Raw genomic sequence first — 130927 nt, 5'->3', positions numbered from 1 at the left:
CACATATACCTTATAAAGGATAACTTATGAAGTCACTTTGTGGCCACTTTGGACTGTTAAATTGAACCGGGTTGCTCTATTGATGTTTCATCATGTAATGAGAATCATAGAGATGTTAACATGCTTCTATCATGTTTCTTCACTAATTGTCACGCCCTGACCTTAGAGATCCTTTTTATGTCTCTATTTTGGTTTGGTCAGGGCGTGAGTTGGGGTGGGCATTCTATGTTTTGTGTTTCTATGATTTTCTATTTCTATGTTTTCTTTGTGTTTGGCCGGGTGTGGTTCTCAATCAGAGGCAGCTGTCTATCGTTGTCTCTGATTGAGAACCATACTTAGGTAGCCTTTTCCCACCTGTGTTTTGTGGGTAGTTGTTTTCTGTCTTTGTGTCTGTACCAGACAGGACTGTTTCGTTTCGTTCATTCTCTTTGTTATTTTGTTTAGTGTTCTGTTTTAATAAATTAACATGAACACTTACCACGCTGCGCTTTGGTCCGATGATTCCTCATCTTCAGACGACGAACGTGACATTAATATGGGTTGAAGTCCAAAAAATGTAATGGCCATCCTTCCTCACCTGCAGGCTATAACCAATTAACAAAAGTACAATTACATATTTACAATTACAATCACATCTAAGAGCAAATAAATGGTATTGTCATGTTATTATCATTCCAAATCGAAGTACTGTGGTGGAGGCACTGCTCTTCAGCAACAGTTATAACCTTAGAGAAATCAGTATGTTTAACCCCATGTTTAACCATTCTCTGCATTCCAATGGTGAAACTCTTATATTTTGTTGATTAAATTATATTTATTTGGCCCATTGGTTAAGCAAAAAAATATCAGAAAAAATACTTGAAAATGTACTACCTACTATATGTGCAGAGATTGTCATACTTATGGTGACGATAATATTATCAAAGCTTCTGAGATAGATGTAAGTCAATAGAAAAAAACTTTTGCCACCCAGAGATACAAATGTTCTCAATATCTCTTCTTTTCTCCTTAACACTTCCTCTGAGGGCATATCTAAATATTTTATTGGCACCTCCAAATGCTTTAAAGCGGCAATCAGCAGTTGACAAATCGTTCTCCCCGCCACTGTTTCTCAAGAAAGCTGAGGTATGGGGCTGGAGAAATGTAACCACTCTCAAATTCATAGACATAGCTATGGGTGCAAGGGCTGACCATCCATAATATCAAAATTATCGTTTTAATCATGTTTTGAGGCTATACAGTGTTTGTTTACATGTATTGTTTACAAACATTGTAGTAAAACAAGCTTATATTTTTAGTTCTGATGGGGTATAACAGTTGAACTAAACTCATAAGGCGTTCATAAGTTATATTCTTCAAGAATCAATGGTTATATGTCATTAATTTATAAGTGCAACAATTTATATAGCTACTGTAGATTGCCCCTTTAAGCACAGTTCCACATAAACATGAACACACTGAACTTATTTTTGTACATTTAATAAAGCTATTTTTCAAAGAATTTGTTGCTGTGTGGTGTGCTCATTATATGATAGCAAGTGTTGCTTCCTTATTACAACAATGTGTCATAAAACATTACTTTGTCCATTAGGCTTATCTATTGCATTTCACCATGTGCATGCAAATTACCTTCCTCCATTCCATTATGATTAAAGATCGTTGCTAGCTACCCTCATTTTCATCATAATTCTAAGTATATTCAATGCATAATGAATGAGTATAACGTTGAGATGGTAGATACAGTATCTACTTGTTAAGGATTTTTTTGTTTATGGAAGAGGGGAAGAAATGTGCCATACACATAGTCAGGAAGGTACAGGAAGCAATTGATGAGTTAGAGCAGTGGGCATTAATGTGGGGATTCAGGTTCTCTGTAGAGAAAACTCAAACAGTGTTCTTTACCAGGAAAGTGCAAGATGAGGTACACTTGAGGTTATATGGGAGAAACTTGGAGAGGGTGAGGCTTTCAGGTTCCTTGGGGTATATTTTGACACTAGACTGACCTGAGAGAGAGAGTCTTGGGAAAGTGTAAGAAGGTGCTAAATGTGATGCGCTGTCTGACTGGGAAGGAGTGGGGCTGGGCGTTCCTCATTGAGGACCATGTATGTTGCATTGATCCGATGTGTAATAGACTATGGCAGTATAGCGTATGGTTTGGCAGCCCGAACCTCATTGGACAGGCTAGATGTCACACAGGGGAAAGGACTCAGAATATGTAGTGGGGCGTTTCAGACCTCACTAGTGGCTGCACTACAGGTGGAGATGGGGGATATGCCATTGCAGAATAGGAGACAGCAGCTGCCAATTAATTATTGGGTCAACCTACAGGGACATGGGGTGTCTCATCTTGTGAAAGGGATTTTAAAGGCATGCTGGGAACATGAGTGAGGACAGAACACAAGCTTTAGGTGGGTGGGTAATACCTAGGCGAAAGAGATGGGACTGTTTGGAAGGGAGTTTAGTCCAACGGGAGCTATTCCTGTGAATCCACCATGGCTACTCCCGCCTCCAGAAGTTGATCTAGAAGTGTTGGTGAGACTACAGAAAGACGTCTGGATACTGTGTATCAGGATTTTGTGGCCATTTACACAGATGGTTCAAAAGATCCAAGGACAGGACGTACTGGGTCAGCATTTGTAGTGAAGGAATGTGGGGTGGCAGTCAGGAAATGTATTACAGATCATCTGGCTGTATATACGGCGGAGCTGATTGCAATGGGTGGAGGAAGACAAACCAGACAGAGTGGTTATTTGCTCTTATTCACGTGCAGTGTTGATGAGTCTGCAGTCCTTTAGCTCACGTAGCAGACGACCTGCTTTATGATGTGCTACAAACCCATGGCAGGATTAGACAGATGGGTATGCAGATAAGATTTACTTGGGTCCCAACACATGTGGGGGTGGAGGGGAATGAGGCAGTTCATGTACTGGCTAAACAACACATAGTAGTGGGGATGTTGATGTTGTGGTTTCAATGAGCAAGTCAGAGGCAAAAGCCTGATATGGACACTAATGGTGCAGAGATGGCAGGAGCAGTGGAATAGAGATACTAAGAGTAGGCATTTATTTCAAGTACAGAGGAAAGTCAGGGACGGGAGGGTAGCAGGAAGGGACAGAAGAGAGGAGGCTATTTTCACAAGATTAAGGGTGGGACACAGCCGGTTGAAAAGCATCCAACAAGAAAGTGTGATTTTCGCCAGGAAACAGAGACCATGGACCATGCATTGATACAGTGTGGGCAGTAGAGAAAAAGAGAGAGGCTGAGAGTATGAGGGAGAAGGAGGTACAGGAAATTTGTTTAAAGATTATATTGAGTAGAACGTAGCCTTCTTTGGTGAGGTTTATCGGCGGTTGGCATCCAATGTTATGGTGCATTACTGCCACCTACTGTATTGGAGTATGGGCCAGAGACATTGAGAAACTAAATCCTACCAGTCCTACCATTGCTCCTAAAAAAGAAAACAACATATTTGAGAGGCTGAGAGTATGAGGGAGAAGGGGGTACAGGAAATTTGTTTAAAGAGTATATTGAGTAGAACGTCATTAGATATAGTCTCAAATATTTTATGTTTTTTAGGAGCAACGGGGCTGACAGCTAGGATTTAGTTTCTCAATGTCTCTGGCCCATTCTCCAATACAGTAGGTGGAGGTAATGCACCATAACTTTGGATGCCACCAAAGAAGAATAAGGCTGCTTTCGATGGAGCTGAAAAGGGAGGGAGGGGATACGAGGCCCAGCTATGAGCGGCGACTAGCAGAGGTTTGAAAAGGTGTCTGCTTCATCAGCAGAAAAAAAGATGGTGGAAGCAGATGATGAAGTGGATTCTGAATACAATTGCGGGAGAATCAAGGAGAATTTGAGTATTGTCCAAAAGAATGGAAAACGGAGCAAAGTAGCGTACAGTGATAAGAATGACCCTTCGTACCAAGTAGGAGTATGGTTTGTTAATGAGGAACAGCTGAGCAGAGTAGCAATCTTGAAGAAACCATTTGAGTTATCCAAACTGGTGGCGAGAGTGCTGGGCAAAGTGAAGGCTGTGAGGATTGTTAAGATTTTTTGTGCTTCTGCGGATCAGAAGGAACGTGCGTTGTGTCTTAACCGATTTGATAAGTTTGAAGTGTCATGTGTGTCTCTTTGGAACAGGGCACACCTCAAGGGGGTTATATCTGGCATCTCATGGGAAGTAGATTTTGAAGAGTTGAAAAATATTCCTGGAGTGATTGAAGCACGTCGGATGAATCGTGTGGTGAATGGTGAAAAAGTGAAGTCTATCTGTTCTTTTGTTTTTTGAAATGGAGTCTCTCCCTACTCAAGTGCAGTTGGGGTATATAAACTACAGAGTTAGAGCATTTGTCCCAAGACCAACGCAGTGTGACCATTGTAAAGCTTTTTTTTTGGAGAAGCCAAGATGTCCAAGTTGTGGAAAAGATCATATCATGTGTTATAAAAGTGATGAAAATGTGAAATGTTGCAATTGTGGTGGGAACCATGAAGCCACAGCTTTCGAATGCCCCACAAGAGTGAAAGAGAATGAGGTGGCCAAAGTCAGGGTTGTCCAGAGCATTTCATATGCAGCAGCTGTTAAAAGGGTTTCAAATCAATTCAAATCACATACACATGGTTAGCAGATGTTATTGCGAGTGTAGCAACATGCTTGTGCTTCTAGTTCTGACAGTGCAGCAATATCTAGAAAGTAATATCTAACAATTCCACAACAAATACCTAATACACACAAATCTAAGTAAAGGAATGGAATAAAAATATATAAATGTAAATATATGGATGAGCAATGACAGAGCAGCATAGGCGAAGATGCAATAGATGGTATAGAATGCAGTATATACATATGAGATGAGTAATGCAAGATAACTGGCATTATTAAAGTGACTAATGTTCCATTTACTAAAGTGGCCAATGATTTCAAGTCTGTATGTAGGCAGCAGCCTCTCTGTGTTAGAGATGACTGTTTAACAGTCTGATGGCCTTGAGATCGAAGCAGTTTTTCAGTCTCTTGGTCCCAGCTTTGATGCACCTGTACTGACCTCGCCTTCTGGATGTTAGTGGGGTGAACAGGCAATGGCTCGGGTGTTTACATTTTTTACATTTATTATTATTTCACCTTTATTTAACCAGGTAGGCTAGTTGAGAACAAGTCCTCATTTACAACTGCGATCTGGCCAAGATAAAGCAAAGCAGTGAGACAAAAACAACAACACAGAGTTACACATTGGATAAACAAACTTACAGTCAATAACACAATAGAAAAAGCTGTATACAGTGTGTCCAAATGAAGTAAGGAGGTAAGGCAATAAATAGGCCAATAGTAGCGAAGTAATGACAATTTAGCAATTTACACTGGAGTGATATATGTGCAGATGAGGATGTGCAAGTAGGGATACTGGTGTGCAAAAGAGCAGAAAATCAAAAACAAATGTGGGGATGAGGTAGGTAGTTGGTTGGATGGGCTATTTACAGATGGGCTGTGTACAGCTGCAGCGATCGGTAAGCTGCTCTGACAGCTGACGCTTAAAGTTAGTGAGGGAGATATAAGTCTCCAACTTCAGTGATTTTTGCAATTCGTTCCATTCATTGACAGCAGAGAACTGGAAAAAAGGTGGCCAAATGAGGGGTTGGCTATGGGGATGACCAGTGAAATATACCTGCTGGAGCGCGTGCTACGGGTGGGTGTTGCTATGGTGACCAGTGAGCCGAGATAAGTTGGAGCTTTACCTAGCAAAGATAACCTGGAGCCAGTGGGTTTGGCGATGAATATGTAGCGAGGACCAGCCAACGAGAGCATACAGGTTGCAGTGGTGGGTAGTATATGGGGCTTTGGTGACAAAAGGGATGGCACTGTGATAGACCACATCCAATTTGCTGAGTAGAGTGTTGGAGGCTATTTTGTAAATGACAGGCCTTGATGCGAAATAGGAAGCCGATTCTAGATGTAACTTTGGATTGGAGACACTTAATGTGAGTCTGGAAGGAGAGTTTACAGTCTAGACAGACACCTAGGTATTTGTAGTTGTTCACATATTCTAAATCAGAACCGTCCAGAGTAGTGATGCTAGTCGGGCGGGCGGGTGCGGGCAGTGAACGGTTGAAGAGCATGCATTTCGTTTTACTAGCATTTAAGAGCAGTAGGAGGCCACGGAAGGAGTGTTGTATGGTGTTGAAGCTCTTTTGGAGGTTTGTTAGCACAGTGTCCAAAGAAGGGCCAGATGTATACAGAATGGTGTCGTCCTCGTAGAGGTGGATCAAAGAATCACCCGCAGCAAGAGCGACATCATTGATATATACAGAGAAAAGAGTCAGCCCGAGAACTGAACCCTGTGGCACCCCCATAGAGACTGCCAGAGGTCCAGACAACAGGCCCTCTGATTTGACACACTGAACTCTATCTGAAAAGTAGTTAGTGAACCAGGCGAGGCAGTCCTTAGAGAAACCAAGGCTGTTGAGTCTGCCGATAAGAATACGGTGATTGACAGAGTTGAAAGCCTTGGCCAGGCCGATGAAGACGGCTGCACAGTACTGTCTTTTATCAATGGCGGTTATGATATCGTTTAGGACCTTGAGCGTGGCTGAGGTGCATCTGTGACCAGCTCGGAAACCAGATTGCACAGCGGAGAAGGTACGGTGGGATTCGAAATGGTCGGTGCTCACTTGGCTTTCGAAGACTTTAGAAAGGCAGGGCAGGATGGATATAGGTCTGTAACAGTTTGGGTCTAGAGTGTTTCCCCCTTTGAAGAGGGGGATGAACGAGGCTGCTTTCCAATCTTTAGGAATCTCAGATGATACGAAAAAGAGGTTGAACAAACTAGTAATAGGGGTTGCAACAATTGCGGCAGATCATTTTAGGAAGAGAGGGTCCAGATTGTCTAGCCCAGCTGATTTGTAGGGGTCCAGATTTTGCAGCTGTCTGGATTTGGGTGAAGGAGAAGTTGGGGGGGGGGGCTTGGACCAGTTGCTGCGGGGGGTGCAGAGCTGTTGGCCGGGGTTGGGGTACCCAGGTGGAAAGCATGGCCAGCAGTTGAGAAATGCTTATTGAAATTCTTCATTATCGTGGATTTATCAGTGGTGACAGTGTTTCCTTGTCTCAGTGCAGTGGGCAGCTGGGAGGATGTACTTTTATTCTCCATGGACTTTACAGTGTCCTTTTTGGAATTAATGCTGCAGGATGCAAATTTCTGTTTGAAAAAGCTAGCCTTTGCTTTCCTAACTGACTGTGTGTATTGGTTCCTGAAAAGTTGCATACCGTGGGGACTATTCGAAGCTAGTGCAGTACGCCACAGGGTGTTTTTGTGCTGGTCAAGGGCAATCAAGTCTGGAGTGAACCACGGGCTATATCTGTTCTTAGTTCTACATTTTTTGAAAGGGGCAGTGAGTTGGCAGTGTGAGAGTTGGCAGTGTGCTACAGCAGTGAATAAAGCGAACTTAGGGAGGAGGCTTCTGATGTTAACATGCATGAACCCAAGGCTTTTACGGTTGCATAAGTCAACAAATGAGAGTGCCTGGGGACACACAGGGCCTGGGTTAGCCTCTACTTCACCAGAGGAACAGAGGAGGAGTAGGATGAGGGTACGGCTAAAGGCTGTAAGAACTGGTCGTCTAGTGCTTTGGGAACAGAGAATAAAAGGAGCAGATTTCTGGGCATGGTAGAATAGTTTAAGGGCATAGTGTACAGACAAGGGTATGGTAGGGTGCGAGTACAGTGGGTGTAAACCTAGCCATTGAGTGACGATGAGAGAGGTTGCACCTCTGGAGGCGCCAGTTAAGCTAGATGCGGACTCCGCATGTGTGCGGGGTGGGACAAGGGGGCTATCTGAGGCATGTTGAGCAGGACTAGGGGCTCCGCAGTAAAATAAAACTATGAGAGCTGACCTAAAGAACAGTATACAAGGCATATTGACATTAGAGAAAGGCATAAAGCAATCACAGGTGTTGATTGGGAGAGCTAAGACAACAACGGGTGAGACAACAACGGGTAAACAGCTAAGACAACAATGGGTAAATGGCGATGAATGGGCAAAGAGGGTCAGTTAGCAACACACAGGGCCTGAGTTCGAGGCTGGGGCCGACAGATAAACAAAATGAAGTACCGTGTTAATGAACAGTCCAGCAGGCATCAGCTGTGTAACTGAGTGATCATAGGGTCCAATGAGCAGCAATAGATGAAACAGGGAGCCGTTCGGTAGTCGATTACTACGCTAGGCGAGCGGGAGACACAGTGTTCAGGAAGTTAGCGGGCCGGGGCTAGCAGATGGATCATCACCAACATCCATGACGCAAAGGCCGGTTGAGAGCACATTGGCCGAATTATGTCAGCAGACCAGCAGTGATGGATCGGTGGGGCTCCGTGTCGACAAAGGGTCCAGGCCAATTGGCAAGAGAGGTATTGTAGTTGGTGTACTTAATTTGCTAGCTGGGAGATGGGCCTTGCCCGAGGCTAACTGGTGCACGTTTCTGGACAAGGGCGTTAGCCACAACAGCCACTCGGTAGCAACTAGTTTGCTTCGAAGATTCGGTGTAATGGTCCAGAGCTTGCGGCATGAATCCGGTGATGTAGTGGGGAAAAAAGCAGTCCGATATGCTCAGGGCTGATATCGCGCTGTGCAGACTGGCAGGTATTATCCGGGCTATCCGGGCTAAAGCGGCTGGAGTCCGAGCTAAAGGTAAAGACCGCTAGCAGTGGCTAACAATGACTAAATAGCTAGTAGCTAATTAGTTGGCTAGCTTCTGATGGATGTTCCAGTTATAAGGTCTCAAAAATAGCAGATCCGTACCACATTGGGTGAGGCGGGTTGCAGGAAGGTATATTTAATTTTAAAAAAGAGATTGAAATATCATGAAATGTATACAACCCCCCCCCCCCCCCCCCCCCCAGAAAAATACAATATTTACATGGGACCAGAACAAACACGTCTTACTGCTGCGCTATCTTGCAATTAAGAAGGTGGACTTCGTGGCCTTTATAGCTATGGGGATAAAGTGCACTGCCAAGGTGGAGAGAAGTACCAGGAAGATAGAAATCATTGTGGATGCGGCGGAGAGGTTCCTGGGGCTGAAAGATTTCTCGGGGAAGGAGTTGTCACAAGCCGTACCACCCTCTCAGGCCCTACAGCCTGAGAAGGGAGACATGGAGATTTGAAAGAAGGAAGAACTGGGATTTTTGTTTTGTCAATGTACTATTTTTATTTGGGTAGATTAAGTTAGTTTCCCTATTACGTATGGATTTTCTTTTTTACCTTGTTTTGGTTTCAACCGGTCCATTTGGTGGCAGCAATACACCCTTCTCGGTTGTAAAAACCCAGAGAAGAAGAAGAAAAAGAGGGCGGGAGGGAGGTATACGCAGTTACATCACGGGCAGGCCCTTGTCCCTGACGCTTTGGCGGGAGAAGCAAAAAACTAGGAAGTGAAGCTACCGCAGCAAAACTCAGCTGTAGCGTTATTTAAAGATATCAACGTGTACGAATTTAGCTTCGAAATAGTGGAAAACCTAACTACATTTCGTTAAATGGATCCTGATCTTTGCACCGACGAAGGCTGGACGAAAACGAAGGAGGCTGTCGCGCATTTTCGAAAACTTCTGCTGTGCTCAAAATGGTAAACACGCTACATTTAGCTGGACTTATTTGTTATGAAACTGGGCATGCTTGGCTGCTTGTTAGGTAACTAGTTGATGTCATTGATAATAATAGCGAGATCTAACTTACATGGTTATGTCTTTGATACACTTTGTCATTACAGTTCAAAACTGATGAACGAACCTGTGTGCCTTGGAGTTTGTGAACATATGCTTTGCAGGTGAGTGGATGCTGTCCCTCTTGGAGTGGTTAACTTGGTAACGTAAACTCGTACATCGCCTTGGTCTGTAATATTGCCCTTATTTTAGCGCCCCAAAAACGTAATACTTCCAGATCAACTGTAATGTCAATACCATTGTAAAGCACAATTTCTCACCTTTCCAACAAAATCAATTACATGACCTAAACACTGCCCGTTTCTGCATAATTCAAGCAGGCAATGAGCCCCTTCTGGTCTTTTTAAAAATGGCGGGTGGGGAAGCGAAACTAATGCGTGATAGTGAGAAGGACAGATGTCATGTGGGAACATTGCTTTTTTCACTCGATCTGTCCAACTTATCACCTTATTGCCTCTAAAATGTAAATAAAACACTATAAAGAGTTTATATAATGTGTCATTACATACCTATTTGAAGGTTTGTGTCGAATTTGAATCAGGTTTTTAGGGTGGTGTTAAAGTGATCTCAGAAGTAAACAGCCGCTTTGAGAATGATGATCGCATGCAATGATGACGAAAAAAATGACTAGGTATCCCCCCTTAACCCCGTCACTGTCCATTTCTTGTTTTTAAACTATGAGAGAAGTGCTACACCTGGTGGAGGGAGATTGTAAGACCCCAATAGTTGCTTTATACGTGCTGTACGTTATATCATGACACGTCAAGATGTAACGGGGGGTCAGTTTTTTTCAACTTTTCTCCAATACTATGGAGCCAGTACCATGTCGATCAACGCTTGAATAGAAACCTAGTTCACACCCCCGATTTTGAAGTCAACACAGTCGCTACAGTCCCATTAGTTTTCTTTGTAGCCTCGTTTGAATTTCGCGGTTACGCACATTTGTACGGAATGGGGTGAGTTTACGTTAGAAGCAGATTGTTGTACTTTACTTGGCTTGTTCTTTTACCATCCTGAGGTTATCAATGACTTGTGATTCTTTGTACTAACTACTAGGTCGTGTGCTGGTCCTCAAGCTGGAGTGGGATGTGTGGTGTGTCACAGTCCTGCCTGGGTGAAAGACATTCGGATCAACAGACAACTCAGCAATATCACAGAACTCTATGGCAACCTAGACTCACTGCTCAATCCCACTGGCTCAGATTACTCCGGTATGTTATTATTAGACAATAAAAACAACTTTATTGTCCATTGGTTAGAACGGAAATGTTTCTACTGCTTTTCCCAACACCTCCAGATTATTATAATATTATAACGACTGTGCCTGTCACTGACCATGGTAATTAGGATACGTACACACCGATAGTGTTTGCTGGCCGAGAGTACTTATAACCTCTGAACAGAGTGCAGGCTGTAATTTGTGAAAGAGTGCTGACCAATTTCATCGAATCGGGTGAAAATGTTGGCAGTCATACGTCTACAGCGGGTGGTTCTTAAAACACAGCAGACAAACGCTAGATCCACATTCGGTGCGATGTGCACAAGCCTTAAGATAAAGGATTTACAGACAGCACTGAACTCTTCCACAACCTAGATTCACTGTTTATTCCCCCGAGGACAGGAAACGTCTGTGACTGTTTACTCAACATGATAGTTATGACTGCTTTAACTTTGTTTCCCCTGTAGGTAGGTACAACGTTTAGGATATTAATGATAGTATTCCTTGAAGAAGACGAGTAGGCGGCATGTAGCCTAGTGGTTAGAGCGTTGGACTTGTAACCGAAAGGTTGCAAGATCGAATTCCCGAGCTGACAAGGTAAAAATCTGTTGTTCTGCCCCTGAACCAGGCAGTTAACTCACTGTTCCTAGGCCGCCATTGAAAATAAGAATTTGTTCTTAACTGACTTAGCTAGTTAAATAAAAGTAAAATAAATAAATAGGTGGCCAGTATAATACACTTTAGTGAACTATTAACAAAATATACAGTATTTACAAAATAATACATACAGGAGCAGTCAGAATTGTACGTCAGGATGCACAACTGCAACGAGTTGTTCAACCTGATGTACAATTCTGACTGCTCCCATATGTATTCCTTTGTAAATATATTCCTTTTTATTACCTGCCATTTAGGGGCCTACCTTTCCACTGCCCTCATCTCACCTGTGATATTATTCCTTAACAAAGGTAGGCCTATATCCCTTAGCATTAAGCACAAATGGAAGTATTACCATGTATTCCCTCTGATTTCTTTTTCTCACTCCGATCATAATCCCTGTTAATGACAGTAATAATGCAATGCCGTTATGTATGGTGGTGTTTAGCTTGTATACTTGAGCTCTGACAAACGGGTGATGTTCATGTTGCCGCAGTGGTAGAGGAACACTGACTGGCAGCTACATGCCCCTCTGGGTCACCAAATTAGATACTAGCTAGCTTGCTAGGCAGAACAGGCTGGGTGTGTGACAAGCAAGGTCGCGTGAATGAATGCAGCGCAGACAACCAAACACAACCACAGGTGAATCTAGTGGAATACAAATTGTGCCGTGACAAGGAAAGAAAAAATTATAGTGCTACCTTACCGCTTGCTTTCACATATGCCATTATAGTCTTTGTTCTTAGCTTAGGTGAGACGTTTTGATGTGTGGTTTCAGTTTGTGTGTCCTACCAGTATTTTTCTCTTTCCTGTACTATTTTCAGATGCCCTTCCCATTACACCACCAGCACAGTCAGATAAATCTGTCTTAAAGCACAAGAAGAACTTCAAGATCTGGTTTAGTCCCCGCAGCCGCAAGGTGCGCTGCCGGGTAGAGAAGCCTGCGGCGGTGCCTCTACCGGAGGTTGGGAGTGGGACTGTGAAAGCTGCTCCAAGACCTCCTGAGACACTACCTGAGTCTAAAGGCAAAGACCTGTCTGTCTTCAACTTCAACTCCTCCTCCCAAGACTCTGGCTCCTCCTCTCCTCAAAGGGCGACTAACTATGAAAAGAAAAAAGCGACTAAGAAGACGAGAAATGGTGGTGGTGGTGTCAGGAAGCCTGCAGCTGGGGGTGGGCAGAAACCAACCACGCATAAAGAAACCAAGCAGAATATCAAGACACAGAGGCTGGAGGCAATCAACCAGCAGTGGGGCTTTGGCGGAGCGAGAGAAGGAGATGTCAGAGAGGAAGAAGAGCAGGTCACTGCAGAGGAAGGAGAGCACAGGTCTAGTAAAAGAGTTTCCTTCCAAAGCCCAGACACCCTGCCTGCCACTGTGGAGCCTCAGAAGGAGGATCTCCCTCAGGGGAACACCATAATCCTCAGCCCCAGCAGAAGCATCCTGAAGATGGTTCAGCCAGGAGAGAACGTCCCGCTCTCTGAGGACCAGGACGGTCCAAGCACACACACCACCCCTTCTCAGCTGGATAAGATATCTGCAAAGCAGCACTCCAAACCAAATGAAGAAATTACTACAAAGCCTGACCTGCCCTCCCCTCCTAAGCGCACTCCCAAAATATTCTTTGTGGAAGAGAAAAACATCTCACAGTGTACCCCACAGAAACCCAAGGCATCTCCTGGCCAGGGTAGACGTCCGGCAGTAGACAGGGTCGCACTCCCAGCCATGCATACCTCGCCCTCCCCCGCTGCCAGCCCCAGACAGGGTCGATCCTCTACCATCACCAAGATATCCAGAGAAGGAGCGCAGCAGTGTGGCAGTAGCCCGTGTTCCCCAGCCCCCCTGGGGAAGAGATCCCCGGGCAGGCTGTCACAGAACAGTCCAGCTGTGGTGAAGAGAAACCACAAGGGAGAGACACCCCTACACCTGGCAGCAATAAAGGTGAGATTAACATGACTTGGGTCACAGGCTCAGGGTCAGTTGTTGGAGACATGTCAACATGTAGCAGCTGATCCCAGACTTGCTGCTATTATCAATCATTCACAGCGTTGGGACATTGATTACCTCGGGAGGATCCAGGCAGGGATTACAGCGGTGTTTACAGGGCTTATGTTAAGCTCCCTGCTATTCTCCCAGGGCTGGGAAGGGAATGGAATGCTTGTCTGATCAGTAAAGAGTAGTGCTATGGGCCATGAGAGAACCACACCGCACAACCAGGTAGATTTAGAAATTCCGATTTAAGCTAGATTCACAACAAGGCACCCAGAAAACCTTAAACTACAAGAGTACATAACCTGAGGGGACTATCTCTTTGATCGTATTACTGTCTGCTTCCCAAATGGCACCCTATACCTATGTGAAAATACAGCACTATATAGGGCTTAGGTTGCCATTTGGGACACAGACACTGGTTGTGTGAAGTGCATGTTCTCATGTCTCTAGTAACTGACTCTGTACCTGTGAACCTGATTGATGATCGCTACAGGCCCCATGATGCCTGTGTAGGATTAGATGCTGTGTTTGGAGTACATGTTGACATGTCTCTAACACCTGACCCTAGACATGTGGCCTGATGCATCTTTGTCAACCTCACAGAGTAATTGATTGATAATAGCAGCTGGTCTAAGATGATTTTGGATCAGCCAATGTGTTTGAATGGCATGTTCATATCTTTAACAACTGAACTGAACACTAAACCTGTGGCCTGTCTCCTCTCTCTGTCACCTCTGCAGGGTGATGTGGAGACAGTGAAGGAGCTCCTAGACCAAGGGGCTGACCCCAACCTGAAAGACAATGCTGGATGGACACCGCTGGTGAGTGAAGCCTTGTCTCCTCAGTCTCTCCTTGTCTCGACAGCAAATACATCCAATCATATACATCAGGGGACAGATAGGGATGCAGGGCAGGGGTGTCAATCTCATTTTGTCCTGGGGGGCTGCATTCGGTCCGGAAGGCCTCGTTGAAAATTGGTTGTATTTCCTTGCCATCAAAATTTGATTTTGAAATTTCTGATGCTCCCTGACTGTCTAGCTTTCATTTCGGTGATTATTAGCGGGCTGGACACAAACTTTATGAATGTTGGTCCATTGTCATTTCTACACAGTTTTAATTTGGTTTTAGTCATTTTAAAGTATATTGTGTTCATTCCTCCCCAACACTTTGTGTACAAATTTTTACTCAAACCACCCTCGGCTGGATTGGACCCCCTCACACGGGCTTCATGTTTGACACCCCTGATCTACATGTTGGTATAGCATGCAAGTCTTTAACTTTGCCCTGCCGGATAGAAGAGCTGTTATACGTATGCATACAGTATTACAAATCTGTGACTTTTGGCCTTTTTAAAGGGATACTTAGAAATGTAGGCAAATTGCCCAATTATCTACTTTTCCTGAGTCCGATCAACTTGTGGAAACCATTTTTATGTTTCTGTGTTCAATTTGAAGGAAGTTAGAGGTAGTTTTGTGAACCAATGCTAACTAGCGTTAGCGTAATGATGAAGTCTATGGGTATCTTATTGCGCTAGTTAGCAACTTCCTTCAAACTGCACGCAGAGACACAAAAATGGTATCCACGAGTTCCACTGACTCAAGTATCCCTTTAACAGCCTCATTGAATATTCAAATGAAATGCACCTTTTTGTAATGTCATCAGTGCTACTATGTATTACATAGTAATAGAAGACCGTATGCAGAGGAAGTTACTGTATAATGTATGTAATAACGGTGCTCCTGTGTTGCAGCACGAGGCATGTAACCTGGGCCACCAGGGTGTAGTGGAGGTGTTGGTGGAGAGGGGAGGCGTGCTGTTGAACACACCAGGCTACAAGAACGATTCTCCTCTACACGACGCTGTCAGGAACGGACATACTGGCATCGCCATGCTACTGCTGCAGCACGGGGCTTCACAGAGCGTCTTGTGAGTATGAATGAATTTATGTATTATTTTTTTAGCCACTCTTGTGGCTCATCCCACATAGCATTATACACATTAATATGGTAGAGCATATTGTGAGTATGGCCGAATGCACACAGTTATCCGCAGTGAAACCCTTAGTCACATATGTGACTGGTTACAGGATCTGAGGCATTTTTCGCCTCAGATGCCATTGCCCCAACTGTAGACCAGGTGTTTTTAGAGCTGCAATCTGTTTTTGTTGCCTTACAAAAATGGTTAGTTTCAAACTTGTACTTAATGTCAGGAAGACTAAATGTATGTTCTCTAAAATAGAGATGGTCTACATATTAATTGATTGATATTCCCAACAATGAGGTTCCCGCCTATAAATATCTGGGCTTTTGGATTGTCGATTAAAAAAAACATACTGGTGAGCTATAGTATGTAGTACTTTAGTTAAAAAACTAAGATTTAAAGTGGGCTTCTCTTTTAGAAATAGATCTTGCCTCTCCCTGAACAGCAGGAAGCAGATTGTACAGTCAACTTTCCTGCTAGTTCTAGACTATGGTGACACCATTTATCAGAATGCAGCAGCTAATACTTTTAAACCTTTTGATGCCGTCTGTCATAGCACCCTTCGCTTTACCACAGGTGACCGTTTTAATACTCATCACTGCATCCTGCATCAAAAGGTTGGCTGGTCCTCATTAAAGTCCAGTAGATCACTTCACTATTCTCTTTTTGTTTACTAAGCTCTACTATAAGAGCTTCCGCCTTCGTTGTTGAATTATAAAAACATGATTTACCAAACCCATTCACAGGGTTGGTTAACTCTTGATGTTCCTCAGGTCTCCACTGAATTAGGTAATTCCGCTTTTAGTTTTAATGCACCTCACTGCTGGAACAATTTGCAGAACTCCTTACAATTGGATGTTCAGTTGCTGCTTGGGAAGTTTATGGTGTTGATTGAGGACCTAGTTGCTGAGGAATGTAACTGTTTTTCTTAAATTTGATGTTTTGTATTGATTCCTGTTTTGTGTTACATTCTATTGGTTGTTGTATTGCTGAGATCAGGGCACCCTTGGGAATGAGACCCTGGTCTCAATGGGGTTTCCCTGAATAAATACATTTTTGGATGTTATTAATTTAAGATAATAATAATTTCTTTTTGTAGAAGTGCCTTCTTGAACATGGGAACTTTTATGTGCCTTAATTACAAACTTGTGTGTGATCTGTAAATATGAATAAACATTTTAAATTAGTTGAGTTGAGCCAAGGAGAAAGTTGAGCCAAGGAGAAAGCACTGAGCTATACATGGAGAAGACAGGATCCTTCACTAGTCATGATTGGTTGAGATAATGGAGTGGTTGGACATGCCTAGAGATTAGTCCTGATTGGGCTGCATGTCACAGGCTTCTGTCTATACCAGAATGGGCTCTTCCCTGGTCAGTATATAGATCATCTTTGCTACTGCAGATTTATGAAAAGATATAGCTAAGGACAACTGCAAAAGGGTTGCTACAGCTCTCAAACTTTCCTGCCCTGAATTTTGCTGGGTTTAAGTAGAGAGATTACTTTCTGGAGGACATTGCCATACTGACTCACATGCATTTACATGTGTGGGTGAGGCTTAAGAGGGAATGATGTGTAAACAAAGAAGTGTTCTCTAGGAAGTGTGAATCTTTCAAAGGGCATTTTCTTATACTTGTTATCCCACTTAAATCAACTTTTAAAGCAGCATAACTGTCTCGTGTTTCCTCCAACTACAGTGTACGAGATACCATTTTGAAGCTCTTGAGTCTTTACTTTTTTTAAATGTAAAAATAAGCAAATCTCATACATTTGACAAGCCTCAACAGAGATCTGAACACATGATTATTTATGATAGTCTTTATTTGGATCCCCATTATCTGACACCATAGCGAGTGAAAACCAAACCTTAGTCACTTATCCATCTTACATAATCTGGTCTTCCATAGTTGTCTCTAGTTTTCACCATACTCTACTCACTCTGCTTGGCAAAAATTACACTTAATCCTGTGGATAGCAGAAGTGGCCCATATTGTAACCACAGATATAAGATCAATGTATTCAACGTGATAGCACCAGACTGTTGGCATACCAGACTTTTGGCCTCCCTCACCAGTAGGGTTGCACATTTTGGGGAATATTCAGAGGTGGGAATTAACGGGAATATATGGGAATATATGCAAATTAATATTAATACCGTTTAAATGTAGATGTTTTTTCCATTAGATATATTTACCATATATGGAGACAGAAACATAAACCTTTTACCTTATCATAAGTAGACATAATTGCGAATGATTAAATCCTTCCAATAGAAAAAAATTAAAATTTAGTTACGAATTGAACTTTAATTAAATGAGTTGACTCTTCACATGGGATGATTTCACTGAACAACAAAAGAAAGGGAATGTTGAATGATCCCCAATGATCCATCGCATCTCCTAAAAACGTTTTCAACATGCATCTGTAAAATGATAGTCTAGAAACTAAAGCTTTGGTTGTCTTCCTCTCAGGCTTCCATGTCTTCTCCCTGGACCTCCTCAATGTCTACCTCTTGAACATCAGATTCTGAGACCTCCTCTTCACTGTCACTTTCCAACCTTGTTGAGGATGGCTTGATGTTAGGCTCAAATTTGCCCGGAGGGCCACCAATTTTTCAACCCTTGTATTGGTCAGCCTGTTGTGTGTGCTTTGGTGTGTGTGTTCCCAAACAAGGACCAGTTGCGCTCTGAGGCGGCTGATGTTGGTGGGATTTGGAGGATGATGGAAGCAACAGGGGAAAGAGCCTCAGATCCACAAAGTCGCTTCCACCAGGTGGCTGATGAGATGTGTTGGCACGACTGCCATATTGTATCTCCATCCCAAAACCCTTGCTTCCTTGCTTGGAAGTGTACTTTGCCTGACTGCTAAGAACCTTGCCCTCATCCAGGCCAAGGTGGCGAGATACCGTAGTGATGACACCATAGGCCTTGTTGTTCTCTGCACCAGACAGGATGCTCTTGCCAGCATACTTGGAGTCCAACATGTACGCTGTGGCATGTATGGGCTTCAGGCAGAAGTCTTCACGCTTTTTGATGTATTTCAGAACTGCAGTTTCCTCTGCTTGGAGCAACAGTGAAGTGGGCAGGGCAGTACGGAGTCTGAACATCAGACAGGGTGGCATTGTCTCCCTCAATCCGTGCAATGGCTACTGCTATAGGTTTGAGGAGTTTCAGGCTGCTTACCACTCTCTCCCAAAATACATCATCCCGGAGGATCCGCTTGATGGGGCAGTCCATTTTGGCAGACTGTGATATGGCCATTTCTTGGAGAGACTCCTTCCCCTCCAGGAGACTGTCAAACATGATGACAACACCACCCCAATGGGTGTTGCTGGGCAGCTCCAATGTGGTGCTCTTATTCTTCTCACTTTGCTTGGTGAGGTGGATTGCTGCTATAACTTGATGACCCTTCACATACCTAACCATTTCCTTAGCTCTCTTGTGGAGTGTATCCATTGTTTTCAGTGCCATGATGTCCTTGAGGAGCAGATTCAATGCATGAGCAGCACTGCCAATGGGTGTGATGTGAGGGTGGGACTCCTCGACTTTAGACCAAGCAGCCTTCTTGTCCGCAGCATTGTCTGTCACGAGTGCAAATGCCTTCTGTGGTCCAAGGTCATTGACTGTTTTCAGCTCATCTGCAATGTAGAGACTGGTGTGTCTGTTGTCCCTTGTGTCTGTGCTCTTGTAGAATACTGGTTGAGGGGTGGAGATGATGTAGTTAATTATTCCTTGCCCACGAACATTCGACCATCCATCAGAGATGATTGCAATACAGTCTGCGTTCTCTATGATTTGCTTCACCTTCACTTGAACTCTGTTGAACTCTGCATCCAGCAAATTAGTAGATAAAGCATGTCTTGTTGGAGGGGTGTATGCTGGGTGAAGAACATTCAGAAATCTCTTCTAATACACATTGCCTGTGAGCATCAGAGGTGAACCAGTTGCATACATTCATCAGCATTTCTCTGTCAGAGGTTGCTTGTTGTGAGCGCTGAGGGAACTTTATGCTCTTGGCCAGATGATTCTGCATCTTTGTTTTTTGCACCTTATTTGCAAATGTACACAGCTTTTCCTTCTACATTAGCTGCAGTGAAATCTTTCCAAACATCAGATAGTGCCCTTGGCATGTTCCTGCTAAGATTAGGGGGAAAAAAGTAAAATAAAACAAATACAATTCCATGAATAGATAAATGGTTAAGCAGTTAGATTAAACAACTCCTTTGTAAGATAAATGTTTTAAAATGAAACATGTATGGAAACAGGTGAATTAACACTCCTCAGGTTGCAGGCTCAAGCAAGCTAAAACCCACATGGTAGCAAAAACTAACTAGCAGAAATTGTTAAAAGTTTGAAATGATTTAAACATACTTTGTTGTAGGCTACTATTTACTAGTTAACAAAAAAATAATGTATGTCATATAAAATATATTCACCCCACCCGGTATTGTAATAAAAACTTACCAGAAAGCATGTACTCCTTTTGCTCAGTCCATGTAGTAGTGTGGGCTCCATAGCATTTCATTAGTGTGCAAGTTCTTGAGAATCAGCTGTACATGTGATGGAAGAATGCACTGTGCATGCAGAGGGTTGCAATTCCATTGAATTGGGGATAGTTTAGCCTAAATATGCCGCAATACCCAGAATTGCCTTATGTGTATCCCACAAAAGGTTCACTGTTATAAGCTAACCTTTTTGATGAATTTAAGCAAAATTCTCCAAATTCCAGGGCTTAACTTCCCATGGAAAATGTTCCAGAAAGTTTCTGACCCTTTGCAACTCTACTCACCAGTCACAAATACCATGAGTTCATTTTGCATGATGTGCGGTAGCGGACAGCCGGAGTCACAATTCTAGTTGGACAGCTGGACACTGATTGGTTGCTTGATGGTCAAGTGGTTTGACCTCATGTGGCAGGTTGGCTCAGAATACATCAGCCAAAGGGGTGGGAAGGAGCTGGTGCTTGTGTGTGTGTGAGGACGCTCGCATATTATTTGATGCTGATAAGGTGGCGGTCGTTAACTGAGCGCTGAAGGAACAATTACCTATATATTCTCCCCTTCTATCTTCTCTCTTTCTCCTTCCATTTCTTTTTTCCCCCTCTCTTTTCTCTCTCACCTTCCCTTCTCTCTTCCCCACTGCTCATCATGTTGATGTGCTGTAGTGGGTGGCGCCCGGGGCCTTGGCGACGGAGGTTAGCAACAGCAGATTTACTCAAGTTTACCCTGCCTGCCTGCTAGTCGTCTGCAAGGCAAAAGAGACAATCTGTCATGATGCCACAAGACAAGTGCAACCCTTCCCCATCACACACTATCAATACATTTAGTCTACACACACACACACAGGGATGATCACACGCTGCCTCAGTCTTGTATAACTAATCTTTTGGGGACAGACACACAATTCAGTCCCACTCAAAATCCTATTTTCCCTAACCATTGCCCTAACTCTAACATTAACCCCAAAACCCTAAAAGCTAGCTACACAACAAACCCTAGCTACACAACAAACCCTAACTACACAACAAACCCTAACTACACGACAAACCCTAACTACACGACGCACCCTAACGACACGACGCACCCTAACGACACGACGCACCCTAACGACACGACGCACCCTAACGACACGACGCACCCTGACGACACGACGCACCCTGACGACACGACGCACCCTGACGACACGACGCACCCTGACGACACGACGCACCCTGACGACACGACGCACCCTGACGACACGACGCACCCTGACGACACGACGCACCCTGACGAACCCTAAAACTAACCCTAAACCTAATTCTACCCTAAATCTGTAGAAATAGAATTTGACCTTGTGGGGACTAACAAAATGTCCCCAGTTGGTCCATTGTTTGTTAATTTACTATTCTTGTGGGGACTTCTGGTCTCCACAAGTATAGTTAAACATGTCCACAACAAGCACAAACACAAAGACACACCCTGGTCCTCTAAGTCTGAAATAATTTGGATTGATTGGTACACAGAGCTGCACGGTGAGAGAAAGAAAGAGGATTTCTCTGTGGCTATGTCCACTGAAATAATCCATCTCGATAGTGCCTGCCTCAACCCAGCTCTGCATCTGCAACATTGGACAGGCTGTCTTTTTTGTTTGTGGATTTAGACTACTTGAGAAGTGTGTGTGTGTGTGTGTTTCAAGTTAGTTTTATTTGTCACAGTGAAATGCTTAAAGGTCTGATGCAGCCTTTTTATCTCAATATCAAATATTTTCTGTGTGACAATTAAGTATCTTACTGTCATAGTTTTCAACTAAAATTGTCAAAAATGAACAAAAATAGCTTCTTAGCAAAGAGCAATTTCTCAAGCAATAATTTTGTTAGGACTGTCTGTGAGTGGTCTGAGTGGGGAGGGGAAAACTAGCTGTTATTGGCAGAGGTTTGGGAACTCTTTCTTATTGGTCTAAATAATTTACCACCTGGTGATGTCACCACTCAACTCAAACCAACTCACAGGCAGAAATGTCAGGCAGTTATTTCAAACTGCTATTACACTAAAATGGTATTATCCTAATACTTCACAATTTCACAGTATTATTCCAACCTCATAGTGTAGACAGGCAGACATGCATACAGTTGAAGTCGGAAGTTTACATACACTTAGGTTGGAGTCATTAAAACTCGTTTTTCAACCACTCCACAAATTTCTTGTTAACAAATTATAGTTTTGGTAAGTCGGTTTGGACATCTACTTTAAAGTAATTTTTCCAAAAATTGTTTACAGACAGATCATTTCACAAATAATTCACTATCACAATTCTAGTGGGTCAGAAGTTTACATACACTAAGTTGACTGTGCCTTTAAACAGCTTGGAAAATTGCAGAAAATGATGTCATGGCTTTAGAAGCTTCTGATAGGCTAATTGACATAATTTGAGTCAATTGAAGGTGTACCTGTGGATGTATTTCAAGGCCTACCTTCAAACTCAGTGCCTCTTTGCTTGACATCATGGGGAAATCAGCCAAGACCTCAGAAAAAAATTGTAGACCTCCACAATTCTGGTTCATCCTTGGGAGCTATATTCAAACGCCTGAAGGTACCATGTTCATCTGTACAAACAATAGTATGCAAGTATAAAAACCATTGGACCACGCAGATGTCATACCACTCAGGAAGTAGATGCGTTCTGTCTCCTCGAGATGAATGTACTTTGGTGTGAAAAGTGCAAATCAATCCCAGAACAACAGCAAAGGACCTTGTGAAGATGCTGGAGGAAACAGGTACAAAAGTATCTATATCCACAGTAAAACGAGTCCTATATCGACATAACCTGAAAGGCTGCTCAGCAAGGAAGAAGCCACTGCTCCAAAACTGCCATTAAAAAAGCCAGACTACGGTTTGCATCTGCACATGGGGACAAAGATTGTGCTTTTTGGAGAAATGTCTTCTCGTCTGATGACACAAAAATAGAACTGTTTGGCCATAATGATCATCGTTATGTTTGGAGGAAGAGTGGGGAGGCTTGGAAGCCGAAGAACACCATCCCAACCGTGATGCACGGGGGTGGCAGCATCATGTTGTGGGGGTGCTTTGCTGCAGAAGGGACTGGTGCACTTCACAAAAAAGATGGCTTCATGATGATGGAAAATGATGTGGATATATTGAAGCAACATCTCAAGACATCAGTCAGGAAGTTAATGCTTGGTTGCAAATGGGTCTTCCAAATGGACAATGACCCCAAGCATACTTCCAAAGTTGTGAGTGGAGTGGCCATCACAAAGCCCTGACCTCAATCACATAGAAAACTTGTGGGCAGAACTGAAAAAGCTTTTGCGAGCAAGGAGGCCTATAAACCTGACTCAGTTACACCAGCTCTGTCAGGAGGAATGGGACAAAATTCACCCAACTTATTGTGGGACGCTTGTGGAAGTCTACCCGAAATGTTTGCCCCAAGTTAAACAATTTAAAGGCAATGCTACCAAATACTAATTGAATGTATGTAAACTTCTGACCCACTGGGAATTGGATGAAATAAAAGCTGAAATTAATCATTCTCTACTATTATTCTGACATTTCTTAAAATAAAGTGGTGATCCTAACTGACGTAAAACAGGAAATTTTTACTAGGATTAAATGTCAGGATTTGTGAAACTGAGTTTAAATGTATTTGGCTAAGGTGTATGTAAACTTCTGACTTCATGCATACATACATACATGCAGTGGCAAGAAAAAGTATTTGAACCCTTTGGAAATATTTCTGCATAAATTGGTCATCAAATTTGATCTGATCTTCATCTAGGTCACTACAATAGACAAACACATTCTGCTTAAACTAATAAAACACAAACAATTATATTTTTTCATGTCTTTATTGAACACACCTTGTAAACATTCACAGTGCAGGGTGGGAAAAGTATGTAAGTCCTTGGATTTAATAACTGGTTGACCCTCCTTTTGGCAACAATAACCTCAACCAAATGTTTTCTGTAGTTGCGAATCAGACCTGCACAACGGTCAGGAGGAGTTTTGTACCATTCCTCTTTACAAAACTGTTTCAGTTCAGCAATATTCTCTTGATGTCTGGTGTGAACTGCTCTCTTGAGGTCATGCCGCAGCATCTCAATCGGGTTGAGGTCAGGACTCTGACTGGGCCACTCCAGAAGGCGTATTTTCTTCTGTTGAAGCCATTCTGTTGATTTTCTTCTGTGTTTTAGGTCATTGACCTTCAATTGGTGGACAGATAGCCTAACATTCTCCTGCAAAATGTCTTGATAAACTTGGGAAATCATTCTTCTGTTTACGATAGCAAGCTGTCCAGGCCCTGAGGCAGCAAAGCAGCCCCAAAACATGATGCTCCCTCCACCATACTTTACAGTTGGGATGAGGTTTTGATGTTTGTGTGCTTTGCCTTTTTTTTTTTCACACATAGTGTTGTGTGTTCCTTCCAAACAACTCAACTGTAGTTTCATCTGTCCACAGAATATTTTGCTAGTAGCGCTCAGTCCGATGATGATGTATGTACGTACGTACGTACGTACGTACGTACGTACATAAACTCAGCAAAAAAAAGAAACGTCCTCTCACTGTCAACTGCTTTTATTTTTAGCAAACTTAACATTTGTATGAACATAACAAGATTCAACAACTGAGACATAAACTGAACAAGTTCCACAGACATCTGACTAACAGAAATTGAATAATTTGTTTCTGAACAAAGGGGGGGGGGGTCAAAATCAAAAGTAACAGTTGGTATCTGGTGTGGCCACCAGCTGCATTAAGTACTGCGGTGCATCTCCTCCTCATGGACTGCACCAGATTTGCCAGTTCTTGCTGTGAGATGTTACCCCACTCTTCCACCAAGGCACCTGCAAGTTCCCGGACATTTCTGGGGGGAATGGCCCTAGCCCTCAACCTCCGATCCAACAGGTCCCAGACGTGCTCAGTGTGATTGAGATCCGGGCTCTTTGCTGGCCATGGCAGAACACTGACATTCCTGTCTTGCAGGAAATCACGCACAGATCGAGCAGTATGGCTGTTGGCATTGTCATGCTGGAGGGTCTTGTCAGGATGAGCCTGCAGGAAGGGTACCACATGAGTGAGGAGGATGTCTTCCCTGTAACGCACAGTGTTGAGATTGCCTGCAATGACAACAAGCTCAGTCCGATGATGCTGTGACACCACCCCAGACCATGACGGACCCTCCACCTCCAAATCGATCCCTCTCCAGAATACAGGCCTCGGTGTAACGCTCATTCCTTCAACGAAAACCGCGACTCGTCAGTGAAGAGAACTTTTTGCCAGTACTGTCTGGTCCAGTGACGGTGAGTTTGTGCCCATAGACGTTGTTGCCTGTGTAATAGCCTTTCTCAGCCTATTGCGGACAGTCTGAGCACTGGTGGAGGGATTTTGCGTTCCTGGTGTAACTCTGGCAATTGTTGTTGCCATCTTGTACCTGTCCCGCAGGTGTGATGTTCGGATGTACCGATCCTGTGCAGGTGTTGTTACACGTGGTCTGCCACTGCGAGGACAATCAGCTGTCCATCCTTTCTCCCTGCGTCTCACAGTACGGACATTGCAATTTATTGCCCTGGCCACATCTGCAGTCCTCATGCCTCCTTGCAGCATCCCTAAGGCACGTTCACGCAGATGAGCAGGGACGCTGGGCATCTTTCTTTTGGTGTTTTTCAGAATCAGTAGAAAGGCCTCTTTAGTGTCCTAAGTTTTCATCACTGTGACCTTAATTGGGAAACAGTGTTTAAAATCTTTGCAATGAAGATCTGTGAAGTTATTCCGATTTTTACGAATTATCATTGAAAGACCGGCTCCTGAAAAAGGGACGTTTTATTTTTTTGATGAGTTTACATGCATACATTACCAGTGAAACGTTTGGGGACACCTACTCATTCAAGGGTTTTTCTTTATTTTTTACTATTGTGGAATAATAGTGAAGACATCAAAATCATGAAATAACACATACGGAATCATATAGTAACCAAATAAGTGTTAAACAGATAAATATATTTCATATTTGAGATTCTTTAATGTAGCCGCTCTTTGACTTGATGACAGCTTTGCACACTCTTGGCATTCTCTCAACCAGCTTCATGAGGAATGCTTTAACAACAGTCTTGAAGGAGTTCTCCCATATGCTGAGCACTTGTTGGCTGCTTTTCCTTCACTCTGCGGTCCAACTCATCTCAAACCATCTCAATTGGGTTGAGGCCAGGTCATTTGATGCAGCACTCCCTCACTCTCCTTGGTCAAATAGCCCTTACACTGTCTGGAGGTTTGTGCTGGGTCATTGTCCCGTTGAATGTGGTGGGAACCACACATGCAGATATCATCCGTTCACCAACTCTGCTTCTCACAAAGACGTGGCGGTTGGATCCAAAAATCTCAAATTTGGACTCATCAGACCAAAGGACAGATTAAACAGATCGCTCGATACATTCAGCTTGTCAATTCTTCTTACAAAAACAAGTAGTGATGAAGTCAATCTCTCCTACTTTGAGCCATGAGAGATTGACATGCATATCATTGTTAGCTTCCTGTAAAATTTTAATGGCCAGCCGTGCTGCCCTGTTCTGAGCCAATTATAATTTTCCTAAATCCCTCTTTTTGGCACCTTACAACATGACTGAACAGTAGTCCAGGTGCGTCAACTAGGGCCTGTATGACCTGCCTTGTTGATAGCGTTAAGAAGGCAGAGAAGCGGTTTATTATGGAAAAACTTCTCCCAATCTTAGCTAATGTTGTATCAATATGTTTTGACCATGACAGTTTACAATCCAGGGATACTCCAAGAAGTTTAGTCACCTCAACTTGCTCTTTCCACATTATTCATTACAAGATTTAGTTGAGGTTTAGGGTTTAGTGAATGGTTTGTCCCAAATACAATGCTTTTAGTTTTTGATTGCACTCTGGCTTTAACTTGCAAGCCCTACCCAACAGGGCAGTATTCAATATAAAAAGGTATAGCATAAACTAAAACAAATCTAAAACATGAGAGAGGGATATTTTTTTGTGCAAAAAAAATTAAGATTAACAACAAAAGAGTGTGTGTGTGTGTGTGTGTGTCCACGGTCACTTACCGGAGATGGAGGCACGTCTTGTCTGTCAATGCAGATGACGTGTCTTTCCCGGCACTCCCAGACACAAGGTATTTTTGGGCATTCACAGCTGATCACAGCTGATCGCCCAGCTGCACTGAGAACTGCACAGAGCCATGCATCGGGTGTTTCTGGTTCCTCTTCTGTCTGTCATCGTCTTGGCTTGGATCCTCACACATCATATATGTATCAGGATCAATAAAAGATGATCTCAATGGGGTATTTACTTACAGATATAACAACTGACAAAACATCTGGCCTATTCATTTATAGCAAGGTTTGTCTTATGTAGATGGAGGAAGTTTGAGAATAAATGTATTTTTTTTATTTAAAAAAATTGGACAAAACACTGTGCAACTACTGTACTCTGCATCCAGATCGGAATTGATAAATTAATGCATTTTTCCTTATTAGTATGAAAGGCTTGGTTTCAGTGGTTACCCGCACCCCCCTTAGATACACACACTACACCACCTACCCAAAGCAATTTTCTATGCTTTTCTCATCCTTTCACTGGGAATGTGTGTGTGTTTTTGTACATGTGCGCGTCTGCAGTATTTGTGTGTCTATGCTCATAACCCCCCCCCCCCATGAATCCAATTGAAATATTTTATGGACCAGTGGACCAATTAATTGTCCCCCAGGTGTTATCTTTGCTGACGCCTAATCTTTATGCACCAACCTGTTCTGCTTCTCCTCCCTCTTCTCCTCCTTTTTCTCATCCCTTTTTCCCCTCCTCCAGGAACGTGCTGTTTCACTTTGTCTTCTGTGTCTCAGTGTCTCGTGCTGCATTGCTGTTCACTGGATCCTCATAGCCCTATGTCAATCCATGCACTAATATATTGTATCATATTGTCACCAATGAGTGAGTTTGTTACCATCCATGTCTGTATAACCCTAATCTTGGCACCCAGAATGATGCATTGCTGGCCGGCTGCTAGATGGTATTAGTCTGTGTATCCGGATTCCCAGACAGTTTTGACATGGTTCAGGTTTGTGACAGAGACAGTCTGTATCTCTGTCTAACAGGAATATGTTTGGCCTTCGCCCTGTGGACTATGCCGTGACCCCAGAGATGCAGTCAATCCTTCTGGCAGCCTCTGAAGGACCCCACCCAGTCAACTCACCTCTCAGTCCTCCACCCAGCCTCAATAAGGTATGCCCATCAGCACATCATTATTCTCACACAAAAGCAATGTTACATCAACCATTACCTTCTAGCTCTGCGTTAACTTTTCACAAATTATACGACTATGAAAAGAGCAGGAAGTTGTTTTATTTTATACCTTTTTTATTTATTATATACAGTAAGTTGCAAGAGTGAAGCAACATAAAATCTGTAATTTAAAACCCATGGTGTGTGTCTATGTTGTGTTACAGGCCAGTGAAGTTGTGAGATGGGGGGAACAGGTAGTTGTACTGGGCAGTAAACTGTCCCAGTCCCAACAGACCCAGCTGGCCAAACTGAGACATCTCCTGGGAGGAAAGAGAGCAGATGCCTTCTCTTGCTCTGGTAACTTACCTGTCCACTATACCTGTACCCATCTACCTGTACACTGCCACCTACTACAACACATTTGATACTAGCCTGCTCCCAGATCTGTTAGTTCTGTCGTGCCAAATACTATGGCAAACATTTGTTTGGCATGTCCACGACCAAATAGGAGTTGGCAATGCAGCACAAAGAGATTTGGGTCCAGGCACATTTTGGGACTTAATTCCTGGTTACTCCCAACCACTCTAGGTTTGATTAAGAAACAGAAGGCTCACATTTATAGTATTGTGAAAGGGTTGCAACATCACTTATTACATACAAGTAGCTACCTTTTTGGAGCTTTGCAAATCTTAGTGATACAGAGTAACAGGGAAGGCAGTTTCTTAGCTCTTTGGTAATGACAGTGGGGACAGAGGACATGGCTGGAAAGTAATTTCTCATAAGCTGTTTGTGATTTCTGTTGTGATGAACGTTAGACTACAGTATTCAAACGAACAGAAAATGGAAGTGTTTGTCTGTCTACAGGGCTTTGGGTAGTAAAGACTTCAGTGTCTCCTATTATTTAAAGTGAAAGCAGAGCAAAGCTCCACAGCATGTAAACCACAGAGTTTAGCCCCGAGATACAATTAAGGTCATTTTGCAGCCTTTCAGCCACAGAGCCTTGTTGACTGCAGAGGCAAAAAGAATGTCTAAAAAAAAAAAAGGATTATACATAAGTCTCATTGTCTAAGCCTGGTGTGAATGAGGCTGATTCTACCCATGCCTGTGTTGCAATCACTCACAACAAAGACATTGCCATTATTTTATTCAAATAATGTTTTGGAGAAGGCTATTCTATTGAAATTGTATTCAACTGTCTATTTATTTAGTAGGCTTAAATTTATATTACATTTTCATAACTAGGCCTAATTATCAGATTGTAACTGTTATAAACAGATACGAAACCAATTGATTGCACTGGCATGCACTTGATGTGTACTAACCCAACCCATGCAATGGCAGACATTAGTTGATATGTGCTGTATCCATCACTACCCATGCACTAAAACACATCTTTGGATGACATCCAGTTTTTCTTCTCCCATTCCTCTAGTCACCCATGTGGTGGTACCAGACGGGCCGATGCCCACCACACTGTCCACTCTCCTGGGCCTCCTGAACGGCTGCTGGGTCCTCAACTTTAGCTGTAAGAAACTTTCACCTCTGCCTCCTAGGCCTACAGTAGCCTGTCCTACAACTCTGCCTCTTACCATATCTTCAGCCTCTATGAACTTATGTCTAAGTATCTTATTATTCTTATACAGGATGCGTCCTAAATGGCACCCTTTTCCCTCATACATTAACTGTGGCCTTTGACCTTGGTTCTGTACTGCTTCTTTCAAATGTGTGTCTATGTATGGTTAATGTATTCTAATGAGAAATATAATTATACTGTAAAACTGTCCATATATTGTGTTATATACTGTACATGGATACATTGGGCATTAATAGTATATAATTTCAAACCCTTACGTTTTTACATGATCGATGATGTCAGGCATTCAGAGTTATCCGCTACCCTCTGTTTCAAGTATGCTTTAAAGCAGTATGGATTCATACTCCATAACAATCTAGATGGAGAAATATGCCTACTTTTTATTCATCTTCCCTTGCATTATCTCCTGTTTCCTTGCTTTTGGAAGAAATGTGTTTGCTTTTGTGCTTTGTCTTTTATCATCTTCTTTATTCTATGCAATGCAGTGTCCTGAGAGGCATGAAGGGTTTGTTCAACAGGATATTGTAGATATTAAATATACGTGTCGGGCATACAGGCAAATACAGTGGATTGAAATAGGGGGGTTTGAGAATTGTCAGCGGACCTAGATGTCAAAATTGGTAGAAATCAAAGAAAGAAACTCTCTTCTCTTGTGTTTGTTTCCTACAGAGGTGAATTTATAAGTGGAAACTTTACAATTTCCATGCAGTTATTTTTTTGCCGTTTATTCCTAGCGGCAACAATAAAATATACTAGATATTCACAGGCAGTCTACCTCAAAAAGGAAAAAGGTGACTGTCATCAAGGTGTCTGATGCCTTGGTGTGTGTGTGTGTCTGTCTGTTTAGGATTGAGAACATTTTTATTATTCCCAACACCTCTCTCTCCTCCACGGAGGATGAACACTTGACACAGCCTGTCTACCCTCAACAACAAGTGTGCCACACTCCATCCCTCTGTCCATGAACCCCAGTCTCTGGTGGTGGGGCTAACTAGCTGGCCCTATCGTCCGAAGCAGAGCGGAGTGGGAGCCTGGATTAACCCCGGTATCTCTTTCCCCCCCGCCAAGGCCTCGCAGGGTCTCTCGAAATGAAAGCTGCAATTAAGGGGGATTAGTAAATGTAATTATGCTTGATGACTGCTATGGACAATGTTTGTGTGTGTCAGACAGTGTTGTGTGACTGTGTAGTGTGTGTATGTGGTCACATGGGAACTGCCCTCATGAGAAAATACATTGTAGGTTAGGCAGTGATCAAGATGGCACTGTTGTATTGATAGCATATATCATCATGCCAAGCACAATGGCACCATGAGACATTCAAATGGCAACACTTGGTTACCTTGCAGATTGTCATTAAGCTTTAGGCCATGTTATTTGCATGTAGTAACTAATGTCCATAAATTACCCCAACTAACAGAAGTGTAATGCAACCCTCCATCCCCTTGAAAGCCTTCTTATTTTACTGTTGTCTGAAATTGTATTTTATTTCCTATTTAGTGTGATATGTAGGGGATAGTGCCATTTCAGATGCAGCCAATTTTCATAAATGACCGCAAACAATGGAAAAGTTTAAAGCAACCCTCACTCTCCTCCCCTTGAAATGCTTCTTATTTTAGCCATGACTGCTGTTCATCTGTCATCCAAACCTCTCTCGGCATGAAGAGGTCTCCCAGTGCTGAGCAACACAACCCAAATATTGTTTTTGTTTTTACAATCGATAATGTAATAATGGAGCATTTACCTAGTCCCAGACAGTACTATTAAAGTTGTCTGGTACCGTTGGAGAAAACCTTCCTCTTTTCTGTGGCACCACAGGGAGGGGGAAAACATGTCTGCTTCCCAAATGGCACCCTCTAACCTACTGTACGGTATATAGTGCAGTATTTTTGCCCAGGATCCTACAGTCAAAATAAGTGCACTATGTAGGGAATAGGGTGCCATTTGGGATCAATCCTAGGGCCTTTTCATCTCCCTCTATGCAACTTCTCCTCTCCCATTTTTGAAAAAGAATTGTGACATTATATTAAGAAATGAAAGGGGGCGCTAGATTAGAGTGAAGAGAAGAGAGGATTAAGGTGGATGTGTGTATTGAACTCCTGCCACTGGGGGCCATATGTAGTCAGTGGTTAGAAGCACTACTACTAGACCAGATCCTGGTACTCAATTTATTCAAGTGCTATGTGGGGAAATTCACTGCTTTTTGTAAACGGTTCATTTCTTATACGTGGAGAGAAGGAGATACTACGCTAAAGCTTGCCGTATTTCAATCTGTGTTGCATCATTCGCCTATAGGGCAAAGTGTGTTGAGGGCATTCTACTCTTCATCACACTTTCATTTCTCAAATGGTTTCTTCAAATCAAATTTTGTTGGTCACATACATGTGTTTAGCAGATGTTATTGTGGGTGTAGCGAAATTCTTGTGCTTCTAGTTCTGACAGTGCAGCAATGTCTAACAAGTAATATCTAATAATTTCACAACATACCCAATACACACAAATCTATGTAAAGGAATGGAATGAAGAATATATAAATGGATGAGCAATGTCAGAGCGGCATAGACTAAGATACAGTAGAATACAGTATAGACATATGAGATAAGTAATGCAAGATATGTAAACATTATTAAAGTGACACTTTATTATAGTGGCCAATTATTTCAAGTCTATATAGGCAGCAGCCTCTCTGTGCTAGTAATGGCTATTTAACAGTCCGATGGCCTTGAGATTGAAGCTGTTTTTCAGTCTCTCGTTCCCAGCTTTGATGCACCTGTACTGACCACGCCTTCTGGATGGTAGTGGGGTGAACAGGCAGTAGCCCAGGTGGTTGTTGTCCTTGATGATCTTTTTGGCATTCCTATTACATCGGGTGCTGTAGGTATCCTGGAGGGTAGGTATTTTGCCCCCGTTGATGTATTGTGCAGACCACCCCACCCTTTGGAGAGCCCTGCGGTTGTGTGCGATGCCGTTGCCGTACCAGGCAGTGATACAGCCCGACAGGATGCTCTCAATTGTGCATCTGTAAAAGTTTGTGAGGGTTTTAGGTAACAAGCCAGATTTCTTCAGCCTCCTGGGGTTGAAGAGGTGCTGTTGCGCCGCCTTCTCCACACTGTCTGTGTGGCTGGACCATTTCAGTTTATCTGTGATGTGTATGCCGAGGAACTTTAACTTTCCACTTTCTCGTCGATGTGGATAGGAGGGTGCTCCCTCTGCTGTTTCCACGATCATCTCCTTTGTTTTGTTGACGTTAAGTGAGGGGTTGTTTTCCTAACACCACACTCCCAGAGCTCTCACCTCCTCCCTGTAGACTGTCTCGTCATTGTTGGTAATCAAGCCTACTACTGTTGTGTCGTCTGCAAACTTGATGATTGAGTTGGAGGCGTGCTTGGCCACGCAGTCAGGGGTGAACAGGGAGTACAGGAGGGGGCTGAGCACACACCCTTGTGGGGCCCCAGTGTCAAGGATCACCTAACTAGTGTTGTTTCCCACCTTCACCTGGGGGCGGCCCGCACAGGGTGGGCTTCAGACCCAGGGCGGGCTTCAGACCCAGGACGGGCTTCAGACCCAGGGCCTCAAGCTTAATGATAGCTTGGAGGGTACTATAGTGTTGAATGCTGAGCTATAGACAATGAACAGCATTCTTACATATGTGTCCAGATGGGATAGGGCCGTGTGCAGTGTGATGGCGATTGCATCGTCTGTGGATCTATTGGGGCGGTAAGCTAACTGAAGTGGGTCTAGGGTGGCAGGTAAGGTGGAGGTGATATGAACCTTGACTAGTCTCTCAAAGCACTTCATGATGACAGAAGTGAGTGCAATGGGGTGATAATCATTTAGTTCAGTTACCTTTGCTTTCTTGGTACAGGAACAATGGTGGCCATCTTGAAATATGTGGGGACAGCAGACTGGGATAGGGATTGATTGAATATGTCCGTAAACACACCAGCCAGCTGGTCTGCACATGCTCTGAGGACGTGGCTAGGGATGCCGTCTGGGCTGGCAGCCTTGCGAGGGTTAACACGTTTGAAATGTCTTACATTAGCCACGGAGAAGGAAGCCCCCTGTCCTTGATAGCGGGCTGCGTCAGGGGCACTGTGTTATCCTCAAAGCGGGCAAAGAACATGTTCCCTTCCGGAAGCAAGACGTTGGTGTCCGCGACGTGGATGGTTTTCCTTTTGTAATCCGTGATTGTCTGTAGACCCTGCCACATATGTCTCATGTCTGAACCGTTGAATTGCAACTCCACTTTGTCTCTATACTGACGTTTTGCCTGTTTGATTGCCTTGCGGAGGGAATGACTACTCTGTGTTCTGCCATGTTCCCAGTCACCTTGCCATGGTTAAATGCGGGTACATAAAACATTTTCATGGTTATATACTGTAGCTATGGTGTGTAAGTGTGTGGTAGGGATTTAGCAAATGGAAATCAGTTTTCCATTAAAACGATAAGGATTTCATAAAATTCCATATGAATTCACAATGCAGCTGTGCTACTGCCAGCAACAGTTTGGGTCTCAGTGCGTCCCTTTCAGATGGTTAAGCATTGCACCTATACTACCATTACTTTACCTCAATTCCACCTCGCTAAGTTTGCATTTCCTTCTGAAAGTATTGCCATACAGGACTTTGCTGCTTTCACTTGCCTTTCTCTGCCATTTTTCCAACTCTTAACGACGATGATGTAGTGATGTAGCGTCTACTCCAAAATAATTGATTCCTTGACTCCTTGCACGTCGACTCCCATTTCTGAGTGCTAGGAATCGACTCCTAAGATTCAGTATTGTTGGACCGGAGGAGACTGATTAGTTGTCGTTCCTTCGAGAACACAAAAACTCACATTTTTCATAGCAAGCTAGCAAGGGACAGAGCGAGAGGGGAGGGGCACAGTATAGGCAGGTCGGCCACCTGGCAGATAGTCCGAATGGTGCACTAGGATTATCTATCTGCAATCATTGGCTTGCAATGTCTCGCAACTTCAGTAAAGCAGGGGCCATCATCAATGAATAGTCTAGATTATTGAGATGAGCGAGATTCAACACTTGGCTCACATTATTGGCACATGTGCACAGGTTCGCTTCACGCTGTCTACAGCGTGGTAGCCAGGGCACCAGAGCCGGGCGCTTCAGAGCTCTTTAGTTTTTGTGGAAATTGACCCACTGCTGTTTACTTTCTGTGTATCTACTTCATATAACAAAGTCTACATTCAAATGACACATTTATTTTTCTAATTAGGCTATAACACAAATATTTTGTGATAACTGCACTGATGAAAAAAAATTGATTTAAAACATTTTTGAGTTAGGGATTTCTCTTAACTTGAAGGATCACATTTTTGTTTTTATAAGTTCACAACCCTAGTGTGTGGTACTAACAGCCAATTTCGTGGGTTAATTTGACCGCAGGGATCTCATCTAGCTATAAAATAGGTTTTCAAGTTCTCTCCACTCATCTAAGCTACTGCTGTCCCCTTGTCCCTGTCTCTTTCTCTCTCCTCACACAGGGGTAGAGGCGTGCCTGCAGGCAGATACCTGGATTGCCGAGAGTGACCATAAAGCAGGAGCAGGACCGCAACGCAGCCGCATTAACAGACACAGCCTGGTAGGTAACAAACACACACACCCCTGCAAACAAGAAACAAAACAAAGTGGAGGCAATGTACCGGCTTACTCTAAAACTCTGGAGAGTACCAGTTTACAGCAGGAAACAATTGAGTGCATTGATGCATTCAGTGGAAGGGCCTTCTGGCACCTAAATACACAGCCACTAAACTGAAGAGTTTTGGATTTAAAAAAAAAAGCTACAATGATGGAGTATGGCTCTTGGGTTGGAAAGCAACGTCATTACAATGCAACCCCAATGGAATAGAATGCAATGGAATGGAATAGAGGAATACAATGCAATAGGGCTGGGTGATCTATCAAATTAATTTGATTAATTCAAATGCATGTTTTTGCGTGATATTCCAAATGCCAGAATCGCAGAATCGTTTTTATGAGCGTTTATGTCCGCTTGTTCTCATGTCTTTTTCGTCTTGTCTCATTCGCTCCTTCTGAGATGCTCCTGTCTCCGCCCTAACAATGGGAGTCGTTGTCCCAAAGGCAGGTAGGCAGGCGACAAGCTAAGGTTCAAAATAAGCGCATAGAAAGGCATTGGGCTGATTTTGGACAGATTTTGGCGGGAGTTAAACCTCTCGCTTCGCCACTTTCTCCCACACCCCTCCCCCTACCACTCACAACAACAAAGATGAGAGATCACTTCTTCCTCTCTGATAAATGGTTTCAACGGCGATTTGCATTTTGATGTTTGGTCCAACAGAATTGGTCATATGGACACCGAAACACATGGAGACATTATTTTACTGTGACACTGAAGTTAACCTTTCGAACCATACCCTGTTTATGTTTGATCTTTTTGAGCAGAGCAGACACTACTAAAACGGATGTACCAATGAACATTCATTCCGGAAAATGTAGGCTCAGTTTGTTACGCGCATTACGGTACCACGTATCGCTAACAGCATTTTAGTCAAATATAGATTGTTATACTAGCTGTTTAGTCTCTGTTTTTATAAATGTGCATTAAGCGTAAAACAACTCCTCATTCTGAGAAATAAGGTAGGCTACTTGATTTCAACATCTGGCTAGCATGTTGTTCAAACAGGTGGAGACGGACAGAAAGCTGTGTTCATAACAATTCAACTGTTCTGCCTTGTTAGCTGAATTCAGAGTTTATGAAATTATGCCAAGTTGGCTAAACTTGAAATATAAATATTAGCTGGCTACTCACTAGCACGTGGGCTTGTGCTTGAGAAATTGTTTGAGACCAGTTTTAATTTTCTATAATGCCTGCTACATTATTAGTGAATGTGCATTAAGAATGGTTCTGGTGATAAATTTGTAACAAAATTTACATTTCTAAAGACAGACCTGAAATCCAGATCAGTGATTATTGCAACAACAAAAAAAGCAGGTACAACTATTTTGATGAAATCATTAGTGGGTCTTATGGTTGTGGAAGGTATGTATTCAGCCTCGGTATCATTACACAAGCTTTGAAATCAAGAGATTATTGCTGACTGTTTTTTTAAATGTAGTGTGTTTGACCTTTTCATTGTGCAACAAAGCTTATTTAGAGAATATAAAATAAATCGAGATCTATATCATAAATCGCCCATAAGTTTGAAATAATCAAGGTATGAGTTTTAGTCCATATCACCCAACCCTGGAGTGGAGTATTTGGTATTTTATTAAGAGTGGAGTAGAGGCTGCGGTTATGTAAGAACTGAAAGGTTGTGGCTGTGATTTAGCAGCATTTCAACTCATTAACTACAGAACAAGGATAAATGATCTGTGTTGTCTGGACACTTAGTCCAGACACTAGGCTATTCTTAGTGGGACTTGATTTTATCCCGAGGCACTAGAATGGTTAGCATCGTTTAGGATCAAGGAAGAAGATATGTTCTTTGTTCTCTTTTTTTCTCCCTCTGTATGCGCAGGGCTTTGATGAATTTGTAAGGGCTTGTCTACCGTAATTTACAAAATTCATGAAACATCCTCACTTTTCCTTGTTAGAGGACTACAAATTATTTGTTTAGTTCTCCTTGCAGTCCACAGACGACGTGTTTTTGTCTTAACAACCCTCGTTTGTCTTTTGACTTTAAAGCCTTATCTCATTTCTCTCCCCTCTTCCTATTTGACTCTACTGTATTTGACTCTACTCTTTTTGACTACTGTATTTAACTTTATTTTATTCTACTCTTCAATACTCCACTCATCTCTACTCTACCCCAGCTGCCTCCGCTGTTGGACGGTTGTTTCTTCTACCTCATGGGCTCCTTCAGGAAGCCCCCCAGGGACGAGCTCCTCCAGCTGGTGAGAGAGGCAGGGGGCCAGATTCTGACCCGACAGCCCAAACCAGACAGTGATGTGACACAGACCCTGTCTGCTGCAGCCTACCACGCCTCTCCGGGCTCAGACCAGGCCCTGTGTACCCAGTACATCATCTATGATCCCCAGGGCTCTTACAGGCCACCCAGGCTGAGGTTAGGAAAGGTGTGGTCAGCTCCATCTACATGGGTTGTAAACTGTATATCGGCCTTCCAGCTACTGCCAGTTCCTGAGCTTGAATCATAGACACACCTGGTGTGTATTCAGTGAGGTGAAACGTTCGCAACATTTCTGATATAAATGTAATAAAGAATGTTGTCATGATTGCCTATTCTACATGACAGACATACATATCTGTTCTACACAATATGTTTCTATGTAAATGTTCCGTAACATTGCATCCTCTTTAACAGGCCCATGGTCTTTCCGTCTCCCACCTGAATATCAAGGTCTAATCAAAACACAGACAGCTGTGGTTGTAAAACTATAACCTTGACGTAATAGAGATTGTACAGCCACAGTCAGTCCCCAATCTCTGATGTCTCTGGATTTGGCCTTAAATATACCCACCTATCACAAGCCATGACTTGTTTTTCTTAAAGTTTTATACCTGTAGCTCAAAGATAAGCTAGTGAAGTGTTTATTTTTATCCCTGCTCAAGGACGATAGAAGATTATAAAAATGTTGGCACTTTTCAGTATTTTGAATGAAGGGAGTGAAAAATCAATGTACATTTTTCCTCCTACTGAGACTCTTTATAACGTCCTTGCTTTTGAGAATGCCCTGAATTGTGACTGCCTCTTCTCCATTTTTATGACTTAAAAAAATAAAAATTATGAAACACTGCCTTTATTAATACTAACGTCACCTCCTGCTGCTGCACACAGAGTTTTCTGTTTGGGCTTTTGAGAATGAATGGTATTCTACAAAATAAACATTGTTGTTGCAGCAACACAATTGCTGACTCGTATATATCTTAATTATATACACTGAGTGTACAAAACATTAAGAACATCTGCTCTTTCCATGAGACTGACCAGGTGAAAGCTATGATCCCTTATTGATGTCATTTGTTAAATCCACTTCAATCAGTGTAGATGAAGGGGAGACAGCCTAAATAAGTTTTTTTTTTAATGCTTTGAGATGATTGAGGATGAATGAGCAAGACAAAATATTTGAATGGGGTATGGTAGTAGGTGCCATTCTTGACAAACACTGGAAACTGTTGAACGTGAAACCCAGTAGCGTTGCAGTTCTTGACACACTCCAATCAGTGTGTTTGTGTCAAGAACTGCAACGCTGCTGGGTTTTTCACATTCAACAGTTTCCCGAGTGTATCACGAATGGTCCAGCACCCAAAGGACATCCAGCTAACTTGACACAACTGTGGAAACAGCATTGGAGTCAACATGGGCCAGCATCCCTGTGAAACGCTTTCGACCCCTTGTAGTCTATGCCCTGACAAATTGAGGCTGTTCTGAGGGCAAAGCGGGATACAACTCAATATTAGGAATTTTATGGCAAGAAGGTGGAAATAGTGGCTAATGCATAGGAATGCTAGTCCTGGATGTTGTGTATCGTGTTCAGCCAATCAGGTTGCAGCAGTCCCTGGCTGAACGTGGGGTGTAACATCAGAAAGTAGCATTAGCCATAATGGTGGAAAATTGTGCTTCATAAAGTATATATTTATATTCCCATTTTTTTTGTCCGGGTTCTGTCCATTAAACCGAGTTAAGGAGGAAAGAAACGCCTTTGCAGCCTGAATGGAGAATGTTTTTATACGAGCCGGTCCACGGGGATACAAGTGTATAGCTGGCTGCATACAATGCCTTTGGACAGTAAGATGAAATGCCTCAATATCGCCATCTGCCAGCCTTTGAAGTAGGACACCAGCCATTCTCTCTTCCATATCCCAGGATGCCCCTCTCCTCAATAGCATTAGTCAGGGATAGGTCTAATTGCTATTGATTGCAGCGTGCCACATTAAATTACCCCTTCCTGTTCATGCGGGAGGTATAGGGGGGCAATTAGTGGTGCAGACAGACAGAACCTCAGCTCAGCCTCATAATTAATAGGAATGTGGAATAGAACCAGAGTGTTTAAGCAGATGGTGTGTTTAAGCAAATGGTGTGTATCCCAAATTGCATCCTATTTCCTGCATAGTGCACTACTGTTGACTAGAGCCATATAGGACCCGGTCAAAAGTAGTGCACTATATAGGGAATAGGGTGCCATTTGTGAGAAAGACAGAGGAAAGCCCTGGGTCACTTCCTCTAGTAGACCTCAGGGATATGATTTTATCTGATCAATCAGGAATTCCCACTTCTTTGACATTTATATCCTCTATACGTACATCATTAAAGTTGCCCTACCCCTGAAACCAGTATCCTCCCTTTACTGGTTTTCTATAGTGGTAGGCTATGACCCAGGCACTATTCCCAAAATAGTTATTTTTCTGATCTCTGGATGGTTTGTTTGACTAGTGTTCTCGCTCCCCGCTACACCGGGATGGGAAGAAGCATGATGCTTCAGGTGTAAGGCATATGAAATACTGTCGGTGTCAATGGTGAAGAATTGGAAGTAAAATGTTAACACCACCATATTTATCTCATTTGTGGTGCAGTGAATTACAGCCCCTAAGTTTCATGCAGAGGTCATATTGTGAATAAGGAGTGTCCTTTCCTACAATAAAGTGGTGAAGAGTTGCACGTATGTAGGATTGTGTTTCTGCCATGACAATAGAAGTGGAAATAAAATAAATAAATTGACACACACCCTTGCTGTATAATAACACTTATTTTTCAGTATATTTAACAAAATAGTTTTTGTCTCCATAAATAATACACGTTTTTTTCTTCAACTCTGATTTTCAGAATACACATATGTTTTGAAGGTATTTACAACTTACTATACACCATAATTGGCACCAAGGGTTTTATTTCAATTGGAACAAAAATCGGGAGTGTTTGGTTAGATGTATGCATGTACCCACTATGTGTTATAAGCTATGGTCTCTAGACTCTAGAGGTCAGTGTGTCTTGGTATTTCCAACCAAACCATCTCTGTTATTATTATGAACATTTCTGGCTCTAATTCAATATAACATTAAATGATAACAGAAGGAGTTAATATTAATAGAATCTTTAGGAGTGACCCTCCAGCGCCTGTATAATAAAACAATTTGATTGTTTAAGTGTTTTCTCTCAATACTAGATAGTACTCTTGTTTTTTCAGGCACACTTTATGTAACAGTTTTTTTGGTTAAAAAGAAAAGCAATAGAACAATCTTTCATAGCTCCCAGCTACAGTAAGTCGGTGCAAAGAGAAATTGTATGGTATACCTTTACAACGTGGTGATGGACAGCAAATGAGCAGTGTCAAGTTGAATGGGTTGGAGAGTGCTTTGTGAGTAGTAGGCTAGACTTTCATGGCCAGACACACAAAAGACCAGACTATTTCATGAGCAGAAAATTAACAGGGATATCGACTGCTCCCTCAGACTATCTTTTGATACATTTTGAAACTCTATTACTCAGTCAATAATTCTTCACTGCAGCTGGGGTCTCACAGTTGGATTCAAAATCTACTGCAAGTTCACTGAACAGTTTTAGAGCACATTGAAAGCTCCCTGCAGTAACCCATGTTCAGGATGCTAGGCGGTAGCTGGTGGTGAAAACAATTATGACTGCCTTCTTAACCTTTGTACTTGAATAATTTCCCTCTGTATTATTCCAATAAGACAACTGTTCATGAAACAAACCGGGAATATGATTGTCAATAAAGAGAAAGGGGTTAGCAATATTAATGGGAGAGGGGTTATTTCAATATTATGATCCCTACATAGAATTAGGAATTAGAATACTAGAATGGAGTAGAACCTTATTATGGGATAAAGGTCCGCCATTTTGGTCAGGGAGTTGGTCAACCATTGTTTGCCATTGCTGTGATAAGATATTGTGTAAAATAATGAATTTGAATAATTGATCTGCGCTGTATGCGTGTTAGCTAGCTGTCCAGACAGTTTTAGAGGAATGATTCCATAAATATTTCTAACTAACTGCCAATAGGCCAACATTCCATTCAAACAATGCAGTCAATACACAGCCAAACACTGGCTGAGATCAGTTGATGATAGGACTTACACAAGTTGTAAATGTAACAAGTACTGATATTGTCTCATATAAAAGCACTCACAGCTTTCCAAGAAAACAAAAGTGTTGACATTTATGGTCTGTGCATATATTGTAGAGGCTATTTGACAGAAAATTGGTATAAAACCTTTTCAAATTGTGTTTAAAATTATATGACAATATTTTAGGTTGAAAATAATTATATTACCACATTTTTTATATATCACGTCTTACTTTTATTTTCCTGCATAATTAAATGCCTCTACTGCCATTAATTCCAATTAGACTGGTTTGGGTTTCTCCCTGACCAATATGACTGCTATTTTCACCCCATTCTGGAACATTGAGGGTTTATGACATAGCCCCTCTAGTAATTCAATATAATCTCTATGGCTCTCTACTTGTCAGTGTTCTAAATGGGACATTATTTTGCCTTTTTACCTGAACATGCAAGCACCACCAGATATAATTCATAGCAAGCAGTGCACTGGAATGAAATTCACTTTCATGGGATGGGTGGCCAAAAATAACTAACTGAAAGCCACATCCCAACAAAGCCATGAATATGACCACATTGATGGATATGTCACTGTGCTTCTATGGCTATATGCACCATGCCACTGCTTACTTCATTTGTTCGTTCAACAAGCAAGACAGCTCATAATCCAGTTCCTTTATCACAGTCAACACACCTATATTTGAGCTTTAATTACCTTTAAAACAGCAACATTTTCTCTCTGCCCCATGGCAAAATGTGTAGAATTGCAGGAAATGAGCAATTCCTGAGGGAGAGATTAACCACCTATCCAGAACAGGTTAGTCTGAGTTCAACTGTACTGCTTACCCACACAATCCCTGGAGGACTCCTTCCCTATCCCCAGCGCTATATACTGTATATGCACTGTTATACATTATATATGGCTCTGCCTTATCCCACTGTACACTGAACCCAGCTGGCCACTGGTCACAGAGGAGCTATGCAGGTTCGAGGTGACTCCACTAGCTCTTGGCTATGCTATATGTATGGGGAACTACATATCCACTACCTCTTGGCTATGCATGTAGAGTATGTTTAACTGAATTGAGGCAGATAATGGATATACATAGCACTTGAGGTCTCAGCTGGTTGGTTTGCAGCTGCAGGCCATGGATGGTTCCTGTAAGGGTTCCAGAACAACTTCAATATGACATACTTCTGTCCTGTTCATCTGGAATACTGTCTTTCTCTCTTTTTCTGTCTCCCTCTCTCTCCACCTCTCTTTCTTTCTTTCTTTCTTTCTGTCTCTCAATTATTTCCATGGTTATTAAGCACACCATGGTAGCAAGAGATAATCTATATCCAGTCCTAAAAATCTATAACACACTAAAGAGAAAATCTCAGATATCAGGACTATGATAGACCTAATTAAAAGAGATGAGTGATAAAGGTGTCATGGAGTCTCATACAATGTATGGACCTGTAGAGTGATGTATATCTTAAGGTGCAGGTGCTTTCATGCATCTTAATATGTGTCGTTTTTTATTATATGTCTGTCGTCGTTATGTGTCCTTGTGAGTTATTGATGATGTATGCTGTGATAAAACAACTTCCCAAGTTGGGATTAATAAAGTAACACTCCACTCTCTTCTCTAGGTACTGTACGTGTAAGTATTCTGGCTTGACAAATTGCATCTCTGTTCTCATTACAAATGACTAATTCATCACGAGACAAGGTAATGATAAAAATGACCTGAGCAACTTTGACCATAATGATGCACCCAGGTTTGAAGTCCCCTTCCCTCATTTGTTCATCTTCTGAATTCCCCAATCAATAGTGATACAACTACAGGCAGCTGAGTATAACAGAATGAGGTAGTCTACAGTACAGTGGCTGCAGACAGACATAGATGGGTTTGGGAGGAGACGCTTATTAGGTAATGTATATTTTTGGTAATGTCCCAAATGGGACCCTGCTCCATATATAGTGCACTACTTTTATCCAGAGCCCTATGGGCCCTTGTCAAATGTAGTGCACTCACTACATTGTGAATAGGGTGCCATTTGGGACATAGTCTATGTCATATTATATTCTTCCACCTCTTTAGTCAGGGGTCTCACTCCTGGGTTAATTTCCGTCTCATTACCAGAAACTGGAAGCCGTTATTAAGTAGTTAATATATCACACAGGACGAATAGCTTCTAAAAGGTGAACAGGAATGGATTCTCACTGAAACACAAAAATAAAGTATCAGTGATGAATTGCATGGGCTTAGCAGGAAATCTGCCTTTGAATTAATGAATAGTTTTTATCATTTCAAAAAGAAAAGGAAGAGAGGTTGGGTAGGGTTGGTTGCCTGGAGTGTGACCCTGAAACCTATAGGAAGGGATCTATAGGCAAAGCAATGCATTAAATCAAGCTAAGTTATAACCCTGGCCATACTGTGGGGTGCTGTAGCGGAGCTATGCAGATATATGGAGGAGGCTAGAAAACAGAAAATCTATTGTGTAATCTATAGACGAGAGGATGGGAGGGGAGGAACTTTGTATCTCAGTGAGAGCCTTATTGGCTTAAGTGCTTCTTCTTGGGGTGCAGTGGATCAACATTTTTTAAGCTGAAAATGAATTACTGTGCAAGCTGTAGGTATGGGCCTATAGAGGATGAAAGGGTGTGCGTACAAGTGTGTGTGTGTGCCCGCACATGCTTGTGTGTATGCACATGCATACGTGTTCACCTGTGTGTTTGTTTGCTTATGCAGATATCCCCTTTGTCTCTCTCTGAGTTTTTGCCGAGGGTGCTTGGCTGCTGCTTGCAGACGGCAGGCAGGTGGCGTAGTGTTGAGCGCAGAGAGGCCCGGCCAGATGGTTTATCACAGAATAATACCCTTTGATTAATGGAAATTATAGCAGGCCACTGCTTGGCTCGCTAATTTCTTAGATAACAAATTCAAGCTGTTCACACTGAGAACAATTTTTGTTGGTTTGGGCTATGGGGGAAAACAACAAAGGCAATTAAGCCAAGAGGAATGGCACCGGTAGTGTATGAATGCTGGAGCATATTCATTTTTTACCCCCTCTGTTATGGGTTACATGGCTTCTAACTTAAGTAGTTGTTTCAACTACTAAAATAAGTCAAGTTGGTTCCTTTTTCTACTTTTTCCAGTAACTTATCACTTACTAATGTATCGGTTGGCTATACAGTACCAGTCAAAGGTTTTCTACATTGTAGAATAATAGTGAAGACATCAAAACTATGAAATAACACGTGGAAACATGCTGTAACAAAAAAAGTGTTAAACAAATCAAAATATATTTTATATTTGAGATTATTCTAAGTAGCCACCCTTTGCCTCGATGACAACCTTGCACACTCTTGGCATTCTCTCAACCAGCTTCATGAGGTAGTCACCTGGAATGCATTTCAGTTAACAGGTGTGCCTTGTTAGAAGTTAATTTGTGGAATTAATTTCCAAGACCAAGTCCATATTATGGCAAGAATACTGTAGCTCAAATAAGCAAAGAGAAACGACAGTCCGTCATTACTTTAAGACATGAAGGCCAGTCAATCTGGAAAATTTCAAGAAAGTTTTGAAAGTTTCTTCAAGTGCCGTCGCAAAAACCATCAAGCGCTATGATGAAATTGGCTGTCATGAGGACTGCCAAAGGAAAGGAAGACCCAGGGTTACCTCTGCAGGCTTTGTAAGGGCTATTTAAACAAGAAGGAGAGTGAGGGAGTGCTGCATCAGATGACCTGGCCTCCACAATCACCTGGCCTCAACCCAATTGAGATTGTTGGGGATGAGTTGGACTGCAGAGTGAAGGAAAAGCAATAAACAAGTGCTCAGCATATATGGGAACTTCTTCAAGAAAATCATTCCAGGTGAAGCTGGTTGAGAGAATGCCAAGAGTGTGCAAAGATGTCATAAAGGCAAAGGGTGTCAGCTTTGAAGAATCTAAAATACATTTTGATTAGTTGAACACTTTTTTAATTACTACATGAGTTCATGTGTTATTTCATAGTTTTGATGTCTTTACTATTATTTTACAATGTAGAAAATAATCAAAATAAAGAAAAACCCTTGATTGAGTAGATGTGTCCAAACTTTTGACTGGTACTGTATATTAGATAAAACTGGCCTCCAATCTCTCCATGCAGAGAAGAGCACCTCGAAGACATTCTCATCAAGAATATTGTGTGTAGTAAAAACAGTAACTGAGGGGATCTGTTTGTGGCCATGCATCTTTTGTCAGCCCAGATGAGTGTAACTAACAGCACATCAGAATGCTGACATTTTATGTAAATAATTAATTGCATTGACCCCAACACCAGGAGTGAACTCTTGCTATTGACTCATAGAAGGATTGCACATTTAGTGGGAAGCCAACAGCTATGAGTGATATGTTTTGTGACCATTGTAATTCCCGAAGCGAAGCGGTGTGGTGAAGACATCTCAGAGTGAGAGAGCTACAGCAAGCAGATGACAGAACACATCTGACCGTGTTTAACAGTGCTAATGGTTAGGTGGAAATGACTTCATGAAATATATAAACATTATGTTTATAAGCAGCATAAGCAATAAGTAGTTATCAGAAAATATAAATAGTCAGACAGTCAAAACAGAAGACAAAAAAAACAGTCTCAAGAAAAGTTCCTCCTGCTCTCTCCGCTCCTCTGTGGTTAAAGTTGTGGTAGTGGTGGTGTGTAGGTACTGTGTACAAGAGCTTTTCATTTCAGCTTGTTATGCAGTCTCCTAGTCAATGTTGCCAAGGAATTGTGCTCCTCTCCTGTCCATCATATCAATCATACAAGATGAGCGTTTGTTTGTTTGTTTGCCTTTGCAGCAGGCAGGACCGCTCCCTGGCTGCACATCACCGACACCGTCCCCGCCGGGGTTTCTATGACAACGTCTGGCCGTTGAGGCACTCCCGGCGCAGGCACTGTGCTGGCTTCCACCAGTCCCCATTGTGACAGCGGCAAATGGTGCAGTCATCCACCTTCACTTCAATACCGGCTGGGATGATCGTCGTTCCGGCAAAGCAATTTGGACCTGCCTCATGGGAGCAGAGGAAGAGAGTGAATAGAGATAGAGAGAAAGAAAGAGAGCGACAGAAGGAAGAGAGACAGAGAGGGAAGGAGGGAGGGGAGAGAAGGAGAAATGAGTGTGGTGGTTGTTTTCTCGGGAGGTTCTGTAAGAAGAGGATGGCAGAGTGATGCCTGCTTGGGGAGTTTCGAAGTCAGAACAGACACACAGATCCTTTCACGGGCATGCACAGATGGGCTTGTTTTTGCAACATTAAAGCGCTTTTCTTAGCCTGGCTCTCCCTCGACATAGAACGCTTTGCATTTCAATGCGCCGCAAGCAGAGAGGAGAGAAGAGGAAGGAGAGGGCTTGACAGCACAGAGAGGGCTGGAGTACAAACACACATGCAAATGCACACATGTACACATGTACTCCCGCACACACAAAAACAAATGCACACCAACACAGGGCTGAGAGAGAGAGAGAAAGTCACTCCTAGATTCCTAGTCTGCATGGAAAGGCCTCCTCAGCCTCTGTGGAAAGTTTATTTGGTCGATCATTGCGCTAGCAACGGGCAAGTTAGTGGGTTCGATTCCCATGACCACCCATACGTAAAATGCACACAGGACAGTAAGTCGCTTTGAATAATGTTATAATGTATTACATTATCTTCCTACAAGACTTAACAATTAATGTTTCCCAGCATGCACGTGAGATTTAGATCTGGGTGCTGAGATTAGGAAAGCCTAGCAGCCTATTTAATTTCTTTGGAAAAGATAATCATGTCCAGATTGTGTCCCTGCTCCCTGGCTGCATATGATCTTGATTCAAAAGTAATGTAAAGTATGTAGCTAGCCTTGTCTGAACTGGAATGGCCCATAGGGCAGGAGCCTATCTCCTGTTTCTGAAGCGCGAGGTAGCTTGCTGTACAAGTACACCGCCTGGACAGGACACAAGTCTATTGCAGGGCCTAAATTATACCTCAGTAAAAAGTCAAAGTAAATGCTCTACATCAAACAGGCAAAGCATCAATACAGGATCAATATTGAATCCTACTACACCGGCTCTGACGCTTGTAGGATGTGGCAGGGTTTGCAAACTATCACAAGTTACAAAGGGAAAACCAGCCACGAGCTTTCCAGTGACGCAAGCCTACCAAACAAGATAAATACCTTCTATGCGCTCTTCGAGTCTAGCAACATTGAACTATGCATGAGAGCATCAGCTGTTCTGGACGACTGTGTGATCACGCTCTCCATAGCTGATGTGAGTAAGACCTTTTAAATAGGTTAACATTCACAAGGCGGATTACCATAAAGCGTACTGAGAGCATACATTGACCAGCTGGTAAGTGTCTTCACTGACATTTTAACCTCTCCCTGACCCAGTCTGTAATACCTAAATGTTTCAAGCAGACCACCATAGTCCCTGTGCCTACGAATGCCAAGGTAACCTGTCAAACTGACTACCGCCTCGTAGCACTAATATCTGTAGCCATGAAATGCTTTGAAAGGTTGATCATGGCTCACCATCATCAGACACCCTGGACCCACTCTAATTTGCATACCACGCCAAAATATTCACAGATGACGCAATCTCTATTGCATTCTACTCTGCCCTTTCCCACCTGGACAAAATGAACACCTATGTGAGAATGCTGTTCATTGACTACAGCTCAGCGTTCAACACCATTGTGCCCTCCAAGCTCATCACTAAACTAAGGACCCTGGGATTAAACACCTCCCTCTGTAACTGGATCCTGTACTTGGTGACGGTCCGTCCCCAGGTGATGAGAGTAGGCAACAACACATCTTCCATGCTGACCCTCAACATACAGTAGGGGCCCCTTAGTGGTGCGTGCTTAGTCCCCTCTTGTACTCCCTGTTCACCCACGACTGCGCGGCCATGCACGACTCCAACAAGATCATTGAGTTTGCTAATGACACAACGGTGGTAGGACTGATCACTGACGATGATTAGACAGCCTACAGCAGGGGTGTCAAACTCATTCCACGGAGGGCCTAGTGTCTGCATGTTTTCTCTTTCAATTAACCCCTAGACAACCAGCTGAGGCGAGTTCCTTACTAATTAGTGACCTTAATTAATCAATTATGTACCAAAACCCGCAGACACTTGGCCCTCCGTGGAACGAGTTTGACACCTGTGGCCCTCCGTGGAATGAGTTTGACACCTGCCAGGTCAGAGACCAGTGTGGTACCAAGACAACAACCCCTCCCTCAACGTCAGTAAGACAAAGGAGCTGATTGTGGATTACAGGAAACGCGGGCCGAGCACGTTCCCATTCACATCGACGGGGCTGTTGTGGAATAGGTCGAGAGCTTCAAGTTCCTCTGTGTCCACATCACTAAGGAACTCATGGTTCACACATCAGCACGTCGTGAAAAGGGCACGACAACGCCTCTTCCCCCTCAGGAGGCTGAAAAGATTTGGCATGGGCCCTCAGATCCTCAAAAGATTCTTCAGCTGCACCATTGAGAGCATCTTGACTGGCTGCATCACTGCTTGGTTATTTTTACATTTTCTAAAAATGTTCCTCTCTGGATTGTTGGGAAGGGCCTGTAAGTAATCATTTCACTGTTAGTCTACACCTGTTGTTTATGAAGCATGTGACAAATAACATATGATTTATATTAAGAAAACAAGACGGCATGATTTTCTTGTGTTTATTTTATTTACGGACTGACAGGGGCCCATTCCAACACTAAGACATCATTTACAAACACAGTACTTGCGTTTAGTAAGTGCTTCAGATCAGAGGCATTAGGGATGACAACACGGTTGTAAGGTTCTGTATTTATTTTCTTAGTCAACCTTGTGTTCTGTTTCTTTGTGTTCTTGAAAGTAGCTCTGTCTTTCATTTTTGTTCATTGATTTCTCCTGTGTTAGTTACTCACCTGGTCTCATCAGCTCCTTATTTAGTTCAGTTCATTCTGTTTGTGTCTTTGTGAGGTATTGTTCATTTTGACTCTACTAAGCCTTTACCTAGCTCGTTTGTGAGAACCAATTATAGCCTTCAGTCCTAGTTTTGATTCACCTGCCTGTTTGCCTACCTGTGTATGACCATTGCCTGCCTGTGACCAGAATTCCTGCCTTCTAAGAAGGCAAAATATACACCTGCCGTGCTCTGCACATGAATCTACACCTTTTTCTCCCTGAGTATTCATTACAGCGGTATATTAATAGATGCTTGAATTGGACCATAATTCTGTCCTACCTGAGCATTCGAAGTGTAACGAGTATTTTTGGTGTCAGGGAAAATGTATGGGAGTAAAAGTACATATTTTCTTTTGGATTGTAGTCAAAACTACACTGCTCAAAAAAATAAAGGGAACACTTAAACAACACAATGTAACTCCAAGTCAATCACACTTCTGTGAAATCAAACTGTCCATTTAGGAAGCAACACTGATTGACAATAAATTTTACATGCTGTTGTGCAAATGGAATAGACAAAAGGTGGAAATTATAGGCAATTAGCAAGACACCCCCAATAAAGGAGTGGTTCTGCAGGTGGTGACCACAGACCACTTCTCAGTTCCTATGCTTCCTGGCTGATGTTTTGGTCACTTTTGAATGCTGGCGGTGCTCTCACTCTAGTGGTAGCATGAGACGGAGTCTACAACCCACACAAGTGGCTCAGGTAGTGCAGCTCATCCAGGATGGCACATCAATGCGAGCTGTGGCAAGAAGGTTTGCTGTGTCTGTCAGCGTAGTGTCCAGAGCATGGAGGCGCTACCAGGAGACAGGCCAGTACATCAGGAGACGTGGAGGTGGCCGTAGGAGGGCAACAACCCAGCAGCAGGACCGCTACCTCCGCCTTTGTGCAAGGAGGAGCACTGCCAGAGCCCTGCAAAATGACCTCCAGCAGGTCACAAATGTGCATGTGTCAGCTCAAACGGTCAGAAACAGACTCCATGAGGGTGGTATGAGGGCCCGACGTCCACAGGTGGGGGTTGTGCTTACAGCCCAACACCGTGCGGGACGTTTGGCATTTGCCAGAGAACACCAAGATTGGCAAATTCGCCACTGGCGACCTGTGCTCTTCACAGATGAAAGCAGGTTCACACGCACGTGACAGAGTCTGGAGACGCCGTGGAGAACGTTCTGCTGCCTGCAGCATCCTCCAGCATGACCGGTTTGGCGGTGGGTCAGTCATGGTGTGGGGTGGCATTTCTTTTGGGGGCCGCACAGCCCTCCATGTGCTCGCCAGAGGTAGCCTGACTGCCATTAGGTACCGAGATGAGATCCTCAGACCCCTTGTGAGACCATATGCTGGTGCGGTTGGCCCTGGGTTCCTCCTAATGCAAGACAATGCTAGACCTCATGTGGCTGGAGTGTGTCAGCAGTTCCTGCAAGAGGAAGGCATTGATACTATGGACTGGCCCGCCCGTTCCCCAGACCTGAATCCAATTGAGCACATCTGGGACATCATGTCTCGCTCCATCCACCAACGCCACGTTGCACCACAGACTGTCCAGGAGTTGGTGGATGCTTTAGTCCAGGTCTGGGAGGAGATCCCTCAGGAGACCATCCGCCACCTCATCAGGAGCATGCCCAGGCGTTGTAGGGAGGTCATACAGGCACGTGGAGGCCACACACACTACTGAGCCTCATTTTGACTTGTTTTAAGGACATTACATCAAAGTTGGATCAGCCTGTAGTGTGGTTTTCCACTTTAATTTTGAGTGTGACTCCAAATCCAGACCTCCATGGGTTGATAAATTTGATTTCCATTGATAATTGTTGTGTGATTTTGTTGTCAGCACATTCAACTATGTAAAGAAAAAAGTATTTAATAAGAATATTTCATTCATTCAGATCTAGGATGTGTTATTTTAGTGTTCCCTTTATTTTTTTGAGCAGTGTATATAGGGAATAGGGTGCCATTTCAGACGCACATTTAACTCACCCTTGTCTGTTTAACCTACATAGGGGAATATCATGTCAGCAATAATCATATGTAAAAACATCTCTAACTATAGTAATAATAGACCACTAGCTACACCTCATAATAATAAGACACTGCCCACATCCCCACATGGGGAATATAACCCAGCAGAATCTAAAATATGCAATCACTATCAGTTTCTCTTTCTGATTTTGATTGCATTAAAATAGCTTGTCTCAAGGCCTACTGTAAGCAGTCCTCAATGATCTGCAGTACTGTCTCTTACTCCTCTTCCTCAAGGTATACTACTCACTCCATCCAGGAGTTTAGTGTTTTAACAGACACCCAGGCATTTGGAAACACCCTTCAGCTGCTCTGGAACAAACTTCGGTTTCCGGATTTCTTGCGTAATAGCTGAGTGAACACACTAGACTTGGAAGTGTAGCAGTGCAAGACTGCTCTGAACCAAACCAGAACCCGTGTCTGCTGGACCAAACAGATCTAATGGCATCAAATATACTGTATAATACATCAAACACTATCTAGCCTAGCACTACCTCCTTCCGGCACCTTAGGCTACCCATACCCCTCTCTTCCGTGCCCGGGTTGATTCTCCTCTCGTAGTCTACTAAGATATGATAAAAGCCCATCAATCAACCTATACCTCAATGGAGACATCGTGAGCGGCCTGATGCCAAGTCCTAATTCTCATTGATCCAGTACACTTCAGTACAGCTGGCACAAGTCATAGACAAACTGGGCAGAGGTTGATAAGAGAAGTGGGCATCAAGCAGCCCTGCCAAGTGTGGGTGTTTACGATGGGAAATGACACTTCTGAGTCACATCAGGAGAAAAGCACAAAATGAGTCCCAAATCGCACCCTATTCCCTTTGCAGTGCAGTACCTTTTCTCCCCAATTTCGATCTTGTCTCATCGCTGCAACTCCCCAACGGGCTCGGGAGGCGAAGGTCGAGTCATGCCTCCGAAACATGACCCGCCAAACCGCACTTCTTAACACCCGCCCACTTAACCCAGACGCCAGCCACTCCAATGTGTCGGAGGAAACACCATTCAACTGCCACAAGGATTCGCTAGTGCGCAATGAGCCGAGTAAAGAACTCCCTGGCCAAACCGCCCCGTAACCCGGACTACGCTGGGCCAATTGTGCGCCGCCCTATGGGGCTCCCGATAATGGCACTGTAAAGAGAATACGGTGCCATTTGGGATGCAGTCACATGCAAGGACACAGTATCCACTGCCTGTCACCACTGCCTGTCACTACTGCCTGTCACCACTGCCTGTCACTACTGCCTGTCACCACTGCCTGTTACCACTGCCTGTCACCACTGCCTGTCACCACTGCCTGTCACTACTGCCTGTCACTGCAGAAGATGGAACAGACAAGGCTCTGAGACCTTGGGACATTGCTCCATTCAAAGCCAGTGCTTGTCTGTTAGTACTGTCAACAGGGATACATGTTACCTGTGTCTCTGTGTTGTCACATGACTGTCTATCAGGAATACAGTGACTGACAGGTCAGATGAAAAGGAATAGATAGACGCTGAAAAGACTAGTTCCCATGTGTATTTTCCCTGCAAAACTGTAAAAGAACTTTATGTAAGCTACATTTACTTGTGAATAATTTAAATGTATCTTACATAAAGTAAATTCATATTTAAATCAAATTCATGAGTTAATTTATATCCCTTTAGGATAGAGCTAGGTTGTTCAAGGCAAAACATAGCTACATTTGCATAGTCCTTAGGGATCCTCAGCTTAATTTGCCTCAGGAAACCTTGAAGAAAGCCTGATGAAGCCTTCTACAAGTCAGAGTACTTTAGTCAAAGTATGTGTGTCTGCTGATGCTATGTGAGTGTTCCATATGTCACCCGATGGGCCCTGCAATGTTAGCCATTTTTGTCATTTTATTAGTAATTTACTGTATTAATCAACAGTAGGATACTGTGTAAACTGAATATAGTAAATTACCGTAGGATGCACAGTAAAATACTGTACATTTATTTTACAGTACACCGTAATTTCAACAGTAAAACACTGTGAAATGCAGAGTAAAATTACATAAATGTGTTTACTGTATTAATTATGGTGCATTTTGGGAAAATGGTGTGGGCGGGGAAAGAGTCTCTGACTCATTAACATATTTTAAGGTATGGCGTGTAAGAGACTATATTTGTTGCACCCGTAAGTAGGAATGCTGTACCTCCACAGAATACGGTAATATAAGCTACTCCAATGGTGCAACAGTCTATGGCTAAATCACCCCGGGTACATTCCTGGGCTGTGACATGGTCGGCCTTGGCCATGAGAGATATTGAATGGTTCACAATTGGCCCAGCACCGTCTGGGTTAAGGGAGGGTTTAGCTGGTGGGGCTTTACTTGGCTCATTGTGCTTGAATGACCCCTTGTGGGCCGGGTGCCTGATGGACTGATGATTGTTACATGTTATTAGAACAGATGCAATTTGGGGGGGGGGGGGGGTAATTGTTTGATTTTGATTAATGTAAGATGGATTGATTATTTATTGTTTGAATTGTTTATTATTTTGGGAATTTAACAAACTTTATTTGGAAATTCTAGCATGTATTGAATTTTGGAATAACCATTTAAATGAAACCTTTAATGGTTGAGTGACTAGCCATGTGCTTTTGATATGTTTCACCTTGTAATCACTGTCAGTTTAGAAGCCTTTGTTAAGGCCTAAAGTGCAACTGATATAAAACACCTAGTATTTACATTTATGCTGTAATATGTAAATACATACAGCCAACCTGCTTGGTCTAATCCCTTGTAATTACAGTAAAATACTGTATAAATAATTTTCTTACAGTTTAATAGTCACTTTTACTGTATTTTACTGTGTTTAATTTCTCTGGCATCAAGTTACCTTGAATATCTCAGTATTGTATTGGCACTATCCAGATATGGTCAGAGCAACACTACCATTCAAAAAAAAAATGAAAAAATGAATTTTTTTTGCTCATTAAAATAACGTAAAATTTATCAGAAATACAGTGTAGATATTGTTAATGTTGTAAATGACTATTGTAGCTGGAAAAGACAGATTTTTTTTATGGAATATCTACATAGGCATACAGAGGCCCATTTATCAGCAACCATCACTCCTGTGGTCCAATGGCACGTTTTAAGTTTATCATTTTAAAAGGCTCATTGATCATTAGAAAAACCTTTTGAAATTATGTTAGCACAGCTGAAAACTGTGGTGCTGATTAAAGAAGCAATAAAACTGGCCTTCTTTAGACTAGTTGAGTATCTGGAGCATTGGCATTTGTGGGTTTGATTACAGGCTCAAAATGGCCAGAAACAAAGAATTTCCTTCTGAAACTTGTCCATCTTTTCTTGTTCTGAAAATGAAAGCTATTCCATGCGAGAAATTGCCAAGAAACTGAAGATCTCATACAACGCTGTGTACTACTCCCTTCACAGAACAGCGCAAACTGGCTCTAACCAGAATAGAAAGAGGAGTGGGAGGCCCCGGTGCACAACTGAGCAAGAGGACAAGTACATTAGAGTGTCTAGTTTGAGAAACAGACGCCTCACAAGTCCTCAACTGGCAGCTTCATTAAATAGTACCCACAAAAACCAGTCTCATCGTCAACAGTGAAGAGGCAACTCCGGGATGCTGGCCTTCTAGTCAGAGTTGCAAAGAAAAAGCAATATCTCTCTCCAGTGTCTGTGTTCTTTTGCCCATCTTAATCTTTTCTTTTTATTGGCCAGTCTGAGATATGGCTTTTTCTTTGCAACTCTGCCTAGAAGGCCAGCATCCCGGAGTTGCCTCTTCACTGTTGATGTTGAGACTGGGTTTTGCGGGTTTAATGCACTGACTGTAAGTCCCTAAAGACAAGAGCGCCAGCTAAATGACCAAAATCTAAGTGTAAATGTGTAAATGAAAACTTGCAAAGGACGCAGGGATAAAATGACGCCGCATGGGTAATTCTAATAATATACTGTAAATTTGGTACTATAAAATTGATTAACATAACATGGATTACATTACCTGTACTGTAAAATAAATTACAGTAACTTACTGGCCAATTGCTTTCAGTAAATTACTGTAAATTTCACAGGAAACGTTTACAGTGTCGTCAAAAGTAATCCACCAGGGAATAGGGTGTCATTTGGGATGCATCCTATCTGCTCAATGCTTCCAGGCATGAAGCTCTGCCCATCATTTCAAAAGCAGGTGAAGTGAAAAAGCATATCTCCTGCAGGTTGGAACAGACTACAGGAGTGAATCTATCCTCTATCCTCCCACAGACATACACTAGGAATGAGCATTACAGTAAACACTCCTCCTGCACACACACAATGCATGCACGCATGTGGGTGCGCACACATGCACACACAAAATCAAAACGCACACACGCGTGCACACACACACACACACACACACACACACACACACACACACACACACACACACACACACACACACACACACACACACACACACACACACACACACACACACACACACACACACACACACTCTCTCTCTCTCTCTCTCTCTCTCTCTCTCTCTCTCTCTCTCTCTCTCTCTCTCTCTCTCTCTACAACAGAGATGAATCTTGCCAGAGCTGGCTTTGGTTCCCTATGGGGCTGGAGATGGCAGGCAGGCTCCCTGAAATGCCACCACCACGAGGGTGTCACTGTATCCTGTCTGTGTGGATTAGTGCTTCCTCCAGCTGCAGGCCCAATGTGTGTGTGCGCGCGCGCCTGCGGGAGTGTCGGTCTGTGTGTACAAGCATCTTCCTTGTACACCTTACAGCTCCAGTACCCTCTTTCAGAGAGCTTAGCCTATATAGAACAAACTGCGCTACAAACGAAGATACAGTCATTTTAGTCAACATAGGAATTTGATTGAAGTCTAAATTGGGACATTTATTTATTCTTTATTCCTTATATATACTGCTATGAGCCATATCCCAAGTGGATGCTCTTGTGTGGAATTCCTTTTCCTTAAGGATGCACTGAAATGTCCTTTCCTGTCTCTTGCATGTGAGAAGCCCTTCATTAGTTTGTTCTTCATTGTTTACGTGGAGCTAGTTTAATCAACTGTCAGTTTAGTCCCTTTTGCATTTTCCATTGAGAGAGTTAGCCTATACAACGGCAAAATCATGACGTCTGACCAGCAAGACTATACCCTCATAGTGGCTATTTGGCTCGGGTAACAAAATGTCCTATCTGGATGCCCTGTAATCAATGGGACAATCTAAGCTACAAGGCAAATTCTTCAGTGTAAAATGTTTTATCTATTAAACACTGAAAATGTTGAGTCTGTGGACCAATATATACACATGAACCATATTAAATGAACACAGGACTTAGTAGAGTTACCACCCATGACTGTATTTGTTAGTGACAGAGACAATGTTGTTGCATTCATCCATTTTCCATCATATGGTCTTCACCATGTGAGATCTTGAATGAATATGTTATAATTAAAACGTTTTATAATTTAACACAATACCATTAGTGATGGGGAAACGGAGCTTCCTGAAGCATTGATGTTTCCTAGCCAATTGCATCGGAAATAGGTTCATTACTTGAAGCTTTGATCAACACAGTGTACATTGGTGGCCCCTGCTGGTCAAAATAATCTAGAGTTGCCAAATTATTATAGACGACGTCCCACACCCCATATCGCGTTTGCAGTGAAGCCTTTTTGTTTCCTACCAACCCAATACCAAACCAATCAGGTGGTTGTTTGAGAAAACAAAGCTTCAGACGTCATTGATCATGTGCTTCCGATAAAGTGATACAGACATAGACACACTGCTTCGAAGTACACTGCTTAGCGATTTCGACACATGCCTTGGAGCTCCTGTATCAAACGTAACATCACTAAATATCATACATATTTCATTAAGCCTTGTTTTGAGGGCCTAGTTTTACACAAATACATGGGCCTGAGACTCATACACATTTGCAGTGTTAATTCTGCTCAGTGTGTTGTATTTAATTAAAGCAGTTGGTAGTGTCCTCATTAGCGCTCGGGCAACCCCCCAAAGTAACAATTTAATATACAGTAAAACATAAAAGATGCACGTCCTCAATTAAAGAGACTGAAGACTCGAATCATGAAAATATAGACGTAGAGAAAGAGATAATCTTTTGGTTGGTTTCGATGTGATAAAAGTGTAATTCTTTTGTAGTCGGTTTGTGTGTGTGTGGGTTGAGGTTCAAACAGTTACGTTTCAAGTTTATTTGTGTAAGAATGTGTAATGACTACTTTAGAAATGTAACTCTCCAGTGTGCTCACAATAAAAACACAAGATCAGCAAGAAATATACAAACACACTAACCTGGTTAACCAGACAAATAGCTATGTTCATCATTCTGTTTTGTGAAACAATGGTGAGCACAGCGTCAGTCTGGTTTACCAGGGTACATGTACACAACAACAGGCAATGCAATCGTAAGGTTGATATACATAAAGTATTTCAGTAACACGTATGTGCGTGTGTGTCAGAAACACACGACAGTAAGTGCCCTTACCGTTTTTACAGATGGGACAGCACTGTTCTGGCTCGTAGACTGGGTTGACACACTCTGGGACAGCACAGTCAGAGACCACACAGTGCACCTCGTTATTTGGTTCACAGCGACACCACTCACAAGGCGAAGGCTGAAGGGAGAGAGGAGGGAGGGAGAAAATGGAGAGAGAGAGGGGGGGAGAAAGAGAGACAGAGAAGAGGGAAGGAGGGAGGGAGAAAGAGAGGCAGAGGGGGGGGGGGAGATTTTAATTGCATTTGAATACCAATCATATAACTATTGTAACAACATGGTGGCAAGATTACTGTTGATATCAAGTTATAAGCCTTGAAAAAAATACAAGGTTTATTTGACTGAACATTTAAAAGATCAACCCATGGTTGTGTGCAGACAGTAGGATGTCAGACAGTAGGATGTGTGCAGACAGTAGGATGTCAGACAGTAGGATGTCTGCACACTCTTAGAAAAAAAGGTTCCAAAAGAGTTCTTTGGCTGTCCCCATAGGATAACCTGTTTTGGTTCCACGTAGAAACCTTTTGGGTTTGAGGTAGAACCCCATGTAGAAAGGGTTCTACATTGAATCCAAAAAGGTTATATCTGAAACCAAAGGGTTCTGCTATGGAGACAGCCGAAGAACCCTTTTAGGTTCTAGATAACACATTTTTTCTAAGTGTGTAGGGTTACTCTTTACAACACATTAGGAAATCCACTGAAACTCCACTTGTAAACTGACAACTATGATATGATCTAGCAGTGTTCCTAAGCAACAGTGCTTAGCCTACTCAACCTTGGGGGCAATGCTGGAAACAGAGTGATTGAATTGGAACACCTCAATCACGCCACATCAACCTGGGTATGTTTCCATTTGTCCCTCTACCTACTGACCTAATGTCATGGGCAGGTCTCCTATTGGAAAAAAGTTACTGTATCTCCATGGGACTTAGAGTAAGTCCAAGGTAAAATAAAAGAGAAAAACGTCTGTCTGTAGCAAAAGGTAAATATTAAGCTCACGTAAAGAATATACTCGTGGGAGAACTCAACCCAATTGAAACAGAATGAACTCCAACAGTTGTTGTCATGCAATGTCTGCATAAGCAGAAACCTTTAGTTTACCCACTGACCACATTTCGATTATAGTTTGTACACTCTTAAAAAAAAGGGTACAAAAAGGGTTATTTGGCTGTCCCCATAGGAAAACACTTTTTGGAGAACCCTTTTTGGTTCCAGGTAGAACCCCCTGTGGAAAGGATTCTAAATGGAATCCAAAAGGATTCTACCTGGAACCAAAAGGGTTCAACCTGCAACCAAAAAGGATTATTCAAAGTGTTATCCTATGGGGACCGCCAAAGAACCCTTTAAGGCTCTAGATAGCACTTATTTTTCCAAAGAGTGTACTACATGCCTTTTGTAGTATAGAATGTATGCCATCATGTTGTAAGCGACAGTGAAAGCAATTCACTGGCTCTAGAGAACGACAAAACCACTATCTTTCATTTTCACATTCACCCACTGCAAAGGGTATCCTTTTAGCAATGTTAAAAGTCCCTGCAGCCCCAATGGCCTTTTCTCTGCCCCAACTTAACAGAGCGTGTGTACTAAATGTCACCCTATTTCCTATATAGTTTTCTACTTTTGACCAGAGGCATATGGGCCCCGGTCAAAAATAGTGCACTATAAAGGGAGTGGGGAGCCATTTGAGACAAAGCCAGAGAGATGTTGACTCATACATTTGGAGCGGTGCCTCCGCCTGGCTGGCGGAGTGTGTGCGCGTGTGCGCGCGAGTGAGTGTGGGACTCAATAGGGTGATGAGAGACAGAGGAGAAGCCTGAGCCCTCTCAGTAGCCAGGGTGTTTAAACTTTGTACGTAGGTAATTGCCAAACTGAGACTGTCCCACACACTAATGATCCCCTGTCTATGCCTTCAATAACACTGTTTGGCCTCAGAGCCAAGGGCTCTTATCCATGGAAACGCTCCCTAATTGTACTGAGCTCAATGGTAAACAAGAACAAACAAGTTTGTGCCTGAGGGTGAAATGGCAGTCTTTTCGACTGAAACTGCATGACTTTTACTATGAAACAGCACTGTTAGTGATACAGTTGAAGTCGGAAGTTTACATGCACTTAGGTTGGAGTCATTAAAACTAGTTTTTCAACTACTCCACAAATGTCTTGTTAACAAACTATAGTTTTGGCAAGTTGGTTAGGACATCTTTGTGCATGACACAAGTAATTTTCCCAACAATTGTTTACAGACAGATTATTTCACTAATAATTCACTGTATCACAATTCCAGTGGGTCAGAAGTTAACATACACTAAGTTGATTGTGCCTTTAAACAGCTTGGAAAATTCCGTAAAATAATGTCATGGCGTTAGAAGCTTCTGATAGGCTAATTGACATAATTTGAGTCAATTGGAGGTGCACCTGTGGATGTATTTCAAGGCCTTCCTTCAAACTCAGTGCCTCTTTGCTTGACATCATGGGAAAATCAAAAGAAATTAGCCAAAACCTCAGAAAAACAATTGTAGACCTCCACAAGTCTGGTTCATCCTTGGGAGCAATTTCCAAAAGCCTGAAGGTACCACGTTCATCTGTACAAGCAACAGTACACAAGTATAAGCACCATGGGACCACGCAGCCGTCATACCGCTCAGGAAGGAAACGCATTCTGTCTCCTAGAGATGGACATACTTTGGTGCGAAAAGTGCAAATCAATCCCAGAACAACAGCAAAGGACCTTGTGAAGATGGTGGAGGAAACGGTTACAAAAGTATCTATATCCACAGTAAAATGCGTCCTATATCGACATAACCTGAAAGGCTGCTCAGCAAGGAAGAAGCCACTGCTCCAAAACTGCCATAAAAAAGCCAGACTACGGTTTGCAACTGCACATGGGGACAAAGATCGTACTTTTTGGAGAAATGTGAAACAAAATAGAACTGTTTGGCCATAATGACCATCGTTATGTTTGGAGGAAAAAGGGGGTGGCTTGCAAGCCGAAGAACACCATCCCAACCGTGAAGCACAGGGGTAGCAGCATCATGTTGTGGGAGTGCTTTGCTGCAGGAGGGACTGGTGCACTTCACAAAATAGATGGCATTATGAGGAAGGAAAGTTATGTGGATAGAAAGTTATGTGGATATATTGAGGCAACATCTCAAGACATCAGTCAGGAAGTTAAAGCTTGGTCGCAAATGGGTCTTCCAAATGGACAATGACCCCAAGCATACTTCCAAAGTTGTGGCAAAATGGCTTAAGGACAACAAGGTTAAGGTATTAGAGTGGCCATCACAAAGCCCTGACCTCAACCCTATAATTACACCAGCTCTGTCAGGAGGAATGGGCCAGAATTCACCCAACTTCTTGTGGGAAGCTTGTGGAAGGCTAACCGAAACGTTTGACCCAAGTTAACAATTTAAAGGCAATGCTACCAAATACTAATTGAGTATATGTAAACTTCTGACCCACTGGGAATGTGATGAAAGAAATAAAAGCTGAAATAAATAATTCTCTCTACTATTATTCTGACATTTCATATTCTTAAAATAAAGTGGTGATCCTAACTGACCTAAGACAGGGAATTTTTACTAGGATTAAATGTCAGGAATTGTGAAAAACTGAGTTTAAATGTATTTGGCTAAAGTGTACGTAAACTTCCGACTTCAACTGTACATACTCAGAAAAAAAGGGTTAAAAACGGGTTCTTTGTAAGGCAAATGGTTCTACCTAGAACGTTAACGTCTTAAGAACTATTTTTGGAAGAAAGGGTTATTTGATTATTCTTTGGAAGGCAAGAATGATTCTTTGGAAGACAAGAAGGATTCTTTGGAAGGCAAGAAGGGTTCTACATAGAACCATATATACTATTTCCTAGCATGTCTGTTATTTTGCTTGTGCATTATTTGGTTGATTAATTTTATGCTACAGAAAAATAAAAAACATACCGTTTTCTAAACTAATCCAATCTATTGGATGTATTGCACCCATTACTGAGATGGTTGTTCCAGTTAAAATGACTGACAAAGTCTCAGTATTCAAGTTGCCTTACTCTGGCAGTCAGTCTGAATGCAGGTGATTAACAATGCCACTTGTTGGATATCCTAACTCTGTCTGGATTCCAATAGGAGTTACACGTCACTTTGTAAGCCAGCATGTGACTTGCAGGCTTGATGTGACCTGTAACCCAGGAGATTCTTAACACTGTGTTAGGGTATAATTAGTGATGGTGGAACGAAGCTTGATGAAGAATTGTGGTTTTCCAATGGTCTTGAAAACAGGTTCATTACTCGAGGCATTGATTAACACAGTGTACATTAGTGGCACCTGCTGGTCAAAAGAATTTAGAGCTGCCAAATTATTATAGATGACGTCCCATACCCCGTATCGTGTGCGCAACATAGCCTTTTTGTCTTCTACCAAACCTATTCCAAACCAATCAGGTTGTTGTTCGATGAAACTAAGCTTCAGACGTCATTGATCACATGCTTCTGATAAAGTGGTACATGCATCAGCACACTGCTTTGAAGTATACTGCTTAGAGATTTTGATGCATGCCTCAGAGCTCCAGTATCAAACATCACTAGACATAACTAGGCCCCCAAAGAAATGCCTTATCATATATGTAATTTATTGTCATAAATAATTTAAAAAAAAACTTTATTATACACAAACTGGCAGCAACATTTTCATGAAGGCATTTAAAGGTCTATGGAATCGTTATAAAACTGCAGCTCTAGGATAATGGTCTTATAGAACCTTTAGTAAACGTGAGCTGTCAGACAACTCAAGCATCCTCAGTTGTAACTAGTAACATGCAATTTCATGATACAGACTTTCATGAAACCTGTCATATTCAGAGCTTCCTCTGTTTTTCAGACAACACCAGACTCCTCAAACTGTGCAATCTACTTGATATCTATCTATCTAATTTACATATTTTCCTGCAACTGATCTTTCCACATACCTGTAACTTTCTCTATCCCCTTTCCTTTGGAATATTTTTACCAGCACTCAATGGTCATTCAAATAACTTAATTTGTAAGAGACCTTGAACATATATTTTCAGCACTAGATGTACAGTAAAATGCCTCCAGTTTTCTTGTACATGTAAATGCATGGATAGATCTCGCTGAATTTGCTTGATCTGGTGCCACTGCCAAATCTATGGGGGAGGTGATGAAGTTAAAACACTGACAAGCCTTTACTGCACTCTATATTTACCATCATATAACAAACATTTGCTTCTTCATGGCATAGATGGAAGATGAAACAAAATAAGAAATTGCACACTACTCATTGAGGGATACATTAGATATGGATGGTTGAATTCAACTGAAGCTATTATTTATTTCCTTTGTATAAGTTGTGTTACTTCCCTACGGTACAAGTTCATGTGCTGTCACAGTGTCTCTTACAAAGACTGTAAGATTAATTTATTTGACATGATCACCCGGAATAATTACATATTTCTCTGTAATCATGACAAGACAAACACATTGAATGCAATTTCTTGACTGGATGCATTGTTATACATTTGATACATCTGAAATTAAAGTATATTTAAAATTAACGGGAAGAATACACTGTATACTGTACTTCCTGCATCTCAATAATACATTGCAGGCCAGTGCACTCGTCCATCAATGTATTTACTGTATCAGTGCTAGAGTGCTTTGAATGCAACCTTTTATGTGAGATTTACTGTACGGTGAAGTGGATTCATCATGCCACGGTATGTAAGTACGACAGTAACTCACAAAAAAAAGAAAAACACCAAGACCATGTTTTGCCATGCCGAGGGGTGTGTTAGTGTGTTTGTGGATCAAACTATATGGTGATTTGTGAGCCCATTCAGGTTCACATAAGAGTGAACTGACTGTCGAAGCTGCATTAGAGACTGTAGTGGTTGTACTCTGAGACTATACTATGGGATCAGGGAGATGAGCAAGAAGTCCCTGGGGTGTAGATTAGGATGTAGTTTGGGGAGAGGGATGGGGAAAGTTACGTCAAAACAACATCTTATATTAACAGAACGAAGGAGAGGTGGAGTGGAGTGTAGATGGGAGATGAAGGGATGGGAGAGGAGAGGTGGATTGGAGATGGGAGATGAAGGGATGGGAGAGGAGAGGTGGATTGGAGATGGGAGATGAAGGGATGGGAGAGGAGAGGTGGAGTGGAGATGGGATATGAAGGAATGGGAGAGGAGAGGTGGAGATGGGAGTTGGATGGAAGAGGTGAGGTAGAGATGAAAGATGGGAGATGAGGGATGGGAGATGAAAGAATGGGAGAGGAGAGGTGGAGATGGGAGATGAACAGATGGGAAAGGAGAGTTGGAGATGGGAGATGAAGGGATGGGAGAGGAGAGGTGGAGATAGGATATGAAGGGATGGGAGAGGAGAGGTGGAGATAGGAGATGGGACATGAAGGGATGGGAGAGGAGAGGTGGAGATGGGAGATGAAGGGATGGGAGAGGAGAGGAGAGGAGAGGAGAGGAGAGGAGAGGAGAGGAGAGGAGAGGAGAGGAGAGGAGAGGAGAGGAGAGGAGAGGAGAGGAGAGGTGGAGATAGGAGATGGGACATGAAGGGATGGGAGAGGAGAGATGGAGATGGGAGATGAAGGGATGGGAGAGGAGAGGTGGAGATAGGAGATGGGACATGAAGGGATGGGAGAGGAGAGGTGGAGATGGGAGATGAAGGGATGGGAGAGGAGAGGAGAGGTGGAGATAGGAGATGGGACATGAAGGGATGGGAGAGGAGAGGTGGAGATAGGAGATGGGACATGAAGGGATGGGAGAGGAGAGGTGGAGATGGGAGATGATGGGAAAGGAGAGGAGAGGTGGAGATGGGAGATGATGGGAAAGGAGAGGAGAGGTGGAGATAGGAGATGGGACATGAAGGGATGGGAGAGGAGAGGTGGAGATGGGAGAGGAGAGGAGAGGTGGAGATGGGAGATGAACAGATGGGAGAGGAGAGATGGAGATGGGGGATATAAGGGGTATCCAAAGTCAGATAAAGACACAAGGCAACCTTTTTTAGCTTTCATTTACCTCACTCAGTTTATTAATTTAAAGTAAGTTATGCGGGGAACTAGCTCAAACTAGTTCAACACTCCAGTTATCTCTGGCCTACTTGTTTGCTTCTTTTAATCAGCTTTTCAAATTAAAACAATGCTTTTTTCTTCAGGCAAATTGGATAGGAAAATCAATTTGAGCAACTCATTTTAGATGCTTTTCATAGAAGGTTTCCTTTCATAGGTGTCAGTGCTGAAGAGCACAGTAACTAGTTAGTGTAGGATGTGCAGTGTGGGCGGTGAAGTTTGTTCTTGTGTGTATGTGTGTGTGCACACGCGTGTGTAAGAGCGTGTGTTCTGTCCTCCATTCTATAATTTTTCTGCTGTGCAAAGGGGGATATATTGGTTCATTACTTTGTAAATTGGTTTTCCTGTAATATTTGTGATCGTGATCTTGAAAGGCACTGCATTTTGTTGCGGAACTTTTACTGCAGTCAGACACTACTCTTATGAGCCTGATCAGTGTTTAAAAAGCTGTTGCAATGTCATTAGACTAGGAAGTTGAGAGAGCTGAGAGTTATAAAACCCTCAGAATTTAACCTAAACCTTGCTATTTTGTCCAAAAGTGTCATTAGTAAATAACTGCATTTTATTTAGAAACTTCCACTGCAGTCACTTCTGTTATGATTCTGTGCTTTAATATTCAGTAGATTCAGAGCTGGATCTCTTGGGTTCCCATGTCATTAAACTGTGTCCAATCTGTCTCTTGTAACAATGTGGGTAATAGAGCTCGCCAGCTTGTATTCCTAAAAAACGGAAAGGAGTTACCTCTGGTTCGTTCAGCTATGGGAAAAATAGTGGGGAAAGAATAGGGTTTTGGGATAAACTGCAAAAATATGGTCTGAGGTTAACACAGGCTTAGGAGATCTTATACGTTTTGTTCTCTGAGATAATATCAGTCATTTAACATTAATAATAAAGCCTTGATGTGCTTTATGTGCTTTTTTTAAATGACATAAATGCTTAAAAATTCACGAGAAGTGATGTTAGCAGATGAGTTGTACCCACCCCCACCCTTTTGCCCTTAGAACAGCCTTAATTCATTGGGGCATGGACTCTACAAGGTGACGAAAGCATTCCTCAGGGATGCTGGCCCATGTTGACTCCAATGCTTCCCATAGTTGTGTCAAGTTGGCTGGATGTCCTTTTGGTGATGGTCCATTCTTGATACAGATGGGAAATTGTTGAGCGTCAAAAACCCAGCAGCGTTGCAGTTCTTGACACAAACCGGTCCGCTTGTCCCCTACTAACATACCCCGTTCAAAGGCACATAAATATTGTCTTGCCCATTCACCCTCTTTAACCTGTCTTGTTTAACCTGCCTCCTCCCTTTTATCTACATGGATTGAAGTGGATTTAACCATTTACATCAATAAGGGATCATAGCTTTCACCTGGATTTAGCTGGTCAGTCTATGTCATGGAAAGAGCAGGTGTTGATAATGTTTTTTTACACTCAGCATATATTTAAGAGCATCAACGTTATGTAGAAACAAAATAAATCAGTGTAGCTTGTAAGACTACAGTTGCTTTTTGTGTCATTTTTGAATGGATGGGGACCCAACAACAAATGTCTTTAAGGTCCTTCTCAGCCCATCTCTCACCCCTCTCCCCTAGAGATCTCAGTCAGGAGCACGAATGGGATGGGGATTGATCGGATTTCAGCCCTACAGCCTGTCGAGTCCTGTTCTTCTCACCTGGGTCATAGATATAGAACAGTTGTTTTATATCTATGGCCTGGGATCTGAACTCACCCTATATTTCCTGGTTCTTGATTGGAGCTGCGCTGCAGAGGCTGGGGGTAGGACCGGGGGTAGTACGGGCGCGACGGCGGGCGGACTGGTCCCTTCCTCGTCGGACGGGGAACCCTGTAGGTGAAACACCTACCGAGGTTGAGTGGCACAACTCTCTCATACTGTCTTATATACATACTGTATACTATCTCTCTATCTTATAAATATACTGTATATATATATATCTGTGTTATATTCTACATTACATGCATCTGAAATGAAACTGTACTTAGAGTGTGCTATACTACTGAATACAACACAGCAGTAAAGACCCACCCATAGTAATATGATTCTATTTCTACAGACTAACTCAAAAACATGATTATTTTTCTATGGAACTACTATTGTTTTCACTCTACCGTCCCCATCACCAAACCGCATAACTATCCATCAGGCTAATAAAGTAGCTCCACATCAACTACATTACATCCATATTAAAAATGGACCACTGCCCAATAGAGACTGACTCAGCATTCTGTGGATGGAAAGATTCACTTTCTGATGAATGAGGTCTTTAAGGCTGGATCATATTTCTTAACAGATTACAGGGCATCGTCCGTGATCAATCAATGGTTAGAGAGTCCTTACTTATCAAAGAGTTTTATTATTGACAAGGCATCTACAGATGTAGTATCTTAATTTGAGCCAGTTTTCTCCAGCAGGAAAATAATACAGCAACAGTAAATGTGAATTATTATGTTGATTACAATTAATGGACATTTTTTGTAGTAGTTGATACATTTTACATTAGGGCAAATTAAGTATGACATTTTAAAGTGGAAATTACAAACTTTAAAAGACTTTTTAAACCTTGAATAGACTACAAGTTTACATTTCCTGCTGTGCAAGGAAATTCTCATCAACAAAATAGTGATCAAATGAAGATCCTACATCTATACAGAATGTAACCCTGAGACACTTGCACAAAAGATTGATCACATTCCCTATTCCATGATCAGTGAATTAGTAACTATGAGACACATAAAATGTTGGACAAGGTGGTGATACAGTCTGATCTGTGAGATCAAAACTTTAGTGTTTCTCTCTTGGCCTGTGTTTAGGAGAAATATAATACCCTTTTCACATCCTGGCTCCGATACATCCTTCCTACATTGTCCTTTCCAGCACGGTTCCAGCAACTATGTTGAATGCAACTATGTTAACCAGGCCAGTGCATCATGGCTTAGCTCGGCCTGGCACTTGGCACAGTAGTGTGAATCAACCCTCAGAGATATCTCCAACCTTACAGAGATGAAACCTGCCTTGTGGGTCTTAGATATACTGCTTGTGTTCCAAAACCCCAGTGTTTCTCTAATGGTCCCTATGTCTGCATGCCTCTTTGTTTAGAAGAGATATCAGAGAGATCTCCAACCTTAAAGAGATTGAACCTGCCTTGTGGGTCTTAAAGATATAGATCTCTGTTGGACTCCTTCCCCGCCTGCTGTGTTCAGTAAATGCGGAGCTATGCATAAAGAGCCAGGACGATGGCCAAGGAAATGCCACCGCAGCCCACGCCAAAGGTTAACCAGCCAGCCCTGTCAGCATCCTCTTAATTGGGGCTTTGATCAGAAGCTACCGACACCATTCAATTTTTTGTTTACTCTGCTGGGCACTATGCAGTCATCGTTTTATACAGTAATTCAAAGAGAAATTATACTTTCATGTCTTTAATACTTTCATAAATAGGCACTTTCATTCTGGCACAACTGTGGTGATTATAGCTTCCTCAAGTCATCAGATGCCTGTCACTGATCAACAACCCCAAAACAGTGATCTGATCAAAGCTTCAAAGCTGTGGTCAATGGAAATTCTTTGCTACATCAATTATTTATCTAAACTATCTGAAAAAGGCGATTTTCATTGACCATCCACAGTTTCCCCTCTGTGGTCTGCCTCCCCCTGTAATTTCTCTGTTCAGTTGAGAGAATCAATTGGAACAAATGAATGGTTTTTCAAGAGGTGTGAAATGTCCTTCCCTCTCGCCGGGCCCTGCCACTCAAGGTTAGTGGGGATGTGAGGGTGAGCTGCACTATTGATGGACTTGATCTCACATCAAACCAGCAGGCTTTACTTACAGGCCTCTCTCTCCCTGAGGGGAGCATGGATCTGCATCCCAATACATGCCTAAGAGGCTTTGTCCGCTCAACACCGATCCAGCCAGGCTGAGTTCCAAATGTCACCCCATTCCCTTTATAGTGCAATACCCTATGGGCCCTGGTCAAAAGTAATGCACTATAAAGGGAATAAGGTGCCATGGGACGCGCCCCCAGTCACTGATCACAATGGATTAAGTACACAGGTTTAAAGGGCTGATCGCTCACAACCTTATTAGCAACACACTGCTTTACTTAAGTCCCCCATACTAATTAGCTAATGTCATGCTCTTTTTGGAGATCTAAAAGCCTTGTAAATGATATGCAGTCTAAAATTAGTGGCAGGTGTTTCACTGGGGTGAGCAGTCACATTGTGATTGAATTGAATTGAGTTGAAGAATGTGATCAAGGACAAAGGTGGAATATGGAAAATAGTATAATCAAATCAATGAACTGAGCTATTCGAGAGATGAGATTTCTTACAAACAAAAATGACAAAGTTTGCTTGTCAGACTAAAACTGACACAGTTTGGTGCCCACTAACCACGTTTCCATTCACAGTTTTTATGCAAGTAAAGTCATTTCTTATATATAAAAAAAACCTGTGATGGAAACAGGAAGTTTCGGTATAATTTTATAAATGTCGACAGATAATTTGTTAGTTCGACATGGTGGGATCTTTTTGTGTTAGTAAAATTAATTATACGAGAAATGGAGGTGGAAACAAAGTAAATTTGAAGTCACGCAACAATATGGTGTGTGGTCCTCCTACTACAACGTGGGAAACCATGCAGTTTATTAGGCTACAGATGAAATAAGTTATGATGAACTTCACAGGGTGGTGAAAGTACACGGTGATGAGCTTGATGCTGCTTTCCAATAACTATTGAGAGTCTTATTCTGGTGACATGACGAGCGATACTTGACTGCTATTTGACAAATAATAATATTCTCGCTCTCATCCATAATAATCTCATTTTGTAGACTAGCTAACCCGCACGGCCTACCCGCACTGTATCTGCTAGCTGTTGGCTAGTGCGCAGGTTCCAAGACCAAAGCCAGAGTATGCACATTTGCTATTTAACGTAACAGTTTTGTGAAAAAACTATCGGTAGTTGAAAAAGTGATGGAAACACATTGAACTTTAGATTTTTATTCGGTACATCATTATTTTTGTGTGCGTACTACGTCATCACGCACTGATTTTTATCCACAACAAGTCCATTTGGTGGAAACACATCTTTGGTTGGAAAATGTGCATATTTTCTTTATGCAGATTCTAGAATATTTGCATGAAAATATTTTGCCTATTGGATTGAAACCTAGCTACTGTCTAACTTTTATATCAAACTTTAGGGACCATGGTTTGCTGGGGAACGGAAATGGAACATTTGTATAATTTGATTTAATGCTAACCATCACACAAGTTGATGATTGGGGACACATTACATGTAAATGAAATTAATGCCATTGGCAACCGCAAGCACAATGAATACTAAAGTATAATGGAAACTACCCAAAACTCGAAGGAAAATTATTCGGCTGTACCCATAGGATAACCCTTTTTAGTTCCATGGAAAACCATCTGTGGAAAACCAAAAGGAATCTTCCTGGAACCAAGATTTCACATTCTTAAAATAAAGTGGTGATCCTAACTGACCTAAGACAGGGAATTTGTACTGGGATTAAATGTCAGGAATTGTGTTTAAATGTATTTGGCTAAGGTGTATGTAAACTTCCGACTTCAACTGTAAGCTTGTTTTTCTCCGAAGTTTGTAAACATTGTAAATGTAAACAAACACTGTATAGCCTCATAACATGGTTAAAACAATACATTTTATATCATGGACTGTCTGTCCTTGCATCGATAGCTCTGTCTATTAATCTGAGAGTGGTTCATTTCTCATGGCCCACCCCTCAGCTTTTTACCAAAAACAGAGGCAGGGCAACCATTTTGTTATTGTTTCATCTGTGGATTTGCCCTTTAAACAAGATAAAAGTGTCACCAACAAAAAGGTAAACAATAGGCCTATTGCAAATGCAGCATATGACATTAATTTTTTCACATGTTAATACCACTTTTAAGTTGCGCTCAAAGCAGGCCATTCCATGAGTGCAGCATTTATTTTTCAACTTGAATCATTGAGCCCAATCAGTCCTCCATGACAACAAAATCATAAACAACAGAGTGGGGCTGGCTAATAAGTCCTTAGATTTGGGGTTATGCTCAGGTAAAACAATTTGGCTAATCTAGACTTCCATATTTCAAAGTCCTATTCTTGAAGATCAAGGGGTACAACATTTATTGGAATGACTGGAATTCAGATTTTAATGTAAAGATATCATTTAATCATATCATTATATGTGGTAGAAAGTGATGGGTTAGAAGAAGCCTACATAACCAACCCATAAAGCAAATTTTTTACATTCATATATTTGGGCTTCCGCAGTAGTTTAAGGCATTGCATCTCATTGCTAGAGGCATCACTACATACCATTTTTTGATTCCAGGCTGTATCACAACCATCCGTTATTGGGAGTCCCATAGGGCGGTGCACAATTGGCCTAGCGTCGTCCAGGCAAGGGTTTGGCCGGGGTAGGCCGTCATTGTAAATAAGAATATGTTCTTAAAGGATCGGTCCGCCCCCAACGGGATAGTTGAGCAAACATAGGCTAATGTGATTAGCATGAGGTTGTAAGAAACAAAACAAAAATCCCGGGAAATAGACATGTCTGATATGGGCAAAAGCTTAAATTCTTGTTAATCTAACTACACTGTCCAATTTACAGTAAGACTTGCCTAGTTAAATAAAGGTTAAATAAAAAATATATATGGCCAGCAATATAAACTTTAACATAGATTTATCTTGCAAAAGATGTTGTTCAATTGATAACATACCAAAAATCGGTAACATACCGATTTTTGTCTTCTTCTAATGCCTATTAAGGGGAAAGTAATCTGAAAGTAACTGAATGTAATCAGATTACATTACTGAGTTTGGGTAATCTGAAAGTTACGTTACTGATTACAATTTTGGACAGGTAACTGTAATGGATTACATCTAGAAAGTAACCTACCCAGCTCTGGACAGCCTATAGGGAGGAGGTCAGAGACCTGGCAGTGTGGTGCCACAACAACAACCTCTCCCTCAACGTGAGCAAGACAAAGGAGATGATCGTGGACTACAGGAAAAGGAATGCTGAACACGCTCCCATTCACATCGATGGAGCTGAGGTGGAGCAGGGCGGGAGTTTCAAGTTCCTTGGTTTCCACATCACCACCAAACTATCATGGTCCAAACATACCAAGAAAGTCGTGAAGAGGCCACAACAACACCTTTTCCCCCTCAGACTGTAAAGATTTGGCATGGGTACTCAGATCCTCAAAAAGTTCTAGAGCTGCACCCTTGACAGCATCCTGACCGGTTGCATCACCACCTGGTATGGCAACTGCTTGGCGCTGCAGAGGGTAGTGCGTACGGCCTAGTTCATCATCCAGGACCTATATACTACGTGTTGTCAGAGGGAGGCCAGTCACCCAAGTCATAGACTGTTCTCTCTGCTACCGCACGCCAAGCGGTACCTGAGTGCCAAGTCTAGGTCCAAAAGGCTCCTTAACAGCATCCAACCCCAAACAATAAGACCGCTGAACAATTAATCAAATGGCCACCTGCACTATTTGCATTGACCCCCCCCTTTGTTTAGACACCTCTACTGGCTGTTTATTATCTATGCATAGTCACTTTACCTCGACTAACCTGTAAGCACACACATTGACTCAGTACCAGTACCCCCTGTATATAGCTTCATTATTTTCTTAAAACTGCATTGTTGGTTACAGGCTTGTAAGTGAGCATATCACGGAAAGGTCTACACCTGTTGTATTCGGTGCATGTGACAAATAAAATTGGATTTGATCTATACACATCTTCACTGGAGGAATTTACACAAGATATACTAGGAATGATATGATACTGCATAAGGGTTGGTATGTTTCTTGACACTATAATTAAGAAATAAGTCTTGATATATACCAGGGCTAAGGGCTGTTCTTATGTACAACACAACCCTTAGCTGTGGTATATTGACCATATACCACAACCTCCTGAGGTGCCTTATTGCTATTATAGACTGGTTATCAATGTAATTAGAGCAGTAAAAACACATGTTTTGTCATACCGGTGGTATAGGGTCTGATATACCACAGCTGTCAGCCAGTCAGCATTCAGGGCTCAAACCACCCAGTTTATAATAACAAATATGAACCCTGTAAATAGTGTATATTGTTTTTTATTGACAGGGAGAGAAAAACAATGCTCTAACAGCAGATTAGGGAGGCACCGTGGGATTAAGCTGCTCATCTAGCTAGCCTACTGTTTCTAATATAACATTTCCTATTTCACATCAGTAAAAAAGGCATTACAGTCCCAATATGCATGACTATTTAGGGCATATGTCTGCATGATTTTGTTTATGTTTGTCATGTCAGAGCTACTGTACTGTATTCAGCTCATTGTGTATCCCCCAGGTGTTCCTCCTGTCACAGGTCTAAGATATGTTCTGAGATAAAAGTTGGTACAATTCCTTCTCATGCTTAGAATGATTGCTGCATTGTCCGACAGAGTTCTATTAAACACTGCTGGGGGATATAGGCAACAGTATGTGAGTGAAAAATGGGTCTATCTATGCAAGCGAATATCGACTTATTCTTGACTCAATCCTACTCTTCCAATCTGTAGGTTCAACTGACTCTCTCATAGCAAAATTAAATGAGCAGCGCTACAGTATACTGTAGGTAATGTTTACAAGCCACTGATAAGAATCACTATTGGTCAGTATAGACAAGACATGTCCATACCAAGACTAAATAATAATAATAATAATTTAGCACATTTCTACAGCACTTTTCATAACAATCTTAATGCGATTCAAAAGCAAAAAATAAACAAGCAATACATCATCATGAGTAGTTTAGCTATAGTTAGGTAACCAATAGGCCATGTCTTTGAGTCCATCCTCCAAAGAGAGAGATGGGAAGTTCATGGCTTGATCAGAGGAAGTATGGTCAGGGAGATGGTTGATGAAGAGTCTGGTGACAATCATGTAGAAGGCTACTCTGGGAACTAGCATGAGTCGTGTAGCTACTGGACTTATCCTCCTTCACAATGTATGGCACCTAGTTGGGTAACGCATCAGCAGCTTTTGGTGCCAGAAAGCTCACCACACACAGTTCAGAGTACTAGCCAGTCGTCCCAACCACAAACCCTCTGCCTCAGCACTGCATTAATTTACTGCATCTCACATTCTTCTCAGGCTTCAGGTGACTCTTAAATTGATGTTTTCAAAAGATCAGGAACCAGCAGCCAGGTGAAACAAAAAAGCTGGTACAGTGTCCAGATGCATCATTCGAACAAAAACAATTGGCTAGCTAACCAAGCCAAAAATAGTTGACCTGCCAGTCTATCTGCAAATCTGTGGGTAAAAACCACCAGAAATATGCACTAAAACTCAATGTTATCAAAAACAAAACAGCTGATAAAAAACAAATAACAAATAATTAAATATGTACACATTTACAGGAGTTCTCTGTTTAAGCTCTCTGTTTAGGCTGGTGCCATGGCAACTACAGAACAATAAATATATGACTCTGCCATCTTCTCTGGCTCTCACCCGACTGACACATACCCCTCCAACACTGACAATGTGCTTCAGCCTCTTCCATCATGTAATGTCCGACCAACACGACTAATTGCCATGATTAATCATCATATAAATATATCAGCCCAGTTCAGGCCTTAAGGTAGGCCTGGGTATGCGTAGATTTTATCCAGTATAATAGGCCAGTATAGTAGGCCAGCCTACCTCAAGCGTGGTACAGCTCCAACCATGGCTCAAAGCATTCAGTTTGCCATTGATGAATGTGCTTGGGGAATCTCCAAGCCCATTGATAAAGTGTGAGGTGCCTGTAGTTGTGCAGCACAAAGTGTCATTACTAATCAGCCATATCCGTTACGCCCCCACTGTCACAGCCAAGATGCTTGAGACGCTTGAGAATCTTGGCCTGGAGAATGGATAAATACATAGGCTAGACGCCGACCAGATTATCTAATATAATCCCATTTTGTCCATTTCTAATCCACAGAGTAGGCGTAGGCCTGAATACAAGATACCATGATTTTCTGCATCATAAGACGTGCACATTTACATCTTTCCCTCTGCCGCCAGGTTCAGGCCCAGCCTCTCCTCTAACCTTAACCCCAACTTTAACCTCCCCTCTGCAGATTCAACACCAGTTCCAGCACCAGACCGAGTCACAGCACCAGAATACTGGAAAAGGTGCAGAGGAGGGACCCAACATCTAACCTTCACCCGGAGTGAGCGGACCAGGGGAGTGCCACCATTGACATCCGGGTCTAGGGCTCCCTTGTGTGTCTGCTTCCTCCTCAGGTTGTCCTTTCTCCCCTCTGCAGGCCCAGTTACAGCACCAACTCAGTACCCGGTTTCCAGCACCAGTCCCAGCACCAGACCACCAGACGAAGAGGAGGGACCAAAGATCAAACCTTCACCTGGTGATCAGGCCACAGGAAAGTAACACCATGGACCTCTGGGTCTAAGGCACCTTTGTGTTTTTGCTTGCTCCTCAGGTTGTCCTTCCTCCCCTCTACAGACCCAGATCCCAATCCAGCACCTGAACCAGCCCCAGTTCCTTGTTCCTGTTTTTTACTGGTCTCCAGTTTTCCACCCTGGTTCCAGCACCAACATGACTTCCAGTCCAGTCCTGGCCCCAACACCAGCAACAACCCTGGACACAGCAGTGACCAACCACAACTGCCACCTCCATCCAGCAACTGCCAGCCCAGCCCAGACCCCACCCACAACACAAAGACACAGACACATTGTGGACTGACTGATGGACAGATTGCTTTTGTTTTTGCTTTTCTTTGATTAGATGACCATTTGGTTTGCCTAATTTGACTTGATAGCTTATTGTTATAATTATTTATCATTTTGAATTTTGAAAAACCAAATTAAAGGACCTTAAAACCTTTTCAGGGTTCTTACCTAACCTTAACATTTCAAGGTTCTTGCTATGTAAACAGTTTGGGGATATTATGGCATAATTTTGACTGGCAAATGACTCCTAATCCCAATTTGAAGTTTCTGCTGAAGTCAAAATCTGGCGTATTAGGTAAATAGGACAGATGTCAAATAATGCAATAAGTTAATGAGTTCATGTTGCACTATGACTATCAAATCAAATCAAAATGTATTTGTCACATGCACCGAATACAACAGGTGTTAACCAACAATGCAGTTCAAGAAATAGAGTTAAGAAAATATTGACAAAATAAACTGAAGTAAAAGTAAAATAAAAAGTAAGACAAGAAAATAATATAACAATAACGAGGTTATATACAGGGGGTACCGGTACCGAGTCAACGTCGAGGTAATTGTAATTGTAAAGTGACTATGCATAAATAATAGACAGCGAGTAGCAGCAGTGTCAAAACAAAGGGGGTGGTCAATGGAAATAGTCCGGGTGGCTATTTCTAATTGTTCAGTAGTCTGATGGCTTGGGGGTAGAAGCTGTTAAGGAGCCTTTTGGTCCTAGACTTGGCGCTCCGGTATTGCTTGCCATGCGGTAGAGGAGAGAACAATCTATGACTTGGGTGACTGGAGTCTTTGACAATTTTGGGGGCCTTCCTCTGACAACACCTAGTATATAGGTCCTGGATGTCAGGAAGCTTGACCCCAGTGATGTCCTAGGCCGTACGCACTACCCTCTGTAGCGCCTTACGGTGAGATGCCGAGCAGTTGCTATACCAGGCGGTGATGCAACCGGTCAGGATGCTCTCGATGGTGCAGCTGCAGAACATTTTGAGGATCTGGGGACCCATGCCAAATCTTTTCAGACTCCTGAGGGGGAAAAGGTGTTGTTGTGCTCTCTTCACACTGTCTTGGTGTGTTTGGACCATGAAAGTTTGTTGGTGATGTGGACACAGTCAATTAACAGCAACACTATGGTGTTGAATGCTGTAGTCAATGAATAGCATTCTCACGTAGGTGTTCCTTTTGTCCAGGTGGGAAAGGGCAGTGTGGAGTGCGATTGAGATTGTGTCATCTGTGGATCTGCTGGGGCGGTATGCGAATTGGAGTATGTCTAGGGTTTCCGGCATGATGGTGTTGATGTGAGCCATGACCAGCCTTTCAAAGCATTTCATGGCTACGGACGTGAGTGCTACAGGGCGGTAATCATTTAGGCAGGTTACCTTTGCTTTCTTGGGCACAGGGATTATGGTGGTCTGTTTGAAACATGTAGGTATTACAGACTCGGTCAGGGACAGGTTAAAAATGTCAATGAAGACATTTGCCAGTTGGTCTCTGTTTGTTGTCGGTTCGTCTTGTTCATTAAAGCTTACCAGCGTTTTTCCTGTCAGCTCCTATCGTTTCCCAGCATCTCTTTGATAGTCCTCCCGGTAATTTTACCTTTGCCTGTCCTGACCCTGTACCCGCCTGTCGTCCTGTACCTTTGCCTTACCCTGGATTTTCGACCCCTGCCTGCCTTGACCTGTCTTTGCCTGCCCCTGTTGCTACAATAAACAGTGTTACTTCGACAGTTTGCATCTGGGTCTTACCTTGATCCCTGATAGTCCTGGTAATCCCTCTGGCCCTGCGGCTTTGTGAATGTTGAACTGTTTAAAGGTCTCACTCACATCCGCTCCGAAGAGCGTGATCACACGGTCAGCCGGAACAGCTGGTGCTCTCATGCATGCTTCAGTGTTGCTTGCCTTGAAGCGAGCATAAAAAGTATTTAGCATGTCTGGTAGGCTTGTTTCACTGGGCAGCTCGTTTCACTGGGCAGCTGGGTTTCCCTTTGTAGTGCGTAATATTTTTCAAGTCCTGCCACATCTGACAAGCATCAGAGCCGGTGTAGTAGGATTCAATCTTAGTCCTGTATTGACGCTTTGCCTGTTTGATGGTTCGCTCCTTTAGCTCGGTGAGGATGTTGCCTGTAATCCATGGCTTCTGGTTGGGAAATGTACGTACGGTCACTGTGGGGACGATGTTGTCAATGCACTTATTGATGAAGCCGGTGACTGAGGTGGTATACTCCACAATGCCATTGGATGAATCCCGGAACATATTCCAGTCTGTGCTAGCAAAACAGTCCTGTAGCATCCGCATCATCTGACCACTTCCATATTGCGTGAGTCACTGGTACTTCCTGCTTTAGTTTTTGCTTGTAAGCAGCAATCAGGATGATATAATTATGGTCAGATTTGCAAAAATGGGGGGTGAGGGAGAGCTTTGTATGCTTTGTATGTGTGTGGAGTAAAGGTGGGATTTGGGCCTTGTCTTGACAAAGCAGTATATAGTTTGCGTCGGACTCATTAAAGAAAAACTCTTTGTCCAGTTCTAGGTGAGTAATTGCTGTTCTGATGTTCAGAAGCTTTTTTCGGTCATAAGAGACGGTAGCAGCAACATTATGTACAAAATGAGTTACAAACAATGCGAAAAAAACTAACAAAATAGCACAGTTGTTTAGGAGCCCGTAAAACGGCAGCCATCCCCTCCGGCGCCATTATTATACACTGTATAAATTGTAACTTGTTTTTAAGGTAACTTATGTTACTGTAAATTCCAATAAATTTGGTTTAAATCTACATTACTGTAAAGAAAGCACTTCTTTACAATAATGTACAGTAACATGCTGTACTTTTTTTTACAGTAACTTACAGGTAACTGTTTGTCAGTAATTTACCATTAAAACAAGTTATGTTTTTTACAGTGTAATATAATGAATTAAGACTAAGCTTGTTGAATCAACAATTAAAATGTTGAGTCTGTGGGCCCATATTTACACCGAAACAGTGTTAAATGTTAACTCTGCTTAGTGTAAAGTCTTATTTAAATATTTCCCAGAGTGCCTTGCCTTTCGAGTAAATTGTAGAGTTACCACCCATGACTATTTGTTAGTGACAGAGACATGGTTTCAAAGCTAATGAAATAATTCTGTTTTTTATAAATGTTTGCAATATCGAATGCTGGGTAATATGATAATGAGATGTGTATGACTTTCAGGCCATTGTACTAGGGTGAAGCTAGGCCCTCAAAATAAGGTCTTAAGAAATACGTATGATATTGTGTTAAATATATATTTTGAAAGATAACATATCCACTTAGGATGTCACTTGGTGAAGTCCATAGGACTGTAAATGGATGAATGCAACAAATATGTATCTGTCACTAATAAATACAGTAACTCTACAATTTACTCGAAAGGCAAGGCACTCTGGGAAATATTTGAATAACACACTAAGGAGTGTGTTAATTTAACACTGTCGCGGTGTCTATATAGGTCCATAGACTCAATCCTTTCATGGTTGATTGAACACTGTTAATTTAGACTTTCTTTAACAATGGAGAATTTGCTGTGTCGATTCTCTGACGAGCAGAGAACATTGGGGGGAAAACAAAATCATGATGTTTTGAGTGGAATGACTATCCAGTCAACACTGCTACATTGTTTTGATCACATTCAATTGTCACACTTAGCTCATTCTGCCTACCTAATTAAGCAACACTGCTTATAGTGTGTATTGTGGTACAAATGCAATTGCATCCAAATGAGAATTGAACATTTAAAATGATTACAAACGACTGATCAATAGACCATGCAAATTAAAACAATAAACACCAAACATCCCTACCTTAAATTCCTCCAGGATCTTGTAAGTTTTCCCCCTGTATTCACAAAAGTTTTTAACTTCCTTGCATTCAGGACAGCATCCATTGTGCTCCACTTTTGTGCACTTAGGGTGTATCTTGGGGCACTCCGGCTGGTCGCACACTGGCCCATCCTCAGTGCACACGCATGGGCAGTTCGAGTGTCCCGGGAAGAAACGCTCCCCCAGTTTGTAAACAAAGCCACTGTCGTCCACGCAAACTTTCCCCCGGTAATCGTCGAAAATTATGTTGTCGCTGTTGGCAGTTCGCTCTGCCTCGTCCGCGGTGTAATCCTCGGGACTGAGGGAGGCTGGTGACAAGGTGGCGTGGAGGACGAGGAGGACAATGCAGGTTGTTGGAAAGAGAAAGCCCATCCTTCGCCGCGGTATTCCTGTTGCAGTCAAGGAAAGGGTCGAAGTTGCATTTACTTTGCCCATTCCATTCCCAGTCTGTGTTGCACGAAGGCCAAATTAACATGCTGATGATATCATGCAAATAGAATGGGATATTTTCAGTTAGAAGTATCCACAGCAACGGACACAATCCCAGAAAAGATTTACAATCTAACACAGCAAATTCTCAAGTGTTAATTCAACACTTAGTGTTAAATTTAACACGGGTCCAGTGTGTTGATCCAGGTGTTAATTTAACACTAACATAATTCATTTAACACTCACTGATGTAAAATAACCCCAGTGTTGATGTTAATAACCAGTGTAAAATTAAGACCATGCTCATCTTTATCATATTTCCCAGCATGCTCTATTGCAGGTGGCTTTTTAGAATTGTTTATTTCAATATCTATGTTTTTGCATGTACATTGATTGGTTAATTAATATTATGCTACTCAAAAATAAATAACAAACATATTTCTCATCTAATCCAATCTGTTAGCTGGATTTATTGCACCATAGGGCCAGACTACCGCATTTGGGGCCCCGGGGCACCGACCTCCAGGGGCCCACCCACCGTTTTTGAGGGGAAATAAACTAACTTACTGTATTTCAATACATTTTGCCATGGTGCAGAGAGAAAAATTTGCATTTCTACACTTTTTGTCATGAGGGTAAGAGAAAATGTTGAAGTTTTAAAGCTAATTTCCTGCAATTCCACAGTTTTTGCCATGGGGTAGAGAAAAAATATGTTACCCGTTACTGAAATGGTTGTTCCAGTTTAGATGGTTTAATTCATTTTTCTCTGGGTGCTGCATTTGATCTTCAATGAGGTTCAGAGGGCCCCACTGAAACTGTATGAATGTAGGTCTGTTATACTTTCTACACAGTTTTGATTTTGGGTTTAGTCATTTTAAATGGGCCGGATTGGCAGTCTTTCTAAATGCAGGTTGTGGGTGAATAAAGATTCATAATGTTGAATATCCCCACTCTGGCTGTATTCCAATAGGAATTACACATCACTTTCCAAGCCAGCATAATGTGATTTGCAGGCCTGATGTAGCATGAAAACCATGAATTTCAGGCCACTGGATTAGGTAAAAATACGGCCCTCAAAATAAGATCTTATGAAAAAAGTGTTTCAGTGTGTTAATTACGTCTTATGATAACATATTTGCATAGGATCTCATTTGATGAAGGCCAGGAAATTTAATTTGATGAATGCAACAATCATGTCTGTCATTAACAAATACAGTCAAGGTTTGTAGCTTTACAATTCACTGAAAGGCATGGCACTCTGGGAAATATGAAAATAATGCTTATCACACTGTTAATTTAACACTGAAAAGTGTGGACCCATATAGACAATGTACAAGTGTTGATTTAACACTGGATAATGTTCTGTCTATTATTACATTTCTTACATACATTGCAGAATGTCAGTATTTTAAGTAAGAGAACCCCCCAATAAAAACAAGATGTGTTTACAATGAAAAAAGACATGAGGTTTTAGGATGAGTTTTACAGTGAATACATTGGGCATTATAGACTCACCGCGTTGAAATGTTCGGTTCCACTAGTTGGAGTCAGGATCAACAGAGATCCAAACCCAGTAGAATGGATTAAACACAGGATAACTTCCAGATTGACCATTGGATAAAACCAACAGGCTCCAGATAAAAATAGAATCCCCCTTCAGTTGCTGTTGTTGTACGTAAAAGCAGTTAGAAACGACACCATTTTCAGTACGGGTGACTTCGGAGCAGCGCGAGCGATGTGATATGCACACACAAATCAATCTGATACATGACTCAGACGATCCCTTATTTCCCGTAGATAAAGATAACAATAGGTAGTTGATGTGTGAAAAAGAAGCCTTGAATTTTTTTTAACGAAATTATTTTGCCTTCTATTGTTGCCAATAGGCTACTCATAGTCCTCCACGGCAGTGAGAGTAATTTCAATCAACTTCCAAATGCTGCAGGTAGATCAAAAACATAATTATGTATTGTAACATACATCCAGCAGCGAGTGCAATTGGAATAATAGACCCAAACTCTGGAAGATACACCTTTAAGAAGAGAAAAAATAACTAAAAGAAAATAAGTTTAAACCCAGCATCTCCAGTAAAAGTTAAATGTTTCGCCTACTAAAGATATTTTATTTGTCCACACTTTTCCGTGCGCACTCTCCGGGAAGAAGCAGAGAACATGGTAGCCTACCAATCATAGCTTGATGCTCGTTAGTTGAATAAGCTGAAGCGAAAAAGCCCCGATTCAAGTCCTCCGCCTATACCGCCAATTTTGTGAAGAGGAGCGTGCAGAACAGCGGCGCTTTACATCGCCCTTGTGAGTGAGAGGGGACGCATTTGACTTCAGGACCACGGACAGTGGCAGAGGGCACAGCGGCAGACAGCGTTATCTTCAGCACTGTCGCTGTTCAGTCGAGCGTCCCACTGAGCACGCGGAGATTGGAGAGCTTTCCCATCTTGTGTTGCTCCCCAGACCAGCAAGGAAAAAGCGAATGGTTTGGCGCAGCTAGATCACTCTTCAAAGAACTTGAAGTGGCATTTTATTCTATCGATATCCGGCCAAAATGCACTGAATTAATCGAAATAGCTGGATGGGGTTTGCTCTCTTAAATATCACGTGGAGCACTTTTTATTGAAAGCCTCAAAAACAGATAGCACAGTTTCTCTGTGCGCAGACGTGATTTATGCTACTGTAGCCTATGATCTAGATCACACACACATTACCATTCTTGCAGCAAATAACTGAAATAGACTTAGAGAAAAGGTGCTGTACAATGTGGCGTTATGTTCATTTGCAGAATAGGCTACACAGTAATTTCCCACGATTGAAGATCAGCACAATTCCACATTATACCGTATCTGCTCTACAGAGAACCTAAAGAGGTGCAACATTTTCGAGTGGAGGGGAGAAATAAGAATCTACAGAGCTCAGCTCCCAAGGCATTTGCTTGTACAGTACAGGGGTATGGTTCATGTCTATAATGGATATAACTAAAGGCTCTCTTCTCAGGCTGTCCCTTGGGATCTCTGGCTAACATGGTGTAAAATGTCAAGGGTGGATTAATCTCTGAGTGAAAAACATACTCATAATACCTCACTGGACAAGCAGCCACACAGAGGCATGTACCATGTACACTACTGTAGGATGTTGTGTGTATGTGTGTGTGTGTGTGTGTGTGTGTGTGTGCATGTGTGTGTGTGAGAGTACCATGCATGGGTGTGTGTGTGTGTGTGTGTGTGTGTGTGTGTGTGTGTGTGTGTGTGTGTGTGTGTGTGTGTGTGTGTGTGTGTGTGTGTGTGTGTGTGTGTGTGTGTGTGTGTGTGTGTGTGTGTGTGTGTGTGTGTGAGAGTATGTGAGTAAGTCCATGTGTGTGTGTGCGTGTGCGTGTGTGTGTATATGTGTGAGAGTACCATGCATTGGTGTGTGTGTGTGTGTGTGTGTGTGAGAGAGTACGTGAGTAAGTCCATCTGGGTGTGTGCGTATGCTTGCCTGCATGTGGTATAATGTTTCTGTGTGTGCTTAGCCTTGTCTCCGTCCTCTCTGTCAGAGTTAGTGCTATGCTTCTTTAAATGGGTCATAAACAACACCTATCAGGGCGAATCAGGATGAATTGTGTCAGAGCCCTGGATGACGTCTTACAGTGATGAATCATTCGCGAACAAACAGCTCTTTTTGACCAGATATCTTTTGGAGAACGTAGGGAACCGAATCGAGAGAGAGAGCCGTTCAATCCCTGATTTGAGTCCCTGATTTGTATACTACTGCTACTGATTTTTGAGCACCAGAAAATGATGATCTGTAGAAACATTATAAAAACATTATCTGAAGATGGTAAGTCCTCACTGCAGGAACAATACGTAGTGGGGAGAGAGCCTCATTCTGGTCCACGCAAAATTTTGTCAGGTGAAATGTAGTATTTGAACTCAAATTTCATGATCTGACATAATGGTAGGCAACCCTTTAGACTTTACATTAGAAATGTGCTATTTTTCATGTCTTTTCATCACATTTTAAGCACCACTGAACCAAGAGCTGTTTGGGAGCCAAATGAACGCCTCATTTAGGTGAGCTGAGCCAAAAGATCTGGCTCACCGAAAAGACTCTGAATACCCATCACTAATGTCATATCCCTGCTCCTTAGTAATTGAAGCATGATTTCTCACATTTTTAATAGCAACGTGTTAGCTGTTTACCTGTTAGATCACCAACGCAATGTCCTCTCTAATTGGCTCCTCACGCACCCCCTCACCCATCACACAAACATGCACACACACGTATGTAGGCAGGCACACAGGCACAAACACATTCACGTACGCTCACACATGCACACAGCATACACAGGCACAAACTTACAAATGCATGCATGCACACACAGGCATGAACACACACACACACACAGACACACACACACAGACTTTGAAAGGTTTCACTATAGCAACATATAGATATGTCATCCTTCTCATTACTGGAGTATCATAGGCACAGCAAGTTCCATAAGATGATCACACACACACACACACGCACGCACGCACGCACGCACGCACGCACGCACGCACGCACGCACGCACGCACGCACGCACGCACGCACGCACGCACGCACACACACACACACACACACACACACACACACACACACACACACACACACACACACACACACACACACACACACACACACACACACACACAGAGAGACTCTGAGCTAAGGCGCTGCTGCTGAAATTCTACATGGGTAATTTCTCGTATTGAATGATTAGTGAGATCCACATGCAGTCACATGGGAAGCTGTGGCCGCTTGGTGAAGTGGGTGTTTGACGTCGTCGTGCGTGATGTGACATGCATCTATATTATATTACAGTGTCAGCTGAAACGTTAACAAGCAAGGACAAGGTTGCACTTGCTCTGATGATAAGAACAATTATCTATTCTGAATGTACAGCATGAAATGTGCTGACCCTGTCTCTCACTAAAATACATTGTTGGCAATATTATCGTATTCTTCTTCATGCATATTGATGCTATCCCTCATGTCTTCATATTCGTCTACACCCGCAAAGCTTATGGACCGGTTTACCGGTGTCACGTTCCTGACCGGTTTTCTGTTATTTTGTATGTGTTTGACGGTCAGGGCGTGAGTTTGGGTGGGTAGTCTATGTTATGTGTTTCTATGTTGGTTAAAGGGTGACCTGATATGGCTCTCAATTAGAGGCAGGTGGTTTTCATTTCCTCTGATTGAGAGCCATATTAAGGTAGGTGTTTTCACATTGAAAGGTGGGTGGTTGTCTCCTGTGTCAGTGTCTGTGTATGTTACGCCACACGGGACTGTTTTCGGTTTTGTTTGTTCGTTCGTTTTATGTAGTCATTTTTCCTGTTCATGCGTTCTTCGTGTTTCATGTAAGTTCGTCGTCCAGGTCTGTCTACATCGTTTATTGTTTTGTAATTATTCAAGTGTTCGTCGTGTTTTCTGTTTTGTTTATTAAATATCATGTCTTATCACAACGCTGCGTCTTGGTTCAATCCATGCTCCTCCTCTTCGGATGAAGAGGAAGAGGAAAGCCGTTACAACCGGACACAGTTTACTAAGCCTAGTTCTGATTATAAAAAGTTGAATGGATAATCTCTACTGAAAATCCCTCTTTAGTCTACTGGGAAACCTGCCCTAAGTGTAGTTACCTTCCTCGTGCCTTTTTGAGTCATGGTTGCCCTCTGTGTTAGCCTCTGAAGATGTTAACGAGACCGGCTCGTGTGACTTCTGAAAGAGCGCTCGCTCCTCATGACCATGGGCAGGGGCTAGAAGTGCAGCCACAGTCACAGGCTGTGCCATGCTTAGTTCTTACCTCTGAATCACATCATCTCCCATCTCTAACACTACAGTATATGCTTGTCTGTGACCTGGTTGTATGATTGTATGAAGCCTAGAAACACTGATGGTTTCAATCTGGAGAAAAACAATTCAGCACCATAGTAGCCAAGTCACTTTCCTTTTTATTTTTGTAATTTATTTTTTCACACCAAATACAAACATACACATACAAACAACAACTTACAGACACACACAAACAACTACATCTCCTCTGACCAGATCCGCATGCTCACACCTCCATCCCTAGAGCCTGCATTATTGTTTGCCACATGGCCTTAAATTGTACCAATTCGTTTTCTCAGTCGCCATGCTAATTCAATATTTCAATAACAATTCATTATATTTTTCCATTGTGTTAATGATGGCGGATTAATTGATTTCCAAGTTTTAGTATACGTTTTTTTCAAGATGAGTGATGACAAAAGAATCATCCAGTCAGTTGGGTATCTCACTACACCCCCATATGCCATGTCTTGAAATATGCAGACCGCCAAATTTAAAGTAAGTTGTAGTAATACTTCTGACAGCCAACGTTCTAGCTCTGCCCATAACTTTTGGACTTTATAGCATTCCCAGAAAGCATGGATTATTGAATCATTGTTCATTTTACACTTAAAACATGACTCTGCTGTTGTGCTGTAGAATTTGTGAATTCTGTCTCTTGCATAATAAATTATATAAAAATTATATAAATTAGTTTATACTGGATTAAGCGTACATTTCTGTTAATTCATTAGTTATTCTCCAACTTTCCTTCCATTTTGTGCCAACATCAGTTCTTTTTAACTCTTGGTTCCAATAGTTTATATTTTTTTCTAAGAGATTGTCAGTTGGATATGCTCTTTGCAAGGTTTTGTATATCTTACCTGTCACTTTCTTTTTTAATTGACCATTGAACAGATTCCCAGATTTCACATTTAAGGCAGGACTCCAATTGGGAAGGCATCATGGCATCAAGCCAGAACAAGGTGGATCAATTATTTAGTGACACTGCTGCACACTGGTCCTTATAGGGTTATAAAGTAGGCTAGGTACTGTAGGGTGTGTTGTTTCAGAAAAATAACCACTACTACAGCAAGCCTTGGTCCATTAGCCCTTCACTTTGGCTTGTGGAAACCATGCAACGGATAATACTGTTGTTTACAGGCGAGCAGAAACAAGTGAAATAGTACCTAAAATAGCTCCATCTCACATGTTAGCATTTATTTTCTCACTGCTGACTTTTCCTTTCTCTAGCTACTTCCAAAAGTGTAATTATTTGCTGCTCCTAAAGCTGCACTTGCTTGACATACTGTAAAAAAAGAAGATGAGAAAATCACAGACGTCCGTATACTGATGTAGGGGTTGATAATTTTTTTCTATGGCAAATCAAGTCTACAATTTTAAAGTGGAAATCACAAACTTTAGAAGCCTTTTTAAACCTTGAATACAGTAAAGTTTGCATTTGCTACTGTGCATAAAAATTCTCAGCAACAAAAGAGTGATCAAATTAAGAGATCTGTAGGAGCGATTCAAATTCAATTAGCTAATGGAAGTAGCAGCATGCTTCCTCCTGCTCCTTTTCCATTCACAGGGCTTCATTCACAAACTGCAACCAGGCAAGGACTGTAACAATGTTATAATGGTTTAGCCATTAGGGTTACATTTATAGACTGCTATCAGATTTTCTCAGTATTATATTCGGTCACGGCTGTTTACGCTGGCTTAATAAACTGAATGCCAGAGTGGCAGTAAAGGCCCGAGGTATGGCCTGCCTCTACAGCCTTGAGGTATCTATTACGTCAGTCACTGTACAAAGATGTTCTCTTGCATGACATGACAGCCAAAGGGCTGTATGCACAGTTGAAGTCGGAAGTTTACATACACTTAGGTTGGAGTCATTACAACTCATTTTTCAACCACTCCACAAATTTGTTGTTAACAAACTATAGTTTTGGCAAGTCGGTTAGGACATCTACCTTGTGCATGACACAAGTCATTTTCCCCAAAATTGTTTACAGGCAGATTATTTCACTTATAATTCTCTGTATCACAATTCCAGTGGGTCAGAAGTTTACATACACTAAGTTGACTGTGCCTTTAAACAGTTTGGAAAATTCCAGAAAATGATATCATGGCTTTAGAAGCTTCTGATAGGCTAATTGACATCATTTGAGTCAATTGGAGGTGTACCTTTAGATGTATTTCAAGGCCTTCCTTCAAACTCAGTGCCTCTTTGCTTGACATCATTGGAAAATCAAAAGAAATCAGCCCAGACCTCAGAAAAAATTGTAGACCTCCACAAGTCTGGTTCATCTTTGTGAGCAATTTCCAAATGTCTGAAGGTACCACGTTCATCTGTACAAACAGTAGTACGCAAGTATAAACACCATGGGACCACGCAGCCGTCATACCGCTCAGGGAGGAGATGTGTTCTGTCTCCTAGAGATGAACGTGTAGAAAGTGCAAATCAATCCCAGAACAACAGCAAAGGACCTTGTGAAGATACTGGAGGAAACAGGTACAAAAGTATCTATATCCACAGTAAAACGAGTCCTATATCGACATAACCTGAAAGGCCGCTCAGCAAGGAAGAAGCCACTGTTCCAAAACCGCCATAAAAAAGCCAGACTCCACTTTGCAACTGCACATGGGGACAAAGGTCAACGTTTTTGGAGAAATGTCCTCTTGTCTGATGAAACAAAAATAGAACTGTTTGGTCATAATGACCATCGTTATGTTTGGAGGAAAAAGGGGGATTTTTGCAAACCGAAGAACATCATGTTGTGGAGGTGCTTTGCAGCAGGAGGGACTGGTGCACTTCACAAAATAGATGGCATCATGAGGCAGGGAAATTATGTGGATATATTGAAGCAACATCTCAAGACATCAGTCAAGAAGTTAAAGCTTGGTCGCAAATGGGTCTTCCAAATGGACAATAACCCCAAGCATACTTCCAAAGTTGTGGCAAAATGGCTTAAGGACACCAAAGTCCAAGTATTGGAGAGGCCATCACAAAGCCCTGACGTCAATCCTAGAGAACATTTCTGGGCAGAACTGAAAAAGTGTGTGCGAGCAAGGAGGCCTTTAAACCTGACTCAGTTACACCAGCTCTGTCAGGAGGAATGGGCCAAAATTCACCCAACTTCTTGTGGGAAGCTTGAGGAAGGCCACCAAAATGTTTTGGCCCAAGTTAAACAATTTAAAGGCAATGCTACCAAACACTAATTGAATGTATGTAAACTTCTGACCCACTGGGAATGTGATGAAAGAAATAAAAGCTGAAATAAATCATTGTCTGTACTATTATTCTGACATTTCACATTCTTAAAATAAAGTGGTGATCCTAACTGACCTAAAACAGGGAACTGTCACTCTGATTAAATGTCAGGAATTGTGAAAAACTGTGTTTAAATGTATTTGGCTAAGGTGTATGTTAACTTCCGACCTCAACTGTAAGTCTTTCTTGGGGAAAGTTGTACTTTACAAAGCAAAATCAACGGTGTACTTTTAACTCTAAAAGTGTTAAATGTACATTATTTTCAGTGAATATAAGATTCCCACAGAATTGGTGTTAAAATAACTTAAATAAAGTGTGAAAGATTTTATTTTTCCCCGTTCAACTCTTGAAGTGTTCAAATGAACCTGATTGTAGAGTTTGCATAGCTCTGCTCTAGAGTGATATGCAACACCTAGAGTGTAAAACATAACACTTGATTTAGATTGAACTGGATTTACTTTGCTTAGTGCTGAAACTCTTATGCTTTCTCAGTGTAAGAAATGAACACCTGTAGTATTACAGTAAATCCTTTGTGCGCGTTGTGCAAAGCCAAATGTGCATATTTCTCATGGTGCCTTCTCTTTTTGAGTGAATTGTAGAGTTACCACCCATGACTGTATTTGTTAGTGACAGATACATAGTTATTGAAATCTATAATATGTAGACTTGTGGCTTTCACCAAGTGAATACTTAGGTGAATACCATCATAAAAATGTAACTCTAAGATAGTACAATGCAGATCTCAAAAGGCCTGGGAAATATGATAATGATGTGTGTTGTTTTGATGGGACTGTTTTACTCCCCACTGTGTAAAACAACAACTCTGGATATTAGGCAAACAATAAGGGTTATTTTACACCACTGAGTGTTAATTTCACAGTGAATTCAACTCCTGAATCAACACTAGAAATGTTACAATGAAAAATAGCCACTGACCAATTTTCTGTTTAGGTTTGTCTTTCTTGGGGAAAAGGTGTACTGTGGCACAGGTGGCCGGTGGCACCTTAATTGGGGAGGACGGGCTCAGAGTCATCAATGGTTTTCAAGTGTTTGATACCATTCCATTCACTCCATTCCAGTCATTATTATGAACTGTCCTCCACTCAGCAGCCTTCTGTGTACTGTAGGAATGTCTTTCTTTCTTGATGAGTCCTCCAATTTACAATGTGTCTTTGAGGAGGGAATTTCACATGAGAGTAGAGTTCCAGTAAAGTAGACAGTGTTCTTCTTACCGACATATTTGTCCCATTAGACACTGTCTGTGTCTGAAATGGCACCCTATTCACTAGGGACCCTGGTCAAAAGTGGTTCATTAGATAGGGAGTAGGGTACCATTTGGGATACAGTTTCTTGCTGACATATTCTTCCCTTCCAGGATAGTAGACTGTGTCATATTACCTTCCCTTCCAGTATAATAGACTGTGTCATGTCCTTCCCTTCCAGTATAGTAGACTGTGTCATATCCTTCCCTTCCAGTATAGTAGACTGTGTCATATCCTTCCCTTCCAGTATACTAGACTGTGTCATATTCTTCCCTTCCAGTATAGTAGACTGTGTCATTATCCTTCCCTTCCAGCACAGTAGACTGTGTCATATTACCTTCCCTTCCAGTATAGTAGACTGTGTCATAATACCTTCCCTTCCAGCACAGTAGACGGTGTCATATCCTTCCCTTCCAGTATAGTAGACTGTGTCATATTACCTTCCCTTCCAGTATAGTAGACTGTGTCATTTACCTTCCCTTCCAGCACAGTAGACAGTGTCATATCCTTCCCTTCCAGTATAGTATAGCTCCGTCGCGGACCAGGATGTCTTGCTCCCAGACAGACTAAATAACTTTTTTGCTCGCTTTGAGGACAATACAGTGCCACTGACACGGCCCGCTACCAAAACCTGCGGGCTCTCCTTCACTGCAGCCGAGGTGAGTAAAACATTTAAACTTGTTAACCCTCGCAAGGCTGCAGGCCCAGACGGCATTCCCAGCCGCGTCCTCAGAGTATGCGCAGACCAGCTGGCTGGTGTGTTTAAGGACATATTCAATCAATCCTTATCCCAGTCTGCTGTTCCCACATGCTTCAAGAGGGCCACCATTGTTCCTGTTCCCAAGAAAGCTAAGGTAACTGAGCTAAACGACTACCGCCCCGTAGCACTCACTTCCGTCATCATGAAGTGCTTTGAGAGACTAGTCAAGGACCATATCACCTCCACCCTACCTGACACCCTAGACCCACTCCAATTTGCTTACCGACTCAATAGGTCCACAGACTACGCAATCGCAACCACACTGCACACTGCCCTAACCCATCTGGACAAGAGGAATACCTACGTGAGAATGCTGTTCATCGACTACAGCTCAGCATTTAACACCATAATACCCTCCAAACTCGTCATCAAGCTCGAGACCCTGGGTCTCGACCCCGCCCTGTGCAACTGGGTCCTGTGTCATATTACCTTCCTTTCCAGTACAGTAGACTGTGTCATATCCTTCCCTTCCAGTACGGTAGACTGTGTCATATTCTTGCCTTCACATTCTTGCCTATAGGCTGTCATTCTTGACGTCGTTGTAATCTTCCCTTGCACTTCAATTGATCCTAGCATAATTTCACTGTGACAAATCTACTCCTTGGCAGAGCTGCTGGAATTCCCTTGCTGTTAAGAAAAACTGAGCAAAAATAAATGAATCTCTCTCTATAGATTATCCAAATATTTCAGATAAAAAAATGCTTCTGTCAATTAAGCAACCTCATTTTGGTAAATATATCAATGTGAAATCAAATCAAAGTGTATTTGTCACATGCGCTGAATACAACAGATAGACCTTACAGTGAAATGCTTACTTACAGGCCCTAACCAACAATGCAATCTTTAAGTAAAAGATAGGTATTAGGTGAACAATAGATAAGGAAATATAAAGCAACAGTAAAAAGACAGTGAATAATAACAGTAGGGAGGCTATATACAGTAGCGAGGCTATAACAGTAGCGAGGCTATATACAGGCACTGGTTAGTTTGGCTAATTGAGGTAGTATGTACATGTAGATATGATTAAAGTGACTATGCATATATGATAAACAGAGAATAGCAGCAGCGTAAAAGCCGGGCTGGGGGGGATGGGGGACACACACAATGCAAATAGTCTGGGTAGCCATTTGATGACCTGTTCAGGAGCCTTATGGCTTGGGGGAAAAAGCTGTTGAGAAGCCTTTTGGTCCTAGACTTGGCGCTCCGGTACCGCTTGCCATGTGGTAGTAGAGAGAACAGTCCATGACTGGGGTGGGTGGGGTCTTTGATAATTTTTAGGGCCTTCCTCTGACACCGTCTGGTGTTGAGGTCCTGGATGGCAGGCACCTTAGCCCCAGTGATGTACTGGGCCGTACGCACTACCCTCTGTAGTGCCTTGTGGTCGGAGGCCAAGCAGTTGCCGTATCAGGCAGTGATGCAACCAGTCAGGAGGCTCTCGATGGTGCAGCTGTAAAATCTTTTGAGGATTTAAGGACCCATGCCAAATCTTTTTAGTTTCTTGAGGGGGATTAGGCTTTGTCGTGCCCTCTTCATGACTGTCTTGGTGTGTTTGGACCATTCTAGTTTGTTGGTGATGTGGACACCAAGGAACTTGAAGCTCTCAACCTGCTCCACTACAGTCCCATCGATGAGAATGGGGGGGTGCTCGGTCCTCCTTTTCCTGTAGTCCACAATCATCTCCTTAGTCTTGGTTACGTTGAGGGATAGGTTGTTATTCTGGCACCACCCGGCCAGGTCTCTGACCTCCTCCCTATAGGTTGTCTCGTCGTTGTCGGTGATCAGGCCTACCACTGTTGTGTTGTCTGCAAACTTAATGATGGTGTTGGAGTCGTACCTGGCCACACAGTCGTGGGTGAACAGAGAGTACAGGAGGGGACTGAGCACGCACCCCTGAGGGGCTCCAGTGTTGAGGATCAACGTGGCAGATGTGTTGCTACCTACCCTCACCACCTGGGGGTGGCCCGTCAGGAAGTCCAGGATCCAGTTGCAGAGGGAGGTGTTTAGTCCCAGGATCCTTAGCTTAGTGATGAGCTTTGAGGGTACTATGATGTTGAACGCTGTAGTTAATGAATAGCATTCTCACGTAGGTGTTCCTTTTGTCCAGGTGGGAAAGGGCACGGTGGAGCGCAATAGAGATTGCATCATCTGTGGATCTGTTTGGGCGGTATTCAAATTGGAGTGGGTTTAGGGTTTCTGGGATAATGGTGTTGATGTGAGCCAATACCAGCCTTTCAAAGCACTTCATGGCTACGGACGTGAGTGCTATAGGTCTGTAGTCATTTAGACAGGTTATCTTAGCGTTCTTGGGCACAGGGTCTAAGGTGGTCTGCTTGAAACATATTGGTATTACAGACTCAATCAGGGACATGTTGAAAATATCAGTGAAGACACCTGCCAGTTGGTCAGCACATGCCCGGAGCACACGTTCTGGTCATCTGTCTGGCCCTGCGCCCTTGTGAATGTTGACCTGTTTAAAGATCTGCCTCACGTTGGCTACGGAGAGCGTGATCACACAGTCGTCCGAAACAGCTGATGCTCTCATGCATGCCTCAGTGTTACTTGCATCGAAGCAAGCATTTAGTGATTTAGCTTGTATGGTAGGCTTGTGTCACTGGGCAGCTTGCGGCTGTGCTTCCCTTTGTAGTCTGTAATAGTTTGCAAGCCCTGCCACATAAGACGAGCATCGGAGCCGGTGTGGTACGATTTGATTGGCGCTTTGCCTGTTTGATGGTTCGCCGGAGGGCATAGCAGGATTTCTTATAAGCTTCCGGGTTAGAGTCCCGCACCTTGAAAGCAACAGCTCTACCCTTTAGCTCAGTGCGAATGTTGCCTGTAATCCATGGCTTCTGGTTGGGGTATGTACGTTCAGTCACTGTGGAAACGATGTCCTCAATGCACTTAGTGATAAAGCCAGTGACTGATGTGGTGTACTCCTCAATGCAATCGGAAGAATCCCGGAACATGTTCCAGTTTGTAATAGCAAAACAGTCCTATAGTTTAGCATCTGTTTCATCTGACCACTTTTTTATAGACCGAGTCACTGGGGCTTCCTGCTTTAATTTTTGCTTGTAAGCAGGAATCAGGAGGATGGAATTGTGGTCAGATTTACCAAATGGAGGGCGATGGAGAGCTTTGTATGCGTCTCAGTGTGTGGAGTATAGGTGATCTAGAATTTTTTCCCTCTGGTTGCGCATTTAACATGTTGATATAAATGAGTTAATACTGATTTAAGTTTCCCTGCATAAAAGTCTCCGGCCACTAGGAGCGCCGCCTCTGGGTGAGCGGTTTCCTGTTAGCTTATTCCCTTATACAGCTGACTGAGTGCAGTCTTAGTGCCAGCGTCCATCTCTGGTGGTAAATAAAATAATGTGTACACATTATTCATGCATGGAATTAACCCAACTGTTTAATACCTTAGCGTACAATGTCTTGTCATGTCTTTATGCTGCATAGTAATACAATTGATTATCATTATTGTATTCAGTAAATGACGAGTGTACTTTGTGATAAGTGACTTTAATTTCAATATTACTGCAATCATATAGACCTGGCCATTTATTAATTATCATATATGGAAGATATTTCATTTGAATAAATTAAACAATCATGGATGGCTCTGAATTAGAATAGTAATTCAACATAACCCCTGTCTCCCATAGCCTGCTACATTAAAACCTCCCATCCCCTCTCCCCCCTATCCATTTTCTTATGGTCCTGCTGTAGCAGACATATTAAATGGGATACTGAGTCAGCAATTAAAGAGCTGCTCTCTAGCAAGAGGGGAAGTGGCATGGCATGGTATAGACTGCTTCCCAAATAGCACCCTATTCCCTACATAGTGCACTGGTCAAAAGCTGTGCACTATATAGGGAATAGGGTGCCATTTGGGACACAGCCAGCGAATGAACAGGATTTTGGTTGACTCAGCTCCAGTGTAGTACATGAGAGACTGGGGGGGGGGGTGGGGGTTCGAGATAAATCCATGTTCTGGTATCAGTGTCAGTGTGTGTGTGTGTATGTGTGTGTGTGTTTAACTATTAAACAAACATTTGACCAAATGCGGACATTTTGTTTGTCCCCACAAGGTTTTAAATGCAATTTAGGGTCAAGGTTAGAATTCGGTTTTAGGGTTAGGGTTAGGGTTAAGGTTAGGTTTAGGGGTTAGCGAAAATACGATTTTGAGTGGCACTGAATTATGTGTCCCCATAAGGTAAGTTATACAAGAATGTGTGTGTGTGTTTGTGTGTTTGTGTTTGTGTGTGTGTGTGTGTGTGTGTGTGTGTGTGTGTGTGTGTGTGTGTGTGTGTGTGTGTGTGTGTGTGTGTTTGGGAGGGAGGGAGTGTGTGTAGGTGTGTTCAGCTGTAGTGGATCAGAGCCTCCCTCTCTTTAATACTTATTAGTCAGACTAAACTATGTGTAACGGCCCCCTGTGGGTGATGGCATTTCCAACTGAGCTGGGCTAGGAGCTCTTATTCCTTCTGCCTCCTTATATCCCAAAAAGCTGTTTCAATCCTTTGTTTTTCTCTGTTTGTTCCGTACCTCCCTCCTTCTCGCAAAGAGTTGTGGCAGTCCTCTGTTTGCTCTTTTCGTTCCGTAACTCCCTCCTTCTCGCAAAGAGCTGTGGCAATCCTTGGGATTTGCTCTGTTCGTTCCGTATCCTCCCTCCTTCTCCCAAAGAGCTGTGGCTAGTAATCTTCGGCTCTGCTCCATCTCTGAAGATTGATGCACTGCTCCATCAGACCTGGCTTCAAATGCTGCTTGAAAAAGTTTAAAATACAGCTGTGCTCAATTTAGCTTGCCTCGCACAATAGAACCAACAGAGTAGTCGTAAGAGTACAAACCATAACCATCTAAAACTCCAGTTAGGCTAAAGCAAACGCTAAAAGTACAGTATTTGAAAGATTTCAAAGCCACTGAACAAAAATATAAACGCAACATGTAAAGTGTTGGTCCCATGTTTCATAAGCTGAAATGAAAGATCCCAGAAAAAGCTTATTTTTGTGCACGTGTTTACATCCCTGTTAGTGAACATTTCTGATTTGCAAAGATAATCCATCCACCTGACAGGTGTGGCATATCAAGAAGTTGATTAAACAGCATGATCATTACACAGGTGCACGTTGTGCCGGTGACCATAAAAGGCCACTCTAAAATGTGCAGTTTTGTCACACAACACAATGTCTCAATTGGCATGTTGACTGCAGGAATGTCCACCAGAGCTGTTGACAAAGACATTAATGTTACTTTTTCTAACATAAGGCGCCTTGAATGTCGTTTTAGAGAATTTGGCAGTACGCCCAACAGGCCTCACAACCGCAGACCACATGTAACCATGCCAACTCAGGACCTCCACATCAGGCTTCTTCCCCTGCGGGATCGTCTGAGACCAGCCACTGGACAGCTGATGAAACTGTGGGTTTGCACAACAGAATAATTTCTGCACAAACTGTCAGAAACTGTCTCAGGGAAGCTTATCTGTGTTCTCGTCGTCCTCACCAGGGTCTTGACCTGACTACAGTTCAACGTTGTAACTTACATCAGTGGGCAAATGCTCACCTTCGATGGCCACTGGCATGCTGGAGAAGTGTGCTCTTCACAAATGAATGCCGGTTTCAACTGTACCGGCAGATGGCAGATAGCTTGTGTGGCGTCGTGTGGGTGAGCGGTTTGCCTATGTCAATGTTGTGAACAGAGTGCCCCATGGTGGCTCTTCCATACAATTCCTGAAAGCTAAAAATGTCCCATTTATTCCATGGCCCTTGAGCATATTTGGGATGCTCTGGATTAACGTGCATGACAGCGTGTTCCAGTTCCCGCCAATATCCAGAAACTTCGCACAGCCATTGAAGAGAAGTGGGACAACATTCCGCAGGCCACAATCAACAGCCTGATCAACTCTATGCGAAGGAGATGAGGCAAATAATGGTCACACCAGATACTCACTGGTTTTCTCATCCACGACCCTTACCTTTTTTTATGGTAACTATTACCAACAGATCCATATCTGTATTGATTTTAACAAGGCTAATTTGAAACAAGGCTCCCTAAATGTTATCAGCATATCGAATGCGCGACCCGGGCTGGGAAAATTCTGTATCATTGTTACAACTTCCGCGACGCATACAAAGCCATCCCTCACCCTCTTTTTGGCACATCTGACCATGACTCCATTTTGTTGCTCCCAGCTTATAGACAGAAACTAAAAACAGGAAATGCCCGTGCTCAGGTCTGTTCAACGCTGGTCCGACTAATCTGATTCCACGCTTCAAGATTGCTTCAATCACGTGGACTGGGATATGTTCCGGATACCGTTGAACAACAACATTGATGTATACGCTGATTTGGATGTGCTTCCCTCCGCAAGGCAATCAAACAAGCCAAGCATCAGTATAGAGACAAAGTAGAGTCGCAATTAAACGGCTCAGACACGAGAGGAATGTGGCAAGGTCTACAGTCAACCACGGACTACAAAAAGAAAACTAGCCCCGTCGCGGACCCCCATGTCTTGCTCCCAGACAAACTAAACAACTTCTTTGTTCGATTTGAGGACAATACAGTGCCATCGACACAGCCTGCTACCAAAACCTGCAGGCTCTCCTTCACCGCAGCCAACGTGAGTAAAACATTTAAACGTGTTAACCCTCACAAGGCTGCCGGCCCTTGAAGTGCTTTGAAGTGCTTTGAGAGACTAAAGGATCATATCACCTCCACCCTACCTGACACCCTAGACTCACTCCAATTTGCTTACCGCTCCAATAGGTCCACAGACGACGCAATCGCAATCACACTGCATACTGCCCTAACCCATCTGAACAAGAGGAATACCTATGTAAGAATGTTGTTCATCAACTACAGCTCAGCATTTAACACCATAATACCCTCCAAACTCGTGATTAAGCTCGAGACCCTGGGTCTCGACCCCGCCCTGTGCAACTGGGTCCTGGACTTTCTGAGGGGCCGCCCCCAGGTGGTGAGAGTAGGAAACAACATCTCCACCCCGCTGATCCTCAACACTGGGGCCCCACAAGGGTGCGTTCTCAGCCCTCTCCTGTACTCCCTGTTCACCCATGACTGCGTGGCCATGCACGCCTCCAACTCAATCATCAAGTTTGCAGACGACACAACAGTGGTAGGCTTGATTACCAACAACGACGAGACGGGCTACAGGGAGGAGGTGAGGGCCCTCGGAGTGTGGTGTCAGGAAAATAACCTCACACTCAACGTCAACAAAACAAAGGAAATGATCGTGGACTTCAGGAAACAGCAGAGGGAGCACCCCCCTATCCACATCGACGGGACAGTAGTGGAGAAGGTGGAAAGTTTTAAGTTCCTCGGCGTACACATCATGGACAAACTGAAATGGCCCACCCCCACAGACAGCCTGGTGAAGAAGGCGACCTCAGGAGGCTGAAGAAATTTGGCTTGTCACCAAAAACACTCACAAACTTTTACAGATGCACAATCGAGAGCATCCTGTCAGGCTGCATACCCGCCTGGTACGGAAACTGCTCCGCCCACAACCGCAAGGCTCTCCAGAGGGTAGTGAGGTCTGCACATCACCGGGGGCAAACTACCTGCCCTCCAAGACACCTACACCACCCGATGTCACAGGAAGGCCAAAAAGATCATCAATGACAACAACCACCCAAGCCACTGCCTGTTCACCCCGCTATCATCCAGAAGGCGAGGTCAGTACAGGTGCATCAAAGCTGGGACCGAGAGACTGAAAAACAGCTTCTATCTCAAGGCCATCAGACTTTTCAACAGCCATCACTAACATTGAGTGGCTGCTGCCAACATACTGACTCAAACCTCTAGCCACATTAATAATTAATAATTGGATGTAATAAATGTATCACTAGTCACTTTAAACAATGCCACTTTATATAATGTTTACATACCTTACATTACTCATCTCATATGTATACACTGTACTCTATCTACTGCATCCCGCCTATGCCGTTCGGCCATTGCTCATCCATATATTTTTATGTACATATTCTTATTCATTACTTTACACTTACTTTTTGTGTGTAAGGTAGTTGTTGTGAAATTGTTAGATTACTTGTTAGATATTACTGCATGGTCAAAACTAGAAGCACAAGCATTTCGCTACACTCGCATTAACATCTGCTAACCATGTTTATGTGACCAATACATTTTAATTTGATTTGATTTGATTCCCAATTCGTGAAATCCATAGATTAGGGCCTATTGAATTTATTTCAATTGACAAATTTTCTTATACGAACTGTAACTCAGTAAAATCTTTGCAATTGTTGTATTTATATTTTTGTTCAGTGTATTATTTGATCCCGGGTTTGCTGATCTGTCTCCAAAGACTGATTCAGCACTTCACACACTGCTATTAGGAGACAAAGAGAGGCTGTTGAGTTCATGTCACTGTTCATTGCTTTTAATGAAGCCTCTGTTTTAAATACCTGAGGCTGTATTCAAAAAGTCCCAGAGTAGGACTGCTGATCTTGGACCTTTCAGATGATAATGAATAATATGACATGGACAGGAGGGACCTTTGTGAATACATGCCCTGGAGTATTGTCGTACATAGTAATGAACTCTTCCTGGTTTTGTGCCCACACAGTACTGTATAGACTCACACAACTGATATTCACATATCTGATTGACCTGGATTGATTCTCTATAGGCATTTTTGTTCAAGTCTTTAGCTGCTTGATAAGGCAGGCAGCAGGGAGAAAGAAGCAAGGAAAAAGTGAGGAAGGAAATTTATTTAACATTTATTTAACTTTATTTTGCATGTTTTGTGTTATTAAGGAAGGAAGGAAGATCCCCAAAGGATAATCTTACAGCGGCGCGAGGTGTGGGAGGGGGGAGTGTGCTGTGTGCTACTGCTCTGCACAGGCAGCCAGGGGTCAATCGGATTAATTATGACCACATGCAGGGTCAAAGGGAGTCCGTTATGGGTGTAATGTATTTTATGTAATCAGCATCAATTATGCCACCCCTGAGGATAGGGATAGAGAGCCCATATCTTTGCCTGCCTTTGATATAGCAGGCTCCTGATGTTTCCACAACTAGCTAACTGGATATAATGAGAGAGGGGGTTGCATTACTTGCATCTCAGCGTTGAATTTTTACGTCAATTAGCAGACGCTCTTATCCAGAGCGACTTACAGGAGCAATTAGGGTTAAGTGCCTTACTCAAGTGCAAATAAACAGATTTTTCACCTAGTTGTCTAGGGGATTCAAACCAGCAACTTTTCCATTACTGTCCCAACACTCTTAACCGCTAGGCTACCTGCCACCCATTTATCAATCAATGTAAATTTAATTTTATTTATTTATTTATTATTTATTTCACCTTTATTTAACCAGGTAGGCAAGTTGAGAACAAGTTCTCATTTACAACTGCGGCCTGGCCAAGATAAAGCAAAGCAGTTCGACACATATAACAACACAGAGTTACACATGGAGTAAAACAAACATACAGTCAATAATACAGTAGAAAAATAAGTCTATATACAATGTGAGCAAATAAGGTGAGATAAGGGAGGTAAAGGCAATAAATAGGCCATGGTGGCGAAGTAAATACAATATAGAAATTAAAACACTGGAATGGTAGATTTGACAGTAGATGAGTGTGCAAAGTAGAAATACTGGGGTGCAAAGGAGCAAAATACATAAATAAATACAGTAGGGGATGGGGTAGTTGGTTGGGCTATTTATAGATGGGCTATGTACAGGTGCAGTGATCTGTGAGCTGCTCTGACAGCTGGTGCTTAAAGCTAGTGAGGGAGATAAGTGTTTCCAGTTTCAGAGATTTTTGTAGTTCATTCCAGTCAATGGCAGCAGAGAACTGGAAGGAGAGGCGGCCAAAGTAGGAATTGGCTTTGGGGGTGACAAGTGAGATATACCTGCTGGAACGCGTGCTACGGGTGGGTGCTGCTATGGTGACCAGCGAGCAGAGATAAGGCAGGACTTTACCTAGCAGGGTCTTGTAGATGACCTGGAGCCAGTGGGTTTGGCGACGAGTATGAAGCGAGGGTCAGCCAATGACAGCGTACAGGTCACAGTGGTGGGTAGTATATGGGGCTTTGGTGACAAAACGGATGGCACTGTGATAGACTGCATCCAATTTGTTGAGTAGGGTGTTGGAGGCTATTTTGTAAATGACATCGCCGAAGTCGAGGATCGGTAGGATGGTCAGTTTTACAAGGGTATGTTTGGCCGCATTGGTGAAGGATGTTTTTTTGCCAAATAGTTTGCCAAATCTAGAGTTAACCTTGGATTGGAGATCTTTGATGTGAGTCTGGAAGGAGAGTTTACAGTCTAACCAGACACCTAGGTATTTGTAGTTGTCCTCATATTCTAAGTCAGAACCGTCCAGACTAGTGATCCTGGACGGGCGGGCAGGTGCAGGCAGCGATCGGTTGAAGAGCATGCATTTAGTTTTACTTGTATTTAAGAGCAGTTGGAGGCCACGGAAGGAGAGTTGTATGGCATTGAAGCTCGTCTGGAGGGTTGTTAACACAGTGTCCAAAAAAGGGCCAGAAGTATACAGAATGGTGTCGTGTGCGTAGAGGTGGATCAGAGACTCACCAGCAGCAAGAGCGACATCATTGATGTATACAGAGAAGAGAGTCGGCCCAAGAATAGAACCCTGTGGCACCTCCATAGAGACTGCCAGAGGCCCGGACAACAGGCCCTCAGATTTGACACACTGAACTCTGTCGGAGAAGTAGTTGGTGAACCAGGCGAGGCAATCATTTGAGAAACCAAGGCTGTTGAGTCTGCCCATGAGCATGTGGTGATTGACAGAGTCGAAAGCCTTGGCTAGGTCAATGAATACGGCTGCACAGTATTGTTTCTTATCGATGGCGGTTAAGATATCGTTTATGACCTTGAGCTTGGCTGAGGTGCACCCATGACCAGCTCTGAAACCAGATTGCATAGCGGAGAAGGTACGGTGGGATTCGAAATGGTCGGTGATCTGTTTGTTAACTTGGCTTTCGAAGACCTTAGAAAGGCAGGGTAGGATAGATATAGGTCTGTAGCAGTTTGGGTCAAGAGTGTCCCCCCTTTGACCGCAAATGGATTGTGTGACAGACTGGGGTTCGAGCCCACGCCATTAGACTGTTTGCTTGTTGAGCTAAAGCCTAGTCATTAACTTTTGGAGCTAACACAATTGTTTAGGTATCAGCACTGTTACTCATCAGATGAGCGTAGCCCCAAATCACTTCTGTTACATTTGCAAAATGGATAGAAAATGGAGGGCTTCGACTTCCGATCAGCTGCATTGATTGTTTTAGGAAAATGTTTAATATTTTGGTGTCCGCTTTCTGTGGATTAAATCAATGTGCTCAGTGTCCACCCATTTACTCTGATGAGAACTACGGGAAGGGCTATGCAAATAACTCCAATGAATCCATCACAGACTGATGATGCTGGTGCATGATTGCAACACATTTGTCACTGAATTTTTTCAAGCATGTTTTGTGTTATTTAAAATCTCTCTCTGTGTGTCTCCTACCACTGTGTTATACCACCCTGAAGGAACATTCAGAGGAAAACTGAGTTCCGTTTATGGTTATGCATTGTAAGATTAAATTGCGTCCCAAATGGCACCCTATTCCTTATAGTGTGCACTTATTTTGACCAAGGTCCATAGGGGTCTGGTCATAAGTAGCATGGGTGCAACTTTCACTGGAATTGCATTTTTGTCCGCCCCAGTTTTATCATCGGGATGTGATACAAAACGAGGAAACGGTGTGCTTTAGGACCATGCGGACCCCTCCGAGCGGTCGAGTAGGCTGTTTGGAGTGTTTATCCAGCTAGATAAAATATATAAAAAATGATGATGTCCCCCCCACCTCTAAAACCAAAGTGCGCCCCTGATAAGTAGTACACTATATAGGGAATAGGGTGCCATTTGGGACGTATATTTAGTCTCAATGGGCCGCTGTCAGTAGGGAAAAATGTAAAATTCCACATCTAACCGTTGGTTTCCATAATGCATCAGGATGGCGATGATCATCGACTGGCTCCTTGGTAATCATCGACCCCCTTTCCCCCCTCCCTCCCTCAGTCCCTCACTCACTCCCTCCCTCCCCTCCAACCTAATGGGGCAGGTTTGCTAGAGGATAATCTTGTGGCTCTGTGGCTCTGAGTGGGGATTTGATTTGGTAGTGGAATGAATGGGTGAGTAGGAGGCTGAAATGAAACAGTGTTTAGCATACTGAGGGGGACTTGACGACCTCATTAAAACCTGTCACTGAGGAAAAGACTGTATCCCAAATGGCACCCTTTCCCCTATATAGTGCACTACTTTTGACTAGGGCCCCATAGGGCAACAGGGTGTCATTTTTGATGCAGACAAAATATCAGACGGCAGGAAAATGTGACTACTGGGTAACGATACTACCTTGGTAACGATGGTGATGCTGCTCAATAATTATGGGTTGATACAATGTGCAATGACCGAATGCACATTAGCAACTCTAAGAAATCATATGAAGGTGCAAAATTGTGTGATTGCATCTGTAGGTAAGTCCAAAAAAGGTATATCAGACCAAAATTGTTTTTTTCCCCCTTCATTTTTTCTTCACAGTAATTAGGGAGGAACCGTTCAGGTTGATGTCTAATCGATTAGCTGGCAGGACAGCTGGACTTCGATGTGATTAATCAATACATTATCACCTACCCATCCTTTTCTAATCTGTTTCCCCATTTAATGACACTGGTCCCACTGTACCAGTGTTGTCTCGTACCACTGGAGAAAATCTATTGAAATTTAGAATGCATACCATGGTTTGGGTCAATTCCACAAATCTAATTCATATTCAATTCCAAGTAAATCCTCCACTTCCTGCTTGAATTCCAGAATTAAATTTGGAATTTGAAATGATGCATACAGTACAACACGAAACATGAATACAAAAGGCTCCATTCAACTGTGACTGCTTTTGTACGTGGCCGTTACTCTGAATTCAAGATGGAAATAGCCAATATAGTTTCATCTTACTTAGATTATATTACGCCAAAATTAAAATCACCAAACTTTATCAAAATTAAAAATATGTTTAGCACTATCACCCATCAGTTGTAATTAATGTTGTTCTGTTTGGAATTGGCAGGTTATCATTCTTCATGCTAATGCTTGATATTATGTGGACTGGATACTGAACATGATGTGGACTGGATGCTGAACATCTGGTTGTTTCTGGTTTGGTTGATAATCAATTAGAGTGTGTTAATGATGCATGTGGCCACCCCATGCTGCATTCTGAGAGAGTGAGAGGGAGACCTCTCCAGGGACTGTTTACACCCAGGAACCAAACATCTCTACTTCTCTCTAGTGTCCTTTTCAGCCCTCCATCTCATCACTCCCTCCATCCCCCCTCTCTCTCCTGGAGGGGAGTGATGAGAATAGTAGGCCATGGGGGCTGTAGAACTCCAGGCAGTGTCTTTGCAAATCAACAATACAGGTAAAACAATCATTTTCATGCCACTGCCATTCTGCCTCTGCTGCTCGCCGCAATTCTGCACAGTACCTGTTCAGCTTCACAGCTTGAATCAGACAAACAAATAGTAATCTCACTGCGAAAGCTGTCATACTGTACATAATAATAAAGTACCAAAGTGACGTAGTGGCTCAGTGTGTCATTCGTTTTTATGTATGTTAAAAAAATCTGTTTGTCAAAAGACTGCTTGTATTTTATTCTATATGGCTTACAATACAATTATTGGGCCATTCCACCAATTCAGTGCCTTTTGAGAAGTGTAACTTTGGAGTTCACTTAATTTTAACATTCTGTCATAAAGAGCACATTTTCAACTTAATGAAATACATGTTTTCCTATCTAAAAAAAATACCATAGTAAGTGCCTATTAAGTGCCAAATAAAGTAACAGGTGTGACTGTAACAGGGTTGACCGTAACAGGGTTGAGGATTTCTTCTTAAATCAGCCATAAATCCTGTTGTGACAGGGGGAATGGACAATTGTTGTGTGCAACAGGGAGTGGCAATTAAATGCAAGCTTCACATTGCAATTAAATTGTTTAAAAAAGGTATAGCCTGTCTATCTATGGATAACAGCTGCTTGATATGCCACACCTTTCAGATGGATGGATTATTTTGGCAAAGGAGAAATGTTCACTAACAGGGATGTAAACAAATTTGCGCACAAAATGTTTGAGAAATACTTTTTTTGTGCAAGTGGAAAATTTCTGGGATCTTTTATTTCAGCTCATAAACATGGGATCAACACTTTACATGTTGCGTTTATATTTTTGTTCAGTGTAGAACATCTTTTTCAATTAATGCGATTCAACACTTGGGTGTTGTTTAAAAGAGAAGGAGATGGAGACAGACAGGGAGTGAGCGAGACAGAGAGGGGGATAGAGAGAGAGAGATTTAGAGGGCTTTCAAAGCCTCATCACACTCTAAAAAGCTCAATAATTCCTCTTGTTTATCCCCAGAAATGCTTTTGGCACAACTTCCTGCATGCAGAGCTGGAAAGTCAAGGGCCGGGATGCTCCAGGCTGATACGTTTTTCCTTTCTAATTGCAATTTTTCCTAGCAGGGCAAATTACGCAATATTATGCTAATGGTTGCCACTTTGGAATGGCACGTTGGCACCAGATGAGAGTGAAGAGAGAGGGTCTTTATTACAGAGGTTGCCATATATCTATCAAAGTCGAAAATATCCCTTTATTTATTCATGCATAGTTTACACCTCATAACCTGCCAAATCACTCAGCTAAGACTACATTCATCAAAGTCAATTTGAAGCTTTGGTATGTAAAGGAATTTCCCAAAACAGAATCCATTTATTTGCTACATTTGTTCTCGGAGAGTTAATTTCAACCCAGATGGTTTATATGACATATATAAAGTTGTTGTCTTTAGAGACCACATTGAGACCAATGTAAAATGACATTAGATCAGACTCATACATCATCTATAAGAATATATAGTTAAACTAAAAATTAGTTTTGTCCTGAAATTTTGGCAATCTCTTGACACGGAACCGAAGTCTCCGACAGCTCCATTCCATCAACATTCCTCCAAGTGCAGACTTCCAAATGGCACCATATTCCCTGTTCCCAAATGACCCTGGTCGAAAGTAGTGCACTATATAAGGAATAGGGTGCTATTTGGGACGCAGTTCTAGTGTTTGATGAAGATGGACATTACTTCTGAGTGCAATCACAGCAATATTTAGAGGTTTGCTGAGGCCCTGGAGTGGCTGCTAGCCTCAAGGAAAATAATCTAAAGGACATGCTGGCATTAGACGTGCGAAGGTCAGCCTGTTAACCAAAATAATTGGATTTTGGGGTTCTCTTGAGGGCCATGGTCCTTCAGCCTACTGTGGCAGCCTTTAGCACCCTTTTAGCACAATCCCTACCTCTAATTTAACCATTGATCAACTTGTCATTTGGATTCAGAGAACTGGGTCCATATTCACAAAGAATCTCAGAATATGAGTGCTAGTCTAGGATCAGTTGTACTGATTAAATCCTAATGAATAAGAGGATCCGAGATCAGAGGACCTGATCCGAGATCAGCACTCCTACTCTGAGAAACTCTATGAATATGTACATTGATGGCAACTGCAAAATGTTCTCTTCTTCAGTTTTTAGCATCACAATTAATGTGTTTAGAAACATATCCATAACCCTGGCACGTGATTTTTTTAAATTTATCACAACCGCTAGTTATATATTTCTATTCTTATATTTACCAGAATGTACAGTGTTAAATACTCGGTACAGTGGTGGTTGACATTAGCCAGAGGTGTCTACAGTACTTGCACGATATAGTGGGTAAATGGGAAGAGCTCGACTATGCCTAACAGGGAACATTTTGTAGTCTGTAAAGTTTAACTTACAGGCAGGAAGGCAGATGTAATCAGTTGTAGCCAACCAGAAGACTGATAGAATGGCCTGGAAGGAAACATCAATAATTCACCATTCTGGAATGTGAAAAGTTACAGCCCTGGTACACCTCTGCTCTGTTGTGAGAAAGAGGGAGAGAGAGGAATTAAATGTAGCTGTGGGCTTTTTTTGGGCCAACTTTCTTAAACTATTCATCAAAATTAGTCTGCTTTCCAAATGGTACCCTACTTCCTATATAGTACAATACGTTTGACAAAAGACATATGGGCCCTGGTCAAAAGTAGTGCAGTGTGTAGGGAATAGGCTGCCATTTGGGATGCTGTACAGTTCAGCTAGAACCAAAACTGCATGGTGTGGGCAATTTCGAGATAGAGTAATGATACTAGTCTTTTTGTACTCGCATTAGAAATCACAGAGAAGTAACTATGATAAACATCTCATGAGTCAATGTATTACATATGTCTTTCATTTAGCATTCACTTATACCTCTTGGTAAAAGAACACAACTAAACGTTTTGCCTGATATTCCATTTATAGCTCTGCCTTTTGAATCAATCAATGTCACTTGGTATTCAACACATCTGTATTGATTGATAATCACTTTATGTTAAAATTAAATACATTGTGATATTTCAGTCTTACTGTAGCAGGTCAATATTCACAAGGCCGCAGGGCCGACGGATTTCCAGGACTTGTACTCCGAGCATGCGCTGACCAACTGGCAGGTGTCTTCAATGACATTTTCAACCAGTTCCTGGCCGAGTCTGTAATACCTACATGTTTCAAGCAGACCACCATAGTCCCTGTGCCCAAGAACACCAACGTAACCTGCATAAATAACTAAATGACTACCAACCCACAGCATTCGCGTCTGTAGCCATGAAGTAATTTGAAAGGTTGGTCAAGGCTCACATAAACACCATCATCCCAGAAACCCTAGACCCACTCCAATTTGCATTCCACCCCAACAGATTCACAGATGATGCAATCTCTATTGCACTCAACACTTCCCTTTCTCACCTGGACAAAAGGTACACCTATGTGAGAATGTTGTTTATTGACTACAGCTCAGTGTTCAACACCATAGTGACCTCAAAGCTCATCAATAAACTAAGGACCCTGGGACTAAACACCTCACTCTGCAACTGGATCCTGGACTTCCTGACGGGTCGCCTCCTGGTAGTAACGGTAGGCAACAACATATCTGCCACGCTGATCCTCAACACGGGGGCCCCTCAGGGGTGCGTGCTTAGTCCCCTCCTGTACAACCCATTACTGTGTGGCCATGCACAACTACAAAACCATCCTTAAGATTGCAGATGACACAACGGTGGTAGGCCTGATCACCGACAACGATGAGACAGCCTACAGGGAGGAGGTCAGAGACCTGGAAGTGTGGTGCCAGGACAACAACCTCTCCCTCAACGTGATCAAGACAAAGGAGATGATCGTGGACTACAGCCCGAGCATGCCCCCATTCTCATTGACGGGACTGTAGTGAGGCAGGTTGAGAGCTTCAAGTTGCTTGGTGTCCACATCACTAACAAACTATCATGGTCCAAACACACCAAGACAGTCGTGAAGAGGGCATGACAACACATATTCCCCCTCAGGAGACTGAAAAGATTTGGCAATGGTCCTCAGATCCTCAAAAGGTTCTACAGCTGCACCATTGAGAGCATCCTGACAGGTTGCATCACCGTCTAGTATGGCAACTGCTCGGCCACCAGTCCCAAGGCTCTACAGAGGGTAGTGCGTATGGCCGAGTATATCACTGGGGTCAAACTTCCTGCCATCCAGGACTTCTATACCAGGCGGTGTCAGAGGAAGGCCCTACAAATTGCCAAAGACTCTAGCCACCCTAGTCATAGACTGTTCTCTGTGCTACCACATAGCAAGTGGTACCGAAGCGTCAAGTCTGGGTCCAAAAGGCTTCTTAACAGCTTCTACCCCCAAGCCATAAGACTGCTGAACAGCTAATCAAATGGCTACCCGACCTATTTGCTTTGACCCCCTGCCATCCTTTTACACTGCTGTTACTCACTGTTTATTATCTATTATCTATGCATAGTCACTTTACCCCAAACCTACATGTAGATATTACCTCAATTACTTTGACTAACCTGTACCCCCGCACATTGACTTGGTACCGCCCCCTGTATACAGCCCCAATATTGTTATTTCATTGTTGCTCTTTTATTTTTTACTTTAGTTTATTTAGTGAATAATTTTCTTCACTCTTATTTTTTTTTTTTATGCTTTTTTGGTTAAGAGCTTGTAAGTAAGGACTTAACTGTAAGGTCTACACCTTTCGTACTTGGTGCAAAATTTGATTTGATTTGATTTATTGATGGGTGCATTGTTAATAATAATGGTTGTTTGCATTCCCTACTACAACATGTAAAGGAGCTAATCAATGGTTCATTCAATGTCCATGATTATGTATCAAAATACAAAGAGATGGATGATGGATAATATGTTTTCCCCGAGCGTCAAACCATGATAATGTGTTAATACTCTGAGGTAGACTAGGGTCATATCTCTGTGGCTCTCCTATTCACCAGGCATAATAAGGCAATTTCAGTCCGTAATGAAGAGGGAGATATGAATAACACAATTCCAATGTGTGAAAGGATTGCACAGAGAGTGAAGTCATCACTGGAATCAGAAGAAATAAATAATGCAGAGGAGTTCTGTGGTGAAAATTGTACTGTAAGCAGCGTAGCTCACAATGAAGAGGTCAGGGATCATGGTCACTTTTTAATCATGCTTACACGACATGCTACTAGATGCTATATTATAGGCAGACATTATAGTCTGCATGGTTTGAAAGTTGATGAAATAAGATGTTGAAAAACCAAGTCAGCCCTCGGATTTGGTCCGGCCCTCCAGGCCAGTACTGGTGCGCGTTGAGCACCAGGACATTATTCTACATGTTCAGATAGAACATGTAGAATAAGGAATAATGATGGCTCTATTCATAGCATTTCTGTCTGCAACGTTTGACAATGTTTGGCAATCAGTGGTATGAAGTACTTAAAATTTCTTTGGGATAGGAGGCAGTATTTTCACATCCAGATGAAAAGCCTGCCCAGAGTAACCTGCCTGCTACTCAGGCCCAGAAGCTAGGATATGCATATTATTAGTAGATTTGGATTGACAACACTCTGAAGTTTCTAAAACTGTTTGAATGATGTCTGTGAGTATAACAGAACTCATATGGCAGGCAAAAACCTGAGAAAAATCCAACCAGGAAGTGGGAAATCTGAGGTTTGTAGTTTTTCAAGTGATTGCCTATCCAATATTCAGTGTAAATGGGGTCAGATTGCACTTCCTAAGGCTTCCATTAGATGTCAACAGTCTTTAGAAAGTTGTTTCAGGCTTCTATTGTGAAAGGGGAGAGAATAAGACCACTCACAGTAGGTGGCTCAGCTGAAAGCTATGAGTTGTTTATCGCGCGCGGCCGTGAGCATGAGCTCCGTTCCCTTTCCTTTCTAATTTCCTTTCCAATTGTTCAGTTGGAATATTATTGAAGATTTTTGATAAAAACATCCTAAAGATTGATTATATACATCGTTTGACGTGTTTCTACGAACTTCAATGGAACTTTTTAAAAGTATGTACATTTAACTTCATACATTTCCCGTGATAATTTTCCCTTAATATAAAGAATTTTAAATTATTTATACTTTTACTTTTGATACTTTAGTATATTTTTGAAATTAAATTTACTTTTGATGCTTAAGCATATTTAAAAACTTTTACTCAAGTAGGATGTTAAAACCTCTTAATAAGGCTACCCCCCCTTCTTCTCAATTTCCGCCTGAAGACATACCCAAATCTAACTGCCTGTAGCTCAGGCCCAGAAGCAAGGATATGCATATTCTTGCATATCATTTGAAAGAAAACACTCTGAAGTTTGTGGAAATGTGAATTGAATGTATGAGAATATAACACAATAGATCTTGTTTAGATAATACAAGGAAAAAAACATATGTTTTTTATTTTTATTGTTGTTGCATCATCTTTAAAATGAACAAGACAAAACAAACTGTAACGGCAGTCTAGCTCTTCCTCCTCCGACGAGGAGAGGTGAGAAGGATCGGAGGAAATGTACAGCGTGGTAAGTTTCCATGATTTAATAACAAGAAAACTAGACAAAATACAAAACAACAAACGTACTAACCGTCACAGTCCCGTGTGGCACAAACACTGACACAGAAAACAACCACCCACAAATCCCCAACACAAAACAAGCCACCTATATATGATTCTCAATCAGGGACAACAATTGACAGCTGCCTCTGATTGAGAACCATATTAGGCTGAACACAGAAACAGACAAACTAGACACACAACATAGAATGCCCACCCAGCTCACGTCCTGACCAACACTAAAACAAGCACAACACATAAGAACTCTGGTCAGGACGTTACAGTACCCCCCTCCTGAGGTGCGGACTCCGAATGCACCCCTAAAACTCAAGAGGAGGGTCTGGGTGGGCATCTGTCCGCGGTGGCGGCTCCGGCGCAGGACGAGGACACCACTCCACCATTGTCTTTGTCCCCCTCCTTAGCGTCCTTTGAGGGGCGACCCTCACCCCCGACCCTGGTCTAGGAACCTTCACAAAGGTCCCTCCTAGATAGAGGAGACAGCTCAGGACAGAGAGGTAGCTCAGGACAGAGAGGTAGCTCAAGACAAAGAGGTAGCTCAGGACAGAGAGGTAGCTCAGGACAGAGAGGCAGCTCAGGACAGAGAGGCAGCTCAGGACAGAGAGGCAGCTCAGGACTGAGTGGCAGCTCCGGACTGGAGGGCAGCTCCGGACTGGAGGGCAGCTCATGACTGGAGGGCAGCTCATGACTGGAAGGCAGCTCATGACTGGAAGGCAGCTCATGACTGAAGGGCAGCTCATGACTGAAGGGCGGCTCATGACTGAAGGGCGCTCTTGACTGAAGGGCGGCTCATGACTGAAGGGCGGCTCATGACTGAAGGGCGGCTCATGACTGGCGGGCGGCTCATGACTGGCGGGCGGCTCATGACTGGCGGGCGGCTCATGACTGGCGGGCGGCTCATGACTGGCGGGCGGCTCATGACTGGCTGGCGGCTCTGGCAGCTCCTGACTGGCTGGCGGCTCTGGCAGCTCCTGACTGACGGACGGCTCTAGCGGCTCCTGACTGACGGACGGCTCTAATGGCTCGGGACAGACGGGCGGCTCTGACGGCTCGGGACAGACGGATGGCTCAGATGGCGCTGGGCAGACGGATGGCTCAGATGGCGCTGGGCAGGCAGGCAGTGCAGACGGCGCTGGGCAGACGAGCAATGCAGGCGGCGTTGGGCAGACGGCCGACTCTGACCTGCTGAGGCGCACAGTAGGCCTGGTGCGTGGTGCCGGAACTGGTGGTACCGGACTGGAGACACGCACCTCAAGGCTAGTGCGGGGAGCAGGAATATTGTGTACAGGGCTCTGGAGACGCACAGGAGGCTTAGTGCGTGGTGCCGGAACTGGAGGTACTGGGCTGGAGACACGCACCACAGGGAGAGTGCGTGGAGGAGGAACAGGGCTCTGGAGACGCACTGGATGCCTGGTGCGTGGTGTAGGCACTGATGGTACTGGGCTGGGGCGGGAAGGTGGCGCCGGATATACCGGACCGTGCAGGCGTACTGGCTCCCTTGAGCACCGAGCCTGCCCAACCTTACCTGGTTGAATGCTCCTCGTAGCCCGTCCAGTGCGGGGAGGTGGAATAACCCGCACTGGGCTGTGTTGACGAACCGGGGACACCATGCGTAAGGCTGGTGCCATGTACACCGGCCCGAGGAGACGTACTGGAGGCCAGATATGTTGAGCCGGCTTCATGGCACTTGGCTCAATGCTCAATCTAGCCCGGCCAGTGCGGGGAGGTGGAATAACCCGCACCGGGCTATGCACACGTACAGGAGACACCGTGCGCTCTTCCGCATAACACGGTGTCTGCCCGTACTCCCGCTCTCCACGGTAAGCATGGGAAGTGGGCGCAGGTTTCCTACCTGCCTTCGCCACACTACCCTTTAGCCCCCCCCCCCCCCCCCCCCCCCAAGAAATGTTTGGGATTTCTTCTCGGGTTTCCGTGCTAGCCGCGTACCTTCATAACGCCGGTTCCTCTCTCCGGTTGCATCTGCTCTCCTAGCTGCCTCCAGCTGTTCCCATGGGAGGCGATCCTTTCCAACCTTAGCCCAGGGTCCTTTACCGTTCATAATTTCCTCCCATGTCCAGGAGTCCTGTGTAGTGGGCCGCTGCTGCTGCCCGTAGCCACGCTGCTTGGTCCGAGTATGGTGGGTGGTTCTGTAACGGCAGTCTAGCTCTTCCTCCTCCTCAGACGAGGAGAGGCGAGAAGGATCGGAGGACCAATGTACAGCGTGGTAAGTTTCCATGATTTAATAACAAGAAAACTAGACAAAATACAAAACAACAAACGTACTAACCGTCACAGTCCCGTGTGGCACAAACACTGACACAGAAAACAACCACCCACAAATCCCCAACACAAAACAAGCCACCTATATATGATTCTCAATCAGGGACAACGATTGACAGCTGCCTCTGATTGAGAACCATATTAGGCTGAACACAGAAACAGACAAACTAGACACACAACATAGAATGCCCACCCAGCTCACGTCCTGACCAACACTAAAACAAGCACAACACATAAGAACTCTGGTCAGGACGTTACACAAACATTCAGATAGGATGATGGGGACAATTTCAGTGGAAAACATAAGAGGGCACCAGTACTTGTGCAAAGTTTCAGAATGATAAAAATTGTACAAAATAACAAGGGTAACTATTTACACACTTTCAATATTTGGAAGACCCTCAGTCCTCTACACATTATTATGCTGCTGATGCCATGTGCCATAGCAGTCTCTTTCTGCTGTAAAGCAGAGGGTCACCAAGCATGTGGTGCAGGTGATGGGGGACTTAATTTTGCAAAGAACACAACGACGCCTCCATGCTGTGCCCTTTTGGCCCTGAGGCACATCCATGCCTGCAGAAATAAATTTGGGCAGATGAACACCACTTGTGGCAGGAGCAGAAGGGACAGAGGTAGAGGGGCCAGAATGTGGTGCAGTGGTGCTGTAGCCAGCAAGCTACCTGATGAGCAGCTCTCTGAAGGCTAGCTGTGAGATGGGGGGCTTTCCACAGCTCTTAGCCATTTCCTTGTGTAGGATGAATGCATTCACCACAGCAATGTCGATGAAATGATAGAAGAATGTCTTGTACCATTTCATCGTCTTGTGGAGAACATTGTAATAGCCTATCAGCGCATCTGACAGGTCCACACTTCCCATGCTCTTGTTGTAGTCCTTCACAGCAGCTGGAATGGGGACATTTTTTGTGGTCCATGCCCCATTAGCGTTCTTCACACGCCTGACGATGTGATCGCCACTGAAGGATTTGTGGATTGTTGTGCACATCACCACCTCTCTGATATCCATCCACTTCACAAAGAGCAGGCCATCTTCACGGATCCATCGCATGGTACCCCGATCAGCCCGCTTAGGCATGTCGTTCACCTTTGTCTTTGGAAAGCCCACCCTGTTGGTACGAATGGTGCCACAAGCCCACACATCCAGCTTCCTAAGGTCTGCAAACAGGGTAGGGCTTGTGTAGAAGTTATCCACAAACAGTTTGTAGCCCTTCCCCAGCAGTTGAAAATCCAATAACTCCATTACAGAGTCATAGCTAAGTCCCTTACCGGTAGCAAAACTGTTCTTCCCCTCATAGATAAAAGAATTGCAAGTGGAGGCACACACAGAATCAGCCAAAACAAACAGCTCGTAACCCAACATAGTTGGTTTGTTTCTAATGTATTGTTTGAGCCCAATTCTGGCCTTTGAGGCTACCATCCTCTCATCTATGGACAGGTTCTGGGCTGGCTGAAAATAGGTCTTGCAGGCCTCAACAATGTTGGGGTAGAGAGGTTTTATTTTGCAGAGTCTATCAAACGTTGTCGTGCCTGTCTTCTTGTCATTGTCCTCATCAACTTTTGGGTCACTGATATGAAGTGCCTGTGAGAGAACCAGAAACCTTTTGCATGACATGAGAGTGAGGGGGAAAGGCAGTTGGTAGAGAGATGACTTTTTCCAGTAGTCCCTCAGGGTTTTCAGCTTCACCAGCCCCATGTAGATGACCAGTGAAAGGTAGCAGAAAAGGTCTGACATGGAAATGGGCTTCCATGCAACTTTTTTGCCTGCTTGCTTCTTCGCCCCATACTTATTCGTGTTAGACACGAGCGAATCAACAACTGATGGGGTGAAAAACAGCTGAAAAAGCTGAATGGGGCTGTACGTTGCAGTCATGTTCAGCTGAGGTCCTGGCTTCCTTTTCGGCATAAATGTTGGTTGAGGTGGCTCCACATCATCTTCTAGGACAGTGTGCCAACGCCCGTCTGTAACTTTGTTTGCAGGTTGCACACTTCCCCTCCTCCGCTTCTTTGTCAGTGCCAGAGACAGCAGGGGTCCAGCTGGATGAACCAGCTTCAGTGGGGGATGGACACCTAGGCACTGGGGGCTCCCATTCGTAGTCAGTTGCACTGTGAAAGAAAAAAGTTCAGTTAGAATAGTTTCAGGTATCCTGTATCAACAGGTATAATAAACAGATATATATAGAGAACAGGGAACACTAGGTTGAAGTGCTGTTCCATTTCACTCTGGCCATTGTTGTGGGCCTGCCCTCCCCTCAACAGCCTCAAATAGGCTATTTCATGTGGGGGTGGGGTGGAGCGGCAGATACACGCATCTCGGCCATGCTCCCACTAATCCACAATATGTTGATTGAGTGGAGGAAGCATGGTCGCTGTGTTGAGATGTGTGGGTTTGCTGTGAGAGCCGGAATTCTTACTGGTTGGTAGGTGATCAAATACTTATGTCATGCAATAAAATGCAAATTAATTACTTAAAAATCATACAATGTGATTTTCTGGATTTTTGTTTTAGATTCCGTCTCTCACGGTTGAAGTGTACCTATGATAAAAATTACAGACCTCTACATGCTTTGTAAGTAGGAAAACCTGCAAATCGGCAGTGTATCAAATACTTGTTCTCCCCACTGTATATATATATATATATTTTTGCACGGAGAGGACATCGTTTTGGACTGGTAAGTTCTTCTCATGCTAATGCCGTTGTTTGAAATGAATAATATCAAATGTTTATATATATATATACACACAAACATAGGCTATGGGTCATACACATACATACAAACATACCCCCACCCACAATGTATAGCCAATGTGTACTTTACACATTTCATTACTGATTACATTTTTATATATTGCAAATAAAATTTAAAAAATCACAAATAATATTTGATATTATTAATTTCAAACAACGGCATTAGCATGAGAAGAACTTACCAGTCCAAAACGATGGCCTCTCCGTGCAAAAAATAATCTTCCATCTGGGAGTCATAGCTATGCTCGCTAACTGAATCTTCGTCCAAGAGCAACTCTGTCTCACTTTCCCTATCAATTTCTTCTATAATTTTGTGTACATCTGTATATCTAGACTTGGATTTTGCTTTCCCTGACTTAGTCGCCATAATGTTTGATATAAAAATAGCTTAAGATGCGCTTTACCGAAATACTGCTGTGCGTAACACGCGTGGCTCCTTCCAGTATGAATCTTCAATGGCGAATGACCCTCTTTACGCCCGAGTTTACTACATGGGCTGGTCTTCCAACACATAAACATTACATATAGCCGTTTACCTCAGCTCATTGGCTATCTACCAAGCTAGATTTCAAGACGATCAGTGGTCATTGGGTTAATGGGTGATCTTCTATTAAGGTTTCTTTACTTTTACTCAAGTATGACAATGGGGTCATTTTTCCACCACTGTTGGCTATACTGAACGTAACCCTGGGGCTTGCATGCCCGACTAAGCAAGTCACGTGACGGTTTAATGGCGAGAAGGCAGAAAAAATATTCATACAGAACTTTCTTTATGAAACACCATTTTCTACAACCATTCTAGAGTAGCTAATACTAGTCCCGGACATTGTGTATTGCGTTCAGTCAATCAGATTGTTTCATAAATAAAGTATGCATATTTTCTCAAATCGAGTTAAGGAGGAAATTGATGCCTTTGCAGCCCGAATGGAAAATGTTTAATGTACAAGCCGGTCTACGGGGATACGAGCGTATAGCTGGCTGCATTAATTCCCTTTGGGTAAGATAAAATGACTCAATATCACCATCTGCCGGCCTTTGGGCTTGTGAGTTTCTAACATGTTCTCCTCAAAGCCTTCATGGTTTCTCAAAACTAGCGTTAAACTAGTTAGGCAAGCAAACTAGCGGTCAATAACATGACACAGCTATTTGCAAGCTCAATAGCTTTATAAAACTAGTATTTTTACTTGCCAAACATGCTTCATGGTTATAGGCAGTCATTACTTTACAAGTGAAGCTAACTTTGATTTGTTTTATGCACTTTTTAGTTGTTAGACCTAAACCTATCAGGGAAGTACTGTCCATGCTTGGTCATTACTCAAATAAAATAAAACATTTTTTGTCACATACATGTGTTTAGCAGATGGTATTGCAGGTGTAGCGAAATGCTTGTGTGTCTAGCTCCAACAGTGCAGTAATATCTAACAAGTAATATCTAACAATACACCCAATCTAAAGTAAAGGAATGGAATTAAGAATATATAAATATTTGGACGAGTAGTGTCAGAGCGGCATAGACTAAGATACAGTAGAATAGGACATAATACAGTATATACATATGAGATGAGTAATGCAAAATATGTAAACATTATTAAAGTGGCCAATGATTTCAAGTCTATGCAGCAGCCTCTAATGTGCTAGTGATGGCTATTTAACAGTCTGATGGCCTTGAGATAGAAGCTGTTTTTCAGTCTCTCGGTCCAAGGTTCGATGCACCTGTACTGACCTCGCCTTCTGGACGATAGCGGGGTGAACAGGCAGTGGCTCGGGTGGTTGTTGTCCTTGATGATCTTTTTGGCCTTCCTGTGACATCGGGTGCAGTAGGTGTCCTGGAGGGCAGGTAGTTTGCCCCCGATGATGCGTTGCGCAGACCGCACTACCCTCTGGAGAACATACGTATGTCTCGTGTCTGAGCCGTTGAATTGCGACTCCACTTTGTCTTTATACTGAAGTTTTGCATGTTTGATTGCCTTACAGAGGGAATAACTACACTGTTTGTATTCGGCCATATTTCCAGGTTATATATGATGGTTCGCGTTTTCAGTTTTGCGCGAATGCTGCCATCTATCCACAGTTTCTGGTTAGGGTAGGTTATAATAGTCACGGTGGGTACAACATCTCCTATACACTGTGCTCAAGAGAGTGATGGTAATACCCCATTTCTTGACTGTATGCTTACTAGGTGTTGCATGTACTTTATATCTGCTACACTAGTTTCAAAGTGTCCTGCAGATCTGTACTGGCACACTATCAAGAGTTGCTTCTCTATCACGGACACTGGATTGAATGTAATAAACCAAAAAAGTGTAGTTTGGATCATTGGCAACAAGTTCAGTGGTAATAATTCATTTTAATAACAACCTTTTTGATATTGCTGAATCCTATTTTGTTTATACCGCTATTAAATGATCATTACTGTAGACTAAATGGTAGCATAAATTGTAACCATCATAACCATTAAAAAGGCATTATTACAAGACACAAAATATTGTGATTTTCATTGAAGTTTTATATTTCTGCTTTAAAAATTCCATCCTATGCAGTACATTTTTGTATTTCATGCCCTCCCTTCAGAGGGGTAACATTATGTAGAATTTCATTTTATGGAGGATAGAAAGACATGAGCTCTTTTACATTTATGACCTCCATTAAAATACAAGGCAACTTCACTTATCCTCCTCCTGCCCTTAGCCAGTCACTCAGTCACAGCAGGCTTTCTCAAACCCTGGGTCGCCACAGGCAAATCAAACCTCACTTCAGAGGAGCACTCTTCTCCATACTATATCAAAGGGTATGAATGAGTGTCTCTGGTACAGAGGTGGTTAAGAGATAACTATGTCTAACCCTTTCCTGATCATGAAGGAATAGAGCATTGTTTCTAACCAGCGACTCAGTTGATCTGATGTACCCTGTTGGTGCCAAACTGTGCTGTGATTCGATAAACATTTGAACGTCCTTGATTCTGTCTTTAACGTTAAAACGCAAAAACTCTTCTTTCAATATCAATGGGTGGCAGAAAATACCACTGCAGGGTAAATTAAATAAAACATATTTCAGCACGCAAGCAGAGTTGAACCCCAGTAGATATAGAGACCATCTGAAATCTTGCCTGACAGAATCAGTGATTGGTAAAGAGAGAGAGTGAGACAGACAGATTGAGGGAAACAACACCGTTTAAAGGAGGAGGAGGGACGAGGGAGTGGATGACACACAGTAAACAGCTCCGGGTCAGGTTCTCTCAGCAATAGCCATAGTATGGTTTGTCTGTTTCTATTTTCTCCATGGTAGAAATATGACTATCTGTTGTTTAGTCTCCTACACTAGCAAATAGTAGTCACAGTTAAAGCAGTCTATCTATGATGTATGAGCAACAAGAGTCTTAGAAGCCAAGGGGTCCTCTTCTTTGAAAGTGAAAAACAAAAACAGATGTAAAAATGAATCTCGTAATTGGTAGGAATTGGAAAATATAATTCAACAATCCACTTTTGCCCATGAATGGATGTGACTGAGAAGTCATGAAAATGTCAGTTTGATTCCATTTTTACTCTCCTTTCATTCCATTATTAACTAAGGACTGTTATCATTTGAACCCTTTAAATTCACACAACAAACTAATTGTCAATGAAGTGTTATTTTCCCCCAAGTGTCCGAATTATGAAAGACTTTTCTGACAAGGCTTCAAATATTTTCTTAAATGTTGTCCATCTGGGGAAAGTAATTGTGTGTTGTTGAGACATACCAGAATAAAAGGAAGGGAAAATAGAATACTTGCTGTAAGCCATGGAACAGCTTTGAAGAAGAAGATGAAAGTTACCGCAACCAAATTGAGGGAGAGTTGTTTTATGTTTGGTTTTTAAACATAGAAGTTAAAAACCATGATTAAATCATGCCTTTTCATCATAAATATTTTAATCTCAGATTCAGAGTGAAATGTTTGATTTTATATTTTCTCTCACTTAACCCAGCTTTTGTCTTGTTCTCAAATAGTCATTTAAATGTGACATTTTAGTAAGTGTTCAAGATAAACATCTTTTAAAAATGTACACTGGATATGACACAATAGAAAAGCACCCATGGGAAGAGGCGTACTAGGAACTACTACAGTAGATGAACTAGAGAAACCACTGAGAAGGTTAGGGGGCTGTCTCTATAGATCCATTGTAGATTGTGACTCTGGGTTACTGGGTAGATCTCTACTATGGCCAGATCCATTGCTCAGTCGATTGCAACTTTGGGTTACTAGACACAGCAATGTGACTCAAGCCTAAGAAACCCTCCCACACACTCATACAAGCACATTCTGTGTAAATGTTTTGCTTAATGTCATTCTGATCTGTCTCCCCCATGGCTGTGGCCATTTGCAGCCATCTGCACACTGTTTAATTACAGTCTGTATTCCCGTAGAGATCAGCACCGCTAATACCATGGGGATGTTTTATAAATTCACACTAAGTCGAGATTTATGAGCAACAGAGTGGGGACTGATGCAAGCCCAATGATATGTGTCATATCATCTGGAGCATACTGTTAGCATCATAGGCTGTGTACTGAGACCAATGGAGAGTTAAACACTGTATAAATATTGATATTTACATGTCCAGATTGCTGGATTTCATCATTCTCTTTCCATAGTCACAACAGGTGTGGTGGCACTCGTTTGCTTGGTTGATGATAGAAAAAAAGGTAGATGTTTTTGGATTAGTCGCTTTTAGAATATATACACTGCTCAAAAAAATAAAGGGAACACTTGAACAACAAGGAGGAGCACTGCCAGAGCCCTGCAAAATGACCTACAGCAGGCCACAAATGTGCATGTGTCAGCATATGGTCTCACAAGGGGTCTGAGGATCTCATCTCGGTACCTAATGGCAGTCAGGCTACCTCTGGCGAGCACATGGAGGGCTGTGCGGCCCCACAAAGAAATGCCACCCCACACCATGACTGACCCACCGCCAAACCGGTCATGCTGGAGGATGTTGCAGGCAGCAGAACATTCTCCACGGCGTCTCCAGAATCTGTCACGTCTGTCACATGTGCTCATGTGCTCAGTGTGAACCTGCTTTCATCTGTGAAGAGCACAGGGCGCCATTGGCGAATTTGCCAATCTTGGTGTTCTCTGGCAAATGCCAAACATCCTGCACGGTGTTGGGCTGTAAGCACAACCCCCACCTGTGGACGTCGGGCCCTCATACCACCCTCATGGAGTCTGTTTCTGACCGTTTGAGCAGACACATGCACATTTGTGGCCTGCTGGAGGTCATTTTGCAGGGCTCTGGCAGTGCTCCTCCTTGCACAAAGGCGGAGGTAGCGGTCCTGCTGCTGGGTTGTTGCCCTCCTACGGCCTCCTCCACGTCTCCTGATGTACTGGCCTGTCTCCTGGTAGCGCCTCCATGCTCTGGACACTACGCTGACAGACACAGCAAACCTTCTTGCCACAGCTCGCATTGATGTGCCATCCTGGATGAGCTGCACTACCTGAGCCACTTGTGTGGGTTGTAGACTCCGTCTCATGCTACCACTAGAGTGAGAGCACCGCCAGCATTCAAAAGTGACCAAAACATCAGCCAGGAAGCATAGGAACTGAGAAGTGGTCTGTGGTCACCACCTGCAGAACCACTCCTTTATTGGGGGTGTCTTGCTAATTGCCTATAATTTCCACCTTTTGTCTATTCCATTTGCACAACAGCATGTGAAATTTATTGTCAATCAGTGTTGCTTCCTAAGTGGACAGTTTGATTTCACAGAAGTGTGATTGACTTGGAGTTACATTGTGTTGTTTAAGTGTTCCCTTTATTTTTTTGAGCAGTGTATATCAAATCAAATCAAATTGTATTAGTCACATGTGCCGAATACAACAGCTGTAGACCTTACAGTGAAATGCTTACATATGAGCCCCTAACCAACAATGCAGTCCCCCAAAAAATATGAATAAGAAATAAAAGTAACAAGTAATTAAAGAGCAGCAGTAAAATAACAATAACGAGACCATATACAAGGGGGTACCGGTACAGAGTCAATGTGTGAGGGCAACGATTAGTTGAAGCAATTGAGGTAATATGTACATATAGGTAGAGTTATTAAAGTGACTATGCATAGATTATAACAACGGAGAGTAGCAGCGGTGTAAAAGAGGGGGGCAATGCAAATAGCATTGCATTTGATCAGATGTTCAGGAGTCATGGCTTGGGGATAGAAGATGTTTAGAAGCCTCTTGGACCTAGACTTGGTGCTTTGGTACCACTTGCTGTGCGGTAGCAGAGAGAACAGTGTATGACTAGGGTGACTGGAGTCTTTGGCAATTTTTAGGGCCTTCCTCTGACACCGCCTGGTATAGACGTCCTGGATGGCAGGAATCTTGGCACCAGTAATGTACTGGGCCATACGCACTACCCTCTATAGTGCCTTGCGGTCGGAGGCTGAGCAGATGCCAAACCAGTCAGTGATGCAACCAGTCAGCATTCTCTCGATGGTGCAGCTGTAGAACCTTTTGAGGATTTGAGGACCCATGCCAAATCTTTTCAGTCTCCTGAGGGGGAATATGTTTTGTCGTGCCCTATTCATGACTGTCTTGGTGTGCTTGGAACATGTTAGTTTGTTAGTGATGTGGACACCAAGGAACTTGAAGCTCTCAACCTGCCCCACTACAGCCCCATCGATGAGAATGGGGGTGTGCTTGGTCCTCTTTTTCCTGCAGTCCACAATCATCTCCTTTGTCTTGATCATGTTGAGGGAGAGGTTGTTGTCCTGGCACCACATGGCCAGGTCTCTGACTTCCTCCCTGTAGGCTGTCTCGTCGCTGTCGGTGACTGCAGATGACACTGTTGTGTCATCGGCAAACTTAATGATGGTGTTGGAGTTGTGCCTGGCCGTGCAGTCATGAGTGAACAGGGAGTACAGGAGTTACTGAGCACCACCCCTGAGGGGCCTCTGTGTTGAGGATCAGCGTGGCGGATGTGTTGTTACCTACCCTTACCACCTGGGGTGGCCCTTCAGGAAGTCCAGGATCCAGATGCAGAGGGAGGTATTTAGTCCCAGAGTCCTTAGCTTATTGATGAGCTTTGAGGGCACCATGGTGTTGAACGCTGAGCTGTAGCCAATGAATAGCATTCTCACATAGGTGTTCCTTTTGTCCAGGTGAGAAAGGGCAGTGTGGAGTGCAACAGAGATTGCATCATCTGTGGATCTGTTAGGGAAGTATGTAAATTGAAGTGCGTCTAGGGTTTCTGGGATAATGGGGTTGATGTGAACCATGACCAGCCTTTCAAAGCACTTCATGGCTACAGACGTGTGTGCTATGGGTCGGTAGTCATTTAGGCAGGTTACCTGGACATCAGAACTGCGATTAATCACCATGAACTGGCAGAATCCTTTTTTTTCTTTAACGAGTCCGACAAGCCCAACTTGAATGACATACAGCTTTCCCGGGAACAGGCCCAGATCCCCGTCATTTCGTGAAGAGAAGGCGGAGAAAAAGGGGGCAGAGGGCGGGCTGCCTTCTGAGAATTCGTAGGCGATCCAATAAACCCCAACTTCCTTCCATTCTGCTAGCAAGCGTGCAATCTTTGGAAAATAAAATCGATGACATATGCAAAAGATTACACTACCAACAGGACAATCAAAACAGTAATATCTTGTGCTTCACGGAGTTGTGGCTGAACGACGACATTATCAATATACAGCTGGCTGGTTATACACTGTATCGGCAGGATAGAACAACACGTCTGGTAAGACAAGCGGCGGCGGACTATGTATTTTTGTAAATAACAGCTGGTGCACGATATCTTAGGAAGTCTCGAGGTTTTGCTTGCCTGAGGTAGAGTATCTCATGATAAGATGTCAACCACACTATATACCTAGAGAATTTTCATCTTTTTTTTCATTCATTTTTCGTAGCTGTCTACATACCACCACAGACTGATGCTGGCACTAAAACCGCACTCAATGAGCTGTATTCCGCCATAAGCAAACAGGAAAACGCTCACCCAGAGGCGGCGCTCCTAGTGGCCGGGACTTTAATGCAGTGAAACTTAAATTCGTCCTACCAAATTTCTATCAGCATGTTAAATGTGCAACCAGAGGGAAAATAACTCTGCACCACCTTTACAAAGCTCTCCCTCACCCTCCATTTGGAAAATCTGACCATCATTTTATTATCCTGAGTCCTGCTTACAAGCAAAAATTAAAGCAGGAAGCACCAGTGAATCGATCAATGAAAAAGTGGTCAGATGAAGCAGATGCTAAGCTACAGGACTGTTTTTCTAGCACAGACTGGAATATGTTCCGGGATTCCTCCAGTGGCATTGAGGAGTACACCACATCAGTCAATGGCTTCATCAATAAGTGCATCGATGACGTCGTCCCCACAGTGACTGAACGTACATACCCCAACCAGAAGCCATGGATTAAAGGCAACCTCCGCACTGAGCTAAAGGCTAGAGCTGCCGCTTTCAAGGAGAGGGACTCTAACCCGGAAGCTTATAAGATATCCCGCTATGCCCTCCGACGAACCATCCAACAGGCAAAGTGTCAATACAGGACTAAGATCGAAATGTACTACACCGGCTCCGATGCTCGTCGGATGTGGCAGGGCTTGCAAACCATTACAGACTACAAAGGGAAGCACAGCCGAGAGCTGCCCAGTGTCACGTTCTGACCTTAGTTCCTTTGTTTTGTCTTTTGTTTTAGTTGGTCAGGGCGTGAGTTGGGTGGGTAATCTATGTTTTCTATTTCTGTGTTGGTTTTCTGTGTTTGGCCTGATATGGTTCTCAATCAGAGGCAGCTGTCAATCGTTGTCCCTGATTGGGAACCATATTTAGGTAGCCTGTTTTGTCTTTTGGTTTGTGGGTGTTTGTTTCCGTGTCAGTGTTTGTCGCTACCCGGTACTGTTTCGTTTGATCATCGTTTATTGTTTTTGTTCCTGTGTTCAGTTTTGGATTTATATTAAGGACATGAACACTTACCACGCTGCGCTTTGGTCCGATCCTTCTACCACCACAGACGATCGTTACACCCAGTGACACAAGCCTACCAGACGAGCTAAATTACTTATATGCTCACTTAGAGGCAAATAACACTGAGTAGCTGATATATATACTTTTACTCATGCATTATTCTTCTTAGTTACAACTGGAAATATACTCTCATCTGCATACAGGAGAACAGAATGCCCTGTCTCAGATTGAAAAGGTTGATTCCACAGATTGATATTTTTTTTAATTCTGTGCTGCCACCAAAAGCGAATGATAAAAAAAGAGACACAATCGTCTGTACACCTTTTTCCCTGGCTATCATAAGGTAACCTAGGAGGTAACGCGTTATTTTAAGGTTCCGAAATAAACCATTTAGAGGCATTTATAAAGTGTGAGTTCACTATTTATTAATCATTACTCCCACATTTATAAACCATTTACTAATTATTAGTCTTTTTGTAACCTCTAATCTAAAGTGAGCGCTATGTATGCTTAATAAATACTTTATAAATGTTTTGAGTGACCAGTGTAATTTCTCACAAAAAGATGGGCATGCCATTGGTAGACATTCCAGCAGTACCTGTTAAAAGAATATACACACAACACTGGATGTTTAGTGAAGTATACATACATGTGTGAATAACTATAATTACCTTAACAACATTTACAAATGTGGGAGTCATGATTAATAAATGGTGAGCTTAGTGTGTATAATTTGGTTTATAAATGCCTTATAAATGGTTTATTACGGCCCCTTAACGGGATTTAAATGTCACCTTGACATCTACAACTGTTTATATCTATGCTCCATAAGGAATGCTCACTAGTAGAGTTTAAATACCATTCAAATCCCCACTCCCTCCTCCCAGCTCAAATATAACTAAACTCTTATCAACAAAGACCAGGGATTCTGATATATCTGTTAGCTTATAAAATCATTCCAAGGATGGGATAGGAGAGGGAAATAGCATCTAATGGTTACGTCTCAAATGGCACCCTATTCCATATATAGTGCTCTAGTCAAAAGTAGTGCACTTTATAGCAAATAGGATGCTATTTGGGTAGTCACATCATTTAATGTAACATTGCACTGGCTATCTGGTGTCCTGTGTGAACTTAAGTATGCTCCCTCCAATTCTCCCATCTCTTTCTCTCTCCTGGGTTTGTAGAATGTTTTTTTGTTGAGAACATCCCTTCCCTTCTTTTTCCCCAATGCGGATGGACGGTGCTAAACTTATTCAAAGTTGGGCAGAATCCAAACAGAATGTTGTTTGTACAAAATGGGCAGTCATTTTGTATTTACAGAATGTCCTGCATTAGAGATGCTGTTGTATAGCATCCTGTTTCCTGCCTCTATGTCCTCCCATCTGTGCCACTGAAAAGGCCTCAGTCTGCTCGATTGTGCCCAAATTTACAGGACACATCTGCCAAGCATGTCTTGTCAGCTGTTCCTCTGACTTATCCAGCCATTTCAGAGCCTAGGGAAGGCATTAGTGCCCAAATGTAGCAGAGGAATGCACACTGAAAAGGCCACATGTTCCCATTGAAATGGCATCTGGGATCTGGTTCCATCTAAATGACATTTAAAATGTATTGGAAATGGTAGTTAGACGTTTTACTTCTGGGCAGGTAGTCAGCATGCTTATCTCAGTAACTTGCCACTAGTACAACTGCCAAATCACCAATAACTGATATATCGAAAACAAACCTTTGTCGTACTGCCCCTGAATAAGGCTGTTAACTCACTGTTCCTAGGCCGTCATTGAAAGTAAGAATTTGTTCTTAACTGACTTGCCTAGTTAAATAAAGGTAAAATAAAAATAAAAACATGTTTAAACATTTTTTACTCCAACTTCAAGAAACTCACTTCCTTTACCTACTTCTTTCTCTGTGCATACCAGTCCCGATAGACAGTAAAGTCACGTTCACTTCATGTGCTTGCCCAAGCAATCAGCACAGCAGACAATATTCAAACCTTCATTATACACACATGCAAAGAAAAAGAACGCAAGCATACAACATGCATAGGATAAAGTTCACATCCAATAACCAGTGATCAAATCTATATTTTATGCATGGAAATCTCCAAAAGGAAGAAATACAAATGGCTTGTTTTTGTGAAATGAAAAATATTAATCCACATTCAAAATGAGTCTATAAGGAAGCAAAGAAAAAAGCATAGCTTCAGAAACCAATAGCTATTGCTGTGGCCTAGGATAGGTGTTTAATGCCTATGAATGGACCAGTTTGATGGATGGTTTTTAGCCCTGCTTTTGCATTGGCCATGCACACTGAATCAGAAGAAACGGTAGCAGGGCCTTTGTTGTGGATTAGCAAATATTATTCCTCCCATCTCTGCATGCATCCAACCCTCATCCCAACAGATTTATAGAGGACTGGGTACTCAGACTGAAGACATATTTACTTTCTCTCAGGGTCGACTCATCAATCACAATGTTGAACAAAGGACGTTACACTTTTCTGTTATTTTTTTTCCTCTGACAACTGCTCTCCATCCAACAGACAAACTCAAATGTATTGACAGAAGAAAATGGTTGATTGCTTTTCTCCCTAGCTTTGTGGGTAATGTGTTGAATAATCCATGTTCTGTGACTTGCTTTGTGTTTTAAATCATTCTGTTAAGTGGTTGTTTTCAGGACAGTAATCACATATCACCCTAAGTGTACAATGTAAAGGATATATTTTTTTCACCCAACTTTTAACCTAAAATTACAATGACATGGTGATGTTTTTTGTTGATTTCACGTTGAATTCACTTTAGTTGGCAACCAAATGTAAATCAAAACTACTTACTAGACATTGAAATGCCGTCTGTGCCTAGTGGGTATGCTCTGGTTCTATTCATTATAGTAAGAATAGAAATCGTATTCACGAAGCGTCTCAAACCAGGAGTGCTGATCTAGGATCCGTTTTGCATTTTCGATCATAATGTCTTTGAAGATCATAATGAATAAGATTGTATGGACAGGTGGCAACTGATCCTAGATCAGCACTCCTACTCTGCAATGCTTTATGAATACAGGCCCTGACATATTGTAGACATGAGTTGTTTACATTAAACCAGCCCACATATATATCCAGCTCTACATCCCCTCAAGACTCTTCAAGGAGGATCCTATAGGAGTCTACTGGCACAGCCAGCCTCCCAGCCTCGCAGCCTTTCTGAAAGTGGATTAAACTAATGCATCTGTCCCCTCCCTGTCTCTGGGCTAGTATTTATTGGTCCAATCTATATCCATATCTCTTACTGTGTCATAGCCCCATCGCTCATACTGTCTGTTGTTCTCTCTGCCTTCCTCTCCGCATGGAATAGAATACTGAGGAGGTTAAGGAATTAATGTAAATCACTGGATTCTATGATTTAATGTTGTAACCATAGAAATAGAATTACTGCAAACTACTGGATCAGTCGGACCTCACCTTTGACCTTGAATTACAGGAATAAAGTTGGTTGGTTCTTCAGCAATTTTCTCAAGAACTTGGTTGGTCTCTTGGTTTTCCATAAGTTTACCCTCATCTCACACAGATAACACCCTATTACCTATTTAGTGCACTACTTTTGACCAGTACCCATAGGGTACCATTTTGGACATAGGCAATCCTATTTCCATTCATGATTTAATACAAATTATTTTACAATCTTTGTTTTACTCCCTCCTATTACTTCCTGTCACTTTCGTTGGAATAAATGGACCAAGGCGCAGCGTGCGTAGAGTTCCACATGTTTTTATAAATGAAACTCACCAAAACAAATACAGAAACAAACGAAACGTGAAGTAATGGAGTGGTCACAGGCACTACACAAAAACAAGATCCCACAAACAACAGGTGGAAAAGGCTGCCTAAATATGATCCCCAATCAGAGACAACGATAGACAGCTGCCTCTGATTGGGAACCATACCAGGCCAACATAGAAATACAAAAACTAGAGTACCCACCCTAGTCACACCCTGACCTAACCAAAATAGAGAATGACAAGGCTCTCTAAGGTCAGGGCGTGACAGTACCCCCCCCCCCCCCCCCAAAGGTGCGGACTCCGGCCGCAAAACCTGACTCTATGGGGGAGGGTCCGGGTGGGCATCTAGCCTGGGTGGCGGCTCCGGTTCGGGACGTAGACCCCCCTCCGCTCACTGATCCCGTCGCTTCCGTGGAACCGGACCGTTGATCGTCGCCGGAGGAACCGGACCGTAGATTGTCGCAGGGGACTCCGGACCGTAGATCGTCGCCGGGGACTCCGGACCGTGGATCGTCGCCGGGGACTCTGGACCGTGGATCATCGCCGGGGGCTCCGGACCGTGGATCGTCGCCGGGGGCTCCGGACCGTGGATCGTCGCCGGGGGCTCCGGACCGTGGATCGTCGCCGGGGGCTCCGGACCGTGGATCGTCGCCGGGGGCTCCGGACTGGGAACCCTCGCAGGAGGCTCTGGACTGGGAACCCCCGCTGGAGGCTCTGGACTGCAGACTGTCGCTGGAGGCTCTGGACTGCCAACTGTCGCTGGAAGCTCTAGACGCCAGACCGTCGCTGGAGACTCTGGACTGCAGACCGTCGCTGGAGACTCCGGACTGGGAACCGTCACTGGAGGCCATGGATCATCACTGGAGGCTCCGGGCCATGGATCATTACTGGAGGCTCCGGGCCATGGATCATCACTAGAGGCTCCGGGCCATGGATCATCACTGGAGGCTCCGGGCCATGGATCATCACTGGAGGCTTCGGGCCATGGATCATTACTGGAGGCTCCGGGCCATGGATCATCACTGGAGGCTTCGGGCCATGGATCATCACTGGAGGCTTCGGGCCATGGATCATCACTGGAGGCTTCGGGCCAAGATGTACTGGGCCGTGGTGGCGCACTGGAGGTCTGGAGCGTAGAGCTGGCACAACGCGTCCTGGACAAATGACCACCTTCGCACGGCAAATGCGGGGAGCTGGCACAGAACGCACCGGGCTGTGGAGGCGCACTGGAGACACGGTGCTGGAGTTGGCTCTGGTTCCCACCTTGGCTCCGCCAACCACCCTGTGTGCCACCCCCAATTTTTTTTTTAAGCTGCCTCTCGGGTTTCCGTCGTGGCCGCGAACCCCGGTGTCGTCGTTGTTGTTCCCTCGCTGCCTCCCTCTGCTCCCATGGAAGGCGATCCTTTCCGGCCAGGATTTCTTCCCACGTCCAGGATCCCTTCCGTCCAATATATCCTCCGACGTCCAGGATGTCTGCTCCTCCTGGGCACGCTGCTTGGTCCTGGGGTGGTTGGATCTTCTGTCACGTTTGTTG

At 42.9% G+C, this 130927-nt stretch overlaps 2 protein-coding genes across 2 annotated transcripts; one reads left to right on the top strand and one right to left on the bottom strand.

Annotated features, from left to right (window-relative positions):
- The first annotated feature begins 9404 nt into the window (after positions 1 to 9404).
- Positions 9405 to 38659, top strand: bard1 (BRCA1 associated RING domain 1). Its single transcript, XM_039014052.1, has 11 exons — positions 9405 to 9603; positions 9748 to 9804; positions 10757 to 10911; positions 12401 to 13515; positions 14307 to 14387; positions 15317 to 15492; positions 28153 to 28279; positions 28504 to 28636; positions 29712 to 29804; positions 35370 to 35467; positions 37660 to 38659. Exons 1-11 carry the CDS (start codon positions 9515 to 9517, stop codon positions 37999 to 38001), a joined length of 2466 nt encoding a protein of 821 aa, XP_038869980.1. The 5' UTR covers positions 9405 to 9514; the 3' UTR covers positions 38002 to 38659.
- Positions 38660 to 46758: 8099 nt separating this feature from the next.
- LOC120063928 (von Willebrand factor C domain-containing protein 2-like) lies at positions 46759 to 80382 on the bottom strand. Its single transcript, XM_039014238.1, has 3 exons — positions 79993 to 80382; positions 58331 to 58460; positions 46759 to 46910 (listed from the first exon to the last, which is right to left on the bottom strand). Exons 1-3 carry the CDS (start codon positions 80380 to 80382, stop codon positions 46759 to 46761), a joined length of 672 nt encoding a protein of 223 aa, XP_038870166.1.
- Positions 80383 to 130927: the final 50545 nt, after the last annotated feature.

This window comes from Salvelinus namaycush, chromosome 19 (assembly GCF_016432855.1).
Source record: "Salvelinus namaycush isolate Seneca chromosome 19, SaNama_1.0, whole genome shotgun sequence".
Classification (NCBI taxonomy): domain Eukaryota; kingdom Metazoa; phylum Chordata; class Actinopteri; order Salmoniformes; family Salmonidae; genus Salvelinus; species Salvelinus namaycush.
Note: the sequence above shows the minus strand (reverse complement) of the source record. Positions and strands in the feature narration are given on the sequence as shown.

Excerpts from the sequence above, each read along its gene's own strand:
- LOC120063928 (XM_039014238.1), bottom strand. The coding sequence starts at position 80,382 with ATGGGCTTTCTCTTTCCAACAACCTGCATTGTCCTCCTCGTCCTCCAC. Across the intron at positions 58,461-79,992 it reads AGATCCTGGAGGAATTTAAG|CCTTCGCCTTGTGAGTGGTG; the intron begins GTAGGGATGTTT and ends CTCTCCCTTCAG. Across the intron at positions 46,911-58,330 it reads CTGTCCCATCTGTAAAAACG|GTCCAAATTGCTTTGCCGGA; the intron begins GTAAGGGCACTT and ends CCCATGAGGCAG.
- bard1 (XM_039014052.1), top strand. The coding sequence starts at position 9,515 with ATGGATCCTGATCTTTGCACCGACGAAGGCTGGACGAAAACGAAGGAG. Across the intron at positions 10,912-12,400 it reads CACTGGCTCAGATTACTCCG|ATGCCCTTCCCATTACACCA; the intron begins GTATGTTATTAT and ends TACTATTTTCAG. Across the intron at positions 29,805-35,369 it reads CTGGGTCCTCAACTTTAGCT|GGGTAGAGGCGTGCCTGCAG; the intron begins GTAAGAAACTTT and ends CTCCTCACACAG.